Source organism: Mercenaria mercenaria, chromosome 3 (genome assembly GCF_021730395.1).
Source record: "Mercenaria mercenaria strain notata chromosome 3, MADL_Memer_1, whole genome shotgun sequence".
NCBI classification, from domain to species: Eukaryota; Metazoa; Mollusca; class Bivalvia; order Venerida; family Veneridae; genus Mercenaria; species Mercenaria mercenaria.
In genome coordinates, this window is record NC_069363.1 from 103,190,116 (window position 1) to 103,332,552 (window position 142,437).

Sequence of the window (142,437 nt, forward strand, 5' to 3'; positions counted from 1 at the left end):
TTTAAACTAGAAATACTAGTGCATTTCACAGTCAATATTTTTAAACAAGCAGCTTACAAGTCATTCTTTTACCACGGAGATCAAATAATTGATTTAATTGTGTAGCAATGTCAATTAATCGCTTGGTTAATCAACATGTTGTTTTGCACTCACATGTGTTTAAATAGAATTAAAAGTGTCAAACACGTAACCACTGCGTTAACTGGCCAAATACAATTGCTTCTGATGGAACGGAAAATCTGATTCGCTTTCACCCTTATAGCCAAAATCTCGAAAGTGCATGAAGTAGGCTTAGCTTAAATTATGCCATAAGTGTGTAAGTGGTGTGTATTCAACTCATTTTGACATAGTACAAATTGTTTACAATACAATTAGCATTTTTTTTTTTGTATGTTTTGGGTTTAACACCATTTTTCAACAGTATTTCAGTCATGTAACAGCGTGCAGTTAACCTAAACAGTGTTCCTGGATTCTGTACCAGTGCAAACCTGTTCTCCGCAAGTAACTGCCAACTTCCCCACATGAATCAGAGGTGGAGGAACAATTAGCAAGTGTGAACCAAAATAAAACAGGGATGCATGAATGTCACAATATACCACCTTTCCGAAACAAAATTGTCGTTTAACTAGCACCTGTAATTCAAATGGTAATTTTAAATTTATCTAGTTGTTTACAATTGTTGTTTTTTTTAGGAAATTATTGTAATAATCTTGTTATTTTATTTACTAAGTCAAAAAAAAAAATCTTACAGGTAGAGATACCTTACAAATACACCCAAAAATTTTGCAAAGTAATATCAATGGATGTACCACAGAAAATGGTCTTGGTTTATTCCTTAGGTCAATTAAAATAAAAAAGTTACAACGTAAGTATAATTTTGTAACAATAAGGGAAGTTAATCTTTTAAAGGAAAAAAAAAAAACAAAAAAAAATCAAAAAAAAAAAATTACAGTCACACAAAAATCCTTACCAGTAGAAGATAGCTCAAAATACACCTCAATGGATGTAACATGCATGTTGTATAAGAAAGATGGTCTCGATTTTTCCCTACATTGTAATAAAAAGTTACAATATAAGCTATTAAGTAACAGCAAAGGAAAGTAATTTTTTAAAGAAGGGGCCAGTGCATGACATTACCGTCTCATGATGGTTGTACAATTGTGCCAAGTTGCATCAAAATCCCTACATGCAATGAAGAGAACTGCTCCAGACAAAGTACTATCCTTGTATCTGACCTTTGACCTTTAAGTGTGACCTTACTCTAGACCGAGGGACCTGGTTTTGCGATGACACTCCGTCTCATGCTTGTGAACATTTTTGCATCAAGTTGTATCAAAATCCCTCAATCATGACGAAGAAATGCCTCCGGACAAAGTTATTCATTCTGTATCTTTACCTCTAGTGATGACCTTGACCTTACCCTAGGGCCTGGTTCTTGGCATGACATTCCGTCTCATGATGGTGAACAATTTTGCCAAGCACATCAAAGTCCTTTCTATGCATGAAGAAGATATGCCCGGACAAGTTTTTCATTCTTGTAATCCTTTGACCACTCTAAGTGTGACTTGAACCTAGACCTAGGAACCATGGTTCTTGCGTCACGAAACCTCCATATGGTGAACAACTTTTGCCAAGCTAACATAAAAATCATTCCTTGCATGAGAAGATATGCTCCGGACAAAGTCATATCTGAATTTTTCATTCTTGTACTCTTTGACTTAAGTGTGACCTTACCTTAGACCTAGGGACCTGGTTTTTGCGCATACACACCTCGTTCCTGATGATGAAAAAATTTAGCCAACTTTCATCAAAAATCCCTCCATACATGAAAGATATGCTCGGACAAAGTCATTCATAATTGAATAGAAACATTTGACTCAAGTTGACCTGACTAGACTAGGGACCCTGTTTCTTGCGATAGTTAAACTCCGTACTCATTTGGCTTAGAACAACTTCCAAGATTCATCAAACCCCTCCTGATGTTAAGTATTGCTCCGAAATGTCTGTGGACCCGCCGCCCGCCGCCCGACGCCAACCGCCATGTCCGCGCAGGGCGTTCCATAATAGTCCCGTTTTTCAACGGGCGTATAAAAATCAGGAGACTTGAATTTCACTTTGACGTATGATTTGAGAGGTCTTGAAGCTCAAAAAAAAACTTTCCTGTAAAATCATTAATATTTGTCAAGTATTAATTTCCCTCCATTGGTCATATCCCAAAAGTAAATCCATCAAAACAAACAGTTATGTGTTTTTAGTTTGTCTTAAAATATACTAGCTATATAGTTTATCACAGAAACACTGTTTAACACAGCTAAATATTATTATAAATAGGCTGTTTCCATTTCATATGTGTGGAAAGGTATGTGTAAATGACAAGATTTGCTTGATTGTATATATAATGTAAATATTTATGAAAGGAATTATGTTTAACGAAGTGAGAGCACTCTCTCAAATATAGCGAAATTAACCTTTGCAGAAATTTTGCTTTTCAGTATTTAAGAACCTGGATCAACTGATTAACCTCTGCTAGACAGATATGAGGGAACATTTGCTCCTTTGGTTTTGAATATAACTTGGTTATCCTCCATTATCTTCATTAAACCTTAAATAATTTTAAAAAAAATAATACTAAACTCTTGCTGCCAAACTATACAATTTCTCACAATGTGATTACCTGTTTAAAGTTTGAAGCAAGATAAAGGAGCAGTAACACACAGACTTCACTATAAAACAACAAAGGGCCATAACTGCCTTCAAAAATGACTTTCTTTACATCTATATATCATTGGTAATCCTCCTTAGAAGTTAGAACCAGTCAACTTTAATGGGAAATAACACTGATTTCAGATTGTATAGACATCAGACAAGGGCAGATCTATTGTATCAAACAGATCATGAACTCAAAATAGACTGGAACCACTAGCAGCATTGAAACAAAACATTTATAATACCACTGTTTACAATTTTTCAGAAATATGAAGAGGTGGTGTCTTGGAATTTACCTTTTGTGTATGTATTTTCTATTGTCACAAACAAGAGAAATATATATAATCCAAAGAATGAGGTTCTGGTCCACTTACCTAAGTTAGAACTATCCTCGTCCTCAGAAGAGGACAGTATATGGTCTGTATGTCTCTGTAATGCTTTCTTCACTGACTCCGAGTCCACAATGGAAGATATATCTGACAGTTTCTTACTTGTTACCCTATAATACATACAATACTCTTTGGCTTATTGCAAATTGTTTAATTATAGTTCCTTTATTATTCTAACACGACCAGCAAATAACCTACATACATGTAGAGCATAATCTATCTCGGTTATCTGCAATAACCCACTTAGCATGCAATGCGTCATCCAATCAGGTGCTACATGCAAAAAGTAGTTACTTTTCTTAACACTTTATCTATATGTCGAGATAAAAATCGAAACAGTAAGTTCCCAAGTGATTTTATGCATAAAATAACAGGAGTTTTTCGTTCTTATGCGAAACAATATATCACTCAGGCCTACAGCCTTCATGATATATTCTTACACATAAGAACTCAAAACATGGGTTATTCTATGATAAACTACACCTGAGAACTTATTATTTCTTAAGTGACAGTAATACACAAGAGATCACTTTGACCGGTCAAATTATTATTCATCTTATATAACATGAATTTCTATCCTCTCTTAGCTCAATAGAAGAGCTTAATACTTCCTGTCACGTACAATCAGGAGGATAAGTTTAGGTTTGAAATCCGGACACAAGCTGTTAGACTTTAGATGAAAGAAAACAATCTTTTACACAGACAAAACACCTTTCATACAAAATTACACTCCATTAGATTCAGTACAGGTATTGTCAGTCATTGTAGAGAACTGGTTCATACAGGAAAAGAATCCAGAAACCATGTTTATAATTGTGGTAATAAGGTTACCCCATCCTTAGTTTGAGATAAGTTTAAACACTCAGTTGAACCTCATTTTTAACTTTAGACACTCTTAACCTTGGATGTACTTCCTTAGCCACATCTGTGGAATGTCGATATTATTTTTAACTACATTGTATAAATACTGACCTTACAATTCATTTTGTAATACTTTAGCCTGTCCACGATCAGTGACGTTCAAGGGTTTACGTTTTTTACGAAGTCACAATCTGGAGAATTCTGGATCAAGAGCGTACTCTTTCATTCTGCAGTTATTACTGCTGCTCTTCCCACCTATTTATAGATGACATGTAAAGTTTAAGAAAAATATATAGGGGTTTTGCAAGCATTCCCCCATCATATTATAACACACATGATCCTCTTAATTAAATGGTAAATAGTGGTACATTAGAAAGAAAAACTATGACTTTCAAACTTTTATTGTAAAGACAAGACTGCAGCCATAATTATAAATGGGGTGTACCAACCATGGTTATATCACAAGTAAATTCATGCTATACAAGTACATGTACTTACCATACAATTTATCTTAGCTTGTGAGAAATGGATTCACAAATAAAAGTGCTAGAACTATACATGGATCAATTAAAATATGAAGAAAAAATGATCACTTATATTGATTAGAAAAATTCATGCCATGAATAGCAATACATGAAACATTCAAATCCGTGACAAGTAGAAATCATTTTTATAAGCTGTAAAAATATAAGATTTTCAGATCTTTAATGGATCAGGCTCCAGTCACCTTGATACTAGTTCTAGGATTGTTAGATAAAGGACATTTTTGGTTGGCTTGAAAATTTGACTATTATTAAATTGCAGTGATACTTGAAATTACATACAATTACAAATTAAATCAATCTTTAATGTTAAATCATCATTTCTTTATCCGAACTTTTGATAGGTTCCTCAGTCATAAACTGCTTTCTGACTATGTTCGCCTAGATGTAAAAGCCTGAGAGTGAAACAGGGGATTCTTCCAAACAGAAAGTACGAAAGTTTTTCACTTTTATACAGAGATTTCATTTCTATCATCACTAATTCAAGAGCTTTTAGTCTCACTGGCAGAGTATCCACCCCTTGGAGGGAGGGCAAAAAACATCCATCACCAATGCCGGAGTGCGTTCACTATTTCCTGTCACGAAACTCTACCTATCAAAAAAAAAAACAATATTTTCAGACATATTTATTGTACCTTGCGGAAGAAACAGGAGCTCGTTCAAATAAACGTTGAATGCCCCCGGGGACTCCATTGTTTGATCAAAGCAACCCAAGTCCAAACGAGGCCAAGGTCAAATGAGGCAGGTGATGTTTTAAGATGAGGAATGTCACAGGTTAAACTGTATTGATCAATTCATTCTTGTAAGTGGTATTAATGCTAACGAACCCCATTTTGTTTAACCCAAAAGAAGGGCCAAATTAAAGCAACCAATCCAAAAAGAGTAAGGTCAAGGTCAAAAAGAGGTCAGGTGATTTTAAGATGAGGAATGGTCCAGGTTAATCTGTATTATACAACATCTTGTAAGCGGGAAGATCGATAAACAGTCCCCTTTGTTAACCAAGAGTGGCCCAATAAAGCATGAGGAAGGTAAAGGGTTTCCTGCTTACATCAGCTTTTTAGTAAAGGGATTGAGCAGAAGAAACAGTCCCTTTGGGTTAAACCTGTATGGACGGATAACAAAGGACGGAAGGACGGAAGGACGCCCCAAATGCTCCCGCACAGTAATGCCGGGGGGATAAAAATGGGGGTTTATTTGCCTTTTTAAAAGGAATTTTTTGCAAATGATAGATTCTATTTCTTACATACTTAGTTTGATTTTAATGTTTTTTTCAATTTTTTTTTTAAAAATTTAATAAAAAATCTTAAAGCATTCTAAATTTCAAAGGTGTTTTTAAATGTATTTTTTTGTATAGTCCCTCAATTTTTTAAATTCCATTAAGTTTAGATTTCTGTTAGTATTCAAAACATACTTTATTCAAGGATTTTCCTTTTACCTTTTTTTGACTTGACCTTTTCAAATTGATCGACACTACCCCCCTAAAATCCTTCATACCCCTCAAATTTTTCTAGAGCCAACATGTCACCTCCAGGTGACCTTTTTTAAAACCCGGATGACTCCTCTGTACAGCTCATTGTCGCCAGAATAAGGAGACATACATACATCTCCCTTACTCCAAACTTTAAAAAACAAAGTTCAATTTTTTTTCAAATAAAAATTCAAAATCACAAAATTTCTTTTTAAAAACCCAAGTTTGAGCAGCTTTGATGGCACAATTTCATGAAAGTAATTTCATAAATTTTTCAATATTTGGGTGTGCAATTAAAAATTTTTTTCAAAAATATTTTGTACAAAAACTTTTGTGAACTACAAGTACTTTTAAAAAAATGAAAGACACAATAGAACTTATGCAACATATTCTGCTAATTCAGCAGCCAAATTGGCAAAAAAATATGGGGATACTGTTAGGAGGCAACCCCTTTGTTAAATATATAAATAACTGCTAAGCATAGTGTAAAACTACTTTTAAACGTGGCACAGTAAAGTAGTCAAAATGTGAAAAATTAATGCCAAAATTTAAAAAAGAAATAATATTTTTTTTCACCTTTTCATTTTCTAACAAGATTTTTACTAAACCTATTGACTCCTTTCACGGCCGCCATTTTTTTCCTAAACCTTGAAAGTCCCTGTAGCTACGGGTGGCATTAGGATGGTGTTTGCTTTGTCAAAACTTAACAAAATTTTTTATCTTTTAGAAGACTTTATTTTAAAGACAAAAAAATGGGCCCAACCTGTCTCATATTTAAATTTAAAAAACTACCGAGCCTGAATTTTAAAACTGTGGTAGACAAAAACAATTTTCTGGGAAAAGATGCAAACCTCTTACCCATACTATTTCAGTAAAGGATGGGAGACCACTTTCAATCTTTCAGACCCAATTCAACATAACGTTTATACTTTTTTAAAATTTATTCAAAACCCAATCTAATCGGCTCAGATGAACTCAGGCTAGTTTATGTAAATCAATCGTATTTATTTTCATAAATATCGCATGATGTTATCCGAGCCCTTACCCTTTGTAAATTCCATCTTTTTTTGGGCTTGTCAACTGATAACACAAAAATAAACAGAATGTGTCTTAGACACAGGGGTGCCCCCCCGGAAAATTTGTCACAAAAAAGGGGAAAAAAAAATGTTTGCATTCTTAAAATTGGGGACGCCTCAAAAAAAAAAATTTTGAAAAGGATTCATTATTTTATACCTTAACTTTTTTGAGCTATGACATCCAAACAAAAAAACCATATTTTGGCTATTTAAGGCCATAATCCATAAAAACACTAAATTTCAAGAAGAATCCAAGTGTGCAAGGTCACTTATGAAAAGACCAAAAAGGTTTCATGAATTTACTTAAAACTGTTTGATTAGGCCATAATTTGGGGAAAATGTCATTTTTTACTATTTTAGGGGCCATAATTTAAAAAAAAGGGGGAAAGCCCGCAATAAATAAGAGGTTGCAAGTTCATTTATGAAAAGACTTTTGTAAGTTTTTATCCATTTTTTTTCTATACTTATTGACTAGGTGCGTACAAGTAAAAAGTGCATATCACTATTTCATGGGCCCTAAATCGAAAAAGGGGGGGGAGGGAATAAAAAAAGAGGTGCACAAGTTTTAAAAAAAAAATAAAAATTCATTCAAGGTTTTAACAATTTTTGTGTAGTACTTTTTGAGTGGCCGTTAAAGGTGAAAAAAATGCATTTTTTACTATTTTAGGGGGATAACCATATTAAAAGGGGGAGATCCAGAAAAATGGAGGCGCAAGTTTTATAAGATAAAGATCAGCAAAGGGTTTTTTCAATTTAATTTAAAAAATTTTTTGAGCAAGGTGCGTCACAAGGTGAAAATGTTTATTTTTTTCATTTCAGGGGCCAAACCCGGGGAAAAGGGGGGAGACCCAGATTAAAAAAAAGGAGGTGGCAAGTTCTTATCTGATTAAGACTATGCAAGGTTTCGTGAATTTTTATAAAAAACTTTTTAGATAGGCGCGGCCCCAAACCCGACGGGCGCCAGACCCCGGATTCAGGGCAAACAAATCTTTTTTTGCCCCCACCACCCATGGGGGTGGGTGGTGGGTGGGGGGGAAAAGCAATGGCACATAGCTATGTCTTCCCATGGTTCATATGCTTTTATGCACAAACCACTCCTGTCTTCAGAAAGAAAATTTTGATTTTCCGAGCTCCCAGACAGGAGTTTATTGTTTAGCACATAGAAGGTCCTGTGAGCGAACAGAGAGGGATCCGTTTTCTCATTTAACACAGAGAGGGATCTGATATGCATACACACTGTGATTCTCTAGGTATTTGGCAAACGAAGTTCTAATGTTCTGTGTCAATGTGACCTTGACCTTTGACCTACTGACCTCAAAATCAAAAGGGTTCTTGAGTTATCATCTGGAGACTGTTTAACTGTTCCGGGTCTCTGTGACTTTGATCTCTGACCTACTGACCTCAAAATTAATAGGGGCCATCTGCTGGTCATGACCAACCTCCCTATCAACTTTCATGATCCTAGGCCCAAGCCTTCATGAGTTATCATCCGGAAGCAGACTGGTCTACGGACCGACCGGTATACTGACCGACACCTGCAAAACAATATACCCCTCCTTCTTCAAAGGTGGGCATAAATATGTAAAGGTAACATATTACAAGTTTCCAGTATATTAAAGAGAATGGCAAGCTGGATACTGAATTTGCCAATTGTTTACATCTTCAAAGTTTACAGGATGACATCATTGCTCAATTTTGGGTTTACTAACATTTCTGTACTTTAGTGTAACACTCTCTTGGATGAACACTGACAGGTAATGTATTAACAAACCCTTTGTCTTTGTACAGATTAGAAACAAGAGCGCCGCCAAGCGGGGCAATATACGCCCGAAGGCTTACATCATAGGATGGGAGCAGAATTTTAAAAACTTGACTGTTGTAGCCCAAAGGACTGGAACAACAAAAGGAAAACTTCAAAAAACAAATCCACAAAAAAATATTCAAGGCCTACAAAAAAATCCTTATCAGGTACAGGTATGTAAAAATAGACCTAAAACTTGGAAGTACCATCCATGTTGTACCACAGAAAAGTGGTCTCGGATTTTCCCTACGGCCAATAATAAAAAAGTTTCAAAATAAGCTATTTATAGTAACATAAAAGGGAAGTAATTCAAAAAAAAAAATTGTAAGTACAAAAAAGAGATCTGCCAAATAAAAACAAGAGCACTGCAATGCAGAGCAATATACACAAAGCAAAGTCATATATGACCTTTGATCCTTAAGTGTGACCTTGACCTTGAAGCCAGTCATCCGGAACATGCGCTCTGCACATCGTCTCAGTCTGGTGAACATTTCTGCCAAGTTTCTTTGAAATCCTTCCAGCAGTTCAAGAGTTACAAAGCGGACACAAAACAAACTGATATGACTTTTGACCCTAAGTGTGACCTTGACCTTGAAGCGAGTCATCCGGAACATGCGCTCTGCACGTCGTCTTGGTGTGGTGAACATTTGTGTCAAGTTTCTTTGAAATCCTTCAAGGGGATCAAGAGTTACAGAGCGGACACCAAACAAACTGATATGACCTTTGACTCCTAAGTGTGACCTTGACCTTGAAGCGAGTCATCCGGAACATGCTCTCTGCACGTCGTCTTGGTGTGGTGAACATTTGTGTCAAGTTTCTTTGAAATCCTTCAAGGGGTTCAAAAGTTACAGAGCGGACACGAAACAAACTGATATGACCTTTGACTCCTAAGTGTGACCTTGACCTTGAAGCGAGACTTCCAAAACATGCGCTCTGCACATCGTCTCAGTGTGGTGAACATTTGTGTCAAGTTTCCTTGAAATCCTTCAAGTGGTTCAAGAGTTACAGAGCGGACACAAAATTGCTAACGGACAGACGAATGACCTTGACCTTGAAGCGAGACATCCAAAACATGCGCTCTGCACATCGTCTCAGTGTGGTGAACTTTGTGTCAAGTTTCCTTGAAATCCTTCAAGTGGTTCAAGAGTTACAGAGCGGACACGAAATTGCTAACGGACAGACGGACACCAGCGTCATAACATAATACGTCCCTTATGGCGTATAAAAAGAAAAACCTAAGTTCTAAAACTAGATTTATTTGCTTTCTTTAATTTATAACTTTTTGTAAATCAGGTTGCACTATAAACTCCAGCTGAGCACCTGGACTGGTACCACTCACTCAAACATCAATGGCTCCAGCACCTGGACTGGTACCACTCACTCAAACATCAATGGCTCCAGCACCTGGACTGGTACCACTCACTCGAACATCAATGTCTCCAGCACCTGGGCTAGTACCACTCATTCGAGCATCAGTAGCTCCAGCACCTCAGCTGATGCCACTCACTCAAACATCAATCGCTCCAGTACCTGGGCTGGTACCACTCACTCAAACATCAATGGCTCCAGCATCTGGGCTGGTACCACTCACTCAAACATCAATCGCTCCAGTACCTGGGCTGGTACCACACTCTCAAACATCAATCGCTCCAGTACCTGGGCTGGTACCACTCACTCAAGCATCAATGGCTCCTGTACCTGGGCTGGTACCACTCACTCAAACATCAATGGCTCCAGTACCTGGGCTGGTACCATTCTCTGAAATATCAATGGCTCCAGTACCTGGGCTGGTACCACTCACTCAAGCATCAATGGCTCCAGTACCTGGGCTGGTACCACTCACTCAAACATCAATCGCTCCAGTACCTGGGCTGGTACCACACTCTCAAACATCAATGGCTCCAGTACCTGGGCTGGTACCACTCACTCAAGCATCAATAGCTCCAGTACCTGGGCTGGTACCACTCACTCAAACATCAATGGCTCCAGTATCTGGATTAACGCCACTCATTCGAGCATCAGTAGCTCCAGCACCTCAGCTGATGCCAATCACTCAAACATCAATCGCTCCAGTACCTGGGCTGGTACCACTCACTCAAACATCAATGGCTCCAGCACCTGGGCTGGTACCACTCACTCAAACATCAATCGCTCCAGTACCTGGGCTGGTACCACACACTCAAACATCAATGGCTCCAGTACCTGGGCTGGTACCACTCACTCAAGCATCAATGGCTCCAGTACCTGGGCTGGTACCACTCACTCAAACATCAATGGCTCCAGTATCTGGACTAACGCCACTCATTCGAGCATCAGTATCTCCAGCATCTCAGCTGATGCCACTCACTCAAGCATCGTTGACTCCAGCACCTGGACTGCCACCACTCATTCAAGCATCAGTGGCTTCAGCACCTGGGCTGGCACCACTCACTGAAGCATCAGTGGCTCCAGCACCTGGACAGATGCCACTCATTTCGGCATCAGTGGCTCTGGCACCTGGACTGATGCCACTCATTTCAGCATTAGTGGCTCCAGCACCTGGACTGATGCCACTCATTTCAGCATCAGTGGCTCTAGCACCTGGACTGAAGCCACTCATTTCAGCATCAGTGGCTCCAGCACCTGGACAGATGCCACTCATTTCAGCATCAGTGGCTCTGGCACCTGGACTGATGCCACTCATTTCAGCATCAGTTGCTCCAGCACCTGGACTGATGCCACTCATTTCAGCATCAGTGGCTCCAGCACCTGGACTGCCACCACTTATTCAAGCATCAGTGGCTCTGGCACCTGGACTGACGCCACTCATTTCAGCATCAGTGGCTCCAGCACCTGGACTGATGCCACTCATTTCAGCATCAGTGGCTCCAGCACCTGGACTGATGCCACTCATTTCTGCATCAGTGGCTCCTGAATCAGTGGTTCCAGCACCTGGACTGCTGCCACTCATTTCAGCATCAGTGGCTCCAGCACCTGGACTGAAGCCACTCACTCAAGCGTTGGTGACTCCAGCACATGGACTGCCACCACTCACTCAAGCATCAGTGGCTGCAGTGACTGGACTGCTGCCACTCATGATTTGAGAATCAGTGGCTCCAGCACCTGGGCTGATGTCACACGTTTCAGCACCAGTGGTTCCAGCACCTGGGCCAATGCCACTCATTTCAGCATCAGTGACTCCAGCACCTGGGCTGATGCCACTCATTTGAGCATCAATGGCTCCACTGATTATTGTACTAAATACAAACAGCAAGATGACTAAGTGTCAGCCAGCACATGGCGTGATTGACATAGATCTGTCAGTAGTGAGCTAATTAATATACGACGCTCCGCCTACTGCCATATTTCGGCTTGTGGCTGCGAACAATACTGAAATTCACCAGGATTATGATTGACAAGAGTCAGAACTATCGAACTCGAGACGCTTCAAAGAAAATTTCCGCGGGTCAAATCCACAGGCATCAGTATCGGACCTGGGACAAAAAATATGGCCTTGTTTTCATCCTAAATGTGTTCAAAATGAAAAATATGTAATGAAATATGAGCCCCCTTCAAAAGATACATATGTCTACTGAAGGCCAGAATTTCGAGAATCAAGCCTGCGAGCAATGGGTTCACTCCCCTGGCCGTTGTGAAATAAATTCTCTAGACAATTAAACAAACTTCCTATCACTTTTTCCAGTATACATTTAGCTACAAAATGAGACCAACCCCAAGTCTCTAGCCCTTCCCGTTCCTGAAATATCTATCAGGAAATGAGTGCTTTCCTGCTGAAAGTCCCTGGTAGACAAAAATGCGGCACAAAGAATCGGTACGTAAACATACATGTAGTCTAAAGTATGGTTGTCCGCCGAGTACGGCTCAAATTCAATAAAAAATACTAAAGCCTAAAAAAAATATGTCTGTTTCCTGTAACCCGACCGACCGTAAGTTTTTACTGCCGATCGCAATTTTTTTATGGGCCGAAATTCGAGGCTTTCATATCTTTATATAATTTAGTTGTATCCGACCTCATCGCGCATAGTAACGAACGTTCCCGGTTCCGTCGACATAAAACAACATGGCGAAAAGCCTGTTTGTCGATAGACCCGAGGTTCCGGGTTTTCACCTGCGAAAATCGAGAAGTTTTCTTTGATTCGTATCGAGTTCAAAAATTCTGCCCCTTGTCAATCAAAATCTCGGTGAATTTCAATACTGTTCGCCGCCACAAGCGGAAGTATGGCAGAAGGCGGAACATCGTATACTAATTAGCTACTGACAGATGTCAATCACGCCACGCGCCAACTGACACGTGGTCATCTCGCGGTTTGTATTTAGTACAATAATGTCCGTCATTATTAAAGGTGTTTATTTATCAATGTGTAAAAGTTAATTCCGATAAACAATGCGTAGAAGAGCAGCCTACTATCGTGTTTGTACCACTTGTTCAGTGGTTACGCTGTCGGTATGAACAACATCCGTTAGTGAAAGGCGGGGGCAAATTTTCAACAATTTCATTTGATTAGGCAGTTAATTGGCGATAATAAGGTTACTAAATAACAAATTGGATAATTATAATCCAACGTTACGATGTATAGCAAATTTTCTAGTACTGTCGAGGCTTAGTTTGGGCAGAAACAAATAAAAATATTTTGATAAGCAGAAATTGTAAGTAGTGAATAGCTATGATGGTAGAAAATAAATAAAGAGATGCAGTTTTTTCAAGAATTAAACTCTAACTTTCGTTTTCCGTATTTGTCACCCGTTTTCGCGACCGTGATTTTCGGACATTTCTGTCATTTCCAACGAGATTTTCTAGTGCAAATCTTAATATTAAGGCTAAAGTCAATAAAAAGTCTGCTTTTAAGAAAAATATGACAACTGTTACTGGTAATTTTGTGCTTTTATGGACTGTTCTTGAGTATTTTATGACACTATGGCTCAAAGGAAACTATTTGATTTAGGATTTATATATAGGTGGTCAGAAACGTACTAATGACAGTGATAATGACAGTGTGTGTGGTATGCTAACCAAATATTCTATTAAAGAATGATGTTGTTAGTGCTGCTGAAACACCAAAGTCTAAAATTAAACGAAAGATCAGAACTGGATGGCTTTGTTTTCTTGTAGACTTGCATGGAGACTAATGTATTTGTCTCAGATAAAGTTTATAACAGAATAGCTTCACCCCTGAATAGCTGATCTTGACTCTTGAAAATCTGATTTTGACCGTTGAAAATTTAGGCAGAAGAGTCTATATATGACTTGAGTTTCAGAACCTACCAAACGCCCTGTATAATGATTAAATAGTAGATAAATAATCACCTGTCCATAGATGGACAACAAATAAAAGAAGGTGATTGTGCCTGCCAGTCGATCACAATCAAACTGTATGATGTGTTTCAGTTCTAGTCATATGCCATTTTAGATATTTTATGTGGTTCTGTCACAATTCTTGTCATGTTCAGTAATTAAAAATAAATTGTCTAAATGTTATCTGATTCACATTTTCACTCAGTTACCAGTATCAATTATCTCAAGTCACATCTAGCACAATTTGTTAACTATTGTCAGGACTTGAACACCTATTACCTTGTATATTAAAAAAGCAGAAAAAAACACTGAAATGTTCTAACACCTACTAAAAAAAAAAAAATTCCTACCTATCAACCCCCATTTTTTTCAGCATGTTACAGGAAACAGACATATTTTTTTTTAGGCCTAAATAGTATAAATAAATACATAAACAAGGGGCACTCACAATCATCAGTAGCATCTCAAACACGCGATATTGGCGTTTAAAATTTTTCCACGGTCTTTCAATTGAATGCTATGCCATTGAACAGAATTCATTAGGTATTTTCAAATGCAATTTCTGATTGGCCAATAGCGACACACCTCCAACAGAATCGCAACGTTTCGCACAAAATTACTCGGGTATTATCGTATCGGTTTCAATGGTGGGGAATGCACTTGAAAGACCGACGGAAAAATAAAAAAGTAAATATCGCGTGTAGCAGATGCTACTGACGGTGGCGAGTGGTCATAATTTACATATTTAGTAATACTTGTTAATAATGGCAAATGAATTTGACCCTTGCTAGGCTGACAAACATCTTTTAGTCCGTGATTTTGTACCGTTTCGTTGTGCCACATTTCTATCTACCTGGAACTTGCAACAGAAAGGCACTCGTTTTCTGATAGATATTTCATGAACGGGGAGGGCTAGAGACTTGGGCTCGGTCTCATTTTGTAGCTAAATGTACACGTGAAATAGCGATAGGTAGTTTGTTTAATTGTCTAGAGAATTTATTTCACAACGGCCCGGGAAGTGAACCCATTGCTCGCATGCTCGATTCTCGAGATTCTGGCCTTCAGTAGACATATGTATCTTTTGAAGGGGGCTCATATTTCACTACATATTTTTCAGGATACATATATTAGGATGAAAACAAACATATTTTTGTCCCAGGTCCGATACTGGTGCTTGTGGTCAAATCGTCACACGGGACATTTTCTGTGCGGGTCTTCTCGATTCTTTGCAGGTCAAAACTCAGAACCTTGGGTCAACCAAACCAACATTTTTCCCCCGATTTTTTTTTTTTTGATAGCAATAAAAAAAGTTAGGGTTGCCGGAAAAAAAAATAGGGTCGGTCGGGATACAGGAACCACACATATTATTCTATTTAGCCTAAAGTCCAAGTAAAATGTAATCAATACCCAAGTGAACAAGAGCTGTCTCCGTAGGATGACACATGCCCCCGATGGCACTTTGAATGAATAGCTATGGCCGATGTTAAGAGTTTAGGACCTTTGACCTACGGAGCAGGGTCTTGCGCGCCACACATTGTCTTACTGTGTCACACATTCATGCATAGTTATTTTAAAATCCATGCATGAATGACAAAGATATGGACCGGACATGCCCATCAATGCACTATCATGAAAAATGATCTTTAACGTCTAAGTGTGACCTTGACCTTTGAGCTACAGACCTGGGTCTTGCGTGTGACACGTCGTCTTACTGTGGTACACATTCATGCCAAGTTATTTGAAAATCCATCCATCGATGACAAAGATATGGACCGGACACGCCCATCAATGCACTTTCTTTTAACGTCTAAGTGTGACCTTGACCTTTGAGCTATGGACCTGGGTCTTGCGCACTGCACGTTGTCTTACTGTGGTACACATTCATGCCAAGTTATTTGAAAATCCATCCATCGATGACAAAGATATGGACCGGACACGAAAATTGCGGACAGGCAGACAGATGGTTCAAAATCTATATGCCTCCCTTCGGGGGCATAAAAAAGTATCATTCGGCAATGTTTTGGACATGTTAAAGTTATGAATCTTAGCCTATCCTCATAGGATTGTCTAGGAATAGATAGAATACGGAACTTTAGTAATCCTAGAAGTAGAATCGTAGCCACTGCCGTCACGAAAACTTGTGACAACCAGGTTGTTTGAAATAAAAAGAGGAAAATAGAATTATCAACTTCCGTACAATTTTTTTTAATTATACCACGAATTTAACAAAGCAAACTTATATTAATTTCATCGCAAGTTTAGGCAAATAATTAAGAAATAAAAATGTTTACATTTTTCAATGGACAGCGCCATATTTTTTCTCTTTCCATTAACCTATACCATACAGTGGGGCATGACTAGATACCGGAAAGGGCCCTTTCCGTGATATTTGATCGGAAAGGGCCTAACATGATCGGAAAGGGCCTGCCATATGTTTATTATTGGAATTGATTTAACTATTTTTTCGTATTTCATTATGACATAATAAAAGAAAATAAATTACGAAAAAAAAGTTATCAATTTGTTATTTTTAAATGAAAATACGAGTCATGGGGTATGACTGAATAGCGAAATCTAGTAGATTTCGCGAAATCTAATCAAATTAGCGAAATCTAGACATAAAATGTAAACTAATGAATATTTTTAAAAATCCTTTTAAGCTTTTGTTAAAAGTGTAAATCTACGTTTGCATGCCAATTTTCAAGAAAAAATATTTATATTTAGGGTGGTTTTGAAGCGAAAAACGTATACGGGTCTAGATTTCGCCCGATTCTACATGCGCGGAAATCTCAAGTGTCAGGCAAAATCAAGATATAAATTCTAAAGTGATGAATTTTCTTTCTAAATCTTTTTAGGTTTTTATTAAGAATATATTTATAAGTTTGCATGTCAATTTTCAAGAAAAAATATTTATATATAAGGTGGTTTTGAAACGAAAAACGTATACGGGTGATGATTTCGCCAGAGTTTATATGGACAGAAATTTCAAGTGGCAGGCAAAATCTAGACATAAAATTTAAACTAATGAATATTTTTAAAAATCGTTTAAAGGTTTTATTAAAGATATAAATTAACGTGTGTATGCCAATTTTCAAGAAAATATATTTATATTTAAGGTGTTTTTGAAGCGAAAAACGAATACGGGTCTAGATTTCGTCCGATTCTACATGCGCGGAAATCTCAAGTGTCGGGCAAAATCAAGATATAAAATCTACAGTGATGAATTTTCTTTCTAAATCTTTTTAGGTTTTTATTAAGAATATATTTATAAGTTTGCATGTCATTTTTCAAGAAAAAATATTTATATATAAGGTGGTTTTGAAACGAAAAACGTATACGGGTGATGATTTCGCCAGAGTTTATATGCGCAGAAATTTCAAGTGGCAGGCAAAATCAAGACATAAAATTGAAAGTGATGGATATTTTTTGAAAATCATTTAAAGGTTTTATTCAGAATAAATTTCTACGTGTGCATGTCTATCTTCAGGAAAAAATATTTATATTTAGTATGATTAATAACATATAATGATGTTGATTTCGCCCGATTTTATATGCGCTGAAATCTCAACTGTGAGGCAAAATCAAATCTTAAAATTTTAAGGAATGAGAGTTTTTAAAAAAAATCCTTGTGAGCTTTAATAAGGAATATATTTCTACGTATCCATTTTAAGTTTCAAGAAATAATAATAATTAATGTGGCTTTGAAAAGAAAGCCTATGAATTTGCCTGATTCTATATGCGCAAAACTCTCAAGTGTCAGACAGAATCGAGACTTGTATTCTTAGGTAATGAATATTTTAAACCTCATTTTGAGCTTTTATTCGGAATGTATTTCTACCTGTCCAAGTCAAATTTAAAGAAAAAATACTAATATTTAGCATGGTTTTGAAAAGAAAATCCTATAAGAGTGTTCCTTTCATCCTATTCTGCGCGGAAGCAAAATCAAATCGTTAATTATAAGTTTGTATTATTTATTATATAATTCCACATTTATATGTCGAAAAATAGTATTGTTTTGTATAACGTATACGTGTGTATCTTGATGCATTATTCCAATATTAAATCTAAATTGGGTTTTAAAGTTGCTACTTAATTTTCATAATAATCTGGTAATTTAATCAAATAAGGAAGGTGTGATAATAACTGGACCGTGTTGCAGTGGGACAGTGTTACATGCAATGCACGCGGTGGCAATATACAACACAATACACAAAGCTTTTATCAGGAATATAAATATACGTTAGCATGTCAATTTTCAAGAAAAAATATTTATATTTCTGGTGGTTTTGAAGCGAAAAACACAATTATACGGGCCTAGATTTCGCCCGAATCTATATGAGCGGAAATCTCAAGTGACAGGTCATAAAATTTAAAGTGATGGATATTTTTTGAAAATCCTTCTAAGCTTTTATCAAGAATATATTTCTATGTGCGCATGTCAATTTTCAGGAAAAAGTATTTATATTTAGTATGATTAATAAACGAAAAACTTATACGGATGTTGATTTCGCCAGAATTTATATGCGCTAAAATCTCAACTGAGAGGCAAAATCAACTCTTTTAAGTTTTAAGGAATGAAATTTCAGTCGTGTAATTTAAATATTATTAAAAATATCGCAGTTATAGTCGTGACCGATTTTAAAAGTCTATGAATGTATAATCAGTACACTAATATTTAAACATCATTTGGATTTGAAATTAAGATTTCAACATGACGAAAATAACCCCAGATGTATCTAAAAAATGCGATTGTGTTTTACGCTCGTTCCAACAATTTTCACGGAACTGCAATCCGTTGATATACAGAGACTATAATTTGCTACAAAAATTTGATTTCTGTAAGTTAAATATTTCTAATCTTACCTCACAGAAGATACAACGGTCGTCACACTGGTCGGCACATACAGTTGATTAGTTAATCAAATTAAATTTAATCCAACGATAATTTAATTAAAGGTGGTTTTCTCACACGTTTAAAGAGGTGCGAAATGCAGCAGGTAATCATTCGGTCAAAACTGAGCCGATTTATATCATCCGACAATTATTAGTTTATTATGTGACAAACAGTAATTATTTAGATTTGCAATTTATTTTTCATTAACACATTTTCCATATGAAAACGTCTTTCTAAGAATTAAATTGAAGTTAAATGTTTAGGATATGGCCCATTTTCTTAATGTCATTCATATATGCATTCTTTCTCCAATCATTGTTGAATACAATCTCTTTCAGGTATTAAAAAATTTAGATGATGATTGATAACTATGACACGTGCAAACATAATTATATTCTCAATAACGGCTCAACACGATTTTAATAAATAATACAAACTTTTAATTTTTCGAGTTGATTTTTTTTTTCGCGCAGAATAGGACGAAATCAACACTCGCATAGGATATTCTTTTCAGAACCTTGCTAAATATAAATATTTTTTCTTGAAAACTGACATGCACACGTAGAAATGTATTCTTAATAAAAGCTTAAAAGGATTTTAAAAAGTATTCATCACTTTAGATTTTATGTCTTGATTTTGCCTGTCACTTGAGATTTCTTCACATATAAAATCTGGCGAAATCAACATCCGTATACGTTTTCGTTTTAAAACCAAACTTTGTATAAATATTTTTTCTTGAAAATTGACATGCACACGTACAAATATATTCTGAATAAAATCTTTAAAGGATTTTTTTTTAAAATCATCACTTTAAATTTTATGTCTTGATTTTACTTGTCACTTGAAATTTCTGCCCATATAAACTCTGGCGAAATCATCACCCGTATACGTTTTTCGTTTCAAAACCACCTTATATATAAATATTTTTTCTTGAAAATTGACATGCAAACTTATAAATATATTCTTAATAAAAACCTAAAAAGATTTAGAAAGAAAATTCATCACTTTAAATTTTATATCTTGATTTTGCCTGACACTTGAGATTTCCGCGCATGTAGAATCGGACGAAATCTAGACCCGTATTCGTTTTTCGCTTAAAAACACCTTAAATATAAATATATTTTCTTGAAAATTGGCATACACACGTAAATTTATATCTTTAATAAAAGCTTTAAACGATTTTTAAAAATATTCATTAGTTTGAATTTTATGTCTAGATTTCGCTAATTTGATTAGATTTCGCGAAATCTACTAGATTTCGCTATTCAGTCATACCGCGAGTCATGGCATAAACCGCGCTGATCGGAAAGGGCTTAACATGATCGGAAAGGGCCTGCTTTATGTTTATTATTGGAAATTGTTCATTTATTTCTTCATATTTCATTTATCAAATCAAAAAGAAAAGAACTTACGAAAATTTGTTATCAATTTTTGATTTTTAGATGAATTATAGGCAAAATACGCGCCAGTACATAAAGCGCGCTGATCGGAAAGGGCTTAACATGATCGGAAAGGGCCTGCTATATGTTTATTATTGGAATTTATTTATTTATTTTTTCATATTTCATTTACCAAATCAAAAAGAAAAGAACTTACAAAAAAAAAAAAACAACATTTTTTTTTCATTTTTAAATGAATTATTGACAATATACGCGTCAGTACATAAACCGCGCGGATCGGAAAGGGCTTAACATGATCGGAAAGGGCCTGCTATATGTTTATTATTGGACATTATTTATTTTTTTCTTCATATTTCATTTATCTTATCAAAAAGAAAAGAACTACATAAACTAAATATATTTAAGTTATATGTTTTAACTCCGTGTAATTGTACATTGATGAGATAATAATAAATACAGATCTCCCTTAAATATGTATAAAACATGTATTTATTGGAAGTTTAATAATAACAAATATTGATATTAATAACTCGGCCCGCCTGCAATCATACTGTATCTTTAAACACAACTTTGAAACTGAACAGTATTTAAATTGTATATCGGAAAATAAATACAAAATTGCACTGTCGAAATTTAGAACATCCTCGCACAACTTATTTATTGAAACAGGTCGCTATGATAACACTGAACGCAATCAACGTATTTGTAAATCTTGTAGTATGAATACATTAGAAAATGAATATCATTTCTTGCTAGTGTGCCGCGAACTTAGAAAAAAAATGCCTTTAACCTTATTACTGCCGATGGCCAACTTTGAACAAGTTCGATTCGATTATGAATTGCAAATCTTAAAGGTCAATAAATCAATTAGCTAAATTCATCTTCTTTGCAAATAAAATCCGAATTGCATAATTATAATTATTTTTGTTGTTTTAAAAACGAATACAGTAAGAAATATATATATAAAAAATCAATGGTTCACTGTTATAAGTAGAAATATGAATCTACGTATGTCCTTTTCTATCTCTTTTGGATATGTTTTCATCTGCTTATGTTTAAAATGTATTGTGCTATAAGCATTGTAATATGTTTAATGCAATAAAATAATATTGTATTGTATTGTATTGTCACATGGCACTTGTGTGTGCTTACAAATATACTGATTAATTGATATAATCAATAGGTGTGATAATCCAATCAAACTCTATCAGGACTAATCAGAGGCACGTGTTTGTTACGCCGCATATATCCAAAGGTTGGTCCTTTCCGATCAGCGCGGTTTATGCACTGACATGTGTTTTGTGTGTAGTTCATTTAAAAATCGATAATGATCTTTTTTTCTAAATTTAATTTCTTTTTTATTTGTGAACGAAATACCAAATATGAAGAAACAATTAAATAATCTCAAATAGTAAACATGACATTTCAAGTTTTTTTGCGAAGACCCTTTCCGATGTTAGACCCTTCTCGATCAGCGTAGTTTATGTCATGACCCATATTTTGTCTATAACTCATTTAAAAATCATAAATAGCTATTTCATAGTTAATTTTCTTTTCTATTTCATAAATGAAATATGAAGAAATAAATAAATAAGTTCCAATAATAAACATACAGCAGGCCCTTTCCGATCATGTTAAGCCCTTTCCGATCAGCGAGGTTTATGTCATGACCCGTATTTTGTCAATAATTCATTTAAAATTCGAGTATTAATAATTGTTTTATTTTAAATTATTTTCTTTTTGATTTGTTAAATGAAATATGAAGTAATAATTAAATGATTTCCAATAATAAACATATGACAGGCCCTTTCCGATCATGTTAAGCCCTTTCCGATCAGCGTAGTTTATGTCATGACTCGTATTTTGTCTATAATTCATTTAAAAATAACAAATTGATAACTTTTTTTTCGTAATTTATTTTATTTTATTATGTCATAATGAAATATGAAGAAATAATTAAATAAATTCCAGTAATAAACATATGGCAGGCCCTTTCCGATCATGTTAAGTCCTTTTTGCGGAAAGGGCCCTTTCCGGTATCTAGTCATAGCGCCATACAGTGCTCTCGTTATAGTTCTGGTTCTATCTGTTAGAGAGTTTGAGATTTTAACCTTCTCCTTCCCCTTCAACGTTTATTGCGAAGTTAACGTACGAAGTTGAAGTTCGATTAAAATTCCTTGAGATTTCAAACTTTAGAATGAACTTTACTTCTTTTAATCCGCCCTTTCAATTTATCCGTAATTATGATCGTTTCTTTTTTCGTGCATTTTGATATCAATTGTCCGAAAGAGCAGGACTTTTACAAGAGGTCTTTAAAATTAAAAAAAAATATATAAAAAACATTTCAATTAATATAATCATCGCAAGGATTAACACAAAAAAAAAAAACAAAAAAAAAAACGAAACAATGTGAACAATGTAAAAACTCGTTGGTGTTAGTGTAACGTTTTAGTACCATGTACTGGCATCCACACGGACAGACACACACAAATCCCGTCAGTGAAAAGCTAGCTCATCACCAAAGCTGATTTATTGCGCCTTTATACTGTCATTTTAATCCAATGACAATTGACAGGTTTACGAATTTGCATATTAATGGAATTACTTCCCTTTATGCAATCAGTAATCGTTACATTAGGTTTTATCAGGAAGGTCTAATACGTATCAGTTGTTCCAGGTTTTATATAAAATGATGTCAGTATACAATGCACGATTGTAAATCATACATGAGAGGAAATAAAATCAATATCATCTCAACATTTTCTATTCTTGATGGTGTTCTTGAAAGATAATAATAATACAGTTGATATTTTTATAAACCAAAACATGAGACACCAACTATGACAAATGCATTTCTCGATATACTTTGAAGTTAAGTTAAATACATGCGATAAAGCAAACACAAAACGCATGACCATAGAATATATAGGACAGATTCATCCGCCTTGCTGTTGACTAGTATTTCATAGTTTTTCTTAAAGGATTTTTTTTTTACTTTGAATTGGTACTTTGTACATCGAATTCCTTAAAAGACGCGTTTTACTTGAAGACTCACATAAACAATGTGCCTGATGAAAATCTAACCTTAAACTGTGTTGATAACATGAGCAAATATACACAATTTATGAATACATTTAACTAGTCCCAATCCGTGACTCTAGTTAAGTAAACATGACGGTCCGTCCAAAGAGTCACAAGCAGCCACTATTAAAAATTGGCGTAATTTAGGTACTTCAGTCTTTCAGACATGATTGCAAGCATAATGATGATTTAATGAAAAGAAAACATATTTCAAATAGCAAATTAATTTTTGTGTTTGTCTTGTAAAATACACGATAAGTCAGGTCATGAGCATTTCGTAGTTCCTGAAGAAAGTCACCCACTGACCTACGTTATCGATTTGTTTTTCGCCATTGGTGACGTCACAGCTTTATTACGTCACATTTGGCGCATTTCATTCAGAATGTTTCTCATTGCAGAGTTGGTGCAGCCGTTCTGCGCATGCGTGGAATTATTATCAAATGGAACGCACGGCAAAAATACTCATTTTTTTGCATGTCCGCACGCATTTAGTGTATAATGTGCATAATATACTGACTAAAGGTTAGGGTTAGAATCACCATGGTTACAAAATATATACATTTAAGGTATTTTTGTTCAAATTTAATTAATCCGGTATATACCGGAGTCTGTAATATATCACAGGCGCACCAACTCTGTATTTAGTCACAGCCTTTCATTCATAGTCAGGTACCAGAACCGGATGAGCACAACGTCTCAGGCTAATTCTAAATGTATAAGCGCAATATTATCTGTATATTTACCTCGGTCTAAAGTTGAATTATAAAATTTGAAGACAAAACAAATATTGGGGAGAACTATTCACATATATTCTCACAAACACCCGGAATAAACTCTGGTGAACAGATCGAGTACGACTTCACACTGTGCTAAATGCTGTACGTTCATGCATGTATATTTGATAGCTGTTTTCCTATAGTTTTTTATGCAGAATATAACAAATAACATTTCTGTTCACGATATAAATGTGTTACCTACAGCAAATTAAAATAGTTCTTTCGTTTTTCATACTGTGAAGCTTATAATTCATGTTCATATTTTAATCAGTAATGATTACGCCTGTGTTTGGACGCGGCTGAGTTGGACGTAATATCAGACTGAAATGAAATGAAAGTGATAATTACGCCACGAGTTGGACTAATATTTAACAAGCGATTTGAAACAAATGTAAGATACTCTCGTGATAACATACGGTTTGGCATCATGACACACTGTATGACTCTGTATACTGCCAAACTGTCAGACAGCACAATATAATCGTGCCAAGTCACCAATTGTCTAGCAAAACAGTCAAGATATGTTAGGTGGGTCGAAAATTGTCGCACAAAATAACATGTGGGCATATACACGTATTTGTTTGAATATACTATTTCATAAGCAAAGCATGTGCAGATCCAGGAATTTTTGTTAGAGGGACACCAACTTTAAAGAGGGGGGTCACCCATTTCAGGGTGGGGGTGGTCACACTGAGTTTCAAGACCGATTTTCTTTGTAAAATGTAAGAATCAAAGAGGGGATTGACCCATAAAGCCCCTCTGTCAGGCTCTCGGTCCGTGCATGTAAAGAATGGAGTTATCCCATACGGCTAACAGGAAACTCGCATCATGATAACAAAGATCTGAAATTGTCTGATACTTCAGAAGAATTTCCCGTCTTACTAGTACCATTTTATGTTTATAATTAAAACGCAATTGTCGTATTAAGTGTCCGACAGAAACGGATTTATTTTATTTGGAAGTGAAAATAAAATGTTCCACCAAATGATAATCGCGCGTTATTATTCATTTTTCATGTAAAATGGCTGTCATGCCATGTGCCTCCATCCAGATTTCAGTCTTTGATGCCGAGTTTGTGGACAGGGTAGATGTAAAAAGACTGAAGTTTTGACTTTCGTGTTATCACATCTTCGGACGTTCAAAACTTCACTTCATACGACAAAAAGACCCATCTGGTATCATCGATAACGCCTGGGGACACAAATATGCCGTAGAAGTTAAAGTTTGAACAAAATCTCAAAGTTTCTCAAAATCTGTTGATAACTTCATACTTACAGGTTCAATTCAATGTATAGTTAAAATCATTAGCCATACAAAACTTCATTATTTTTCTACTTACTGATAGTGTTTCGCATCAAATTTAGTCTAATTATACATATGGAAAATCGAATAATTAATAAGCATAAATCCTGAAACTAAGCTTTTTATTTCATATAGTAATAAAGAGAAGTCTTAGGCCTACTTTATATTACATGGAAAACTTTAGTAGCAGCGTCTGATATAAATAAAATACACGAATATCGGTGACGTTTTACCACAAATATATATGAGAGACGTTGAAGGGGAAGGCGAAGGTTGAAATCTCTCTAATGTCTTTGAATCAACAGCATACGAGTCCTATCGCATAGATGCTCGGCCTCTGTCCTCTTAATTGAAGTTGCAATTCTATATGATTGCCCGGACTCCTGGATGCTCAGCGCCTATATGCTTTCACATGTAGCATTCACTACCATATAGATATATCCCCGATGCCTTGGATGTACTTCGCCAATAACGCTGAACCGTCTATAAGCTGGAACTCTCCTTCTCTCAGTAGATTACCAAACTCTGGGTCTCTGTCTCAGCTTTCCGATGCTCAGCCTATATTTGCTATAGTCTATAGCATTCAACTACCATAAAGGCAAAACTCATATGCGCTTGCCCTATAGCTCGAAACCTTGTTGAAATTCTGCAACTCTTCTGTAGTCTATGAACTTCCAACGTCTTCTTTTTAATAACTTATCCGCCCTGACAGGCTAACTGCAATAGTCTCCTTATCAAGGTACTGGGATAACTTATTAGTTGAATCCTCGATATGTCTTCTTCCACCGCTGGAGCTCTCTTGTCATCCATCTACCTATTTATACCTTAGCAGACATGCTATTTTTAGAATTTGTTTCTGATTGGTCCAAATTTAAACATAACGTTTTACAACGAGTACTTACTCTATCAAATATCTGTTTCCCTTTAACTTTTGTATATGACATAATGTGTGAAGCTGGGATCCAGCTATCCACATAATGAACCCAAAATCAGCCAAAAATGATCCAAATCCTATCATTAACAGTAATTCAACAATAATTATAGCAATGATAGCATGAAAGGAGAGTCATGCACTATCTGTGCTTATGTACAACATTATGAATATATCAAACATACAAATTATTCTAACATAGATTCTTCATCTTTGAATCATGCCGATTTTATCATTATTGATACAATGTATTCATGTATTCGCATTACATATTATAATTATAATTAGCATATTTCTTCAAATAAAAAACAAGGATGAATGTCGATACAATACAATACAATAAAGTTTATTTAAAGTCGGCAAGACATCATAACAAGAAACATAAGCTCGAGGAGAGCTTTTATAACCGACTGCTATAACATATATTAAATGAACAAATAAAAGAGCTGCAAAAAAGCATACATATATAAAGCATATACAGTACACAAATGCAAGCAAAGCAAAGTATGATACAAGCAAAACAAAGTAAAAACTGAGTGGACTATGCATGACCAGAGGCCTAAAATTTAGTTAAGAACCTAAGGTTAAATACTGAAAGAGAAAACTGATACAAATGTGTATTAGACTAAAAAAGTGCTAAGAAAGCGTATCCATTCAAACCAGGTTTGAGGAGAACAGATTAGCATAATCATCTCAGATTAGGAATAAAACAAGCAAATATAATTATAATACGGAGGCAAGCATACACTAAAACAAGCAAGAATAAGTTACAAAGCTAAAAAGGGTATTGGGGGATTAGCACATAATCAAAGAAGCACAAGGAATAATAACTTATAAGAGTACTTGAAAAAAAAAGCATGCAAAAATAATCAAACAGACAAACATGCAGGGGTTTGAAAGAGGCAAGCATGCCACTACATTGTGGACAAGTTATACTTGCCGACAAGCCACACAAGTACACTTATTTCTGACCAGCAGGATATGAGATTATTAAAATTATTTGTTTGTCGAAAGTTGTGTCAGGTAAGGAGTTCCACAATATAGGGGCAGCATACCCAAAGCTTTTCTTACCAAATTTGAGTATCTAAAATAATATGAATTTGAACGTTGATTTATTAGATCTGATAAAACTGGAGGTGTCAAATTGTTTAGAATTCTGAAGGTTTCTATAGCCATAGTTCTTTGTCTTCTTACATGCAATGATGGTAATTTTGCTTTAACTAGTAGCTGGTCGTAAGTACTAATAAATTCATCATATAGAAATCTTAAGGCTCTTTCTTAGATTTTTTTCAATTGTTTTAGTATTTATAACACTACTGAAATATAATTCAAGAAAGATGATAGAAAGATAATTCAAGATCAAGAACCGGTAACTATAATTTTTAATACATATTTCCGTTTTAAACTTGATTCTCAGTCAGTACACAAAGTTTAAAGAAATTCTGTCCGTAGGGAATTTTTTGCCTATATATATATAGGAAACTGTCAGATGTGTCTTTAATTGAGCTGTCGCCTATTTGAAATGCTGGATTTATCATGAGTCTTCTTACCTATAGATATTGCTTGGAATTTATCAGGATTTTTGCCAGTATATAGTTTACGCGGAACCATTCAATAAGAGTTTGACTTTCTTTTTTTAAGTACAGTAACTACTTTTTTTTTAAGTACAGTAACTACTTTTTTTTAAGTACAGTAACTACTTTTTGATAATCGGCGTGTTATCGTCTGCATAATTGAAGAGATCAATAAAGCCACGTTCCAAATACGCATCCTCCCTAAAGCTCCGCCCACAGCACGCGAACTTGCGTATCCACCTATCTGTCTATGTCTATGTTATACTGCTTATCAATCGTTACCGATTATAACTAGCAGGCGCGTTGACATGGATAGCTGTTAAAAATAATAAGAATACAGAGATTATGTGCATCTCAAAGATAAAGTAAAAGAACTATTTTACAGGTCAGGTTGAAAAGTAAAAGCAGGAAGTTGAATTAGAACTGATAGAAGGATGGTAGCTGCCAAGCAAATACTTATAAGCTGGGACTAGCTTACAAAGACACAGGGAGACTGTTCTACAGACGTATGTTTCTGGGGAAAAAGGAGTAGTAGGTCTAAGGTGACTGTGGTCAACAAAAACAAAGTGTTGTTGGATCTTGCACAACATAGTAACTGCGCTGATCTTTTCACTTATCATTTTGGAGACACTACTGGTGTAATTGTTGTCATTATAGTTATATCTTGCTGCAGATCTTTGAACTTGCTCTATTTTATGGGTTAGGTGTTTTTGCCATGGATGCCATATGGTGGAACAGTACTCTAACTGGGGTCTAACATAGGTTTTATATGCAACCTCTTTGACTCTTTTATTTGGAGTTTTGATATTTCGTTTGAGGAATCTTAGGGAATTGTTTGCTTTGGATGTTACGTTGTTGATATGATTGGTCCATGATAGGTCTTTACTAATGGTTACGCCTAAATATTTGGCAGAATCAGCCGATTTTAACTCGATATCGTGCAGCATATAAGAGAAGATTAGAGGGTTTCTTTTGCGGCTGATTCTTAGGACTTCGCACTTATCTGGATTGAATTCCATGGACCAATCAGACTCTCAGGTTTCGAGACTTGAAAGATCTTGCTGTAGAGCTTAGACATCACTGCTTGATTAACCGTAACATAGACTATTGTATCATCTGCGAACAGCCTCGTCCTGCCCTTAACTTTTTCAGGCAGATCATTTATGTACGAGAGAAAGAGGCAAGGCCCGAGGACCGAGCCTTGTGGGACACCAGAGATGACGGGGAGATTGTCTGAATTGTGATCTTCGACGACAACCTGCTGAGTGCGACCCTGAAGGAAGGACTTGCCCGAAGAAGTGACCTGTGGGTTGACACCTAGTCTTTGTAACTTGTGGACTAGTTTGTGATGATCTTCCTTATCGAAAGCTTTGCTGAAGTCCATGACTATGATATCTATTTGTTGACCTAGTTCTAAGCTGCCACTGACTTCTTTGGAAAAACTTCTCAGCTGGGTTTCACAGCTGTGTTTTGACCTGAAACCATGTTGGTAAGGGCTGAGAATGTTAAACAGATCATAGAAGGACATGACGGACAGTCGCCGGTATATATGAGAGACTAACTGGAGGTGTACGTGTCAAAGAGAAATCTGAGGTCAGCAATACAGCAACAACCCTTGTGCCACAAAAAAGTCGACTGGTTACCTACGGGGATAGAAGTTTCAGAGTTGCCGCCGCAAAACTATGGAACTCTCTCCCTGACAATCTCAGAAAAGATTCATCACTTAATTCATTCAAAAGAGCTCTCAAAACACACATTTTCAAACTTTTCTACAACACATAGATACTAACTGTGACTGTTCTACCCATAATAAATATGCGATTCTTATTTTTGCAAGACTTGAGTTTCACTTGAAGTGTGTGGTATTTCTATCTAATACAGCCCGCCTAGGCGTAGCAGGTGCTTAAAGCACAGGTATTGGCAATAGGGGTAAATCGGACTCAAGGGGAGGGGTGCGGTCATGGCTGTTTGTTAAATAACGCTGTAAATATTACCATTGTTCATTGATGATATTGTTGTAATAACTATTATTTTTTATTATTATGTACAACGCAATTGGATATATCATTTATAAAAAAGCGTTTAATCAAATTGTTCAGTTTCAGTTTTGTGATTGCATATGTCATGTTTTGACATTTTCCTACATATCTGCGATATGTCACATGTTTAATTGTAAAGCGCCTTTGAACGTATATTCCATACGAAAAGGGCGCTCAACAAATCCGGTATAATAATAATAATAATAATAATAATAATAATGATGATGTTGGAGACAAGGATGTGTTCCATTAACTTTGAGGCAATGTTTCATGTGAGGGATATGGGGCGATAATTAGAGGGTTTACAATAAGGGCCTTTTTTAATATGCAGGGGCAATGACTGCATGCTTCTAGTCATTGGGGACAATACCAGTATCGAGGGAGATTTGGAATATATAGGTAAGGACAGGGGCTATTTCTAAGTACAGTTCCTTCAGTAACCTAGGTGGCAGTTCATCTGGGCCAGAGGCTTTGCTTGGATCAAGGTTTTTTTGCTATTTATGATTGTACTTGTTAATGATTGTCGGTTAAAAGGAAAATAGGAGTTTCCGCAGCATTATTATGTCTTATTTTTACTATCACCTTGTTAGAACTTTGATAAACAGACGGACTGAATGAAAATGATAGGGTATAGACTTTAGTAAACAATGCAAAGTGTAATCACGTGATAAAACATTGTTGTGGCGGTGACTTCGACACTGTACGAGCAGTAAAAATTGACAAAAATATAAGTTTTATCGGCTTTTAAATTTTGGTAAGACTAATCCGTGTTTCTGATACATTTCTGTACTCTTTTTCTATTGATATACTGTGCACGTTTTGGTGTCAAAGCAAACAAAAACTGTTTACAGCGCCCTCAGTATTCGTACCCAAATTGGTTCGATACTAGATACAATGTACCAATTCAGTTCCGTCTATATCAGACTGGTAGCATTTTCCTAGCATGCGTTTATTGCCCGATTGTGTTTAAATTTATGAAAAGAAATAAGAATATTTACAAATTTAAAAGATATAATTCACTGAATGTCTTCAAAGGCAGTGGCTAGAGAATCGGAACAGGTTCCTTAGATTAGTAGTTCAATAACATTAAACTTGCACAGGGCGCCTTTTAATATTTGGATGTTCAACATGTCCCTGTGTCAAGTTTAATGGAATGACAGCCGTTTGCATAGCACAAATTTCGACCTTATTTTATTGGAGTGTAATGTAGGAAAACTCTCAAACACGTGATATATTGGTTTACCGTAACTAAAACTGCACCTCCAATTACTTCCCTGACACATTACACAGACTCTTCTAGCGTAATTTAATGAAATATCATAAACAATACAACACTGAATAGATATATAGAATCAATTATACATGCATAGACGAAAAATAATACGTTTAGCCTACGGCACTAGTGAAAAATCTGCAGCCATTATTTAACGCATGGGTACCGCCGAATACATGTGGACTAGCCTTTCAAACTGCTTTGATATGAACTAATAATTTATTGAAATAACTTTTGATTAAATTACAACCAATAAAAATGCTGGTTACACCCATCGATAATAAACATATGCCTACTAAATAGACAAGATGTTAGTAATGGGCCGCATTTTTTTTCAAAGCCAACCGTGAGAATATTTTTTCATCTAAAATCATTCTTTATAATACAGAAGGTTTGACAGTTTCGTGTTGTGTTGCGGAAGTGTATGGATGTAAATTGCACTTTCAAAGTGCGGACAGATCTGCAATATTTTCAGTAAGACAGTATATATATTCAATTGATGTGTAAAATAGGTTTCTTTGTCCGTTGTTGGTATTTAGTTACCGCTTTTCAGTCACTTCCAACGTGAACTTGAAAAACCTTCCGCAAGACATTTTGCGGAGCGCTCTACCAGGAAATTCTTAACTTCGATAAAATGTCGGACTATATTATGAAATGTCAAAATCGTAAAATATTGAAGTCCGACGTTTATTTATAGAACTACCTAGATAGCAGACTTATTCGTCTGGAATTGGTTCCCTAGCCAAAGTACGTGCATAGGCTAGGGAACTGGAAGTTTATTTCTGTGCATAAAGCTGCTGAAATTCACAGTGTTTCTTTTGGTAAGTAACATGAATGCATATTACAAACTTTTTTTCTTTTTTTTTCATGTATATATGTATATATAGTTTATTTATGTCTCATTCATATTACAAACTTTATTAATTTTACTAAGTATGTTTTTAGATCATGGACAGCATTATATATGAGAGATAAGGCCCAGAAAGTAAGAAACAGAACGGTATCCACTTGATTGCATTGCTTAGCGACCCACTCGAAATTGCGTTGTGTTAGGTTTTAGGCCAATTTTTTTGAAACAAACTCGAATAATTCTATGCAAAATATATATGCTTTGTTTTAAGAGGTAGGCCTTTAGATAGGAAGTGTTTTAATAATTACTTGTTCCCGATAAGCAAGATACAAGAAACTTTATTTAACGTTTGATATGTATGACTATATATATTATAAATGCGATATTGTCAAAAACTGACAGAAATTTCCTTCCCCTGCCAGACTGTACAGAAATGTTTTAATAAACTGTACAAATCTCAGCTAAATGGATACATGTGTTAAGAAACAGATGCTCCAGGTGCATCCATTGTTTTCATTCAGTTCGTTATATAACAGGTAGAAGTTCCTTTAAATCATACTTATAAGACCGGAAATTTATGCATTTGGCCATATTTACCATCTGTTCTGCTGAAATTCACTGCTCAAACAATGTTGGAACCACTTGATCTGATAAAGCTATGACCACTGTGAGAGTTGTCTCGATCTTTCCTCAATACAATAAGCAATAAAACTAAGCCCAAAATATAACTACCACATCCTCATATAATTCATTATATCAGATTTCATCAACATCATGGAACTACATTCTGGACTGCTTCAGAGTAACACTGAGTAGTCACTTCCTATAGAGTGTAATCAGTCCTCAAGATAAAGTCGTCATTTTGTGTCGTAATTCAAGAACAAGGTTCTCACTAGGATTTTCGAAGTAGGAGTCCTGGGGGACTCCCTTCCAGGAAATAGTTGGGAGTCCCAGTATGAAAAATTGGAGTCCTATATTTTTGCCGTCACTAGATAAAGTCATAGCCTTGACTTCTGAAGCACTTCCTTTGTCAAGGCAGTAGTTTATAAAACTTGCATCTGAGTAGGGTCTTAAATGTAATGCATACATGATAGATTAAAGCCAGATTCCAAAGTGATGAATCAGTAGATGCATATTTCAGACTGGTCTCAGAGAATACAACAATGAAGGTTGTTCCCTTGCTCTGGATTGTCCATATTTTGAATAAATCCATTGACTCAGAGCAATTGGTTTATTTACCTGGATATTTCGGCTATATCGCATAGCCTTCGTCACCTAGTCAGGTGATGTTTTCAGAGAAATCAGGACAAGCTCGTTTCTAGTTAGATGATGTTTTCAGAGAGATCAGGACAAGCTCATTTCTAGTCGGGTGATGTTTTCAGAGACAGGGGATTTTTTTACAACTGGGGGAAGGGGCCCCAGCCTGTCATTGGGGGAAGAAAATAGCGCGCGACAAGCAGTTTTGGGGGATTTTTTTTCACTTGGGGGGGAATTTACAATTATGTATAATAAACACTTTAAAATATGTTTTTGTTACATATTCCTGCAACTTTTAGCAACTATACACACTGTCACTTAGCAATAGATGGACTTGCACTAATGTTCACTTATTATTGTAACAAGGTGGGTGGGGAGAGTTGAAATGCTCAATTTAGCTGTATACAAGAAAGAAATCATTGAATATTTAAAGGTCACATGTTTTTATTCACAAAAAATGCTTCAAAATAAGAGTTGCTTTTGCAGGAGTCATCATATTATTATTAAATGCATACTTTTTTGGCTTTTTATTTCGATTGTACTAGAAAATCTTGTAAGAAAGGATAAAAAAATCCGAAAATCACGATCGCGAAAACGTGTGACAAATATGAAAAAACGAAAGCAAACATTTAAAATTCTTGATAAAATACCCGTTTTAAATTTCATCTTCTCACCAGAACTATTCCAAACTTATAATATCTGATTATTTAAAACATTTATATTTTATTTTGCCCTAGCAAAATACCTCGACAAAGATAATAAATTTGCGTAACGGCCAACCGGCTTATTTAATCGAATCAAGCACACAAAATAATTACTTTAAATTGGCAACACATATTACACAATACAGTATAAGCTGTTACCGCTAATTAACAAGAGGTACAAACACGATAATCTGACGCTGCATTGTTTATCAATCAACTATTACATAGTGATGATAACCACGTGTCAGTCGGCGCGTGGCCTGATTGGCATCTGTCAGTAGCTAATTAACATACGACGCACCGCCTACTGCCATACTTACGCTGGTGTCGACAAACAGTATTGAAGTTCACTGGGATTTTGATTGACAAGGGGCAGAGCTTTCAAACTCGTTACGCATCAAAGAGTATTACCGCGAGACAAGCAGACGCACACGGCATATTATGTGTGGGTCAGATACGAGTTTTTATCGATTTTCGGGGGTCAAAACCAGAACCTCGGGTCCACTGAACGCTCTTCTAACATTTTTCTATTTCTAAAGGTTTTCACACCCATTGAAAATTGTGAAAGACCGTCTGCAATTGTGAACGGGTCCGATATTCGGTACTACTTATATAAAGAAAAATATCGCTGGGTGCAATCTCCCTTGCTTTGTTTACGATTTCGGAGGGGGGAATTTCGGACATAGGGGAATTTCGGACTGCGGTAGGGGAAATCCTAGGCTGTGGGGGGAAATCCTCGGCTGGGGGATGAGGCCGATATTCGGCTGCTGCTATAGAATAAAAAAAAACCCTGAGAGAGGTCAGAACAAGCTCGTTTCTAGTCAGGTGATGTTTTCAGAGAGGTCATGACAAGCTCGTTTCTAGTTGGATGATGTTTTCAGAGAGATCAGGACAAGCTCACTTCTAGTCGGGTGATGTTTTCAGGGAGATCAGGACAAGCTCATTTCTAGTTGGATGATGTTTTCAGAGAGGTCAGGACAAGCTCGTTTCTAGTCAGGTGATGTTTTCAGAGAGATCAGGACAAGCTCGTTTCTAGTTGGGTGATGTTTTCAGAGAGATCAGGACAAGCTCGTTTCTAGTCAGGTGATGTTTTCAGAGAGATCAGGACAAGCTCGTTTCTAGTTGGGTGATGTTTTCAGAGAGATCAGGACAAGCTCGTTTCTAGTCAGGTGATGTTTTCAGAGAGATCAGGACAAGCTCGTTTCTAGTTGGGTGATGTTTTCAGAGAGATCAGGACAAGCTCGTTTCTAGTCAGGTGATGTTTTCAGAGAGATCAGGACAAGCTCGTTTCTAGTAAGGTGATGTTTTCAGAGAGATCAGGACAAGCTCGTTTCTAGTCAGGTGATGTTTTTAGAGAGGTCAGGACAAGCTCGTTTCTAGTCAGATGATGTTTTCAGAGAGATCAGGACAAGCTCACTTCTAGTCGGGTGATGTTTTCAGGGAGATCAGGACAAGCTCATTTCTAGTTGGATGATGTTTTCAGAGAGGTCAGGACAAGCTCGTTTCTAGTCAGGTGATGTTTTCAGAGAGATCAGGACAAGCTCGTTTCTAGTCAGGTGATGTTTTCAGAGAGATCAGGACAAGCTCGTTTCTAGTCAGGTGATGTTTTCAGAGAGATCAGGACAAGCTCGTTTCTAGTTGGGTGATGTTTTCAGAGAGATCAGGACAAGCTCGTTTCTAGTCAGGACAAGTACTAAAATCAAAGAGAACTTTTCCGACTGGACAAGTGAAAATAGTTACTGTTGATCCTTATTCTAAAAAGAAATTCTAGTACTTATAAGGCTTGGAGTGTTGTATGTTGTTATATTGTTGGGCCCTTAGTTTTAGACTGGGCCTCTACACTTAGGGAAGTTTCAAGTTCCCCTGGCAAATAGCTGCTGAGTGTTCATTTCAGGGGTGTCATATTTCCGGATTAATCTGGAAATCTGGATTTTACCTGCCAAAATATCATTTTACGAGATCGATGTAAATCGGAAGAGAAAATTAAAAGAGGGAAATGGGGCGAATTGCTTCAGAGTGAACAATATTTAGTACGAAACAATATTATAGAAGTCAATCTGGAAGTAATTGTTATTTTAGGATTTCATTTGTACAACAAAAAGTTTGTAATTCCATTGAACGACAATTTCTATGGAAGGCAACAAATCATCTTTTTTCTGATGACTGAAGTGGCAATATAAGCGACCTAACAGAAAATGAACAATCAAAACAAACAATGAAGAAAGCATCTTTTTCGACCAGTGCTTTAAATTAATTGTGGCCAAGATGATCTGAATTAATTTTAATATGATACTAAAACATTTTCAGATATATTGAATTGTTGTCACTTTTACAAAAATTACAATTGACCAACAGATTAACATGGGAATAGTAAGTTGATCAAGTAAAGTGGCAATATGAATAATTGTTAATATTCAAGAAAAAAAAGTCAGATGAAATGGAGTCTTGGTCTGGAAAATTAACTCTGGAAAAGGACATCAGGAAATAGCTCCAAGCATCTTCAAAGTAAAACATCTGAAATTAATTTCTGCTGGGGGGTTTATGCCCATAAGGTCCCCAGTAGGGGCGCTGCCCCAAACCAACTGAGGACTTGCAGCCCCCAGACCTCCAGCTCCTTTTCAAAATTTTCAATTTAGGTTTGTTGCCTTCCCTGTAATTTATATCCCCGATAACCACTTTTAAAAATTCATGCAGGTTAATTTAAAATTAAGCATGTTCTTTAAAATTCATCTATTGATCTATAATCAATTGAAAAAGATTAATTAATGTTTAATAATTTGTTAAATTTTCACCACGGTTTCATGACTATATTAAACAGTAAATTGTTTTGCATATTGTATTCAGCTTATAAAAGAACTTGCCTTTTTCAAGTCATTAATTATATTTTAGTTGTGTTAAGAAAAATGTTAATATAATAGAGAATTTTACTGCCAAAGTACATGTGTGTGTGACTTTAATGTTCCTGACTTTGTACCCAAAAAAGCGGAATTTTATAAGTCAAGTGTATTGATTTGTTTGTTATATTGACACAAAGTAGCGATTTATCATCCGATTTAATCCAAGGAAAGATAAGTACGTGGATAAGGTTTGGTTTACATGTAAACAGCATTTACATAGTATTAGTTTTACAAAGTTTTAAAAACCGCATAATTCCCTTTAGCAAACAAAAATGTAGGAATTTTTTCATTATAAAAGTCTCCAACAATATTGTACGATATGATATTTGGCACATGGTTTCATTGTGATAATGATAAAGAAAGGTAATAAAGAAATTTTGTGTCGTGTAACATTACACTGTTTATCACGATTAATATTATCCTTGATCGGTTTTTGTTGTGTAAATTTGCATTGATTTTGAATCAGTTAAGAAAATTTAAATTTGTATGGTGCGTTTTAGGTTAAAATATCTATAAGTAGATCGTTATCCAGTTAAAATATCTGCAAAGATTTTTATCCTGTTTTGATATAATGCATTGTCATTCGCTCACTTGAAAGATAAATTATGCAGTTGTTCTTTGTATATTTCTCTGTAACACCTACCACAATAGTTCAACCTCAGCTCAAAGAGAGTTTAACTGCATTGACATCAAGAAGTAGTTCACCACTTTTTGCACTATGTAGATTAATGCAGTTCACCTCTTTTTGCACTTTGTAGCTTAATGCACTATGTAGATTAATGCAGTTAATCACTTTTTGCACTATTTGGATTGCACTACCTAGATTACTGTAAGTGTACTTATATTAGCACAGCTAAATTTGAGCTCAAACGCTTAAATTGAGTAGTTTCGACTTATTAGCGCGTACTTGTATTAGCGCAGTATTAGCAGCGCTAAAATTACCAATTGGCTGTATCTGAAATTAAATAAGGAATGGCCCGAAACTTTCAAAAATGAAGCCTATTCACGCAAATTGGCTTATTACTGCCCATCAGAGTGTGAAAAACTCTACAATACTAAATGGCTGGTGGCCGACTGGTATTAGTAATGAAATCGACCAGGCACGCAAATAAACATGCATAGGTCTACAGTATGACATAAAATCTACATTCGTTTAGATCAGTGTTAATCTGTATACTGTAAATTTGAACATGTATACATAGCAGAAATGTGTATTTCTCTAAGTTCTGTTGCATTGTAATTATGGTATTTTCAATACGATAAATGTTATGTTTTATTAGGAAAGCCTTTCATTTCAGTCAAATATTAGCGTTAGACATGAATTAGCGCATGCCCGATCCCGCTAAAAGCGCGAAAATTAGTACATCGCTAATATTAATACCCCTACAGTAATGCAGTTCACCACTTTTTGCACTTTGTAGCTTAATGCACTTTGTAGATTAATGCAGTTCACCACTTTTTGCACTATTTAGATTAATGCAGTTCACCACTTTTTGCACTATTTAGATTAATGCACTACCTAGATTAATGCAGTTCACCACTTTTTAGCTGAACATGAACTTTGTTCATAGTGAGCTATTAATATAGATGAATGGTCCAGTGTATATCGTCCTGCATCAACATTTTTAGCTCACCTGAACATTTTGTTCAGGGTGAGCTGTTAGTATAGGTGGATGTTTGTCTGTCGTTCATTGTCCCTTTTCAACATTTTTACTTAAACATCTCCTCTGAAACTACTGGTCAGAATTACACCAAACTTGGTCAGTAGCATCCTGATAATTATGGACTTCTATCAAATTTGTTCAAATGGTCAACCTTGGCTGAAAGACCTAAAAGTAGTTTAAAGAACTTCCTCTCCTGAACCGTTCGATGGATCTTCATCAAACTTAGTCTGTAGCATCATTATAAAGTCTTGTCACAAATTTGTTCAAATGGAGGCACTTGGCCCCTTTTAGGGGCCACCAGAGCTAAAAAAAGAAAAACCTTTGAAGGACTTCTCTTCTGGAACTGCTCAATGGATCTTCATAAAACTTGGTCTGTGGCACCGTTAAAAGGTTCTCTCCCAATTTTATACATACCTTTAAATGATTTCTTTTGATGGTTTTGCGTTTATAATGCATGACAGCAAAAAATAGAAAAAAAAATAAACTTTTTGTTTTAGTTGAACAGCTCAAAAGGATTTTGCACCAAACCTAGTTAGAAGCAAAGTCAGATGGTTAATGTTTTCTTCAGGTGAGTGATTTAGGTCCATTTGGGCCTCTTGTTGCCCTACCTTTAGTAATGCAGTTAACTACATTTTCCTGATTTGAATGCTGCCACTATTGTTAACAGGACATTTTACTACACATATCAGTATAATGAAACTTGTATATTAAAACAAACATGATTTGCATTAGTCTAAATGGGTGACAGTTCCTCTGCCCGTTGTTGATAATTTATGTAAGTTTGATATGATTCATTAACATTAGTGTTAAGATATGTACACGCTATCTTACTCTTGAATCATTTTGATCATTATCTAGCTTAGAATTGAATTAAAGGTTTTTGTCCTCCATACAATACTACTTGAATAGTATTAAACAAAACATTGACGTGTTAAAATAGAAGACAATGCTTCTTGTTAGTGTTAGATTTTCTTTCAAATTCAGGACACGTCTTTATACTCCTTATCAGATGTTATATATGTTTCATAAAATTTTATGGGTCAGGAATTTTTCTCAAATGATTTTAGATTGTCTTTTACTATGTTAGAATTGAGAATGTTGTAAATCATAAACAAGACACAATGGGTGGAACTTGAAACCTCCCTGTACTCAGTTTGTCCTTTGTTTTTCATGCTATCAAAGACTATTTGTAATCTAGTTTGGTTGGAGAATTAAGAATTTTTTCATTAATTAAATTTGATCGATGCAGATTCATTTACATTTTATTTTATTGACCATCTTGTGGAATCTATTGTTTGTCGACACTAGACGCTTCGATCTGCTCTCATTGATTTTACGTCCAGATTCCCTATAGCAATTTCCTTTTCAAGCTGTAAATGAAGTTTGCATGCAATTAAATTTGTAATAAATTTGTTGATCAATGAAACATTTATCTTGCACTGATATCTAGTTGCTGAAAAGAGTGCATATTGCAGGTTGATGTAACAACAATCTAGATTATACTAGTAGATTATAAGTACCATGTATACACCAGCTCTAACATACAATGGCTTTTCCCTATATGTAGCATCCATCTGAGTTGTGACTTGAGAAACAAGGTACCTATGTTTTGTTCATAGGATATAACTCCTGTTTCTATTCAGATGTTTTATTATTATCGCACATTTTCTTTTCAAAACACAGGATTATCAGAGATAAAAGGAATTTTTCAGAGAGATTATAATTTTAAGCAAGAAAGTAGAAATTAAGAAACATACTGACAAAGAATTAAAAAAGATTATCTAGTCAGAAGACAGACTGGTAACCATGAATTATGTCTAAAGTCAGACATGTGTATACATTGTTTTCAAATTCTGAATCTACAAACAAATGTATGTTCCATTCATCACTATAGGATAACTGGATACACAGGGGGATGAAAAACAGAAGATATTTGATAGTTTAGTGTATGATAGTGACTAAGTTCTCATAGGAAAAACTTCTGATCTGATGGGGATTTCAAGAACTCTTATGAAAACCTATAAAATACCTGTTTGATCTTTGATCTTTAACATGATTTTGTTACATTAGACTACTAAGCCTAAAAGAGAATTTACACCTTTTGATCAGGCCTTGAAATAACTTCCAACACAAAGAGAAGATAGTAATGACAAAATGTTTGCTGAAGCTCAAAAGATCAGCAAGGAGAGTGTGTTATAACACGTTTTATATGACAGGACAGCATGACTTGTTTACTGATGTAACAAACAGTGGGACCATTTCATGGCGTGGGCAAACAATCCAACATCTATAACAATATAAATGTACCTGTGAAGTAGGGATTTGTTGATATTAAAACCCCAGGATGTCATTGTAAGGGAATCTAGACCAAAGATTTCTAACCTTTTTCAGTTCATGTATTATTAAAATACACATCAGTGTGTTGATTTTGTGCAGATATATATCATTTTCATTCCTGATCAATGTTATCATTTTAAATTGTTCCCAGAGATATGAAAATGTTTGCTAGTCTGTGTATATCATTGCTTGTCTTGTTTAGTATAACCTTGGTTTTATTCCATCCCTGAGATTATATCATCACAAACTTGTTACCCTTCCAAAGTTTCTCACAAGCAGCAATCATTCCATAGCAGAACTCCTGACATGTACTAGAGGAAGGAGCAGATATGGTGACAGTTCAAGAAATTGAAAATTGCAGTTTAGTAAAGAAAATGCAAGTCAGACATTAAGAGAATGGTAGCTTTCAGATATTTTATTAAACTGGGAGACTGCAGTAGTCTAAGCCTTAAGTCCAAGCTAGAATTATAAGTGGGAGGACCATCAGAACCCCACTGTACCTTCTGTTTCAATAATTAATGAAACGCTTGAGTTATCCCTGATCAATATTCACTTGAAATATCTTGTGTTGAAAGATTTACTTTCTCTTTCATTTCAGTTTTTTAGCAGTAAATCTCTGGTTGTGAAAGGATTGTAGACAGCTAGAAGTAGAAAATGTGATGGCAAACATTCAGCTATATTACCCGAATAAAGGACAAGGTTTGTTCAACATGCTGCTAACAGTAAGAGCTTTAACCTTTACCCGGCTAAATTTTGAAAATGGACTGCTCCTTCATTCAAGTTGGGCAGTACCACTTATTATTCAAAGGATTGTACACTGAAAATTTACGAACTGGATAGCAAACAGTGTAGACCATGATCTTGGTTTGCACAAGTTGCAAAGGCAGAATCACTTGCTGCCAGCGTGCTAAAGGTTAAATGTAAAAAAAAAAAAACATCACTTAGATTGAAAATGTTTTACACTAAGTCTTGCAAACATAAATACAAAAGTATGAATATTAGTGCTAATTTCGATATTAAACATTTTTAGCTCGTCTTCTTGAAGAAAAAGTAGAGCTATTGCACTCGCCCCAGCATTGGCGTCACCTTTGGTTAAAGAGTTTGATAAAGTGAAATATCTCTTTTTACTATCAAAACTATTGACTTAAAACTTAAATAGTTATTTTCTATCAAAAGATAATAGGTAAGGGTAGATTTCTCGGAAGCACAGAGCACCAAAAACACAGTCTCAGAGCTACGCATTTACATAGTAGGCCCACAACAAAAAGAAGCTGTAATGGAAAAATATTTCAGATGGGTTGCTTCAAACATCCAACAACTACATATCAAAATAAGCTAAAAATTATTAAAGGGGAAGGAAATGGTAAGTGACAAAATGGGGATGGGGGTGGGGGAGGAATCCGAAGGGGAAAGTTAAACAAGGAAGAATATACAAGGGAATGCCATTTTCTTTAAAAACAGTCACACTACTACGTAAACCACAATAGCGCAGACACACATGTACCAAAGATAATCACACAATGACGATCAACTGAATAACATAGAAAAACGAACAAGCAACACATAAGAAAACAGTAAGGCTACACCAGAAGAAACAGTCTCCATAACTCTGATTTGAAGTTGCCATATGACATATCATGTGTCAGTGCGATGTTAAATCCAACAAAAAATAAAATCCAAAAAAAACTCTGATTTGAATTTTGACAGAGTTATGCCCCTTTTACTGACAAAGCATTAATGCAGGGTCAAGCACCGAGGAAAGTTGAGTGTGCTGTCTAACAGGCAGCTCTTGTTACATCATTTTCTTTAAAAATATCTCATTTATTTTCAGTTAAAAATTTATCGCGATTTTTTTTTTACAGTTTTGATTCTTTTTGGAGAGCTGCTGTACTGTCAGATTCTGAAAACATAGGTTTGTGAATGTGGAATTTGTGAATTTTGATATTTTTATTATAATTTTAGCCTCACCTTTTTATGAAGCACTTCCTAATATGCATATTGCAGAACATGCAAGGTTTAGGTATAATAGGACTGGGTGATATTTGGGTGATTTAAGGTGAACATTTAAGTTTTTAATGGAAGGTTAAGGGTGTTTTTTGCATTCTAATTTAAAGAAAATTTGTGTCACATTTAATACTTTATAGCTCAGCAGGAAAGCGGCAGTTTTGTTACGGTTTTCAGTACTTTAAGTGATAATGTTACGGTATTCAAGGTGATAATTAATGACCATGTAATGGGATTATTATGCCAGGATGAATGTATAAATTTCTTACATTTATATGGGTGTAAATATATGCAGCATTATAACGTCAAAATTACAAAGGAGTGTGGGTAAACTTCGACAGCCCAGACATAAGGCAACAAAAGGACTGTTTATTCGCTGGCATATTTGCATAAAAATTGCTTGATTAAATATTTTCCTTTTATGTCGTGTAAACATTTCAGGTTGAAGGGAAAAATGTACAGTTTGATTTAAGTCAAGAGTTGAAGGATTTAAAAGATCAAGTCTAGGAAAAAAATCTATATAATACTGGAAAAAAATGTCCTATGTATGGTATTGGAAAAAATGTGCTATGTACAGTACTGGAAAAAATACTATGTACAGTACTGTTCAGCTATGAGGTTCTTTACAGAATTTTGTTTTAAAAAAGGGACAGGTGTAAATTGAAAAGATTATTCCAACAGAAACAATTAATATTTAAGGCCACAAAGTATAGCTGGTATATGCTGATTCAGAGAAGTCCAATTTTGGTAAAAAAACAAAAAAAAAACAATGGGAGAGAACTCAGGCTAACTGTTGTAGAATTGATGTAAGACGTTCAGTCGTGGGTTGAATGGAAAACTTTAGTAACTCATTGAATAAAGGAGCTATGACAAGTTTCCTTTCAATTCTCCAATGTGTAATGAAAACAACAATACTGTGTAAGTGGATATATTTGTGAATTGCCAATTTCAGATGTTTTGTAAGCGGAAAATGTGCGAATTTCCAAAAACTGAAGCGTCAAAGACAAATTTGTTCTTTACCTGACTGTAATGATGTGTCTTTGGGAAAGAGAAGTTTATGCTGGCTGATCTTTTTGCAAAATCAAGAAATTTTCTAACATTTTCATGTTGAACACTTCTGCTTAACCAGTAGTATGATTGTTTCAGTGTCAGTCCAGAAATGAAAAGTTGTCTGGGTTAAAAACTTGGTTTAAAGCATTGTGTAAACTGATGTTTTTGACTTGTCAAATGATCTATAAATAAAATTTGATTTGAAATTCGCATAAGTATTCAAATCGAATCTCCCTAATACTTGTGACAGCCATACTTTCGTCCCTTTCATCTGATAAGCATCTAGATGTTTCACATAGCCCTCGTAGGACAAAGTTATAACTTAGGGAGTAAGAGGTTTTACGAACATCTGTTTAAGCAGATATAATTATACGTGGTTCTAGTCCGTTTATTAAACTAGACATTATAAGATGTTTAGAATCAGACAGAATTATTATGTCAACTTTAAATAATTTAGAGATAAATTACAATTTATACTGCTCTAAGGAATTTTCAAATTTATGAAAATTGATTGGCATTTCTTTTATATTGCCTTGTTGCAATAATTATAAAGAGAAAATTTATCAGTTTAAATACATGTAGTTTTATCTTTTGAAATGAGTAAAAGGAGAATAATGAGTAATGATAATTGCTATTTAGAGAACAAAATTTATAACAATGTGCATATGGCTAAAATTATGAAACCCTATAATAATTTAATCATTCCATCCAACTTTAGTATAGAGGCACATAGTAAATGAACCGAAATGGTCATTGCCAAATAAACTTAAATGTTCGCGCTACCAGACAAAAATATTGGTAGCCCAATGGGTTACCAATAAATTTGCATATTTCTGAAACCCTGTATATCCTGTGAAATTTTAAATGTGTTTGAATAGTTCATTCTTAGGAAAATACTTAGGATGAAATTTACGAACTATTGTGAAAAATGCACCAGATCACAGCGATTTGTGTTCTTTTTGAAAAAAAGGTCAGTTCAGAATCTGTTAAGGTTGTTTGTTATATAAATGTTTTTGATTTGTTCATGATCAACACTCATTCACACTATATCAAATTATATATGTAAGCTTAATCCAGTCAAGTTTTTTCATTTTTTAAATTTCTTTTTTTTTTTTTGCAGGTAAACTCCGCAAGAATTTAAATGATTTTATCTTAATTTCTCTGTAGCATAATATATTCTGGTTGAAAGAGTTAGTCAGGAACAATTTATCAAGCTTAGTTATGATCCATGTTTAAGGGTATTTAAATAATCGTACAAATCCCAATGTATTAGTTTAGCCTTGCTGTAGTAGTCTTGTCACAGTATTTGCCAAGTCATCTTCAACATGTCACATTATCATGTTGGTGAAATAATATGTGAACAAAAAGTAATATTGCCAAATATGTGGCTTTAATTTACCCCCCTCTTTGTCTTAGGGTTAGCGTAAAATGTGCTTGTCATCTTCATAAACTGATTAGCAAGATTAGTGTAAGGTGTGAAAATCTGCAATGCTGCAAAGACATTTTGAAAATAATAATTTTTTGTCTGACAGTGTCCTTAAATGTTTTTCTTTTCTCAATGATAATTTATCTATGGTCCCTTTGTTCCCACCTATTATTGATGTGGGGAAGTACTTACCTTTCGAGGTGGAGATAAGTGCTGGCAAGGAACTGACAGAAATACAAAAAACAGCATTGAAACTAAGAAAGCATACACTGCCTCAGTTCAGTTGAAGACTGGCATCTTAGACAATAATAGTGTTACACTTTTTAATGTAAAGGGCAATTAATGTTTTCAGGTGCCATAACGGTGACAGCTTTGATATCAAAAGTTTTCTGAGCTTGCTGAAAATTGCTTCTCAGACTCAGTTTCAATTGTTTTAAAATAGATCCATGGTATATGTTTTTTTTCACTGAATTAATTAAATAGAAGAAAAGGAAAAACAAATCATTTTACAGGGCCCTCACTCAACTTTGGGGAAAGGGGTCCGCAGCCCTCAGGCGGGGGAATTTCGCTTTGATTTTGCCAAACGGGGGAATTATCAGACAACCTATATCTTAAGAAATTTTCATTAATATTTATCTTAAGCTTATGGTAAAAACAATTTTAAAGCAATATTTGATGATATACATACAGATAATTATCTATAAATTGGCTATTTCTTGTCCGATTTTGATCAAATTTTTTTCAGCGTGGCAAGGACATTCAGGGGGGAATTTTTAACTCTGTAAGGGTGCAAAAATAATACTATTTTAGTGGGGGAAGCAAATTCGGCCAGTCGATTGAGGGCCCTGTTTTATAATGAATGAAGTTGTAATTTAACAGCCTTTAGCCAAATCTACAATAGGAAGTTGTGAAAATATGTAACAGATGGTCTGATTAAGAATAATCTGAACATTTTTTTTTAATCAATGCTAGATGTTAGTTGAATTTGAAATTCTATAGCATTCTTCAAGTAATATAGAGACCTGGCCTACATAGGTTAAAAAAGCAATAATGAAAATTTTTTAGTAAATAATACTCTGTTTGATATTCAGTAAAAACAATTCTATGATTCAGCCTCTTAGTATTCAGCCAGAATGACTGCATTCATTTTATTGATTGATGAAACTTACTTTTCAGTGCTCAAGACCTTTTTGAAGTTTAATATCTGTGTTCACTTTTTTCAATTTCATGGCAATTGTGGTGGTTCAGTGTCAGTCAGTAATGTTTTGATTTTGTCACAATTTCAATTAATCTGGAAGGTTTAATTTATGGGTAAACAGTTTCTCATCTCTCAGTGACTGATTGAATTGCTAGTTTAATCTACACTTTATGATCTTGCCTTCAACATGTTTCAAAGAAGTTGACCCTCATTAAAGTGCCCTTTGGAATTTATGAACTATTTACAAAAAGTTGTTTTTGTTCAAAGAACAATTATCATCTAAAAATAGATTGAAGCTGTAAAAGTAACAGCCTGGTAGGTATTTTATAGGAATTCGTAAAGAAGTGTTAAATTCAATGTTGTAAGAAATAATTTTCAGGGCTTTGTGATTAAAATTAAATGACCAACTTGCTAGGCAAGCTTTGTTTTGTATTACAGAATTTTGCAAGCAGACAGAGACATCAATACATTTCCTCAAGGAATGACAGTAAAGAAGTAATGTAAGATAATTATGTGAAGAGATAAAAGATTTATGGGTCTACAACCTAGTAAAGCCTGTAAGTGATTTTGCCTTTGTGACCAGTCCAGACCAAGATCAACCTGCACATCTAGTCTTCAGTCAGAAAATTCAGTGAACACCCCTTTGTATAGGAAATGGTACTTCTCAAATTGAATGATGGACCAGTCCAGTTTAGAAATTTAGCAGGGTTATTTTCTGTTTGCTCGGTGGCAGTTGCTTTGAAGACTGTAGCACTTAATTGTTTAGCTACGATACTTCAGTTCTTGTGTGATACCAAAACACATGGCTTTGATCTCAGATATTTTATAGACAATTTGCATACAGGTGATATTTTTCATAACTTCTTCAAAAGTATTCAATAAAAATTGATTGGTCTTTTTGCTTTAGCAGACAAAATTTGCATCACCCAAATGAGCAGGTAGAGCTTGAAAGCTAAAACATGTTAAGTTTGAATGGTACATAAAATGTTAACGGAAATTCTTAAAATATCTTGCTAATTAAAAAAGTGATTACAGCAGTAAAACTCTGTTCCAATTTAAATAAATAATATTAAGTTGAATTAGCAATGACAATGTATAAATACTGATGTTTCAAAATAAGTTTAATAAAAATTGTCATAAAGTTAGTGTGAATGTTTTTTACTATGCTTTTTTATCTGTTTTCAATTTTACCTGAATAGGAAAGACTTAAAATGTCGCTGTAAATCTTGTAGTCTTTTATAGGTGTATCTAAATATTTAACCACAGATCTGTTTCCATAAATCGTCTCCACTAAAAGTTTTGTTTGATGATAGCAAACAACCCCAAAAGATCGTTAAATTAATCGTCCATTTTATTTACAATAGGACTGTATACTGTGTAAGGGGTAGAAATAGACCAGAACGCGTATAGATGCATGTTGGAGTTCAAATATCAGTGGAGTATTTGAATGGATAGTCGCGATAATCCACCTTGAATTGGAAAATATCATAAACGTGTGCATGTTTGTAATAGGGTATTGATCGCAAAGTATAATATTAAATAATCTTTGGTTTACCCGACAAGACGCGTTTGTCAGATACTGAGATAGTGGGATAGTAAACGGTCTTAAATTGAAATGTTAGCTAAATGTTTATTGCGAATGGTGGATTTGCAATGAAAATAAATCTGTCGTAAGATTTTTATCTTGTGAAAATTGTGTGTCATTAAAAAGTGTGATTGAAAAATATTCAGATAATTTTGGAATATATAACAGAGAGGATAATTGTTGTGTCGGAGTGTTACAGTGTACTGAGGATATTAATTTCAAACGATATTGTCATTTATGGATATATTTTGTAATAAAGGTAAGCTGAGATAGATATTTTTTGTAGATATTTTTTCCTGGCAGTTATTTGTAAATGAGCGACATATTATAGCTAATGGTCTGACCAGTATTTGGCTAGGATCACAAAACTACAAGATAAAACAAGGTAGAACATGGGTTTTTATCATCATATAACATAATATATTGTCATCTTACTACTTACAAATATGTCTGTATAAATTTGATCTATTTATTTTTATAACCCTGTGTGACCTTTTCTTACCATTCAATAAAAGGTTTGTTTAGGAAGGTGCAGAAATCAAAGGGATGGACTCTGTACTAAAGTCAGACTGTCCACCAGGTATTTTGAATGTTTAAATTGTTACCAGAAATACTACTGCTTTTAAATCATCTAATTTTGTTGGCTAAAAATTTCATTGTTTTACCAAACTGGCTGATTCTTGGGGGTTTCCATTCATGGATTTTTAAGTCTTTTTATCTTTAAATAGGAATTTTCTACCTTCATTTTGATTTAATTTTATAGATTAACAACTATGAAATCCACTGAAAATGAGTCCCCTATGGATAGTAATGATTTCACAGTTGAAATATTTTGTGTCTTGATCTGTAAAAGGCTTTTAACTATATATTGTCTCAAATTTTCTACAAATTTTGAAAATAATTTTGTATTGAATGTTTTTGTTACAACTAAATGATAAAAATGCAGTTGATTAAACTGTAGCTTGGCATATATGGAAATGATCAGTGAGATAAGAGTTTTGATCTCGTCATTTATACAGGTATAATCGTTCTGCTATCTGAGATAACGCTCTGTTAAATTTCCTTTTGAATTTCAATTCTGGTCTGAGTCATGTAGGATTTCAAATTGATTAAACTTTCCATTTATTTGATTTGTATAACTTTATTTTACATGTTGTTTTGGACAGGGAAATTATTAAAAACAAAATAAAATTTAGAAATACTTGAATTTAAGGTCTTTGTTTTAACATGTTTACATTATCCTAGCTAGGAGAAGTCACAAATGGAGAATCCATGCATGTATTTTTTTAGTTTATATTTTTTTTAGCCTTTGTCTTTTAATGCAAGTCCTTTTTGGAGAGCTCGAGATTTATTACAAGTTAGCACTGGCTTAACTTTTATAGATCTCAAGCAATGTCATCTGTTTTGCCTCTAAGAGTTCAGGCTTTTTTAACAGTTTCTTTTTTGTAAAGCTCAAAGCTTTATTCCTGGTTTCCCAATGCTTTTATTACTAACAGCTCACTACAAATGTAAATTCCTTTTTGGTGAGCTTTGGCTTTCCTTTAAGAGCTCGAGCTTTATCTGATATCTTACATAATTTGTTGTTCAAGCATTATTGCAACTTTGCTTAATGTTGAGTTCAAAGTTAATTGTCAGTTTACCACATTTAGAGCTCAAGCTTTGTTTCAAATTCAGTACAATGTAGAATTCCAGTTTGCTTGTGGGGAGTTTTAATTTGTATTGTGTAATGTAGGGCCCATTTAAACATTCAATTTAGGGCATGAGCATATGAGATTGATTTAAAGCAAATTTTACTATGTTTTGTAATGTGAAGGTCAATCTGTCCCTTGTAGAGTTTAAATGCCAGTCTCTCTCCTGAGCTTGAATGTCAAATCTTTGTTACCAGTCTGTCTCCTTTAGAGCTTGAAGGTCAAGTTGGGTCCTGTAAGCAGAAAGGTCAAACTTTGTTGTCTGTAGAGCTTGAAGGTCAGGCTTAATTGCCAGTCTGTCATTTTTTGAGCTTGAAGGTCAAGCTTTATTGCCAGTCTGTCTCTTGTTGAGCTCAAAAGACAATCTTTATTGCCAGTATATCTCCTGTCAAGCTCTAAAGGTCAAGCGTCTCCTGTGGAATTCAAAGATCAAGCTTTATTACCAGCTGTCTCCTGAAGAGCTCAAAGGTTACCTTTTATTGCCAGTCTGTCTCCTGTAGAGCTTGAATGTCAAAACTTTGTTGCCAGTCTGTCTCCTTATAAGCTTGAAGGTCAAGTTGGTACCTGTAAGGCAGAAAGGTCAAGATTTGTTTTCTGTCTGTTTCCTGTAGAGCTTGAAGGTCAGGCTTAATTGCCTGTCTGTCTTCTTTCTTGTTTGACGGTCAAGCTTTGTTGCCAGTCTGTCTCCAGTAGAGCTTGAAGGTCATGCTTTATTGCCTGCCTGTCTCCTGTAAAGCTTAAAGGTCAGGCTTTATTGTCAGTGTGTCTCCTGTAGAGCTTGAAATTCATGCTTAATTGACAGTCTGTCTCCTGTAGATCTTGAAGGTCAAGCTTTATAATGCCAGTCTGTCCTGTCATGCTCAAAAGCCAGGCTTTGTTGGCAGTCAGTCTCTTGTTTGTAGAGCTCATGTCAAGCTTTATTGCCAGTCTGTCTCCTGTCAGGGTCAAAGGTCAGGCGTCTCCAGTAGAGTTTGAAATTCATGCTTCATTGCCAATCTGTGTCCTGTAAAGCTCAAAAACAGGCTTCATTGCCAGTCTGTCTCCTGTAGAGATCAAAGACCAGGCTTTATTGTCTTTCTCTGTCTGTTTCCTTTTTAGCTCAAAGGACAATCCTTATTGCCAGTCTGTTTCCTGTAGAGCACAAAGGTCAAGCTTTATTGCTAGTCTGTCTATCTCCCATAGAACTCGTAAATTGAGCTTTATTGCTGGTTGTCTCCTGTATAACTCTGAAGTCGAGCTTTATTGCCAGCCTGTCTCCCATAGAACTTGGAAGTTGAGCTGTATAGTCAGTTTATCACAAGTAGAACTTAGAAGTTAAGCTTTGTTGCCAGTCTTGTCTCCTGTAGAACTCAGAAGTCAAGCTTTATAGTCTGTCTATCACATGTAGAACTCAGAAGTGAAGCTTTGTTGCCAGTCTGTCTCCTGTAGAACTCAGAAGTCAAGCTTTATTGCCAGAATAGAGCTTTTATTGCCAGTCTGTCTCCTGTAGAACTTGGAAGTTGAGCTTTATTGCCAGTCTGTCTCCTGTAGAACTTGAAAGTTTAGTTTTATTGCCAGTCTGTCTCATGCATAACTCAAAAGTTAAGCTTTATTTGCGGTCTGTTTCCTGTAGAACTTGAAAGTTTAGTTTTATTGCCAGTCTGTCTCACGTATAACTCAAAAGTTTAGCTTTATTTGCGGTCTGTTTCCTGTAGAACTTGAAAGTTTAGTTTTATTGCCAGTCTGTCTCCTGTAGAACTTGAAAGTTAGTTTTATTGCCAGTCTGTCTCTTGAGCTTTATTTGCAGTCTGTTTCCTGTAGAACTTGAAAGTTTAGTTTTATTGCCAGTCTGTCTCCTGTAGAACTTGAAAGTTAGTTTTATTGCCAGTCTGTCTCTCGAGCTTTATTTGCACTCTGTTTCCTGTAGAACTTGAAAGTTTGGTTTTATTGCCAGTCTGTCTCCTGTAAAGCTCTGCGTGGTTATTTCAAGTTCAGCTGATGTAAAGCTTAGGCTTCATTGAATTTGTAGGTCTAAGATTTGTTACCAGTTCGTCTCATGTTGAGCTTTTTATCGTGATTACTGAGTGTTGTGTTGAATTCATCCAGTTTATTTGTTATCTGTTATATAATTTAACAGAAGGGTAATGTTATAATTATATAGTCATTTACAATATTGAAAAAAACAACACTTTTTGATTAATTTCAGTAATGTTTCATAAACATTTGAAATGGACTGGAAAAATTTTAGTACTTTCATAATAACAGACATGGAGATCGTATCATGCTTTTGCATCTTCTTTTTGGAAAATTTATTTATTTCATATTTCTCATAATTTGTATTTTAATTCATTTTTCATATAGATGTAGACAAAATTTGAATTGGTGGTTTAAATTGCTGTAAATTATATTGCGTTTTATCCTGGTGATACAATTTTCTGTATTTAGAGATGTCAATCTGACAATTTATTTTTCTTGTGCACTCATTCGTTTTATACTTCACAACTAAACATTTTAGTAATAAACTGCTTTTTCACTGGGAACAGGGTGGTATGATTATATTAATTTTGTTAAATTTGTTAGTTTTCTTGATGTTAAAAAAGGTTACTTTTCATGCGGCCCAGTAGTAAAGGCAAATCAGTTTAACCTGCAGTCTTCATTGGATGTTTAATTAATCCCCCGCCACAAGTGGTTGGGGGTTATAGGAATGGTGTCCGTCCGTCGTTCCATCTGTCCGTAACACTTTTGTGTCCGCTCCATATTTCCTAAACCCCTTGAAGGATTATCATGAAACTTGGGTCAAATGATCACCTCATCAAGACGATATGCAGAACCCATAAGTCAGCCTTGTCGGCTCAAGGTCAAGGTCACAACTCAAGGTCAAAGGTTTGAGCCTTCCATTTTGTGTCCGCTCTATATCTCCTAAACCCCTTGAAGGAATTTTATAAAACTTGGGTCAAATGATCACCTCATCAAGACAATGTGCAGAACCCATGAGTCAGCCATGCCGGCTCAAGGTCAAGGTCACAACTTAGAGTGAAAGGTTTGAGCCTTCTATTTTGTGTCCACTCTATATCTCCTAAACCCCTTGAAGGATTTTCATCAAACTTGGGTCAAATGATTACCTCATCAAAGTGATGTGCAGAACTTATGAGTCAGCCATACTGGCTCAAGGTCAATGTCACAACTGAAGGTCAAAGGTTTGAGCCTTCCATTTTGTATCTGCACTGTATCTCCTAATTCCCTTGAAGGATTTATATGAAACTTAGGTCAAATGATGACCTCATCAAGGCGATGTGCAGAACTCATGAGTCAGCCATGCCGACTCAAGGTCAAGGTCACGGCTCAAGGTCAAGGTCACAGCTCAAGGTCAAAGGCTCAAGGTCAAAGGTTTTAGCCTTCCATTTCGTGTCTGCTCTCTATCTCCTAAACCCCTTGAAAGAATTTTATAAAACGTAGGTCAAATGATCACCTCATCAAAACAATATGCAGAACTTATGAATCAGCCATGCCGGCTCAAGGTCAAGGTCACATCTTAGGGTCAAAGGTTTGAGCCTTCCTTTTTGTGTCCACTCTAGTCTCCTAAACCCCTTGAAAGAATTTTATAAAACTTGGGTCAAATGATCACCTCATCAAGAACTCATGAGTCAGCCATGTCAACTCAAGGTCAAGGTCACAACTTAAGGTCAAAGGTTTGAACTCTGTATCTCCTAAACCCCTTGAAGGATTTTCATGAAACTTTGGTCAAATGATCAGCTCATCAAGACGTGCAGAATTCATGAGTCAGCCATGTCAGTTCAAGGTCAAGGTCAAGGGTTTACCCTTTCACTATCCATAGCAGTGGCAGGGGATTTAGCTGTCTTTCAGACTGCCTTGTTGTTTCATGTGAGAAAGCTATTCAGTATTCCTATGGAAGGTTGTTTTCTATACTTTGGTTATAGCCTTTGATTTCAGTACTGTTCATAGGGGCACCTGGTGGGTGTCTCTGTGCTTCCTGCAAATCTGCCCTTACTTTTAATTTTTTATATCCGAGTAATCTTGCTACAGTTAGGAGTTTGTTTAGAAAAGTTAGATTTAGTGTTGCTGTCATGACAATGTATCAAACCCTTGACTTAGATAAATATTTTGTATTTTATTGGGTTTTTACCACTAAATACTAGTAGATCCGCAGCTTACAATGACAACTTGTATATTTTTCCAGTATAGATAACTGGGTCTTTATTCATCGCGAATGTTTTAAGTCTGAAATTTTGACTTTGACTTGCAAATTGAAAATACAGCCATATGTTCACCTTTTTTAACCAGGTTTTCAACGAAAACCTGAGTTATTAGATTGGGGTAGATGTCGGTCGGGCGGGCGGGCGGGCGGCGGCGGCGTCAAACTGGTGTTTCCGGTCAATAACTTTTGTTTCGGTAAAGATATTTAAATAAAACTTGGTATGTATGTAGCTTATATCAAGACAAAGGCTGGGATTGATTTTGGGGTTTCTGGGGTCAAGGTCAAGGTCACTGTTACTTAAAATAGAAAAAGGGTTTCCGGTCAATAACTTAACTTAGGAATGAGCTATCATGATGAAACTTGGTGTATAGAAAACTTATATAAAGTTGTAGCTTTGGATTGATTTTGGGGTTTCTGGGATCAAGGTCAAGGTCATTGTTACTAAAAATAGGGTTAGGGTTAGGTTAGGGTTAGGGTTAGCATATCTTCTACATGCATGGAGGGATTTTGATGAAAGTTGGCACAATTGTTCACCATCATGAGACGGAGTGTCATGCGCAAGAACCAGGTCACTAGGTCTAAGGTCAAGGTCACACTTAGAGGTCAAAGGATACAAGAATGAAAACTTTGTCCGGAGCATATCTTCATGCATAGAGGGATTTTGATGTAACTTGGCACAATTATACACCGTCATGAGACGAAGTGTCTTGCGCAGTTCCCTGCTTTAGAATTACTTCCCTTTGTTGTTACTATAAATAGCTTATATTTTACTTTTTCATTACTAGACGTAGGGAAAAATCGAGACCACTTTCCTGTAGTACAACATGCATGTTACATCCAATTTTGAGGTGTATTTTGACCAATCTCTACCTGTCTACCTGGTAAGGATTTCTGTGTGGACTTACAATTTTTTTTTTTGTATTTTTTTTTTTTTTTAAGATTAACTTCCTTTAGTTGTTACTATAAATAACTTATATTGTAATTTTTTTATAATTGACCGTAAGGAAAAACCAAGACCACTTTTCTGTGGTACAACATAGTTGTTACTTTCTAATTTTAGGTGTATTTTAAGGTATCTCTTCCTGGTAAGGAGTTTTTTTGTGGACTTAAAAAAACAGAAGAATTACAGTGATTACTAAACAACCACAAAATTAAAATTACATCTGCAAATACAGGTGCTAGAGTAAAGAAATTTGCTGTGACGGGCGTATATTGTGACATTCTGGCACTCTTGTTTATTCTTATGAAAAGTGTTGAAAACCTGGTTTCGTGGCATTGCCGCGTTTCTTGTTTAGTTTCAACTGTTGAAATTTTGCTGAGCTGTACAAATTTTCAGACTTAAAATGTTAATGAATGCACAGGCCCAGCATGTTTATTAGTAAGCATTTATCAAATTAGGTTGGTTTTGTTTACAAATTTAAGCTCCGCCTACAGTTTGTGACTTAAAAGCTCCGCCTACAGTTTGTGACTTACCAGGTTAATAGACGACTGGAAGTAAATGTTGATTTACCAAAATGAATTTCCCGGTAATTTGAAAAATACTGCAATGCTGTAGGACAAAAAATAATTTCAAACACTAAAGTAACTCCTTACTTCATTTGTGATAATTATTATAATTTGATAAATTCACATCAGAATATAAGACACCTGGTATTGAACAAAATCTACAAATCACAGTGACTCCAGCCAAAGTATTAGCATTTAATCTGCCAGCATTCAAGGCGACATTCTTGAACTAATTCCATGTTCTCAAGTCCCTAAAACAATTCCAAATATTAGTAATCTGATTTTCATGTTACACAAAGTTATTTGGCTTTGATGAATATTTAATCAGCTCAATATTGTGGTCTTAATATCCAATTAATTTTTATACAAAATTGCTTTTGTATTGTAATAAGGTGTTTAACCGTTGTAAATATTTAAAAGATTGATTTTTATGGGAGACATTCTTTCTGGTTAACTAATATAATATAATATGGCTAGATGGTCTATATTTACTGTTGTCTCTGTGATTGAGGTCAACTTTTTTGATATATTATAGGTTGTAAGTTTACCTATTATAATACATGAAAATTTATAATGTCAAGTTTGAAGTAAACTTAAATTTTCTGCTATTCTTGAACTTTAAAGATAAAAAATTTCAAATATGGTAGAAAAAATAGTAGAACCTTAGAAGTATCTGAACTGCTTGAAATAAATAAAATACCGGTATATTAATAAGTTCTTTCAAATATTTTTACTGAATAAAAAAAAACAATGTACTGAAGTCTTGAAATGACGCCACTTGTTTTAAATGCCAAATGTCACATAGGATAATATAAGTAAAAATTTAGTATATATAATTATATTTCAAGTTTACAAACTCCAAATACTTCAAGTTTGCAAATGTATTTCATACCCATATGAAAACTACAAAATTGGTGTACCACATCTTAATTTGTTCAAAATAATCACTAAAACGTCCTGATTGAAATGCCTGGTTTTATACTTCTCTGGCTGGAGGAAGTTTATTACTGGGCTGCAAAAAAGGGGCATGTTTGAAATATAATTGTGTTGTTCAATAGAACAATTATGTCAGCCATGTCTCATAAATAAAAGACCAAAGTTGGTAATTTGTCAAGTTAAGTGCTAAATGCCTTATGTTTGATATGCAGATTTGAGAAAACATGCAAAAGACATTTAGCAAAGGGGTGAAATTAGATCAGAAATATGTGGAGATATTTTGAGATTTAAGTTTCAGAATGTGACTGCTCTTTGCTCTTTAATTTTTGTAAATCTTCACTTTGACTTGACAAGTTCACCATATGTCAACAATTGACAATTTTAGAGAAATGTACCCAGGTGAAGTCCTTTTGACAGAAAGTGCTTAAATTGACATTTAATACTTGAGGTACTGAACTAAAGGTAGATCTGTTAAAACCTAATGTAAATAAAATTACCATTCCAATTGGTGACCATTAGATAGACGATTGATCCAGGAGAGCAGCTAACACATCCTATAAAGGTGTATTATGATATCTGTATATTCAATCTAATTCGCATGATCTGAGCTGGATGATCGGTCTTACACTGAACAAAAACGTACCTGATTTTCTAAGCAAAAGGTGATTGAACGCGTGTTTTTATGTAGATATATAAATGACTGTATAAATGAAATTTTTAAGGGTGTTTACTTTTTGAAACCCATCATCTATAAGTAATGTTTGGCAATGTTTAGCCATTTTTGTTTGGTGTGGACGTATTCATCTTGATAGAAAATCTGGAAGGATTTAGGCAAACTTGAGTGATTGTATTGTTTTAAAGTGTTAAATCTTCAAAGTTGGCAGGTGTTTATTGTATGGGAAGAAATTTGTGACATATTTAAGTGATCGGGATAATTATTGCCTTATTACAGATATAAGGAAGGTAAAGTAAGTATAATACTGATTGGAAATATCTTAAAATATATATTGAAGTAGGTTTGAGATATACCTGTATGTCTGATAAGATTGTCACAATGTCTCGGGTCAAAGCCTTTAATGGCATAATATTAGAATGTTAGTATGTTACAAAATTAGATATTGAGTTTTCACTGTAACTAATAAACCAGCCTTGCATGCAGCAATATTTTTACTTCTTTATAATGATTAATCAAAATGAGGAGTGAAGGGATATCCCAGTACTAGGACCTTGTGGTCTTTAACCATGACTGGTGGTCTTACTTTCCTACTGGTTGAAAATCTGTTTTAGGGGTGATAGAGATTTTTGGCTCATCCATCAGTTTGTCGAGTCAGTCAGCCAGTTAGGCAAGTAGTGATTGAACAAATTAGTTGCCATGACAGGAGCACATTTAAGGTAGCAGACTACTGTATGAAACAGGTGTATGAAACAGTTAGTGTTAGTAATGCTTAGGTAACATGCCACTGTGTTGAACAGTTAGGCACCAGACCACTACATGTAATGCTTCTAAGATAACATGTCACTGAATAACACAATAAGACATCGGACTACTGTAATACTATGTAGTCCTTAGGTAACAGGCCACTGTGTGAAATTCACAGGTAATAGACCACTGTCTTATTACACACAGTTATTGATGCGATATCTATTTTGCAGGATGAGTGATGGCTAAGTTGTTTGTGAGGAAATGTCCGTGTCTACGACCAAAGATAGAGGAGGATGTTAAAGTGTTGGATTATAGACATTGTAGTTTAAATGATGTGCCAGGAGAGGTGTTTAATTTTGAACGGACTCTAGAGGAATTACTGGTGGATTCCAACCAGATCAAGGATTTACCTAGAGTAAGTATTTCACTAAGAAAGAATGTACATAATTTGGTATAAAAGTGTTTCTTTGAGCAGAATTCATGAAATGTGTCTTTGATCACCTAACATATCTGGTAAAATGTCACCTGGTTTGATGCACGGGGTGGAAATTTACATTTAAAAAGGAATTTATTTTATGATCTGGTTGTTAACACTGGTCATCTTCAGTTAACACTGCTAGTGTAAGTCTTTTATTGGCTATGGCTATTTGGAACAAAATGAAGAAAAAAAGATGTTGTTGGATGACAATGTTAAGTTATATATTATTATAGACATGTTAGGTCAAAAATAACATTGTTCAGTAATGTTAAAGGTCTGACAAGGTTTTATCATTACATGAAAGAACTACAAATAAGACAGTTCTGTTCCAAAACTTGATTCTTATCTGCGAAGGAAACCAGAACAATTCCAAAATGCAAGGGAGTTAGCCTTATAACAGATCTGAAGTAGAAAATGAATTACATCTAGAACCTTCTACAATATTAATATTGTTACTTTGCCTTAATATGCATTGTTGTATAACTTATTACACAACACACAAGTCCAGGGCATTCTAGAGCTCTAAAGTATTTGTTATTTTGTATTGATTGAGATTTGAATTGCTTGAAGCAGCAGACCCAGAAGTTTGAATAGAAACCTTTACATCTGCCATCCTGTGATTTATGTTTCCATGCTTCAGTAAGGATTACCTGTAATCAGTCAGTCTTGAAAATGGTTCTAGGCCTTTGTCCATGTTTTGCATCAGTATTGAAGTTTTTATCAGACTAATATAGATTTTGCATAATATTGAAGTTTTGACAGTCTGGTATAGATTTCTTCCTTCCTGCTCTACCCGGTTCCCTGCAGCAATTGTGTGGATGTTACTGAACAGTTGATTATGTAGAACCAGCCAGCTGGGGCAGAACCAGTCATATAGACCAAAATAGAGCTTGATTAATTATTACTGCAGGTCTTCACACTGGTGAATAAGTATTTATAAAGGTATTAGGCACTAGTGCTAATCTTTGTTTTCAGGTTAATGTTTAATTAATCAGTTTAGATCCTTATTAGCAGTAGTATTGTGACACAAGGTATTGACAGGTGAGAATTGACCAATAATTACACATGAACATGATAGTTCTATGCAATTATAGGTTTAATATTAGCATTGGATGGTGAAATATGCAAGAGTTCTGCAGATATTGCACGACTGTTGGAGTGAGATATTAATCTGCTAAACAACGAGTACATATTTCTTGAGACAGAGCTAATTATCTTTTATATATTACAGATGTATCTACACATGTTGATAATATATAAATATTATGAATTTGTTCAAGAGCCTGAATAAAATTGACAGTACGGACATAAATAAAACATTAAAGCAACGGAACACTTCGAAATGACGTCACACATCCAATATTTAAAATTCAGACATCATTTTGGAAAAATATTGACGTATCCAGTTTTTGCGCATCAGACAGGCATTTCAGTTCATTTTACCCATGCTGGCAAAATGCCAGATGACTCTGGTGGTGTTATATAACACTTACCACTATGATTTGTTTATAGTGTATTTCTTGACTGAGAAAGTTATTATATAGCTAAAACAGCATTTTACTACAAAATGATGAAATGCCGCAATGTCAGTTCTGTTAAGTGATGTTAATTTTCTTCACTTCATTTATATATGATTCAATAAGTCTGTTTGCATCATTTATTTATTCTATAATTCATAAATACAGTATGCAAGACAAACAGTCATTTACTGTCTTGGCAGTATCTTGAAGTGTGGTTACCACCATAAATTTTACCCCCGAAACAGGTATTCCCATCTGCATCTAATACAACCAATGACAGATTATTTTAAACTGTTTCATCATCATCAAATCACTAGCCCCTCATCAATGTGGGTTTGAGCCTCACTCAGGGCATTGAAATCTTCATGTGAGGAAGCCATTCAGCTGGCTAATGGAAGGTCGGTGGTTCTATCCAGGTTACCCACTCATGATGAAATAATACACGGAGGGGCAGCTGGGGACTTCCTTCACCATCAAAGCTGGAAAGTCGTCATATGACCTATAATTGTGGCGGTGCAAGGTTAAACCCAACAAAAAAAAAAGTTTCATCAACAAGAATGTAAGCTCATGTTTAATAAGACAGTTTATGTCTTAGATGGAATACAACAATAATAGTATTGTGATGATAGCAGTATGAGCAGGTTTCATGCTAGCTAAACAGTAACACTGCAAGTTAATCTACTGATCAACCAATATAGGTAACTAAACTGAAAAATATAGATAGTTAAAGAAGGGAGACAATGGGGTAACATAAACAAAAGAACATGATCCAAGTGTTTGCAGCTTCTCTCTGTTGAATTATTTCCGTCGTCGGAAACACAAGTGCTTTTACAAGTTTTAGGTATAATTGCAAAGGTGCCATATTTCAGAAAATGCATGTAATTTGATCATTATGAAATATTTTATTCAGAATTCATAATGGAAGACAGATGACTGTAATGCTTGGCTGACTTTAAGCATATCTTCCTTGTGTTAGCATTGTCAATAACTCCTTTATGAGTTTGTAAACATCCACATTATTTGCATCTTTTATCCATTGAAACTTTTTTCCACATCCTGTTGTAAAAGATTGACAAAAAGTTTTGATGTTCCTTACACATCTATTGATAAACTGTGAAAGAGTTGACAAGATTTTGTAGAACATGTGCATTGAATGAATAGAATTAATATTTAGGGATTATGCAAAACGTCTGGTTTATTTTTACTGTGAAAGCTCACCACCTTCTAGTCCTGCAAACATTAAAATGGTGTTGTAAATAAATTCAACCACTCACTGTCTTGCAAATTTGCTGATTTTGATTAATTTCTAAAATTAGGTTATAATTTTAATGTACAGTTGTAGTTACGAGTGCTCATTGCTTTTGTTAGTTTGTTTAATGTTTCTGATTTTTCATTCAATACACATAACAATGTTCAATGAATCATTGAAAACTCAAAACTTTTCAAACATTTAAAGAATGGGGTGGATGTCTGTAGGTGGCGTCCCACAACGGTCTAACGAGCCCTTGTATATTACTGTTGAGCGATTTTCATCAAGAACAGCATTGATTTTCAACGAGTCAGAACACCGCTCCTAGATTACGATCAACAAATATTGTTAACCAATTAATCACTACATACTACAGTTCGGAAGTAGCTTTTTATATTTACAGATAATGGGATTATAGCAGTAAGACCACCTGTAATACTAGCCTACCTGTGTAAACGAGATATAGGTCGCTACAGTAGTTGTGGGGGTCTTTATATAGCCATATTGACATGGGGCATGTAACATCAGCTAAACTGTTAAAGGATATATGGGAGAACTGGTTTGGAAATTGACTGATGCTCTCTGTATGCTGTAAATATAATTGCCAGTCAGAAATACTGTTGAAAACCTGTGTTAGAGTAATACTGTTGAAAACCTGTGTTAGAGTGAAACCTGTATTAAGCATTGCAGTCAGTGAAGGGAGAGACAGTCTGGCTGCTCAAGTCAGGTGGCTGCTTAAGACAAGTTGCAATTAGAACGAAATGTCAGTTTGTTAAGTTAGTGGACTGCCTGCTTAAGGCTTAATATAGGTAGCCGCTGTCAACAAAAGAACTAAACACCAAACAAATATGAAATTATCAGTAACGCTGTGGGATCTTTGCGGCCAAGTGGCTGAAGTCGCTGCCTGTGTATCAGTTGCTCCTCACGGTTGTGGGTTTGAAACCTCATTTTGGGTGTAGAATTCTTTCCATATGGCTGGTTCATGGTTCTACCCAGCAATGTGCCATGCCAGAAAAACAGGCTTCTGGTTTAATTCTTTCTTCATCAAAAGCTGGAAAGTCACATATGATCCTGAGTTGTGTCAGTATAAATCCAACAAAACAACAAATAAACAGAACCAAATCAATAATAAACTGACTTTTATATTAAAGGTAAAAGTAGTTGAGTTTTCTTTATGTATTTGTAATGGTTATATACACAATGTAGGACAGATCCGTGATGATTTGATAAAATGCATTAAGTCTGAAATCATTTATGCTCCACCTTTGATCCATGTGGGTAGTTTCTTGCTGAGAATAGGTTAGTACTGGTACAGAATCCAGGAATACATTGGGTTAAATGTCCATTGTCACAGAACTGAAATGCTGTTGAAAAATGGCGCTAAGTCCAACATAAACAAACTAGACAGACTTATAGTTGGAGGGTTTTGCAAGAAAGATTCATGCTGATTGGAAAACATTTTTCTGTTAGTTACCTTAACATTTGATAGGGTTTTCCCCCTCTGTTGACATGATTATGGTGTTCTCTTTCCCCCTCTGTTGACATGCAGTGTTCTCTTCTATAAAGTAAATGGATCATGGCGGGATTGTTTGTTTTGCTTTTATTCTGAATGCCTCTCTGTCTTTTCTTATAGAAGTATACAATGTCACCGCCTGTTGTCAACTGAGAAATTTTCTTACGGTATTAAATCATTGTTTGATAACAGTTTTCATATTTGATCAGTTTGTTTAACTTGAGATAATAACTCCATAGGGCAACGTATATTAAAATCGATACTCACAGGGCAAACATATTCCATTTATATCACTGATTTACAAAAAGTTTGAAATAAACCACATTTCTGGAATAAGGCCATACAAAGTTTCAGAACACCTACACTCGATTATGGAGCACTAATTTATGCTCTTACTCTCCATGATTTATTTGCTCTGAAGAAAGTCTTAGTAAAAGGTTCTTTTGCTTATTTTCATTCTACCTAGACACGTGAAAACTTTCCTGCTTTGTCACATTAAAAATAGAAGCATTGTTAATTAATTTAAGGATGTTATGATCTCCTCTAGCTTGGGTTCATGGTTACAAAACCAAGTTTGATGACCAGTCTGAAAACTCCAATATCTGATTGGTTGTCTCATGTCTTAATTTTGAAAGCGACCAATGAGAACTCACCAGGTCTTCAAACTCAGTTTTATAACACCGGGTGCAGGTGTCAGTACATGAAGAGTTGGTTCACCAGACCATTGTGTTAAAGCTACATGTTGCTAATTATGCTGTTACTAATTTCCAAAATCCTAGTTGAAAATCTTTAGTTGTCTAATATAGTAAGTTTATGTAATATGGTGACTTTTACAGTTTTTTATGACGGAGGAAGGCCTCAGGTATCCTTCCAGGCATTATTTCTTTATGGATGGGCACTTGGTTAGAACTACAAATAGCTTGATACTGTGAAAGTAAAGATATCTAGAACTATGGATATTTATGTTATTTTATGTCAGCTGTCCCAAGTGGTTGTCGAACAACATGACTGTGTATGAAAGGAAATGGAACCACTGTTTTACCTTTGTATGAGCCTAAGTGGTAACTAATAAGGCCTGAACACGTAGTATTGCTGTATCTCAGTGAACTTTGATTCCATACCTCATAGTTTTATTTTCAATGTAAATGAGATGTGAAACCAAAGTTTTTAGTCCTGTTTGGCACCATATAACACTGTTGGTTGGTGCACCGTAAAACCTAAATCAGCAATTCTGTTCATTCATAGTACCCAGTTCCTTCCTCTTGTTTATTATAGATATCTAATATTAAACTTACAATTCTCACAGTATTGGAGTGTAGGCAACCCGGAGCTCAAACAGTATCCTGAGGCCCCATGTTTGAGTCCCAGTCTGGATGCACATTTTTCTCATCCTGTGGCACATGATAGAACTTTAAGAAATAAATTCTTGTACAAAGTATTGTAGCTTACAATATGCACAATGATATCAAGATATAATTATACATTCAAAACATGGCTTCAAAATATGTCAGATTTATCTTTAAGATGGCAGTCATAAACGCCCGATTTTGTTACACAGTTACTTATCGAGTATCAAATCAGAATTTAATGTATTTCATTTGATATGTAAAGTATGGAAACATTGGTTCTGATTGTGTACAGTGTTACAGCCTATATCTTACATAGAATCTTTGTCTATCAACTGTGAATGGTATGAATCAAGTTGAATCAACAAACATTTTCTATTGTTGATCAAAGTCGGTCTATACCCCCATGTGGATCTGTGAATGAGATTTCCTTATTATACATTTGACAATTTCGATTAGAAAAAAAAGGTTTCTTTGTTCAGTTTAATGATATATCTGAAAGTCTCAATGTTAAAGTCAGATTAAAAGCGGCAACATTTAAGTTTCAGGTCACGGACGTTGTGACCTTTTTAATGTAAATGTTGTAAAGTTAGGGTATGACTGAGGGCTTTGTGATTTTTCCACACTGAAATTCTGAACAAGATGGTCATTGTTGATTAGGGTTAAAAGGACAAGTTTAAGGCTTGATGGTCATATATATAGAGAGAGAGAAGTTAATGTATGCCTGTGATTTTAATAAAACTGCTACAATAAAAATGACTATGCTATATAATTTGGTAAATACATAAACGCTAATAGGTTTAGTTTTAAAGGTGAACATGGTTTAAGGACAGCTCTGCAGCTAGCAGGTAAGCTGTAAATACAGACATTCCTGAACTGTCCTGATTTGTTGTTGGGACAACATTACATACCTTACATTCACATTGAATTGAAGTGAAGAAAACTAAACCGAAACATGTCACAGTTCCGAAGGATTTGTGGGCTACATTTTGCTTTGCATGCTCCTAGTCAAGAAAACTTATAAAAAATAATTATTCAGCATGTGACATTGCAGACTCATTTCAAGTATAAGCCATCTTGTTTGGAAGAATTTATGGCCAAGACTTGTATAACAGGGTCCTACCTGTGAAATCTATACTGAGCTGCAAACAATATTTAGTATAAGTACCAGGCAACTCCTGTGTAGATCTGTTACCCATAACATATAACTGTATAATTATGATTTATTTGTAGGAGTTGTTCTACTGCCATGGACTGCGCAAGTTAAGTCTCAGTGACAATGAGATCAAACAGATCCCGGCGGCCATCGGTCATCTCATCAGTCTTGAAAACCTCGATCTCAGTAAAAATGGTACAAATCTTAACTTTATAATTTGTTTACTTTCTTATGTGTTCACTTTTATATGTGTTAAATGCTGCTTTGTGAGATAATTTTACTGTTCCACTGGTACTGTAACATTGAAGGACGTTATGGTTTCTGGTTTCTGTACTTACTGAAACAGGTAGGGTAAAACATTCATTTGAAACTTGACTGACCTAGGTAATAAGTGTGTTACTTTCGCAGGATTTCTTGTCTTGTAATCATTACATGAATAAAGGTATTAGGCCCATAATAGGGTACCTCCTTTTTGAAGAGTTTTCAATTCCTACCATAAACCCACTTTGACTGCACTTTTCAGGGGGGCATAGGTTCAAGCCCCACTGGGACCAAATTTTTTTCCCCTTATTTTCCTATTTTTCTAGTAAGTTTTTACTTCTTTCAAGACTTGTTATTGACTCATTTGATAAGTGATTTCTTGCTGTTCAAAGTGAATTTACCTCTGAAACAGAAGGGGTAGAGTTAGACATCTTTAAAAATACTGATTTACATGGGGTAAAAGTTTTCGTTTTTGCTTTCATTCTTTACATTACATATTTTGGAAGAAATGTAGGTAGGTTTCACTTCTGCTCCAAGGTTATTTTTGAATGATGTGAGCAAAATTCAAAACAGACCCGCAGGATTCGACCTTAACTTTTCAATGTTGGAGTTGAAATTCTGTCACATTAAATCAGTTTACTTGAGGCACCCTAGAAAAAATGATATTGACAGCTTTTATATTAAGTTTTATGATTGTTTACCAATAGTTTGATGTTTCTTTCATAAAAATGGAATAATGAATTCTCTGCAAACGTTTTGGATAAAGGCCACCACTTTAAAATTTGTCTCTACTTGAGCTTGAGGAAATACCATAAGTTACACAAAATTTATAAAAAAAACTGCACGGTAAAAGTTTTTAAAAATTTGCAGCACAATGCGAAACATGGTCAACTTTAAGAATATACCAAGCAAATGCTATTTTTTAAACATTACTATTAGGGGCCTAATACCTTAAATACACCATCTTTTTTTGGCATGAACTGGTTGTAAAGTTTTTAGGACTACATTACTTTAATGACATTGTTTAATAGTGCTGATAGTTTACCTTATTTAAAGCTGTTCAATCGCTGTAAAGAGCTCACACCTGTTTTTCCATTTGAAGAGTTCATTTATCACAAGTGTTACTGTATTGCAGGAGTTATAGATATACCAGAGAATATCAAGACATGTAAATATCTACAAATTGTTGATGCCAGTGTCAACCCGCTTGGAAAGTAAGTATCTATATCAGCCATAACACTACTTTATCACCAACTTTCAGCTTTTCACATGTGGCTTATAACCTTAGGGTTTTTTCTTGCTGTTTTGGGAACATAGCCTATACCCCGCAGAATTCCAAATTGGGAACAAATTTTGTTCGATAGGACATAAAAAGAATGTATTTAATATTTTCTCATACATTTTAATGACATTTTTTCCAGAATATAGACTAGGAATTTTGCATTTAAATTGGGAAAAACTATACATTTTGGCATTGGGAATACAGCCGAATAACAGCTATAAAAATGGCTAAGAAAAAAACAACCTGTTAGACCAATTAAACTTTACAGACAGTAAGAACTGATTCTCCCTGTACACAGCATAATTGATTATCTTTGAGCATACCTAGAGAAAGCCTGCTTGCTAAGCTCAATAAGATCTAGGTATCCTGAGATCTAGGTATCCTGGGGTCGTAAGTTTGATCCCTGAGTGAGTGGGATGAGAGCCATTGTGTAGACGTCATGTGGAGAAGTTGATAGTTATTTTTGGAGAACAGGTAAGAACTGGTACAGAATCCAGGAACATTGGTTAGATTAACTGAAATACTGTTGAAAATGACGCGAAACCCCAAACAAACAAAAGCACAGAATGACGGTACAGTGTAACTTCCGAAAACCGGACCTTCTAAAATCCGGAAACCTTTGAAAACCGCACGAAACTCAAGGTCCCGTTTTTTTCTGTTCTAATTTCAATATAATTTTAACTTCTGAAAACCGGAACTTCTGAATTCTGAAAACCGGACGATTCTTGAAGGACCGTTTAAATTTAAACACTAAAGTGGACTTCCGAAAACCGAACAGCAAAATATTTGCCTAATTAAAAGTGTCACCTGTCTTTAACATGTTATTTTTCTTATACCTGGGTGAAATAAAAGTTTTGTTCTGTTCTGTTCTGTTAATCCAAAAACGCTCGTGGCAAGTTGTCAACATGTTCTTTTTTTCGGCGACGCCGTCTAAATTCGTTTTCGTTACCTATGCCACGTGACTTCAGTTTGCAAATCAAACTACTTGATAACGCATTATAGATAATTTATCAAAATGGAAGATTTATGCAACACTCTGCCTGATTGGACGAGAGTGTCAATTTCTTTCACTCTGTTGATTGTGCTACGCTGAGTGAAATGTAGACAAAGCGTTTATCCTAAACGACGCTGTTCACAGTTTTAAAGCTAACGTTGGCTCAGTATATTTAGCAAGAATATTGATATATCTCAAAATGATAAGTAAGTTTAATAAATATGATAAAAACCTGTTCAAATACCAACATATATCAAATTAAAGAAAGAGCCAAGAATACGGTCTGCGTATCACATGAATAAGGGTGTGATAAGAGTCTTTTATGTAGAGAAGTGCTTTTTAAAAGATTTTCCTTGTTACAATTGTCGTCTGTATATGAAAAGGTTTCTTGCTTTTGTGACTTACTCAGATTGCATATTAAAATGAGTACTTGTTTGCTTTGATATATTTGTTATAAATTATTTAACTGATTTATTATATATGAATATTTTTCTTTAGTATGGTATGCAAATATTGAACTCTGTTGAAATCTGTTTTATTATATATATGCTATATAATCATAATGACTGAATCTCATTACACTGAAATGAAGGTACGCTGCATACAGTTTATCTATGTGATATAACTACGGTCAAACTTTGCTTATGAAACAGAAATATTAATAATTACAATTGTATGTTTTGCTTGACCTTCACTTTTTTTTATAGATGTGGCGTCATTGTCCAAAGATTCATGAATAGCGAATATGCATTTGTTAAAGCGGGATCAGTTGGTCTATTTTAGAAATAAATAATTAATAAAAAAATCCTTTAATTGATTTTTCTCATGTATTCTAATCAAACTTGATTTGTAGCATCTTTACTAGGCCCGCAGTCAACTTTGTTCAGCTGGGACATTTAACCCCTTTTAGGGGCTGCTAGAGCTAAAACTAGGAATGCCTTTATACAGCGTCTCATGAACAGCTTGGTGGATTTTTGTCATACTTGGTCTGGAGCATCATTATAAGGTCCTCTTCCAAATTTATTTATACAGGAACTTGGGCTCTATATTATACACACTAGAGCTAAAGGTAGATATGCCTTTCTTCGCATTAACCACTAAAATGTAATGGATTTTGTGTAACAATATTGTAAGGTCTCCTGCTATTTTGTTACAAATGGGGATAGGGACCAATTTAGCTAAAAATATAAACACGTTTAATGACCTCTTCTCGTGAACCGCTTCATGAATCTTCATCAAACTACTGCTGTAATTATTCGTCTAAGGATAAACGAAACAAAATTGCAACCCTACGAAACCTTTGCGAAAAATTAAAAGAGAACCATTTAAATTGTAAAGTGCGGTGTTTAGCTTTGCAATTTGAAAAATGTTAGATGAAAGATGAATTTAGATGAAAAATTCATAAACCTCTTTCCTTATTACAATTCGCCGACCATCATTTTTAAAGATATTTCTTGTTCAATCTATTAGCGGCGTGTGTTTATTTTGACACGTGTTATAATCACAATGACCATTTGATGCAAAGTGAAATAATAATTGACAATTACATTAATTTGTTTTCAATTTATGGAAACGTGAGGAATTAAATATCTTAAATTGGAAAACTTTCTTATTGTTTGAATGAAAGAAAGTTTGGTGTTTTAAGTGATTTAGTTAAATCGATTAAACTATGCATTATCAACAACAATTAAATATTGACAAACTACTTTTTATTATTTTGTATACAAAAAATGAAAATTTATCATACATCCTCGATTATCTTTAATGTTTGTATAAATTAATAAATTCATAAATTATTTAATTAATAAATAAATTACTTTAAAACTTATACAATTATAAAGGATAATAATCTCCTTCATCCTACGTGTAAGAAAACATATCTCTAGTGCACCATGTCCACTTTGACTGCAAACTTTCAAACTTCTGAATTCCGGAAACTTCCAAATACCGAACTTTTAGGTTGGTCCGGAGGTCGTTCGGTTTTCGGAAGTTACACTGTACTACGATTTTGTTACTTTTGCCGTAGAAACATGTAATATAATGAATTTGGCCTTTCTTGACATTTCTGCACTTCTTTTTAGTGGAATTTGAAAAATAAAGAATTTTATGTCTTCAAAAAAAAGAGAGATATAAAAATAGGAATGAGATTATCATTCAGGTTAGGTCATGGTGTGTACCAATCTCTTATTACATTTTTGAATGGATTTTATAAATCATTCTTACTATCTTAAAAGGTATTACAGTCAATAACAATTTAGAATAAAAAAATGATCTTCTGTAATTTGAATAAAGGAATTGCTAAAATCTTTGATAATTTGTTCTACTGGAAACATATCTAATATTGAAAAAGTAGTTAATTGTCTCAAATAAAAATTGTAAAAGAGGTCAGAATTTTGTATTTTATTTCATTCATAAAACTTTAGAACCTTGTATTGAAGGAAACATGATTTTTCAAGTGTTAGATTATGTAAATGTGTAATAAGCTTATAAAATACGTAAATCACTTTGATAAATTGATGATAAATTAGGTACAATTTATTCAAACAGCCATAGTGAAAGACCAATTTTAAGGGTGTGTTGGGATCATTTTCCTATGAAAATACCCCAGTAAAACATGGCCAATCTGTTAAATACTTAATCACATTACTCTAAATATGTAAATGAGAGGAAATCTACAAATATACATAACCAATTTCTAGCTTCAAACAAGAAATTGTGACCAATTAACTTAAGGTTTTTCTGACTGTAAAGTTGATAGTGTTGGAGCAGATATACACCTTGCACTGCACCGACAACCAGCATTGATTAACTACTGTTTAATCCAACTTTTCTGTAATATGGTTTTTGCTTAATTTCCCTTTAATTGTTTTGTTTGTTTGTTTTGGTTAACCTTACCAGTGTTCCTGGATTCTGTACAAGTACAAACATATTCTCCGCAAGTAACTGCCAACTTCCCCACATAAATCAGAGGTGGAGGACAAATGATTTCAGACACAATCGTCACAGAGAACATAAACCCCGCCTGGGGATCAAACTAACAAACCCCCAATTCGTAGTTCTGCGCTCTCCTTATTGAGCTAAGCTCAGTAGGGTCCCCTTTTACTGTAAGATATGCCATTTAGATTAAACATCATTGTACAGAACCTGTAGGGTGGTAATAAGATATTTTTTTTATTTTCAAAATATCTTGAATGATCATCAAGAACAATGGTGGGGAATTTTCAGTCATAAATTTCGGCCATTTTTATACATTTAGATTTTGGCTTTATGTGTAGATAGATTCTTATAAAACTTTCAGGATATCTTAGATAGCATAAAAGCAGCTTTTCCTTGCAAATATTTTGCAAAATGTTTTTAAAAGAAAAAAAATCTTGAAATTGTGATTTTACCTGATTTTTACAATGGGAAAAATACATTTTTTGCTGTAAAATTGATATTTTTTGAAATACTGTAGAAATTTATATTTTAAAAAGTTATGTCTGAAGTCTGTAAGTAAAAATTCAGTAATAGATTGTCTGTTGAACATTTGTGTAATAATTCATTTTACAGTGGTAACAGTTTACTTTCCCCAAAAAGACCAGTTTCTTTATGCATTACCTTCTTCTTTGAAAAAGCAACCTTTTCTCAGTAAAACAGTTTTGATCTTCAAAATAGTATTACTCTACAAATATTGTACTTTTAATACTAAGTACTGAAATATTGGTTGTTATATATCAAGCCTGGAGTCTCTGTCCCTGTGACTTGGTTGTTTTTTTCCTCAAGTACACTTCAGTGAACAATAGAGCTCTCACCTTACAGTATTACAGCTAATTTGTGGACTTCCTTTCAGTATTTTTCAAAAAAATATCAATAGACAGTTTTATAAGGGACTACTATAAGTGTTATTTCATAAATTATATATGTCATAAATTTCTTATTTTCTTCAATAACCAAGCTTATTGAGATTCACAAAATAATGATAAAAAAATCAATTTGTACTGATAATTGAATTTTAATAAGCAATTATCTGGGTTTTAGGCAGGACCGCCTATTTATATATTCATAAATTGGCCTTTAAATTGTTTACTTTGAGCTTATAAGTAAACAATCCTGCAATTGATTTGTTCTGAATTATTGAAGCAGGCTTCAAAAGTCCCTATTCAGTTAAGGTGTATATAGAAATTTTAACTATAATTATGTGGTCAGGAGGTCTTTGTTAGAAAAAATGTATAAACCTTATAAAGATCAAAATGAACAATAAATTTCCCATGAAAAATATTTAAAATTTCAAATTCTGCATAACAGCCAATTTTGTGGAAAACACAAAATATTATACCACATAAGTATAAAATAATGTTTTGATAATATTATGTTAAGTGTGACTAGGTGAGAAAAATATACAAACATACAGGAGACCCCGGAATACCTTTCTGATATTCTAGTGACCGTGTTAGTGACCAGACTGCTTATACATTTGATCCCCTAATTATGAATAAAGTCTGATACCATGATATTAAGCCTAACAATAAAAACGGTCTAGCAGGGATAAGCTTGGCTTTAAAGTATTTAAGGGCAAAGTGTTCAAGTAAAGACAAAGATCAGTAAAAACATGATCTCTGACAGTTTCATACTTACACCTGTTTCACTGAAAACAAATCATGACAGTTTGAATTATTTGTATCAAATTCTTACTGACATATTTCTCATTCAAATATAGAAAGTTAATATCATATAAACATGCAAATATTGCCCAAATAGGTAGGCGATCTGATCTTTAAATATTTAATGTGTACACATATCTCACTTTCACCAAACAAATTGCAAGAAATTTACATTTTTGTTCAACAATTCGAGATATTATCAGAGCTGAACCATTTTGTACCATTTTATGTCGCATTTCACCCCTGAATTAAAGATATAATTTGTTAAACAATCACAATACTTTTAACTCTGTAATTTCTACTATTAAAATGTCACAATTTGTTACAAAGTAGCAGTTTTCCTTTTGTGCCAGTTTAACTGGCTTTGTCACATACATAAAAGCTTCAAGCTGAGAAAATACGGGTATTATAAACATCAGTATGAAAGGTATTGTGTATTCACACATCATCTATATTTAGCCAATTAAACTAATGTTTGATAAGGGAAACTTTTCCTTTCCAACAATATTCCGATGATGGCCACCCATGATTGTAAATTTGTCTATTGTATATGTATAATTTGTATATGTCTGTCAGAAAAATACTTAAACGACAACATCTTAACCTTCAAATACAAACTAATTAATGTATTAAATTTTTGACATTTGAATCGGATTAGTAAAAGTCTGTTTGTCGGAAATTGAAGCTTTTATCAGATCGCAATGAAAAAAAATCAACATTTTGACATAGAATGTAGACCACAGATTTTATTATCACAAATTTGACATGTATTCTACAACTATTCCATACAAACCCCTATAAGTGGGATTGCTTATTACAAAAGAGCAAAATTCTGAAAGTAAGGTTATGAAAGTTATGAAATTTGATCTATATTTAAAATGCTTTCTATTCAGATTGAACTAACATCAGTGTAATGTCAGTGTTCAGTCTCTTTTAAGATATATTAGGCTCAAATTTTATATTTGAAATATGAACAATTTCTACATAAAGTTTATTGTAAACATAAAGTTAACAAGTTCATAATTATGTAAATAACAGTACTAGGCTTTAGTTTAAAAATGATACACAGTTAATACATTTTAATAGCTAAACACAGTATATACATCTAGGGATCACTGGAAGTTTTTTTAAGAAACAACTGTTACTGCATATGACTGTAGCTCTGTATGTATACACAGTTCATTTGTATATTTACTAAAATGAACAACATCTGATGAGAACTTTTGACATTTAATGTAAATATCTAAAGATAAAATATTTTAGTAAAAGAGGAACATTGGGTATCTTTAAACTAGTCACATCCCTGTACAATCTAATAAACTGTTACACCATTACCATACATGCCATAATTTTTCAGGACATTTCCGGGATTCTGAGTTAAAATTTCCGGGAGTTTTGCTCTTTGTCCGGGACATACACCGTGACATTAGTATTCGTCTGTTTCATGTATAAATATCATAAAATTACATGCAGTTTCCGGAAATAAACATTGTTCCCTCGCTTAGGAATAATTTGCTGCAAATGTCGTCTAGCTTTATAAGGGAGGTAAATAGGGTAATTCACGTCTACAGTTCGGCACGTGAATTGGTTGCGTTCCCGAGGTGAACTGAATTAGGAGACTTGCTACATACAAAGAATTAACCTGGTCATCGTGATTTAGAATCCACCTTATTTGGTATCATTCTAAAGCTTAAACGTTTATCTAATCATTAATAAAATGGAATCCTCAAAGGAATGAAATAAATCTTGTAGATAAAATTGATATAAAATATTTCGGGTTGGGTCAATTTTCATAGATCGGTCGGCAAAGGCATTCAGTAGTCAAAAGTTTAATTTAGAATATGTGTGACAGTCAATCTACATTTTAAAAGATTACAACTTTTTAAAATAATTATCGTTTAATTGACCGTTTTCAGCCATTTCTTCCAATCAAGGCTACATGTAGCTTCACCGCCTACGTGCTAAAAACAACGAGATTTTCGGCTATTGTTCCTAATATTAAATTATCATAAAACTGTTATTGATTGCATAATTTTGTCAAACACACTTTTTCTTCAAGGTCTATTGAAACTCACTTTGCACTGGGAAACAAGCTTTTGCAATGGAAATTATTTCCTAATGTTAATTGTTCTTTAAAATATCTAGTACAATTAAAATGTAAAGTAAAACCTGATTCAGGCTGAATACCTTTTATTGTTGATATATTTTTTGTGTTGTATTGTATGTCCATATCATTCTGTGATATGTAGTTTGTACAGCGCTTTTGAACGTTTATTTTATAGATGAAAAGAGTGCTATAAAAATCTGGTAAATAATAATAATAATCAGGGTCTTCAAAATAGCTGACTGTTAATTAATCTGGGTCATCAAAAGATCGCAGAGTGCGTTCAATATGAGTGTTGATCGGAGCTGGCTTAATCAAGATGTGTCCCGCTCGAGGGCATGAAACTGATTATCGGATAATTAGGAATAAACAATGTGACACCGGGGACTGTTTATTGTGTTTTATTAATGTAAAATTCAACAATTTACAGACTAAAAAAACTGGTTTTGGGGTGGGTTATTTTTGTTTTCTGTATTTTTAATTTCCGGGACATTTCAACACTGTCCGGGACACGGGGACGGTTATGTGATTTCCGTGACAATCCTGGACAATCCGGGACATATGACATGACTGTATGATATGCCATTACTAAGAATAAAAAGTTGTAAAAAAGGGGAAGGATTGAAAAGGGGTCAATAATCATTTGTCAGATCTTAAAAAAAATGATGACCTTCTGTTACAATGTAATGTTTATAGTGAGCACCAATGTGCAGCGGATCATTTTTAGTTTTCATTGAAATTATATTTAAAATTATATTTTTAGCTTGATTATTCGAAGAAAAAGGAGAGCTATCCTACTACAGCATCAGTGCCTCCTTTCTTAATTTTTTCGTACCAGTCCACATTTCGACAACACCTTTGAACATATGGCTTTGAAACTGTCAACACTTGTGTACCATCACCATGTCAAGTTTTAGGCAAGAGTACATAACTCTATCAAGGATTTTGGCCCCATACTGACATCAGTTCTTTGAATAGTTGAGCGTGCTGTCAGCAGACAGCTCTTATTACTTGGCTTCTTATATAAATTTATGCTGGTGACCGGCCTTTAATTCATGACATTTGGTGGAATAATGTCACAAAATTGACAAAGAAAAGATTTGTATTCATTTCTGATGTCATAGAATAAATCACAAATTGAATGGCTTGCCTTCATAGAATAAAACATGGAACTGCTTTCCAGTCAACGGTGAAAACTATTAGGTATGGGTCGATTCAGCAGATAATTTCGACTATTGACTAGCAAGCCATTTAGTGAGTGTATACTGGTTACTGTCATTGAACAGTGTTTTTGATGTTTATTCCATGTCTGCTAATATATTTCAGGTTGCCAGATGGATTCACACAACTTCTCAACTTGACACAGCTCTATCTAAATGATACTTTCCTCGATTACCTCCCTGGAAACTTTGGCAGGTAAGAAACAGGACATGTACCCATTTGATCCCACCCAACCCTGGATAATTAGAGCATTTTGCTCTTAAGTGTAGTAAAAATAATTTGCATGTAAGGTATATACCCAATTTTGGTTATGCACACTGTAGTTAGAATCAATTATTTTTGCCCTAGATAAACCTTAAAATGCACTTGCATTATTATACCCCGACAAAACGAAGTTTCGGGGGGTATATAGGAGTGAGCTTGGCTGTCGGTTGGTCCGTTGGTTTTGCATGGTTTCCGGATGATAACTCAAGAAAGGATAGACCAATTGAAATAATTTTTGGTACACAGGTGTAACATCAGAAAATACAGGTCCAGTTCAAATTTGGGGTCAGTACATGTAGGTCAAAGGTCAAGGTCACAGTGACCCTGAACAGTTAAACGGTTTCCGGATGATAACTTGAGAACGCTTGGGCCTAGGATCATAAATTTTGGTACACAGGTGTAACATCATGAAATGCAGGTCAAGTTCGACTTTGAGGTCTGTAGGTCAAAGGTCAAGGTCACAGTGACTTGGAACAGTTAAATGGTTTCCTGATGATAACTTGAGAACGCTTGGGCCTAAGATCAAAAATTTTGGTACACAGGTGTAACATCATGAAATGCAGGTCAAGTTCGACTTTGAGGTCTGTAGGTCAAAGGTCAAGGTCACAGTGACTTGGAACAGTTAAATGGTTTCCTGATGATAACTTGAGAACGCTTGGGCCTAAGATCAAAAATTTTGGTACACAGGTGTAACATCATGAAATGCAGGTCAAGTTCGACTTTGAGGTCTGTAGGTCAAAGGTCAAGGTCACAGTGACTCAGAACAGTTAAATGGTTTCCGGATGATAACTTGAGAATGCTTGGGCCAAGGATCATAAATTTTGGTATACAGGTGTAACATCATGAAATACAGGTCAAGTTCTTCTTTGAGGTCAGTAGGTCAAAGGTCAAGGTCACAGTGACTTGGAACATTTAAACGGTTTCCGGATGATAACTGAAGAATGCTTGGGCCTAGGATCATGAAAATTTATAGGGAGGTTGGTTATGACTAGCAGATGATCCCTAATGATTTTGAGGTCAGTAGGTCACAGATCAAGGTGACAGTGACCCGGAACATTTAAACAGTTTTCGGACAATAACTTGAGAATGCTTGGGACTAGGATCAGGAAACTTTATCTGGAGGTTGGTCATGTCAAGCAGATGACCCATATTGATTTTGAGTTCCAAAGGTCAAAGGTCATTTAAACCTTTTACGGACAATAACTTGAGAACGCTTGGGTGGAGGATCATGAAACTTCACAGGGAGGTTGATCATGACTAGCAGATGACCTCTGTTGATTTTGTGGTCAGTAGGTAAAGGTCAAGCAAGTTCGGCTTTGACATTGGCTTGGTTCTGTGACACGGCCATATTGTGGGGGTATAATTCGTCACTCTTGTGACAACTCTAGTTTAATACAGGTTTAGTAATACCATATTTTTAGTATTCATACAACTATACTATTAAAATTACGGGTGTACGGTTTCAAGTTATATGTATTTCATTTATTTATATTTCAACTTTTGGTATAATGTGAAAATGTAAACCTAATATCTGAATGCCTCTTTTCTTACAAAAATGCACATTTTGATGTATGTGCTGTTAGAATAAGAAAGGATTTTCCTTGTAAATACATTTAAGTCTTCTTTATGAAATGAAGTGATATCAGTAAAATGCAGAATGGTATAGAAAGAAACCTAATGACTTTGTCAGAATGATTGTAAACAATTTTTTAGCTCATCTGATTTTTTGAAAAAAAATGATGAGTTATTGTCATCACTTGAGCGGTTGTCGGCGTCGGCGTCGGCGTTGCCTGGTTAAGTTTTATGTTTAGGTCACCTTTTCTCCTAAACTATCAAAGCTATTGCTTTGAAACTTGGAATACTTGTTCACCATCATAAGCTGACCCTGTATAGCAAGAAACATAACTCCATCTTGCTTTTTGCAAGATTTATGGCCCCTTTTGTACTTAGAAAATATCAGATTTCTTGGTTAAGTTTTATGTTTAGGTCAACTTTTCTCCTAAACTATCAAAGCTATTGCTTTGAAACTTGGAATACTTGTTCACCATCATAAACAGACCCTGTACATCAAGAAACATAACTCCATCTTGCTTTTTGCAAGATTTATTGCCCCTTTTGGACTTAGAAAATCAGTTTTCTTGGTTAAGTTTTATGTTTTGGTCAGCTTTTATCCTAAACTATCAAAGCTATTGCTTTAAAACTTGCAACACTTGTTCACCATCATAAGTTGACCCTGTACAGCAAGAAACATAACTCCATCCTGCTTTTTGCAAGATTTATGGCCCCTTTTGGACTTAGAAAATATCAGATTTCTTGGTTAAGTTTTATGTTTAGGTCAACTTTTTCTCTTAAACTATCAAAGCTATTGCTTTGAAACTTGCAACACTTGTTGACCATCATAAGCTGACCCAGTACAGCAAGCAACATAACTCCATCCTGCTTTTTGCAATAATTATTGCCCTTTTTGGACTTAGAAAATAATTTTCTTGGTTGAGTATTATGTTTAAGTCAACTTTTCTCATAAACTATCACAGCTATTGCTTTAAAACTTGCAACAGTTTTTCACCATCATAAGTGGACACTGAACATCAAGAAACATAACTCTAACCTGCTTTTGCAAGAATGATGGCCCTTTTTAGACTTAGAAAATCATGGGTAGGACAATATTTCTATTACACAAAAAAAATCAGATGAGCGTCAGCACCCGCAAGGCGATGCTCTTGTTATAAAGTTAAAATATTATTGATTTTTTTTTTTTTAAATCATCGACCTTCTCACACACAATTAAAAATGCAAGTTTGATTAAAGCTGAAAAAGGGCATGCATCATTGGATCAGTTAAGACAATAAAGAGAAAACCAGACTGTAATTCATGTAATCACAAATTGAAAAAGTTTCATTTTGGTATTAATTGTATGACGTGTTTAAAGTTTGTATGGAGAGATTGGCCTCATCTGAAACTTTTAAATCCACAATTCATGTCATAGATATAGAAAAAAAGAGATAGGAGATTGTATTCTACATCAAGGTAACCAGTTTATGTCTCTATCATACCATAGTTTAACTTTTATCATTCAGATGTAGGTAAATCCTAATCTTTATCACCCTGTGAAATTTTACACCAATTGTGCATCAAGGAGACTATATAGTTACAAATTACCAGTTGATTTTACCAACATTGTACCCTTTAATGGTGTGTTAATAACAGAGAGTAATACAGATACCCCAGCTCAAAATACCAGTTATCAGCTTTCAGGTGATACACAACTTTTTGCTGAGGCTATGTTATATCAGACAGACAGAGAGGTGTAAATGACAGTTTTCACATAATCACAAAGGTCTATAAGAATCTTTTATTATGTTTCAGAAAACAACCTTGCAAAATTTGCAAGAAAAAAAAAAGCTTGGTTTTGCTATCGAGTCACCAAACAAGATACAGATTTATATGATACACTGGTGACTTTGACATCTGAGAAAGTTTATGATACACTTGTGACTTTCACTTTCTGACAAAGTTTATGATACACTTGTGACTTTCACATTCTGACAAAGTTTATGATGATCTTGTGACTTTCACATTCTGACAAAGTTTATGATACACATGTGACTTTCACATCTGAGAAAGTTTATAATACACTTGTGACTTTCACATTCTGACAAAGTTTATGATACACATGTGACTTTCACATCTGAGAAAGTTTATGATACACTTGTGACTTTCACTTTCTGACAAAGTTTATGATACACTTGTGACTTTCACATTCTGACAAAGTTTATGATACACTTGTGACTTTCACATTCTGACAAAGTTTATGATGATCTTGTGACTTTCACATTCTGACAAAGTTTATGATACACATGTGACTTTCACATCTGAGAAAGTTTATAATACACTTGTGACTTTCACATTCTGACAAAGTTTATGATACACATGTGACTTTCACATCTGAGAAAGTTTATGATACACTTGTGACTTTCACTTTCTGACAAAGTTTATGATACACTTGTGACTTTCACATTCTGACAAAGTTTATGATGATCTTGTGACTTTCACATTCTGACAAAGTTTATGATACACATGTGACTTTCACATCTGAGAAAGTTTATAATACACTTGTGACTTTCACTTTCTGACAAAGTTTATGATACACTTGTGACTTTCACATCTGAGAAAGTTTATAATACACTTGTGACTTTCACTTTCTGACAAAGTTTATGATACACTTGTGACTTTCACATTCTGACAAAGTTTATGATGATCTTGTGACTTTCACATTCTGACAAAGTTTATGATACACATGTGACTTTCACATTCGGACAAAGTTTATGATACACTTGTGACTCACATTCTGACAAAGTTTATAATACACTTGTGACTTTCACATTCTGACAAAGTTTAAGATACACGCATGATTTTCACATTTGACAAAGTTTTTGATACACTTGTGACTGTCACTTTCTGACAAAGTTTATGATACACACATGATTTTCATATTCTGACAAAGTTAACATTTAAATTTGAAATATCTTTTAGACTATTGATCCAAGACTTAGATCTATTACTGTTGTGGGACAGACTTGTAAAGAAAAAATATCTGCAATATGCTGCATTGCCAGAGATTCCGATTAATAACTTACCAATTGTTGCATCTAGACTGGCTCCCATCCCTATGTTTGTTCTTATTTACATATATCAGTTTTCTTCATTAAGAGGGAAGTAACTCCAGAAGATTGTTTCTATATTGACATTTTTATTGCCCTTGGCTCCAGCCATCAGATAAAAAATATGCTATTTTAGAGGCTTAAATTTTTCATGTAAAATGTCTCCAGTATTTATGCAAAAATAACCAGGCAGCCAGAGAGGTGTGAGGCCTTAACCGATACATCAGTGACAATTCTGATATCAATATCATGCAGTTTTATGAATTTGTTTGTTTTATTTGACAAGGGCACAGATATTGGGTAGAAAAACAAGACCAAAATATGATATGCTTTAAATAGGATAATCTACATATATATCTTTGTCACTAATTCACCTTTTAATACTAATCTATTGCTGTTCATTGCCTGACAATACCGTAGGTGCATTAGTTTCTCATTAAAAAGTGTCATCAAGTTCATCTCTACCAATAATGCATATGGCACCACCCATAACTCCATTGTTAAGCACGAATGCCAGGTATTGTATACAAGAAACCAACAATGAAAACCCATTGAACCGTTGATATAAATGATGCGAACTATATATAAAGAATGGTTTATCAGGCAAAGATAACAAAAGATTACTCCTTCAAGTTGTCCATGTTTTGTTCATGTTTGGATTGTATAATGACTGTGTATATGTTAGAGTAGTTTAAGATCTTTATATCTCTACAATCTCTACAAGTACTTTGATATCGAGATATCGAGATACCGTAATTACCTTGTTAAAAAACACATTAGGTTAATGATTTTGTAAGTCATTAATATATACACCACTGAACTATAAATGGGAAGGAATGCGTATTTATAAGTTGATTTTATATGAAATTCATCTAGACATCGATAAAGCTTGACCACATTCTCTGCTTAATGGTATGTATTACATTCTCGATTCCAAAAATATGTGAAAATTCCAAATTGAGGGGTGTAGGGGACGGGGTGCTCAGGTGCGTGAAAGAAATAGGACCTGGTGCAGGAATTTGCATTAAAACCACCAACAGATACCCAGTACTGTTTGTCAGGTGAGCACAAAAATAATCTTAAGATCCTGCAGTCAGTTATTCAACTAACTTGGTATTAGCACTGACTCTTGAGTACTGTAGTGTCTTTTGTTGATAGCCATTGCTACATTTATGCTTTGTGTTAACATTTGGTTAATTATTGGTTATTGCAAACTTGCTCTTTTTCTCAGTCCAACCTACTTAATGACAAACATGTCTGTATGTTGGTCTAATTGATGATCAGATTTAACATACATACAAACCTTGCAGGTTGGATTTTTTTTTCAAAAGAAAATTACTTAAATACTGAAAATAAAGTTCAAGTAAAATGTTAAGATATCATGTATCATATTTCATTTGTATGGGGAGTATTTTATCTCCAATTTTGAAGAGTCCTTTAAGTTTTCAAATTTTGAAGTTTTGAAACGAGAGATAGAATCTCGAGTACTATCTTGTCAGGTTTGTTTTCCACTGATAGACTATTTCTAGTGCATGAGAATCCCGCTGGACGATATGCGATGTTTTAGATTAAAAGTTACCTTTAGCTTTGTTTACAAATATTTACTATCTTAGTTGCCTTTTTTGTCTTCTTTCAAATGTTTGGTTTAAGGAGTCCAGCTTCTGAACCTATTATAAATAACTCTTCTTCAAAATTTTAAACACTTTTCAAATATTTAAAACATATATAGGACAAAAATCCTGCCTGCTCAATTTTACTGAGGCAGACAGCCTCACACCCCTTTGATTTTGTTGAATGAAAACTTGAATAAAGTATGATTTTGCAGGTGATATATGTCCATTTTCAAGCGGGAGGAAGTGAAAATTTCAATATAATGGAATAAAATCAAAGCAGGGATTTTTCTGTCCTAGTCAGTTTGAGAAGTTTAGGGAATTTGTCTTTATTATGTTACATCTTAAACTGTAACCTTTGATTAAGAAACAACTCTTCCCATATGAATTAAGGTAAGTATGATCAGAGAAACCAGTCGAAACACTCAGAACTTTAACAGAGCAAAGTAAAAAAACACAATCAAATCATTTGAATAGCAGAAACAGAAGGGAGGAAACTTTCCTTTAATTGAAAATAAATTCTGTTTTTCAAAAAGGTTTTGCTTCTTCCTGCCCCAGATATATTATTCACGTGTTGTATGTTTTCAGACTGTCGAAGCTGAAGATTTTGGAAATCAGAGAAAACCATTTGAAGACGTTACCAAAATCTTTCTCTCGTCTTGTAGAACTGGAGAAACTTGATATTGGACAAAACGAGTTCAGTGAGCTGGTAAGACCCGAAACAAAGATATTTATTGTTCAGACTAGACTGTGGGTACAGTGTAGTTGCAGCTGGTCACATAGTGTACAGTGGTTTTCTATACAATTACTGCATACTTGACTTTGGCATGGTGATATCTAGTTACATGCATGATGCCGTGGCTCCTGATTACATGGCACAAAATTCACAGATTTTAGATTTATATCGCTAATGGTTACATTTATATAATTTTTAATGAACTTGTGTTCACATTATTCATCATTACCAACCATAACACAAGAGACGTTTTTTACTGATTCTCAGCTGAAGCGATTCATTGTTTCATAGAATTAAATTTGTTAACCCACCCTGTTAAATTTCTGTAATAAACTTGTCCATCTTTGAGTAGCCAACAGTGCAGATCTTTATCAGACTGCACAGATTTGCAGGCTGATCATGAACACTGGTCGTAAAGGCAGAATCAATCGGGGTAAAGCTAAATTTATAATATAACTTACGTTTGTTTGTTTAGGGTTTAGCGCCATTTTTCAACAGTATTTCAGTTATGTAACAGAAGGCCCTTAACCTAGCCAGCGTTCCTTGATTCTGAACCAGGACAAACCTGTTTTCCGCAAATCACTGCCAACTTCCCCACATGAATCAGAGGTGGAGGACAAATGGTCTTAGACACAATGCCTTTTATCTTATTGTCACAGAGAACATAATGCCCCACCCAGAGATCCAACACACTACCCTTGAAATCCATAGTTCTGTGCTGTTCCTGTTGATCTCAGTGGGCAAGTACAATATAACACTAAGTCTTGAATATCTCTAGGAACCAGTGTCTTTCAGCTCTAGAATTTCACTTTGTTTTAAGAGCTGTGTTTGTTTAAATTTAATCATCTGAGTCCAGCTGCGCTACATGTAAAATAATACTGTTTTATCAAGAACATGTGGGCCAAGTACCAACCAAGGGGATTGTGTAATCTAACATATCTCTCAAGTACTTTCTGAGTTTGGACTATATCCGTTTCCATGTTAACATCAGGTAGACCTTGTACAAGAGCACAAGCATGGTAATTTGATCAATGTCTAATAGTTGAGTAAATCTTACATAAAGTGTGCTTACTTTGCGGTTTCTTAGTAAAGCCCCTAGAATAAAGTACCCCATAAAATGCTGGTTTGTGTAGTGTTTTTTTTTCGGAAACATTTCTCACTTCTGTTTTTTTGTAATCTGATGGGAAAAGTCAACAGCAACTTGTTTAATTGTAGAATTTACTTTGATTTCCTCAAGGAATCATTGTAAATGCTTTGAATACTGTTTCATGACTATTGTAAGTGAAGACTTTATTTTGAGTTTTCCTTGAACTTTATTGAAAATCGTACTGAAACACAGGTGTTACAGCGAACTTTCACTCTATTGATAAACCTTGTGTGATCTGTAGGTAGTTACATAAAGTCTTTCTACACGTAATAAAATAAGTTATAAATGTGTTTTTGTGGGTTGTTTGCAAAAAAAACATAAAAGCCACTTGTTGTATGAAGCCTCGTAAAGCTTTGTGATGTGACAGATTCACTATTGTTACAAGACTGTGTTATTTGTGTATGGTGTATGTTATCTGTTACATGTATTTGATATATATTCAATGTAACAGTCATGCTGTTTTAAATGATTTCTAAATGGAGAGTGTTCAATAGTGAAACTTTATCTGAAACCTGCGGTGGTCCGATCTTATGATAATATACTTAGATAAGTGTTGACGCACAGCTCAAATGTATTTATTAAAGAAATCTGTTACATACCACACTCTACGTGTGATCTACCTACCTAACTGTAACCACCTTGGTAGCTAAGTAGTAGAGCGCCTGCTTCAAGTGCAGGGAGGTTGTGGATTTGTTCCCTGATTGCGTCGTACCAAAAGAGTTTCCTCGCTTGACACTCAGCATTATGAGAATAGTTCTAGACTGGTCAGCCAGGTGAAAGTATAGCATGACTGGGTGAGGTCATGTCACATGTCACAGGCGTGATATTCTAATGAGGCAGCTGCTTGGTATTATGCTCACTGCTACAAGTAAACACCATTGTGTATATAACTGAAAAATGTTGAACACACACACACATTGCTTTACTGTAGCTCAGTATGTTCTATTTGACAAAATGTACAATAAAGCAATGATCACTCGGGGCTCAAAATGTTGAAGTTATCCAGGGTGTTGAGTGATCCGAACACAGAAGATATATGGAAAACAGGCAAAGGAACTACTTGACTGGGACCAGGAGTTCGTGCAATCAGTGCTCACAGGAACACTGCTTCACTGTATATTGAATTAAGTTTTATTTAATATGTTTTTTGATGTTGGACTTTAAAAGGATCAGACTGAGGGCAACTTGACCATTATAATACATGTATAAGTTTAAAGTATGACTTTAACTTTTTTGTATTTGTTTATTTCAGCCTGATGTTATAGGAAGTTTATCAAGTTTGTTGGAACTATGGTGTGATAATAATCAAGTACAGTCTATCACCCCGGTAAGTCTCTGATAATAGTCAGGTATAGTCTATTACCCCAGTAAGTCTGTGATAACAGTCAGGTACTGTCTGTTACCCCAGTAAGTCTGTGAAAACAGTCTGGTACTGTCTATTACCCCAGTAAGTCTGTGAAAACAGTACGGTACAGTCTATTACCCCAGTAAGTCTGTGATAACAGTCAGGTACTGTCTGTTACCCCAGTAAGTCTGTGAAAACAGTCTGGTACAGTCTATTACCCCAGTAAGTCTGTGATAACAGTCAGGTACTGTCTGTTACCCCAGTAAGTCTGTGAAAACAGTCTGGTACAGTCTATTACCCCAGTAAGTCTGTGAAAACAGTCAGGTACAGTCTGTTACCCCATTAAGTCTGAAAACAGTCAGGTTCTGTCTATTACCCCAGTAAGTCTGTGATAACAGACAGGTACAGTCTCTTACCCCAGTAAGTCTGTGAAAACAGACAGGTACAGTCTCTTACCCCAGTAAGTCTGTGAAAACAGACAGGTACAGTCTGTTACCCCAGTAAGTCTGTGAAAACAGTCAGGTTCTGTCTATTACCCCAGTAAGTCTGTGATAACAGACAGGTACAGTCTATTACCCCAGTAAGTCTGTGAAAACAGACAGGTACAGTCTATTACCCCAGTAAGTCTGTGAAAACAGTCAGGTTCTGTCTATTACCCCAGTAAGTCTGTGATAACAGACAGGTACAGTCTATTACCCCAGTAAGTCTGTGAAAACATTCCGGTACTGTCTGTTAGCTCGGTAAGCCTGTGGTAATAATCAGGTACAGTCTGTTACCCCAGTAAGTTTGTGATAACAGTCAGGTACAGTCTGTTATCCTTGTAAATCTGTGATAATATCAAGTTTAGTCTATCAGGCCAGTAAGTCTGTGATAATAATCAATTACAGTCTATCAACCCAGTAAGTCTTGAGATAAATATCATATACAGTCTATCACCCAGGTAATACCACAAATTGAAGATATTTTCTATGTGAAGTTTAAGCTGCTTTCAATCATACTCAAGTACTTCATCTTCGTAAATGTTAGATCTGATGGCTACCCTTTCAAATTCATCTTTCTGTGTAATGGTATTTCCAGGATCGCCATTTTTATTTCCACCAATCTACTTTAATTTGAACCAGTCAGACAGCTTGTTTCAACAAATGTTCGGCTTTAACCTTCAAAATGGCACAAACCTTACATGTACAAAACATATTTATCTACCACAACATGTTGTTTCCTAGGTGTAGATTCCACCATTTCTGTCTTCTTTTTACTTTATTATATATAAAAATTGCAAGAAGTGGTCATCATAAGAATTATAAACCAGTGATAATTACAGATCGAAAATTGGAATCCCAGGCTAAATATAGATTTTTTCTAACTTCTACTTTCATTTTCAAGATGTTGAAAGCAAGGTTCTGATTGGCTGGCACAAAGGTCGTCTGGACATGACCCCCTATAGGCTGTCTTCAGATCCCATGCGTAGAGTTAGTAGAAGGATGTTTTTTAATCAGATTAATGGTGCTTTGTATGTCTATGACCTACAATCTTAACCTCTCTATTTTGTCAGTTTTCTTAGGACTGGCTTAAAGTGTTTATTAAAATGGGGCTGTCACTTTTTCTGTTACGGACATAAAATATATCAATTTCATGTTTAGTCCTATAAAATTTGTCAAAAGTTTGAATATTGATGAGCAAAATAAAATTTAAAGTTTTTTATTATCTCCCTTTATGACATTATTGTAAAAGTTCATGTGCAGTATTAAAAGTAGCACTTTTCTAACCATTTAATTATCTATAACTTCTATTAGGAAAGCTGTTTTATCTGTTTTCAAGATAAAATTTTAATTAAAGTCTTAAGGAACTTTAACAAAGGCCAAAACTATTGCTTATTTACACCCAAAACTGTAAGTAGAATAAATTCTGCAAAGAGAAGTAAATAAACATGAATAATAAAGAGGTTTAGGTGGAAACTTTGTGTTATTCTATTTGTGTAATTTATTACTTACACGGCCGATTGGTTATTGTATAATTATCATTGACAAATTTACACACCCTAAAACAGACATAGTACTTAGCACGTTGAGGTACAGAAGAAGTTTGTTAGAAAAATATCATGATCATGGCATTGATTAATTGGAAACCTGTCACTGAATTTCTCAATTATGTTTTGGGAATTTAATATTAGGCAAAAATTTGCTAGACATCTAGATAACTGTTTTAGACACAGCTTCACAATTTTTACTAACAATAGGTTTTCGAAGGGGTGATTACTGAAAAATGACTGACCAAATAGCAAACAATGAAGACCATGATCAGCCTGCATAGATATTAAGGCTGATCTTGGTCTGCACTGATCAGAAAGGCAGAATCACCTGCCTACAGGAGGCTGAAGGTTGACAAGAGTTTGCAAACTGACAAAATTCTTCTGTATAATATTTGTAAATAATTTGGGGGATGCATCTTTTATTTTCACTGCCTTATTTCAAGAATAATTTTTAAGAGGAAATGATACTGTAAATGGTTGCCTTAATCAAGAAAAATAAAAGAAACGTTATATGGTAAACTCATGACAGGTTAGACTAGAAACTGTAGAAGTATTAACATTGGGTGCAAAAGCAACTACAAGTATGTCGTTGGGACATGAGCTTGTGGCTTTTAGAACAATTGAGTAAATAGAAAACAATCCTGGATTTTATAATTTATTTCTTATCCATTCATCAAATGGTAAGAGCATGGTTTTTAAATCCCACGAGTTCTAGATTATTGGATTAGATTTTGATGGTGAGTGGAGAGAAGTTGGAAATCAAGCAAAAACAGTGGAAGTGATGTATGTGTTATTATTTTGCTTATTAATGTCTCTATACTTCCTAAAGAATTTCATACAGACATGATGATTATATATCATAAACACGTGATTATATGTGATATAAAACTTTATGTTGTATATAAAATATTTAGTCAGACTGTCCATAATATTAAACAGACATTAAGATTTGAAATATTTTGCATACAGCCAGCCATACACTAAGCCTTAAGTTAGCAAAATGTTGACGTTTTTTTCTAATTGTTTGTGATTATCAATAATTTTAAACAAAACTCTACAGATATTGAACTTGGCAGGGTTGTTCATTGATAACAAATAACAATATTTGATGTTTTTGTTCCAAGAAGTGTTGTAGTATATTTATGGGCTGTTTCCCTGTGTCCAAAGTCTGGTTCCTGTTGCTTGTTTATCATTCATATTTTGAACAGTACACCTTAAAGTTTCCAATGTTTTGATATTTTCCTAATTGATACAAGAATGTTTATGCTTTTTGTTCACTGCTGTTGAATACTTACTTCATTCGGTTAAAGTCTGCAGAATATGGAACTTATCAGCATTATTTCTCTCCCTTATCTAGGGGTAATAAATAACAATGTAAAGCATCTCTAGCTCGGTCCTCTTGTTCCATATTTTGTTCTTGTAGGTTTGTCAGGATCATATAGTGGAAAGAATAAATAAGCGTTTACCAGGTTCAGTTTCTATTATCTTCTGTTCATAAGAAACATTGCATAAATGTTTGTAAATAGTCATTTACTGAAGTGACGTCATGGGAGGCGCAGCGCCACAAGGTCATGCACACAGAATGCATAAAATGCGAACATTCTGAGGGCCGACAAAAGTAACGTAATCACTAATTCAATACAAGTCTGGTAAGTAAAGTATATAAGAAGCATACTATAAAATGAATATGAGTCTCTCCTTATTGTGGAATAATAACCTTATAGTCTTCAAAATTATGAACTATGAAAATAAAAAGAGAATGGAAATATTGTTCCAAACTTAAGTACTCAATTTAAAAAAGTACTCTAGTTGAAGTCAGTTTCAATCATCTGTGTCGTCCGATAAACTTATTGTGTGCTAACTTAAAAGTCTCTGACACTATGTCACGATTTCAGTCTCAAGTAACACTTAAAAATCTTCCTTAGATCACTTAAACGTTTCATATTGTACAAATTAATCACTTTTCAGTACTTCAAGTGGATATAACTTTGTAATCGGTCTATTTATGATACCGTCCTTAGTTTTTATAACTGTGGAATGTACAAGTCCATCATTTCCATGAATAAGTTTAGTCACCACTGCTAGTTTCCAACACATTCTAGGACTGTCATCATGTATCTGTATGACATCTCCTTCTGATGCCGTCTGCTTGTTCTTCCCATGCTTGTGATGTGGCCCGTTAGGTACTCCCACCACCAACGTTGACGAAAGTTGCTGATTAATCTCGCTAGACGTTGGATGATCATGTTCTTGGTAATTTCACGTCCGCTGTGTAATGTACTATGTTGGTATGACATCAACATTCTACCTTACAGGAGGTGTGATGGAGTCAGTTGATTAGGATCAGACACGCAGGATGTGACAAACGTGGTCAATCATTGTGAACAGCCTCAATCTTGGTAACTATCATCAGGAGTGTTTGATAGTAAACATACAACCTAGTACTTTGTTCAGTGCTGTACTAATGAAGCTCTTTTCGGGGTGAATTGCCATTCTGTGCCTTTGCTGGGCATTGAATCGTGTAGTTAACATGAGCTGAATAAACGTTGTATCTCTTAAGGCGCTGCCTCAAACGTCTTACAGTTGTCTGGAAACCATTATTTCCAGTAACGAATGTCGGATGCTGAATCTCTGGAACACTTACAGGAAGGAAGTTGTAGACAGGTCAGGGACTACTTCTAGGTGGACTCCAGGAGTAGAAACACATGTAAACAAGCAAATATATGTTTTAGCTTCTCTGCCGTTTAGTTCACGAACGTTAAGGCGACCAGTGAAGTCAACTCCTGTAATTCAAAACGGAATTGCATCTTCAACTCGTATTTTAGGAAGTGGTGGGGAATTTGGTGCATCAAATGGTTTTCTGGTGACTTTCTTGCAGGTAACACATCTCATAAAACTGAATATACGCAGCGTCTGTTTGCTGGTATCCAGTACAGTTGTCGTATATGTGTTACAACTGATGAGGCTCCAACATGAAGTAGTCTCTCGTGTCGCCTTGATTTACAGCTTTGTGAAGTAATGTTTGCAACTTCCGGTATCTGCACGTTATGTATTCTGCCGCCACAGGGTATGAAATTGTTGCTATCAAGGAAAAGTCGCAATTGTTGTATAATAGGTTGTTTTTTGTTACCAGACTTTAAGTTTAAGTCTGGTATGACATCTTGATATGTAGCCTGCTGCACATCTTTTATCCATTTCAGCCAGTAATGTGCTTGTAACTTCTTTCAGCAGATGATGTTCTACAGTTGAAGATAAATCTCAGTAACAAGGCTGTCACACATAGTAATCTGTGGTATTTACTGTAGTTCTGGATGTTGATTACGCTACTTAGTCTTTTTGTTGTAACTGTATCTTCTGCAAGGCACTGTACACTGGTAACGTCTGTATTCAGGCAGTAGTTTTAAGTTTTTCAGAGGAGATGTTGCCGTCCCAAACTGGCCAGTTGTCTTTGTTTTTTAACCATGAGGGACCTGAATCCCATAGTTCACTTCTCTTGAATTCGCTGGCGATGTTGCTTCTTGTCAGGTCAGCTGGGTTACATTTAATAGGGCAGTATCTCTATGTATGTGTAGTTGTCAGTTTCTTTATATCGTCTACTCAGTTTCTAATGAAGTGAGTAAGTTGTTTCATCATTGCCAACCAATGCAGTACAATCTGACTGTCTGACCAGAATGTAACACTCTTTACTTTGTGTCTTCTGCAAATGGTCATAGAGTCGAGCTCTGATAGCTGCTGCCATTAACTCTAGCAGGGGAAGTGTAAGCTTCCTGACTTGTGCGATTCTATTCTTTGCCATTACTAGTCATGATTCCTTATGGTTGAGAATGTAGGCTGCAGCACCATATGATTTAATGCTTGCATCTATGAATACATGTATTTTGGAGGTTGTTGGGTTCACTTCCGGTTTCCAACTCACTTCCAGTTTCTGTATTTATGTCTTTTATGTACTGTCTTGATAACTTGATCTTCAGAGCACTTGTAGATCGGTTGCTAGGTTGTTCAACACCTTTACATACTGTTTGGGTAATGGTACATCCCAGTCTAAGTTCTTTTTCCATAAATTTTGCATCAAAATCTTTAACAGGACTTACTATTTGTAAAGGGACGTAAAGCCTGGAAGCAAACTTAAGGACATCTCTCATGGTAATAGAAGCTAAGGCCGAAATTTCCCTTTGAGCAAAGATGAGTGTGTTTGTTTTGGGTTCCCAGCAAATCCCCAGAACTTTCGCTGTGCTGTTGGTATCTAGAATCTTGTCATCTGCTGCCAGGTCTCGCAAAGTCTTGTTGGATACCCAAGATCTAGCTGAGATTCATACCTGCACACATAAGTTCTCTTGCTTCTTGGTAGTATGTAAGCAGTTCCGTTTCCATGTTAAAACTCAACAAGGCATTGTCAACATGAAGATCACGTGATAGGATTCCAGCTGCTTTCATGTCTGCATTTAGTTCCAAATGTTTGCTGAATGTTGCACTCAGAATGAATAGAGAGCATGTAGCACCAAATCAAACTGCCAAACTGCTTTGAAACGATACGTTATCAATTGACTTTTTGGATACTTTGGATTGCTCAGCCAGAGAAATTGCATAACGTTTCCGTCTTTCTCGTGAAGTATCATATTCAAAAAAGCCTGCTCTGTATCCATGGTAACTGCAAATTTCTTTAGTCTGAATAGAACTAAAATTTATATAATGTTGTTCAGAGCAGGTAGTGTGGATTCTAAGCAATCGTTGAGACTGGCATGGTCACGTGACTGTTGGCAACAGCAATCGTAAACAGTCCTAAATGGTGTTGTTGATGAGTCTTTACTGATGATTGGGTATATAATGAATTTGCTGAGAATCAGGAATGCCTTGTCTGGAATCTTTTCAATAAAATATCGTCTTTCTTGTTCTTCAGTGATATTAGTATACGACTGAAGCATTTCAGGTTTTTAGACAGTCTTCTTATGCTATTTTCTGTGCGTCTCAGCGTAATGAAGTAGTTGGATGGGAGAGGCCCGTACTCATGTTTCCATGGCAACCTAGCGACATGTTACCATTATCATATGAAATTGATGTATCCTTGTATTTCAGTGTGTGGTCGTCAGCCTAGATATCCGTAGATTGTGGTACTATCCCCATGCCTTCCAGTGTCCAGAGTCACTCCAGCGCAAGTTGGTCTGATACATGTGAAGTGATAACATTCATAATATGACTCATAGGACATGGTGTACGGTTTGGTACCAGTCCGTATAGGAGATAATAAAGCTTAGATTTAACAGCTGTCGGTCTGTTGCTGCATATAATGTGGTTTTCTATGATCTGGCAATAGTAATCAGCACCGATTAACATTGATACGTTGAACACTTCATCTTCATCTATAGTGACGTGCACAAATTTCAAGCCCCTTAAATATCTGTAGTTTGAAACTTGTTTTACCAAATGAATGTTCATAATAGCCTCATTAGTGGGAACAATCAGCTGTTTCAGGTCATCTGTGATGAGTTGGATGGTTGTTGAGTAAAAAAACTTCCAAGTCCATTGAAAATTCTTCAGTATTTAGAATCTTTTCTTCAGTGTTGTCAATATCTGTAAGATGTAGTATCTTCTCATTCAGTGTCTGTATATGTTCAACTTAAGTTTGAAGAAATTTCTATCAAGTCTCTATCAAATCATCATTCGCTTTCACCTGGTCTAATTTCTCAAAGTATTTTTTGAACAACTTGTTTTTGTTTTTTTTTGCCTCTTGTGGCATTTGTAGTTTCTGTAAATTATGTTTCTTTAGTCATGGCACTAGTGTCAGGATCATATAATGGAAAGAACAAGTAAGCTTTTCCTAGGTTGAACTTTTGTTCATAAGTAACGATGCATAAACAAGGATATTTACGGAAGCTTCTAAGGCTGCTTCCCTGTGTCCAAGGTTTGGTTCCTAGTCAATGGTTTAGACAAGGTTTGAACGTGCTCATGTTTCGTATTGTAGAAAGTAGAGGTAGGGAGAGAGTCTACAACAGTCTTCTATGACTTATTTGTTAATTTTGAACTAATTGGCATTTATTATAGTAGATAGTAGTCTACAAATATGTAATTTGGCAGCATTGTTCCTTTCTCTTAGATTTAGGGATAATGAATAACAGCGTAATGCATCTACAGCTCGGTCCTCTTGTTCCATACACTGTCCCAGTAGGTTCAGGGCTGTTTCCCTGTGTCCAAGGTTTGGTTCCTGGTCAATGGTTATTGCTAGGTTTGAAAGTGCTCTTTGCTTATTCTCTTGTCTTCCAATATTGTTGTAGGTCTTGTATTGTAGGAAGTAGAGGTATGGAAGAGAATCAATGACAGCCCATTCCAAATAGTGGTCACATCTACCTCTGAAAGCTAGGTCCTCTTGTGTAGATCTAAACAGTTCATATCTTAGTTCATGTGGAACACAGTTAATTTCACATGGTAGAAATTTGACACAGAGTGCTGTAGCATGCTGTATAGCTTCTTCATTATGATTGTCAGCTATTGCATCGAATCGTATTCTAAATGGTTGAAGACGATATTTATGGCAACGACAAATGGGCTCAACAATGTTTAGATCATAGTTTGCTTCAATATCTCTGAGAACAATTTCAGTTATTTGATTATCCCCTAAACAGTAAAACATGGATGCTAGCTTCAGTTTACTAGATGAAACATCTGTGTTCAGACCCAGTGATATCCAGGTTAGAGCACCTGCTGACATAGCATAGTACTGTTGAATGTTGCTGGATGCCAGGACAGATCCAAGGGTTGTACACAAATGTGGTGCCAGAAGGCTGCAAGCTGTTTTGTTCAATCCTTGGCTTTCATCATGTCTGTTGACTATTTTGATGATGTGCCTTAACTGTGTTTTTATAATCATGTCATAGTGACTGTTTGTAAACATAACTCGATAGATGTCAATGATTCCATATACAAATGAAGCTAATGCGTTTAGTAGCTTTCCTGAACAAATGTCACTTTCCATCAAAGAGGGTAAATTGTTTAATTTCAGCCAAACCCTTGTACCAAGATCATCACTTTCAATCCCAAGTAATGCTCTCCCTTCACTGTTTATAACATCCAGCAGTATTTCAAGAATGTAAGGTTTAGATTCATGAGAAATGTGTCCTCTCATCAAGTTGTTTCCAGGTATGATAAAATGAGGACAGTTTTCATTTAAAATACAGTTATACAGGACAAATAAACACAATGATAGACAAACAAGTAAGTTATTTTCTCTCCAGATATAAGAATCTGTATTTGCAATACAGTGGAACAGAACTGTTTTACACATGAAACTGGAAATACTGTTTTCAAAGTGTGGCTTGATGAAAGTTTTTAGTATCATCTTCATCAAGACATAACAGCGGATCTGTGTAATATTAAGATTAAACATTAAACACCTTTCTGCTAAAGATGTTGAAATTCTTCATTCCAGCTCTTCATTTTCACTGCCCTTGTTTCCAACACCAACAACAAAACATCCAGTACTTCTACAGTATCTCTTCATGTCATCTGAAGGCCACTGACCTACATCTTGCTGGTCTAACCATTGTCTAGCTTGCAGAGGCCATGATTTACTGTGAAAAGCAGGAACAAAGTCGGTATCTACATGTCCCTGTTGTCCATAGTGTGCTAATGCTGGCCCATGTCTTACCCCTCCCTCAAAAAGATGAGCTGCTATTGCTGACATGAATGTGTTCTTTTTCAATATTCTTCCCATTCTGGCTCTGAAAAAATATTCATTAAAAACATGACTGTCAGGAAGAGGAGCATCACATCTCAGACGTTGTAGTTGACAATAGCCTGGTGATACTGTCTCATCCTGGATCATCAGGTAATAGTTGTGTCCACCAGACTCCCAATCAGCCCAATTACCACATTAAAATTATGAAAACAGGCAAGTTGATCAATGTCTGACTGTAGTCCTTCTGTAGTAGAACCCTCAGACATACTGCCTAAGAAGTATCTTGAACAATTCAGTGGTTGAAATGATATTGTAGACATAGATTCCGCCAGCAGCCATGTTCTTCTACTTTTCTGAACAATCCTCTCATCCACTCCAATATCAGCAAGAACTTCAGACAGTCTCTGTGACACATTCTCTATATAACCAGGTTGTTGAAACATTCTGAAAGAGAAACAAATTAAATTTTGAGTGTGTCACATTATGGTTAGATTTACTCAAAAGTGAAAAATGAAAAAAGAAACATTTAAGAAGTAAATTTGCTTTTATAATTATTACTTGTAGGGTCTTTTTAATTTAGATATCAGAACTTCACTTGAAAGTTTGCTATTTAATCTTTAGCCTGCTGGTGGCAAGTGATTCTGCCTTTGCGACCAATGCAGACCATGATCAGCTTGTGAAGGCTGATCATGGTCTGCACTGTTCACTGCTCAGACAGTAAATGGTATTTCCCAAATTGAATGAAGTCCATTGTAGAAATTTAACAGGGTAAAGGTTAACACCGAGGTAATAATGATAATGTTGTTACTCTCACTTTCTGTTTTATCAACGACACTAAGTACAAACACTTAACACCTTCCTAATGATGGAGCTCCAGAGTAGTCTTGGGTGTGTTTTACAGGTAAACAGTTTTTCATGAAGCTCTGTATATATATTTAGGGTGTGATATTTATCATCTTGGCTGTTGGTGAAATGTCTGATAGATTGCATATTCAGCAAAAACAACTATGTGATCTATGTTTTTATTAGCTAAGTGATCTATATTTCTATTGTCTTTCATTTCAGACTATTGGCAACTTGAAGCAGTTGATGTTCTTTGATGGCTGCAAGAACTGTCTACAAACCCTACCATCGGAGATAGAAGGCTGCATTTCATTGGCTGATCTCCATCTGACAACCAATCAGCTTCAGTCTCTTCCAGATTCTATAGGTGAACTAGGAAATCTCACAACACTTAAGGTGGACAACAACTGTCTTCGTGAACTTCCGCACAATTTGGGAGGGTATGTTTGGTTTTTGAATAATATTTTTTTAACTGTAAAAGAACTAGATAACAAAAACGTTTTTGGGTTCTTAACCTGTGACAGTATGCACACAAGTTGTTACTGACAATTTTATGGTATATAATAGCCAACATTGAATACATTGATTCAATTTGATAAGTAGGTCATCTGCAGAAAAATAGATCAAAGTTCTGTTTAGCTTTTCACTGACATAATTAAAACATTTCTTTGTCGTAAGTCAGATTCATGTTTTCATTTCCAGGTTGTCTGCATTATCAGAATTGAATGTGAGCGCAAATGAATTACGAGAACTGCCATCAAGCCTAGGTCTTCTTAGATATCTACGTACATTGTATGCTGATGAAAACGAGTTGGAGTTTATCCCTGCAGAGGTAATGTGTACATCAGCTTTATCTTTAAGGCCAAGCCAGATAAAAAAGATATTCATGGGACTATTTTTCAGACACACTTTGAGCAGTGAGCGAAACATATTGTTGGAGACATATTGATTTACTACTGTCCATCTGTCTTTGCCTGTCGGTTGCAAAATTTGTCTATGCAACTCTTCCGGTACCACTGATACTTCACAAGAGTGATCATTGCTAAGCCTTGTTATGCATATCTTCAGCATTTTCCGGTTTGATGTTCAGCTATGGCCCTTGCCTCCTGAAATTTTATTTTTTAGCCACTGCTCTTACATAATAGGGCAGATTTCCACCAAACCTTAAGGGAATGATCAGTGCGAAGTCTTATTATGCATATAGGTGGCATGTTCCAGTGCATTGATTTTCAGGGGAGTTATGACCCTTTTTTTGCCAAATTTCAAAGACATTTTTGCAATTCTGTTACACCATTGGGCATATTTTCACCAGACCTTGCAGGAGGTATCAGTGCCAAGCCTAGATATACATATCAATGGCATATTTTGTTTCAGTGATTCTTATCAGAGTTATTGCCCTTGATTTGTCATGTTTTACAGTGTTTACATTACTTGCTATATACAGTTAGGCTGAATTTCACCAAACTTCACCAGTGATTGTGACCCTTGATTTGTCAGGTTCTTTGATCTGTGCTACTTCTCTTAAACCACCAGTTGAAATTCCATCAAACTTACAAGTAACCTCTGCCAAGCCTAGTTGTGTATATCATTAGAATGTTATGGTTCAGTGATTTTTGTGGAGCTGTGGCTCTTAATATTTGACATTTTACAGTTTCTGCGTGGGTAAGTGGTTGGAGACATATGTTTTTTTGTGAAAAAGAATCTAGTTTAAATTTTTAATTGTTTCAGAGAACAGGAGCAAGGGAAAACAAAAAGAAATTGTTTTTCGTTAACAGAATATGAGTGACAGATCAAATGATCAACTAATTAATTTGTTAGACCTAAATTTAGAAATTGAAGTCTACTGTATATGAGAAAAACTTAAGTGTATTGTAGTTTATCTTTTGAAGTAGCAAGATAAAATTTAGATGTTACTAATAGTTTGTCTGTTACATTACAGCTTGGTAGTTGTAGCGGTATTACAGTGCTGTCTCTGCGTAGTAATAAGTTGTCCTACATACCAGACGAGATAGGACGTATTCCACGTTTACGTGTTCTCAATCTTAGTGCTAACCAACTTAGATGTCTTCCATTTACCATTGTAAAGTGTAAGGAATTGCAGGCACTGTGGCTGTCAGAAAATCAGGTATGTCTGTCCTAATGTATATATTGCTAATTTGTGCCTTAATCGGGCATGTCTGTCCTAATGTATATACTGCTAGTTTATACCTTAATCGGGTATGTCTGTCCTAATGTATAAACTACTAATTTATGCCTTATTTGGGTATGTCTGTCCTAATAAATAAACTGCTTATTTATGCCTTAATCTGGTATGTCTGTCCTAATGTATATACTGCTTATTTATGCCTTAATGGGGTATGTCTGTCCTAATGTATATACTGCTTATTTATGCCTTAATAGGGTATGTCTGTCCTAATGTATATACTGCTGATTTATGCCTTAATCAGGTATGTCTGTCCTAATGTATATACTGCTGATTTATGCCTTAATCGGGTATGTCTGTCCTAATGTATAAACTGCTGATTTATGCCTTAATAGGGTATGTCTGTCCTAATGTAGATACTGCTGATTTATGCCTTAATCGGGCATGTCTGTCCTAATGTATAAACTGCTGATTTATGCCTAAATCAGGCATGTCTGTCCTAATGTATAAACTGCTGATTTATCCCTAAATCGGGCATGTCTGTCCTAATGTATAAACTGCTGATTTATGCCATATTCGAGTATGTCTGTCCTTATGTATAAACTGCTTATTTATCCCTAAATCGGGCATGTCTGTCCTAATGTATAAACTGCTGATTTATGCCTTAATAGGGTATGTCTGTCCTAATGTATATACTGCTGATTTATGCCCTAATCAGGTATGTCTGTCCTAATGTATATACTGCTGATTTATGCCTTAATCGGGTATGTCTGTCCTAATGTATAAACTGCTGATTTATGCCTTAATCGGGTATGTCTGTCCTAATGTAGATACTGCTGATTTATGCCTTAATCGGGCATGTCTGTCCTAATATATAAACTGCTGATTTATGCCTAAATCAGGCATGTCTGTCCTAATGTATAAACTGCTGATTTATCCCTAAATCGGGCATGTCTGTCCTAATGTACAAACTGCTGATTTATGTCATATTCGGGTATGCCTGTCCTAATGTATAAACTGCTTATTTATCCCTAAATCGGCCATGTCTGTCCTAATGTATAAACTGCTGATTTATCCCTAAATCGGGCATGTCTGTCCTAATGTATAAACTGCTTATTTATCCCTAAATCGGGCATGTCTGTCCTAATGTATTAACTGCTGATTTATGCCTTAAGTATGTCTGTGGTAAATTTTACACTGCCAATGTTTACAAAATATATTTCTTTGTCTTGTCAGGCAAATATTAAACCATGTGACTATTGAAACCCAGTATAATATAGTATTATATATGTTATTTCTTTGACATGATTTGAGACTTTTTTAACAGCAATAGATGTTTTTAAATGTCTTAGATTAAAATTTAAATAACACGTCTCAAGATAAACATGCAAGTTATGACAAAACTGTTGTTCTTTTTATAATAACCCTAGACGAGACCACTGATTACCCTGCAGTCAGAGCATGAACCAGATACCGGACGCAAAATTCTCACATGTTACCTCTTGCCACAGAGACCATTACAGGATTCAGGTAATTGCTAAATCTCCTTGTAACAGACAGACAGTCATTAACTAAGGTTGTGTATTGATAAGCTACTAGTATTTGATTTATGTGCATACATCACACCTTTAAATTCTGTGTTAAGAATACATAAAATCTTCTTTCATAGTATATTACCCTTTAACCATCATTTAATTTGGGCAGCACCACTTATTATTTAAAGGGGTGTTCACTGAAAATTTACTGACTGAATAGCGAATAGTGCAGACCATGATAAACCTGCACAGATGTGCAGGCTGATCTTAGTCTGCACCTGTCGCAAAGGCAAAATCATTGCCACCAGCAGGCTAAAAATTTAAGATTTGCTAGCATCATTTCTACCTAATAAAGATGCAGAACAATACAGACAGCCACTATTCTTCAAGTTGTATTATTGCAAATGTATTATTATGTTATTTAGGTGACCATGGTGGGGATACTGACAGTTTTCATGCCTCAATGTGGGAGGAAGAAAGACGTAACAGACAACAGATACATTTTGAGTTTGGTGATGACTCTGATGTTGATGTAAGTTTTGTGAGATATAAAAATGTGAAAAGTTGATTCTACGGTCTGGGGTAAGCTAAGTATATAGAATAGATTGTTCTCTACCTTTGTGACACATGAAATTAGCTACTAGAAAAAAATAAGAATTTAAACAGAATTATGTATCAATTAAATTTTCATTGATTAGATTAAATATCTTCATCTGACATCTCTGTAAGGTCTGTTTTGACTGAGCTTTATAAGTAAGTTATGTTTTGTTCAGCAAAATGTTTGTTTTGAACTGTATAGTATGATATTTTTTACCTTTTTCTAAAATAAATATTTAACAGATAGAACAAACAAGTGGGCAAAATTTTATATGGTTGACATCTTTTTAATTTCTGAGATGAAAGTTATAATAATTTCTAATCATAACAAAATTAGGGAAGTCTTATACGTCAACCAACACCGTATCCAAAAGAGATGAGAGAAAAAGCTCGTCATCTAAAAAACCTCGCCCTCAGACAACAGATGAGTAACGGTTCCAGTGTGCGGCAAGGGGAAGATAACCCTGCTTATGAAGAGGTAAATATAGTTACTTCCCTTTTCTTCATGTATCTTTGTTGTACATATTCTCTCTCTTCTTTCTTGATGCTTAGTTATTTTATCAAATTAGTGTGTAAAGCAGTTCAGATCTAATTGCCTCTGTCCTTTATGTTCATAGGTTGTCTTTATCAGTGTCTACATTTTATTAATTGTATGTTTAAGCCTTAAAATGTTTTTATGCCCCCAGCATCTACTGATGCGGGAGGCATATAGTGATTGTCCTGTCCGTTCGTTCGTTCGTCCGTCCATACGAGGTTAACCAAATGGGACCGTTTAGTCTAGCATCAATACCCCTTACTAGAATGACTTGATACTAATGCAGATGTAACTTGTGACCATTCCTCATCTTCAGACATCACCTGACCTCAGTTTGACCTTGACCTCATTTTGGACTTAGGTTGCTTTATATGGGCCATCTCTTGGTTAACCAAATGGGACCGTTTCGTCTAGCATCAGTACCCCTTACAAGAATGAATTGATAGTAATACAGATGTAAACTGTGACCATTCCTCATCTTCAAACATCACCTGACCTCAGTTTGACCTTGACCTTGACCTCGTTTTGGACCTAGTGGGGGCATCAAGCGTTTATTGAACGCAGCTCCTTGTTTGAAATTCAAAAATGTAGTCTTAAAAAGGCAAGACCCTGCCACTTCTTGACAGCCTCAAAATAGCTTTCAACCCGAGACACTAAATGAGATTGTATTCAGATATTAAGAATTTTATGTTTTAGTGTTGTATTGCTGTCTCTTAAATATTGCTTTATATATTTAATTTGTAGAGAGTCTACTTAATACTGGTAGAAACTTTAGAACATAAATATGTAGAAGTTACATGTAGATTTTACATTACACTCGTCTTTATCTGATCTTTAGAGATGTCCAGAAATTTACTGTTCAATGACAAGTCACTTTTATAAAAGAACATGTTTTTAGAAAAAATGTTATGTTAAGAAAGGCACAGATGCTAAATATGAAAAAATGAAAGATTTACTTTATAGTTATATATTGAGCTCTACATATTTATTGTATTTGTTTGAAGTGTTTTTTTGTGATCATTCCTTTCATAACCATATTTAAAAAAAAATATATTCATTGTTATTCAAATTTCTTTTGTAGTTAACATGGTTTTAATTTGCAGTTCCTTTTGCTTAACCTTTAGCCTGCTAGCGGCAAGTGATTCTACCTTTGCGAGCTGCGCAGACCAAGATCAGCCAGCAGGTCTGTGCAGGCTGATCACCGTCTGCACTGTTCGTATTCGGTCAGTTAATTATCAGTGAACATCTTTTTGAATAATAAGTGGTACTGCCCAAATTGAGTGATGGACCAGTCCATTTTAGAAATTAGAAGCAGGGTAAAGGTTAAAATTTTAATGTTGAAGCTTGCATGCTTACGGCTTATTTTGCTATTGTTTACAGAGAAGAAATAAAGCGTCGGTGAGCTTGAAATCACTTACATACCAATATATATTTTATATACTCATAGCAGTTCAAACTTGCTACCTGGATATATCACAATATGTAGAAACAATGTATAGTATTACTATTAATTTTCTTAAAACAGCAAATTCCGAGATAGGGAGTGACTTGTTCAAAATGTTGGGAGATTTATTAAATTGCTTTTTAAATATTTAAATATTTTAAAATATTTAGTTGTATAAAAGTGCTTTTAAAGTAAATATTGAAGTATAAGGTAGCGAGTGTGAACTGATATTACTTGGAATGTTTTGATCTCTACTCACATTGTTTCTCTAATTCGTAACTGAAAAAGTCACACCAATAGTAGACAGTCACAAGCATGGCCAGGTAGTAGAGTAAAACATGTTAAGTAGTCATGAAAACATCTGTACAGTTGGCAATAAAACATGTTAACTTAAAACATTTCCTACATACAAAATAAGAAAAAATACTATAATTTAGCAATAAAACGTATGCACAGTAAACAATGGCTACAAAATGAGTAAGTACCAGTATTGCGCAATCAAACACACATGGTAAAATTTATAAGAGAAAAATTTCAAATAGGAGACAGCCAAAAATTCTTATACTAAATGCTGGCCACATAAGAGGCAAACACATGCAATGAACTTTGGGTGTTTAAGGATGCTGACTTATGCTTGTCCCTCACCAATGTGGGTTTGAGTCTCACTCAGGGCATTGAATACTTCATGCGAGGAAGTCATCCAGCTGGTGGTTATACCCAGGTGCCTGCCAGTGATGAAATAATGCATGGAGGGGCACCTAGGGTCTTCCTCCACCATCAAAGCTGGAAAAACATATGACCTGTAATTGCGGTGCGACATTTAACCCAACAAAAGATAAACGCTAGCCACATAAAAGAAAACAAATTGTAGGTAAACAAACATGTGATAAATGCCAGCATCATAAGAGAGAAATTACCAATAGTAGGAATTCAAACACAAATAAGATAAACACTGGCCACAAGTCTGACAATACATTTTTTTAACATTGTAGATTGCATGGGTTATGGATTTATTACTTATTATTAACTTATCTTTTATCTGCATGAAATTTAGATTCATCACAAAAGTACAAATTATATTCAGTTCAGAAGTGTAGAGTAGTGTTATTTATATATCCCCAATTAATAGCTAGTCTTATTGAATTGTATTCAACTTCTGATATTCTGTGTCATATGAATTTTAAATAGTAATTTTCAAAAGTTATCCTAACTTAAAGATGTAATCAAATGTTGCAAAACAAAAGAAAATTTTGTTGGTGTGAGTGGAATTGTTTGGGCAGGCTTCTCTTCTAGGTTCTCTTGATGTTCCTTGCAAGCACACATCATTTCTGTGTATCTTTTCAATTCCAAGATGAAATAATATGTCATTGTGTGATTTATTTTTAAGTTTATATAAAGGAAAATGGGACAGTATTTCATAAATACTTTAAAAATCACATTTTCATCCTTCCTTATGGTTACCTTTCCTAAAGTTCAAAGTCACAGATAAATGTCATTTATAGCTACCCTTTGAAGGAGAGTGAGCCTCTTGGCTTTGCTCAATAGGGAGAGCGCAGATCTAAGGATCTCGGGTCGTGAGTTTGATCCCTGGACGGGTGTATGTTCTCCATGTTGATTTGATAAAAGACATTGTGTCTGAAATCATTTGTCATCCACCTCTGATGTGGGGAAGTTGGCAGTTACTTGCAGAGAACAGGTTTGTACTGGTACAGAATCCAGAACACCGGATAGGTTAACTGCCCGCCATTACATTACTAAAATACTGTTGAAAAACGGTGTTGAACCCAAAACAAATAAACAATGAAGAAGAGTGGGTATAATTATTGTTTAACTCATGTTGGTTGACAGTTACGTTTCACAAATATTTTTAAAAGCTAGTGAAAGAAAAAAAGAAAACTGCGATGAAGATACAAACAGAGATAATAATTGCTTGCTTCTATCAGTGTATGCCTGTTTCAGTATGTTATACTAACCCACTGTGTGTATTGTTTCACAGTCACCATCTATGGAGCATCTTATGCTCATTAACCAAGAGGGTGATGGTATTGATGGAAGAATGAGAGACTCGCGCGGGCACAAACCCGGGTCGCCGTCTATACACGACCCATTCACTCTGTATAAATATGACAAGGTAGCTTCTTACTGGTCTATTGTGGAGAAAAAAAAAATGATCATATTAAATTGTTTCTGCAGCTCTTGTTTTAATTTCATTCACAAAATGCTGAAAAATGTTTTCAGTCTGTCTATTTTTGACATCCTGAGTAAATTCTATTATATTTGGATTTATATTTGGGCAGAGAGACATTTTAAAAACTGTCTAGTTTGTTTATTAAATATTAGGAACTGTTTGCTTACAATTAAATGTGCTTTAAACAAAGATTGTCTGGCTTGCAATGATGAATGCAGTATGACGTATGTCTGGTACTAATGCATGTTTAGAAAAACACCTTAGTTTGTTAAATGTTTAACTGAACATAGATTGCAATTCCTGAGCTAAACATAGGAATTAGTTTTTCAATTGTTAAAAGTTAGATATTTGTTCACATGTTGTGTGCTACTGTGAAATATACGTAATACAACAGTCATTTATTGCAGTGAATGTGTGGTGATTTCAAAACATTTTCATTATGTAATAAAAAATCCACAATAATAATGTATGTTCTTACTTGACCATGTAAAATTTGGATTGATATTGAAAGTTTTGGTTTTTAGGAGAAGTTGGCAAAAGACAAAGCTCGGATGCAGCAACGACATTCTCAGTCTTACGAGAATGATGACGACAAACGTTCACATAGAAAACATGGAAGTCGAGAAAACTCGCCTGCACCATCTGATCGCAGTTCAAGAAAAGGTGTGTTTTTTTTCCACATTACAACATGGTCTCTGCCCTACCTTAAAGTGGATCCTTTATACCCCTCATTTACAATAATAGATAATCACTTTAGTAATAATCCACTCATTTCATAAATATTTTTTAGCTATTTTATTTTCATCAATAGCACTTTTATCTTACATCCTCAGAAACAACTGTATATCCAAAAGCTGTAAAAAAAAAACATTGCTACACCAAACAAGTTACACCAGAGTTACCTTACAGTTACACCAGAGTTACACTACAGTTACACCAGAGTTACATTACAGTTATTACGCCACAGTTAACTAGTAAATTGGAAGTTGCAAAGTTGTTGCTGTTAATGGAAGACCCTATGTAGAGAAGGGGCTAGTATATAGTAACTGACTTCTGTTTTTCTTATTTTTCACAGGGAAAGAAAGGAAATCTCTAATCACAGCAGCCGATGATGATGATGGTGGTTTTCAAGGGCCAAGAGTTAGCTCCCTTGGATCAACACCAGATATCCCATCAGCAATGAATGATAGAGTACCATCTACCAAGTTCACCTACTGCTCTCCAGCTGAACTGTCTCAGAATTTATCTCTCAGGTGAATATGTTGTTATATAGCATAAAATTGTATACCAGATATTCCTACCTCTAGAAACATGAAGTTATATGCTCAGCAGTCTTTACATATAAATGGAATAAAGAAATCGCATAGATCTATTTAACATTTTTTCAGCATAATCTAATGATGTCATGACATTGCAACATCATAAAGCATTTTACATGACATTTCATGCAAGTTAAATGGGTATCAATGATTGGGTAACCATTGAAAATACATAAAATGAAAAGAAAATTATATTCGTTTCCATGTGAAATTGAAATACCTTCGACTTGTGAACACAAGATTTTTCATTTTAAATATTATATCATGTGTTCATGTGGTGAAGTTATTTTGATCTTACACTGAAACAAATAAGTATTCTCTATATCTAATTGCATCGTACAATTTGATGCTAATATTAAAATAAAAATTGTGTTGTTATTTTCCATGCCTTAGTGGGTACCAGTTCAGGTTAATTTTGAAAGTTGCTATCGCTATTTAGATCAGCTGGACGTGGTTTGTCTTTACACAGAGTTTCACCATGTTTTCAGATCTGACAATCCCAGAAGTCACAGCTCACATGGGAATCACCCAAGATCTCATAGACATCGTAGAATGCGAGATTATGACTCTGATACTGGTTACAGAAGTGATCAGGAACTCATTAAATTTCGACGACAACAACAACAAATGTACCAAAGGGTGAACGACAATTTTAGTGAAATAGTGCCAGTAACTCGACCAAAAGGTCGTAGACGTGATGGATATTCTAGTGACCTTGAAGGATATTCTCAAAGGTCAATGGGTGTAGCTCATCATGAAACAAGTGCTATAGACAATAGGAATTTCCCAAATCGTAATAATTCTTTGACTCGTAGTTTTACATATGACGGGAACCAGCAACAGTCACCAAACAAATCCCAATCACAATACTCACAAAGTGAAACAGTCGGAAATGATGAACTGTATGAACAAAACATGGTTGACCCAAATTTGAATCATTACCCATCATCCTCTCCTAGTCCGTTGCAAAGAAGAAACATAATTGACCAATCCACACCTTTATCACCAAATTCTGCGAGGAGCAATTATAATAAGAAAGATTCTGAGTTTGAACTGAAGAAGGATTTATTTAATGCTCAGGATCAGCATAGAGCAGATGGTATAATTGATCCAGAAAACAGATATATGGTGAGATATTGTTTGATAAATTCATCCCTTACAATAGATTTCATGTTAGTTAGGGTACTGGTAATGATTAATTGGCAATTGCCAAACTTTGTTATTCCAGTTACATGTGCAAATTTTGGTGAATGGGAATTTAAAATCTGTAAGTTTATTGAGGAATCAGACATGAATCAGCTAGAAAGTATCATGAATTTATGTTCAGCTTTACTGCTTACCTGGTATTTTATTTTACTTGGTCTAAAAATACTTAATAAACATATTCCTTAGAACCTGTATCGCACAGCCAGCCGAGGGAGTGACAGTGTGCCTGCTTATGACAAGTGGTTGCTAAGGCAAGTGTAACTGTAAATGAAATGGAATCACCATAGAGATAGGGCACAGGATCAGAGAAACACCACAACCAAGAATTTCATGATGATTATATATTATAGCTAAGTTAAATTTTTAAAAAAATCCTTTAAATGTATTGCATAATAGGCATAAAGTAAGATTCTTTTTTTGTAACAAGTTTACTTGAAATTTATTAGTGAAAGCTTTATATTTACTGAATTTTCTTTGCAGCCAAACACCTCAGCACAATCTCAGGGACCCAGCAGGGAAGATAATAGGCCAGTTCCTCCGTACAAACCTGCCCCGCCTTATCCCTCGTCTCCAGGACAACGACAGCTTCCTCAAACACCTAACAGAACTTCACCTTATGGTGTTTCATTGTATGATAAACAGATTAGAAATTCTCCCATGAAAGACTTTCATCAACGAATGCCAGATATTCAGGAGTCTAGGGACAGCAACACTTCGCTAAATAGGTCAAGGTCACAGTTAAATAATGGAAATAGTGACCTTGACCCTCAGGATTATAGAACTAGTGAAAGTTACAGTCGGAATAATTATATGGATATGCAAAATGTGCACAGTGATTCTCCACGGACATCAACGTCTGACAGTGCTAATGTGTCTAGAACGTTTATAGGTGCTCATCAAGGTGATGTAACATCAGCGTCGTCTAAAGATTCTGGTAACTATAGTTACCATGATAGAACATTAGGTGAATCACCTGTAAATTTAAGAAACTCACCTTTATCAGGGTTACAGGAAAGACGTGGTTCACGGAATTCTCCGTTAGATTATGTTTATGATCCAAGGAGAAATTTTGATAGATACGATAACTCTTTCCGTGAACCAGCAACAGTGCATATACCTACCAGATATGATGATATAGCCATGTATAAAAGTGATGAACCTCCCTCTCAAGTTTCTAGTTCAACAGATAGTGGATATGGACATAATCTGATTGAGAAAATGCTCGAGTCACAAAGATTCTCAGGTAAACCAGATTTCATTTGATGGGTTAACAGGTTAATTATACCTTTTGATTGGTTAAAAGTGCCACCTAGAACTAAGATCATATGGCCAATGTTAAAGCTTGTTGTAGTTCTATGCTCTTCTCAGCATTATTAAAAGTTTTGATAGACACATAGTTTAAAGCTTGATGTTTTATATATGAAGAAGTTTGAACTCTGATTAGAGTCAGACACACTCTTCAAGAACCAGGACCATATGCCAATTTATGTATTTTTAAGGTTTCACTGTGGTAGCTGACAGAATGAAAGTAGATGTTTTGTATAAGTTATATTAGGAATATAAGATTAGAAATGTACTTTAGGTGACTTCTTGAAACTCAATCAATTTAATTTTTGTTTCTCTTTGAAAATCAATTCCTGAAGATGAAAAATATACAAATTTCAGATTTAGATACTCTATATAAGTTTAAATGTTTTAGGTAATTCAAAGGGATCTCCCTCCCCAGATCACTTTAATTCTGACTCAAACACTTCGTCCTCACATCAAGAAGGTATTGGCCAGTATTCAAGGGGGGCAACTCCAATCAACAATCCAGACATGCCATCCAGAGATGGATCCAATCAGGGACAGAGATTTGACAGGGTAAGTTCGATGTAGGATTGCTGCAACATTAGCATGAGGATAGATAATCAAACAGAACAAATAAATAGACAAACTTGAAACAGCTTTTTATATGTATTGAATGTGCGAATAAACTGGTATTTTATTTTCTCTATTCACAAGTTGTTGCCTTGAATTGAAGGTTAAATTTTTCCAGCTACTAAATCACTTATGTATAAATCTAAATAAGACTGTTCCAGATTATTTATATTTACCTGTTATGTTGAGTTTCAAAGTTGTCTGAATTACAATGGAAATTTTACATAGATCAGAGCTTCAGTGTACTATGTTAGCATCGTAAGTCTAGAAGGTTATAGGACAATGGAAAAATGCATGATTTGTTTAATGTGAAAGATAAAGTGTAACTGTTTTCAGCCAATTTTGCTTCGTATATGTGTAATCAAAACAAAATTGAATGTTCAAATATGTTACGGTTGTCATCAAAGCTCGATGATGATGTACATCATGCAAGTTACCAGTCACCAAAATTGACAAAATCAGTGCTTCAATTAATTTTTCTAAAACTCTTCTAGATGGAAGAAAATCATGTGGATGAGCGTGTTAATATACACCCGTTCTCTGAACGGTAAGAGATCTCGCAAACAAGCAAGGTTCTGGGTTTTCTTGTCTTTTGTACACATTGGTTACGCACACAGCTCTACTCTAGTCTAGCTATATTGCTAAATGTTTTACTTTCCCGCCAACTGTAACATCATACCCATTAAACATTTCATATTTTTCCTTGAGATAACAAAACTTACACATTCTTGTATAAGGGTATTTATCATTAAAATTGCAGTATTAAAGGAAAAATCTCATACTTACTAACTAAATCTAAACTTATTTACAGTTCTCTCTTGAAATGTCCCATCATTATATGATCAGTGATAAAAAAAGAATCAAGTGTTTTAATTATATTTACAAAAGTTTTTTTTTTTTTGCCCTCGGTGTCAAAGACACAGAAGGCATATAGTGTTTGAACTGTCTGCCCATCATACTTTGTATACTTGACACCACTGACCGTTTTCATTTAATTCAAGTGAAACTTGGTATACATCAACATGAAGTAGACATGCATATACTGTCAAGACAGTTTTGTCCGATTAGAGTTTTTGAGTTACACCCCAATTTTGAACTTAACATTAATACAACTACATCTTTAATTTGGTCTTCTAAATTCCGATAGTTCCGTCCAATTTAAAATGAAACTCGGTGTTCATCATCAACATGACTTGGACATGTGCATAGTGTTGTGACTTCAATGTCATGTTTTTCTATTCAACTTTTTCAGGTGGCATGTATCAGTGAACAATGTTGACATCAGCTTATTTTTTTTAAGTTGGGTGTACAAGATAAAGGCACTGATTCTAGGATATGTTTTGTCCCACAGAGTAATAAGTTTTATTTGTGTCAGTGCATTCATTAAAACAACTTTATATTTCTTATTATATAATTTATGGCAGTTTTTTTTTTTACAAGGAAAACCACTGCAAGCAACAACACTTCTTTATTTTGCTAGTAGATATGCAACTGGTTTTAGATATTTAACAACAGAAATGTGTGGATTTTGATATGAATTTAAAACATCAGTAGATGAAACAGTTCTAGTTCCGAGTCAGAAAAATGAAAAACTCAGAGATGCAAGTGTTGTGCGATATGCCAGTCACATTTTAAGAATCTGAATAGAAATATTTTTATGGTTTTCGGAAGTTTGAATTTATTTTTAGAAACTATCAATGCTATTATCTTTCAGATAGCATGTATTGAAAAAAGATGAGATGTAATTATGAAAAAAAATGATGTAGAAAAATTAATTTTAGTTTATAAGTGATTCAGATTATATGAACAAGTTATTACATAATGTTTTTTTGTTTTTTGTTTTTATATAATTGGGAAAGAGAATGTGAGTTTGTTTCTTGCATCTTTGAAAGCTTGTGTGATCACAGTTCAGCATTGCAGTGTGTTAGGCAAATAAAAACATAGACTGGAGTTTGCACGTAGCTGTAGAAATACATGTGTTGCAATTTGTTTCAGTTTCGTGTGACTATAACAAAGAATCCAGGGTTAGGTTTCAGCATTGCAGGAGGGAAAGGGACCTACGGGAACCCTTTTAGGCCCACTGATTTGGTAATTAACTGTTTCTTCTCTAACACATTATCTAATATAACAACATTAGCACTTTAAAGTAATATACAAGGGAGATAATTTCTAAAGTCAGTAAAGGGAGATAATTTGTGTGCCAACAGCTTCATCTGTTTTATATAAGAAATGTTTTATCCAAACAGTGACTTTGTTGTTTGAGATCAAGTCATTGTTTGGAGTTCATTGATTTTGGTGCATATTTTGGTTTAGAATGGAAACAAGTCTGGTTGTATTACAGTAGCTGTTGTAAGTAGCTTATCTATTAACATCTTAAATATGATCTGTTAAAGATGTAACAGTACATAGAAAGTACATACAAGCTTGTTTAACTTTTATGCAGTAAGAAAATGCAAATTTAAACTGGAAAATTATCTCCTTTTCTACATCTGGTACATGGTTTAACATTATAACATGCTTAAATGAATTTGCAACAAACAGTTTAACATACATTTGACACATAACAATAATCACACACATCATTTAATAAGCTTGAATCAAGGGGTTGTAACTCCTGCATCTTTAACATCAAAATAAACTTGAATGAATATGGTTTAGTTTTGCTTCTTCGCTATGCTATTTTATTTGTAACTTGTTCTTCGTGATTTTGATGTTTTAGATCAACTTAAAACTGGTGAGATACTGCTGAAAACCATGTTGTGATATTACACATAGAATATGCAGTACTTTATTGTTTTCTTTGTTGGGCTAAACTTATTTGCTCCCAAACACAAGTCCATGTAAAATTAACGGTCTGGGTGTCGGGAAAAAACTTGGCCCAAAAAGATTTTTTTTAAAAATTAGAACAGGGTCTTAAGGCAAAACATGTCACCAGGTAAAGTATAAAAAAGTTTGTGAACATCAAAAGGCCCCCAATATCCCCCAGTTTTATAATTTTTGATTTAAAGAGTCTGGGAGGGGGGCGGGTGGGAATGTGATTAGGTCAGATAAGAATAGGAAAACTTAAAGACTGTAAAAGCACATTTTATACCAGATTTTCATGAAACATTATCAGAATGTTAGTCTTTAATTTGAGGTCATTCTTGATAAAAAAAACAAAAAAAAAACATTATCACAGAATAGCTATGTTAATATTCTAGAGACCACATTTTCTAATTTATCTATGCGAAACCTTATCAGAATGTCTAGATCTAGTTAGGAGCTAGGTTATTTAGGTCACTAGGCCAAATAATAGAGAAACCTCTTTGCTATATTTGCAACCTGATCTTGATATGACCATATCAGAATGTTTGTCTTGAGGAAATTAGGAAAATTTTCAAAACTTAATCGTTGGTCATGGGGTTTAAAAGGGCCTGATGGATTCTTGTTGCATATATAAAAAATGTGTTGTAGGTTTATTTTTTTGTTAAGATGGCAGAGTAAAAATATTTTTGTTTTAGGGTGTTTTTAGGGTGGTAAGAACAGAACTTTAAAAAAAAATGCTTAATTATTCCAATTATGGTTTTGAAGTTTTCAAATGCTCCAGGGTGGAAGGCAGAAATTCTGTTTTATTCAAAATTGCCTGAATTTATTAGAACTTATTGAAGTATCTATTCAAAGTATTAAATATTATTAAAGTGTTTTTATCAAGTGAGCTGATTATTTATCGCAAATCCTCTTAGTTTTATTTTCCTTTCAGTTTTATAAACTAAGATGTCTGGTTATTGTAATGTTTTGTTATGTTATTATTCATACAACAACAACAACATCCAGTGTATTGAAAACTTTTCGGATAGAACTGTATTTATTGTTTTTTGTTTAACAGGGTATATTTGTGACAAAAATACAGCAGGGAGGACCTGCAGCCTCTACACTGAGACGTGGAGACAAATTGCTCGAGGTGATTATTGTATAGCTGTTGGCATTCATATAATTATGACAACATTCAAATATGTTCTCTTAAGTTTATATGTAATCTGTAATCGAAGGCTTGACCGTCTGTATCTATAGACAAAATTTAATGGCAAATGTGTTCACATCTGTTTCAACAATGCATGTAAGTCTCTTTCATTATCATTGTTGTTGTGTAATGAGTTGTCTTTTCTTGAAGGACAAGTCTTATCTCAGGATTAACTGACCATATAATTATATGAAAGAACAGTCCATTTACAAGCACAGACATTAAATCACTTGCTCCTCACTGATGACATTGAATCTTCATGTTAGGATGCCATCCAACTGGCTTACTGAAGGTTGGTAGTTCTACCCAGGTACATGCTCGTGATGAAATAATGCACCATCAAAGCTGAAAAGTTGCCATATGACCTATAATTGTATTGGTGCAAGGTCAAACCCAAAACAAAGTAACAATAAAGAAGCACACTTGAAGGATTTTAGTTTGGAGAGAATAGTGTTTACATACATTAGGTAGCAGGGTACACTTCGAATTTTGGCCTCTGTCAATATTTGTTATAAATAGAACTTCATGATTTTGGATGTCTGTAAATTAAGGTGAGAGATATTATTAATTCTTTAGAAAATTTATACAGCCGACACATGTAAAATTCTGATGTCAGCTGGAAAACTAACTGCTGGTAGCTTTGTATGATCAATGAGACACCTTTTCGCGAAAAAATTCAAATCATGGAAGGGATTCATACTCAGGAACATTTTCACTATTTTGTGAAAAAAAATGAGCTGGATTGGCCCCCATTCCGTTTATATCCTAACGTTCAGTTAGGACTATTAATTTGAAAAATGCAATAAAATTGGGCATTGTTCTTGCAGGGAGATCATTGCAGGTTGTTCAGAAAATGCAGAATTGATGATTTTGGCATGCTATTTTTTTTTATGGATGGTGTAAACCTTTCGTTTTGGTAACTTTCTTTATTCTTGTATGAGAATCCTGATCTTGCCATTAATTAAAAGCACAAAACATGCACGCAATTTATAAAATGGCCGCCCTGATTCTGCTGATAAGGGAAGTGCAATATTGCGACTCACTACATGTAAGACCGTCCGTGCTCAAAATGTTCGCATCTAAGTGTACCCTGCTGCCTTAATGCAAGGGTGCTTTAAAATCCCAGTCAGACAAACCGGTATGTACTGTTCATTTCTCTTCTTATTGTGGTTGTATTTTTATTTTATTTTCAGGTAAATGGCAAAGATTTCACTGGAATAGAGCACACACAGGCTGTGAATGTGTTAAAAACAACTGGTAGTACAGTACAACTTTGTGTTGAAAGGGAGATAACAAGTTGACAGGAGGAGCAGCAGGCTATTACCTGGATCTAGTCATAACATAGTAATCTCCCTTTATCCAACACAAACTGAAAAAAAAAGCCCAAAGCTTGGAATGTGAAAATTTTCAAACTACTATTTCTTCAGTCTTGCTATATGAAATATGTTTTAGTCGAAAAGCCCCTAAAATTTTCCAGTTATGATCACAGCTATTAAGGGCCCTATATCATTGTTTGCAAAATAAGAAGTGTTCATTAAATAATTAATATAAAGTAGCCTTACCTAAGAGGTGATTTCATGACAGTGTGAACTGACATAACTGATAAATTCTTCAGTATGTAAACAGTCTATTTCTGTAGCCAATATGTGGCGATGTTGAAATATTAGTAAAATTACTGTACAAGAATAGAATTCATGATTTAACAAATACAGTAACCAGGTTTTTGTATCAGTTATGTTGGCTAAAGCTCATGGTATGCTTAGATCTGGTAGAGTCTGCTGCAGACTCCAGGCACATTGACGATGTTGTTTTATTTGCCATGTTTGTACATATTGCCGTGTTTGTATACATATTGCCATGTTTGTATACATATTTCAACATGATCTCTAACTTTACTGCTGCTGAAGTTCTATAAATATTTTATATAGATTTTGCCATTATCATCTTTTTGCATACATTGAGCAAACAGTCTAAGGGAGACAACTTTAAAAAAAAATGGGACATTTTTCAGTTATAAATGTATTCTTGTATGAAATTGAACAATTATTTGACAATGAAGGATGGTAGTTGTTTATAAGAAAAAAGGTTCAATTTTTTTTTATAGTTTATAAGCCCGAATTCATTTAAGCTGAATTACTATGTTAAAACAAGCAACCAGTTTGATTGTTACTGTTTTGTTTATTATGGTCATATTCATGTTACTATTTTGCTTCCATGGGCAAAAACTGATCAACAAAATCAACTTCACAGCTTCACATCATATATCAATGATTCCACATCAGCTAAAATAGTGCAGACACAGAACATTATTTTGTTAAAGCAATTATAATTTTTAGCTCACCTGTCACAAAGTGACAAGGTGAGCTTTTGTGAGCGCGCGGTGTCCGTCGTCAGTCCGTGCGTGCGTGCATCCGTTCGTCCGTAAACTTTTGCTTGTGACCACTCTAGAGGTCACATTTTTCATGGGATCTTTATGAAAGTTGGTCAGAATGTTCATCTTGATGATATCTAGGTCAAGTTCGAAACTGGGTCACATGCCATCAAAAACTAGGTCAGTAGGTCTAAAAATAGAAAAACCTTGTGACCTCTCTAGAGGCCATATATTTCAAAAGATCTTCATGAAAATTGGTCAGAATGTTCATCTTGATGATATCTAGGTCAAGTTCGAAACTGGTTCACGTGCCATCAAAAACTAGGTCAGTAGGTCAAATAATAGAAAAACCTTGTGACCTCTCTCAAGGCCATATTTTTCATAGGATCTGTATGAAATTTGGTCTGAATGTTCATCTTGATGATATCTAGGTTAAGTTCAAAACTGGGTCACGTGCAGTCAAAAACTAGGTCACTAGGTCTAAAAATAGAAAAACCTGGTGACCTTTCTAGAGGCCATATATTTATGAGATCTTCATGAAAATTGCTCAGAATGTTCATCTTGATGATATCTAGGTCAAGTTCGAAAGTGGGTCACGTGCAGTCAAAAACTAGGTCAGTAGGTCAAATAATAGAAAAACCTTGTGACCTCTCTAGAGGCCATAATTTTCATGGGAGCTGTATGAGAATTGGTCTGAATGTTCATCTTGATGATATCTAGGTCAAGTTGGAAACAGGGTCATGTGCGGTCAAAAACTAGGTCAGTAGGTCTAAAAATAGAAAAACCTTTTGACCTCTCTAGAGGCCATACTTGTGAATAGATCTCCATAAAAATTGGTCAGAATGTTCAGCTTGATGATATCTAGGTCAAGTTTGAAAGTGGGTCACGTGCCATCAAAAACTAGGTCAGTAGGTCAAATAATAGAAAAACCTTGTGACCTCTCTAGAGGCCATAATTTTCATGGGAACTGTATGAAAGTTGGTCTGAATGTTCATCTTGATGATATCTAGGTCAAGTTTGAAAGTGGGTCATGTGCCATCAAAAACTAGGTCAGTAGATCAGATAATAGAAAAACCTTGTGACCTCTCTAAAGGCCATATTTTTCAAGGGATCTGTATGAAAATTGGTCTGAATGTTCATCTTGATGATATCTAGGTCAAGTTCAAAACTGGGTCACATGCGGTCAAAAACTAGGTCAGTGGGTCTAAAAATAGAAAAACCTTGTGACCTCTAGAGGCCATACTTGTGAATGGATCTCCATAAAAAATGGTCAGAATGTTCACCTTAATGATATCTAGGTCAAGTTTGAAACTGGGTCACGTGCCTTAAAAAACTAGGTCAGTAGGTCAAATAATAAAAAAAACCTTAGGACATCTCTAGAGGCCATACTTTTCATGGGATCTGTATGGAAGTTGGTCTGAATGTTCATCTTGATGATATCTAGGTCAGGTTCGAAACTGGGTCAAGTGCGGTCAAAAACTAGGTCAGTAGGTCTAAAAATAGAAAAACCTCTCTAGAGGCCATATACTTCATAAGATCTTCATGAAAATTTGTCAGAATGTTCACCTTGATGATATCTAGATCAAGTTCGAAAGTGGGTCACGTGCCGTCAAAAACTAGGTCAGTAGGTCAAATAATAGAAAAACCTTGTGACCTCTCTAGAGGCCATAATTTTTATGGGAACTGTATGAAAGTTGGTCTGAATGTTCATCTTGATGATATCTAGGTCAAGTTCGAAAGTGGGTCATGTGCCATCAAAAACTAGGTCAGTAGATCAGATAATAGGAAAACCTTGTGACCTCTCTAAAGGCCATATTTTTCAAGGGATCTGTATGAAAATTGGTCTGAATGTTCATCTTGATGTTATCTAGGTCAAGTTCGAAACAGGGTCACATGCAGTCAAAAACTAGGTCAGTGGGTCTAAAAATAGAAAAACCTTGTGACCTCTAGAGGCCATACTTGTGAATGGATCTCCATAAAAAATGGTCAGAATGTTCACCTTAATGATATCTAGGTCAAGTTTGAAACTGGGTCACGTGCCATAAAAATCTAGGTCAGTAGGTCAGATAATAAAAAAACCTTAGGACATCTCTAGAGGCCATACTTTTCATGGGATCTGTATGAAAGTTGGTCTGAATGTTCTTCTTGATGATATCTAGGTCAAGTTTGAAACTGGGTCAACTGCGGTCAAAAACTAGGTCAGTAGGTCTAAAATTATTAAAATCTTTTGACCTCTCTAGAGGCCATATTTTTCAATGGATATTCATGAAAATTGATCTGAATTTTCACCTTGATGATATCTAGGTAAAGTTCAAAACAGAGTCACGTACCTTCAAAAACTAGGTCAATAGGTCAGATAATAGAAAAACCTTGTGACCTCTCTAGAGACCATATTTTTCAATGGATCTTCATGAAAATTGGTCAGAATTTTTATCTTGATAATTATATCTAAGTCAAGTTCAAAACTGGGTCACATGAGCTCAAAAACTAGGTCACTATGTCAAATAATAGAAAAAACGACGTCATACTCAAAACTGGGTCATGTGGGAAGAGGTGAGCGATTCAGGACCATCATAGTCCTCTTGTTTAAAATCTACCTGTTCTAAAACTTATGAATATTAAATTGCTTTTAAGCACAGTGCTCCAATCCAGGTTTTCTTTGAAAAAAGAATAGTTCTTTGCAAGCTCTATACTTAATTCCACTTAGAATGACAGTATATGAATACTGTCAGGAACTATAAAAGGAAAGGCATTGTTACTTTTATTCCTATAAAACAAAGTTTATACCTGTGCCTTTGTGTTTGTGACAGTTTTGTTTTAATGTTTTATTTTAGACTTGTTTTTAAAACATATATTTTAAAATGTAAATATGTAATATACAAAGTTATTTATTCTTTGTGTCTTAATGGTGCTACATGAAAATGTAGTTAACCTTTACCCTGCTAAATTTCTAAAATGGACTGGTCCATTATTCAGTTTTGGCAGTACCACTTATGATTCAAAGGTGTGTTCACAATGAAAATTTACCGACTGAACAGTGCAGACCATGTTTAGCATACACGTGCAGGCTGATCTTGGTCTGCACTGGTCACAAAGGCGCCAGCAGGCTGAAGGTTAAATGGGTTATGAATGTGTTCATTAAAACAGGTTTCATTTGTGTTAGTTTGTATTTCAGTGTCTCACTAGTTGTTTCTCAAAACTAGATTTAAGAAAATAAGCGCAAACCTCATATTTCTGTTATAACAAAGTCAATTAAAGGCAGCAGTACATTTTGTATCATAATGTAGTCATACGGTTCTAGAATCATTTTATACCAAGAGTTCTATTAATATTCTGTTATGATCTAACTATTGACAAACGTGTACATTTCTCCATAAATGTTCCATCAGTTACCCGAACTTGATTTTGTTATTTAATTATCTGTCTGCAAGAGTTGTTTTTTGTTTTAATTTGTCCCCGTGATTTTGATCATGTGACCATGATGTACAAGTAATTGACAAACCCAGATTTAATTCCTATTTCTTTTGCAGTCCTGTCATTCCCCAGTATTAATATTGGTGTACATTATTCATTGATTATATTACATATCAAACATTTGTGCTTTTCTGTGAATAATTGAATATTTTTGTAACATGATACTCTTGTTTAAGAGAAAAATAAAGTATGAAACATGATTTTGTGTTATTTTTGTATAAATTTGATTTTGTGCATATACAGCTGCAAGTATTGTGATATTATATCGGGTTATTTGAATCAAAAGAAAATAGAACATGTACTTTAGACGTTGAATCTGGCTGCCAGTCGTCATCCAAATTTTCACTTTATGTAAGAAATTGAAACAATTTCCTTGGTGTGTTAACATGAACCATTACTTAAGCTCTGAAGTGACAAGTATGTAACTGTGTAAACAATTATTCAGAAGTATTTCATCTGTTCAAGTAACTTTTATTATACGCCCGGTGTCCGCCAGTCCATTCTGTAACTCTTGAACCCCTTGAAAGATTTCAAAGAAACCTGACACAAATGTTCACCACACTGAGACGACGTGCAGAGCGCATATTTTGGATGTCTCGCTTCAAGGTCAAGGTCACACTTAGGGGTCAAAGGTCATATAAGTGTGTTTATTGTACACTCTTGAACCGCTTGAAGGATTTCAAAGAAACTTGGCACGAATGTTAACCACACAGCGATGATGTGCATTTCGCTTGTTTCGGACGACTAGCTTCAAGGTCAAGGTCACGGGTAGGAGTGAAAGGTCATATATGACTGCTGTGTCCGCTCTAGAACCGCTTGAAGGATTTCAATGAAACTTGGCACAAATGTTCATCACACTGAGGCGACGTGCAGAGTGCATGTTTTGGATGACTTGCTTCAAGGTCAAGGTCACACTTAGGGGTCAAAGGTCATATATGACTGCTTTGTGTATATTGCAGTGCTCTTGTTTTTATTTGGCAGATCCCTTTTTTGTTCTCTTAAAATAAATTTTTAGTGAATTACTTCCCTTTTTTGTTACTATAAATAGCTTATTTTGAAACTTTTTTATTAATGGCCATAGGGAAAAACTGAGACCACTTTTCTGTGGTACAACATGGATGGTACATCTAATTTTTAGAGGTATGTTGACATAACTTTACCTGGTAAGAATTTTTTTGTGGACTTCCATCCTCTGATGTAACCCTTCGAGCGTATATTGCCCCGCTTGGCGGCGCTCTTGTTTTTAGATAAAGATTAAGGAAAGATTTAATGCTGCTATTTGAAGTTTAATTCATAAACTTGTCTTAGATCTGACGATGTGGTGACAAATCGAGTAAAGACTCGATTATATTTATTTAATGGATAGTGTGAATATATTATTTATTGCCACTTCTGTTCTGAGACACACATGGGTAGAAAACTTAATGTGGGAAGGGAGATAACTAGTGGAAAGCCATGATTCAGTAATGGCATTTAACTAGTGTCCTGTTTGATTTAATGTCACAGGCAGGTAGCTGGATCGGTCTGCCGTAAGCCGCCGGGAAGGCATCATCACATTCAAGAATCCTACAGAGGTATCGAACCAACAGTCCAACCTTAAAACTTTGGATTGCCCGAAACAGGATTAACTTGTCCCGTGATTCGGGCAACCCAGTTACGACAAAGACTGAGGTGAGGAGCATGTGATTAGAAGACTGATCTTAACCACTACACCACCAAGATCTCTCCCTCCACCAGACATGTATATATACATGAATGAGTAACTCAGTCTTGTGAAATATAAACACATTTCTGATTGTCAATAGTCGAGTTCAAAACAAACGAGATTAAAGGTCTATAAAATTTATGAAACACTTCACAAAAAGTTAAATTTCTTTCAAGAATAGAACAACACTTGTCTTATACTTTGCAGTGTTTGTGGCTACAGCCTACACTTTCCTTTTCATGATACAATCGATGTTCAACATTAATGATAAAGAGATAGCAGCTACAATTTATAAACAAAGTGATAGCAGTTGCAATTTATAAACAAAAGGAGATAGCAGTTGCAATTTATGAACAAAGAGATAGCAGCTACAATTTATAAACGGAGAGATAGCTGCAATTGATAAACAAAAAGATAGCTACAATTTATAAACAAAGAGATAGCAGCTACCATTTATAAAAAAAGAGATAGCAGTTGCAATCTCTAAACAAAAAGAGATAGCATTTGCAATTTATAAACAAAGATATAGCAGCTACAATTTATAAACAGAGAGATAGCTGCAATTTATAAACAAAGAGATAGCAGCTACAATTTATAAACAAAGAGATAGCAGCTACAATTTATAAACAAAGAGGTAGCAGCTACAACATATAAAGAGAGAGCACTTGCAATTTATAAACAAAAAGAGATAGCAGTTGCAATTTATGAACGGAGAGATAGCTGCAATTAATAAACAAAAAGATAGCTACAATTTATAAACAAAGAGATAGCTACAATTTATAAACAAAGAGAAAGCTGCAATTTATAAACAAAGAGAAAGCTGCAATTTATATACAACGAGATAGCAGCTACAATTTATAAACAAAGAGATAACAGCTACAATTTATACACAGAGAGATAGCAGTTGCAATATATAAACAAACAGAGATAGTGTGACAGGAATGGCCGTACCGGCGACAGTAACCATCAAAACAAATCAACACCCTTTACAATATTTACAAATTTATTTACATAAGATGATTATTAACAATGAATAGATATGAAAAGAAAAAAAACTGATTATAAGAAAGAAAAAAAAAAGAAAGTTCAGTATCTCTAGATACAAAAGTTCTTATAGTCCATTCTAATCTGACGTGACACAGGTCTTTAATGTAATTGTGAACTTTAAGTAGCACAAACAAAACATATCTCAAAATCCAGTCCCTTTAAACCGTGAATACGTTGATTCCGTATTGGCTTCCTATGGTGGTAGGTGATTGCATCCCTGAGCTGACTTCAGAGGATAACAAAAATCATCGTCTTTGCGGTTTACGGCACAACCATGGGACGAAAGCTCTGCGCTGGGAATATCACATCCAGGCGAGTGAAGACAAGTGAACCTCGGGCATTGTACTTCCGGGTTATGACATCACCAGGAAAAATCGTCTGGCGGAAGAAGCTAAAATATATAACATATTGTAAGCACCATAGCAAAACAAATAAGTCAGGGCATAAAACTGCTCCTTTGGGTACACCATACCTCCGTAGGCTCCCATAAATAATACGTGCTACTTATACAAAACATACGTGCTACTAAGTTCAGACGTCACATGATTAAAATACGTCACTTATTACTTCCATTATTACAAAAATTACTTACTTAAAAGACTAAAGTTAAAGTATGAGAAAAATATGAAAAGTATATGATGAAACATTATAGATACGGACATGATAAACTGCAGCCATTATTTACAACTACAAATTAACAAAATTCAATATAAATCAAACGTTACATGATAGTTGGCATCCATATAATATCAAATGCCATACACTAAAACGGACATTGTATGTGTATGCAATAGACTGTCACACAATTTCATATTACAATAATATATACATGGTACTAGACTTGCCATATAAATTTATACATAACAATACAATGCAGTAATGGCGTTCCATAATAACGAAATGTTTGACATAAGTTTTTGAAACAAAGTACTTTATAAATATCATGTTACAAATTTCAGTACAAATTTTACATCTTATATAAACGAAACATTTTAGATTCCTCTTTCCAAATAATTTACAAAAGTCTGAAAAATTTAATAAATTATCCTGACATACTGAAACTAGCCAAAATCATATGCCGAAAAGTAAATGTTACAGACTTCTGTAGAATGAACAAAAATTTACCAAATAAAAATCGTAATGCAAAATCATACAAAAATCTAACAAAAAAATTTCTTACCTCGACGGCAAAAATTTCTAGCAAGAAAATATTCAGACATAGATTCGTCTATAAATCGTAAGGTGGGGGTGCGCAAGGCATATCTAGTCCAGTCATTTAAAGGATAAGTCCCGCCAAATACTAAAATTTCATGGGATTCAGGCTAACCCGTGGACTCCGACTATTGTCATTTTCACGGGATTCACGATTAGCCGGGGAATCTAACTACTTGGCGCGAATTTAAATTGACAATTGAGGCCTTTAAAGTGGTTTTGGGGATAAAAACACGAATTACTGAAGTTAAAAAATATCAACTTTCTTATTACTGAACAAAATTTAATAAAATTGTACATGGAAATTTAAGTTATGAAATACAGAAAAACATGAGAGGTATTTCATGCGTGAAATCTGACATTTACCTCAATAACTCAAAAATTTACAAAGATGATGCAATACCTGCATTTACACCACAGATAAAATAAGGCCCGTATGTCAATTTGGGGACACAGTCCCCCTTAAAAAGAAATTTATAATTTTCTTAAATGAAAAAAAAATGAATACTGAAATAGCAAACACAAAAAGAAAACACACACTGTCACTATCTGTACACCATATAATATAGCCACCTGCCTACATTCTACTCAAATAATCTGCGCCTACATTTTCTCTACAGGAATTGCTCTGATACTGATCCTATATGGCTGCAATGCCAATGTCCTTTCTCACAGCCTGGAATTGCTAAGTTTCGCTTATTCAAATAAGTGAGCGGCTGATGATCTGTCTTTTAAAACAAAGTTTTTACCGAAAAAAATACCGGTGAAACTTAGCTATGCCCATATTTCGCTAAACACTCCTTCTCTATCACTGAGTACTTTTGCTCCCTAGGTAGAAATTTTCCCTACTACATACGCTACAGGTAATTTCTCTCCATCATTTTCCTGAAGCAATACTGAGCCTAAACCTAAATCTGAAGCATCTACTCTAAATATAAAATCTGATCTAAATCTGGCAACTTCAAAAATAGGCGGACCCATTAAGCTAGCCTTCAAAGTCTGAAAAGCTTTTCTTGACTTTCACCCCACTCTAAAGATTTGGCTGACCCTTTTTCGTCAAACCTGTGAGTGGAACTGAAAATGGCGCCGGACATTTGAGATAAACTTAAAAAAGTATCAGTAAAGTATGCATACAAGATAAATATCTGTCAATCCCTTTGAGAAATTGTCTAACAAATCTACTACTTCCTGTTTACATGCTACTGGTAACTCTGGATTTACCTCTAACATCTTTGTACGTTTTCTGTACCCGGCTTTATAAGGACACAAAACTTTTATCCTTTTCTACTCTACTCGAAAACTCATCACACTTTCATTCGGATCTAATCTTCATAATCTCTCTGATCCTCCTCTAAAATAGCTGCTCCAACCTTACTTAAAATACCCTTATCTGGTATAGACTTACTTCTGTCTGACGTAAACTGCGATCCCAATCGGTAAGCATTCCTCTGGCACTCCTAATTACTGTACATATCTCTAATGCCTTGCTACTCTCTCATTTCAATACTAGGTAGTGCTAGGGTTTTCCGGATATCTAGTAGCATAATCTACCATAATCAAATGTACCTGTTTTTCCTATCAGTCATAGGTTCGATCGGCCCAACGATATCGACAGCAACTCTCTTAACGGAGTATCAATCAAAGGCATTTTTCCTAACGGAACTTTACTTACTCTACCTTGGGTATAGTACGTTGACAAATACTACATGACTGACAGTACCTCCTAACCTCTGCCATTACCCCTGGCCAGTAAAATTCGCCTAATACCCTATCACTAGTTTTCCTTATCCCTAAATGGCCTGACAGTAACGAATCATGTGCAACTTTCATCACAGTTTCTCTAAGACATTTAGGTACAATCACTGTCTACTTTTGTCAAAATTTTCTGGGCGGTATACTCTCTATATAACAATCTATTCCTAATCTCAAACCTAACTGAACCTTTACCTTACACTGCTTATCGTACCTTCCTCAGCCTTCTTTTACACAAACTAACGTGCTATCTTCTGTTGCTTATCTAAGAATTCCTCTCTAGATACATCTAAAATCTGAGACGGAACTTTTAGCTTTACTTGCTTCTTAACTTTGGCTTGTGCCCTAGTTTCTACTGCTGACGCAAAAACTACTAAACTGAGGTTCTACAGCTCCCTTACATTACCAATTATAACATCATTGGTAGGATTATCTACAACCAACGCCTCTACTGTACCCTTGAAATTACGGAAAATCAATTCTATTCTAGCTACATCTAGCCTATGTTCACTCCCATCTATGTACTTACATCTACGGGTTTTCTCTAAAAACTGACTTGCTTTCTAAGTCCCTTTTCCCACTATCACACATGTAAACCCTGTATCTCGCATAGCAAATACATCCTACCTTTTACAAGTCCCCGGGTTTTTTTAGGACATGTACTTACACTAAGCATACCTAACCCCTCAACATCACTTAGTTTCTAATAATGCTTTTCCACTCTCTGACCTACTTGACTTACTCCTACCCTCTACTCTATGTCTTCCTCTACCTCTACTCCTAATCGGTCACGGCCTCTACCTCTATCTACTTTCCTTACTATTTCTATTCTCCCCTTTACTACTTTCCTGTTCCTGCTCAATTTTCTAACTCTGCTGCTGCATTAGCACTGTTACCGCCGTACTTTCCACCCCTACAGTAATATGGCTATGCCCTTTTCGACCACATTATTACACTTCGTACACCAAAGGGTTGAAAACCTCTACCTCTATTAGCAACATTGCTACTACCTCTATTACTAGTGCCTACATTACGACTACTAGGATACTGTCTCTGAGGTATTTCATATGGTTTATAGCTCCGGTCCTTATTGGTTCGATTCACGACATACTTGGGACCTCCACGAGTCTTTGCAAACAAATCTGCATCTTCTGCTACATCCTTAGCTTTAACTAACTTCTTACTACCAAATTCTGGTAAAAGCTCTCTATTACATACATCTAAAAATTGGTCCCTAAGATAAAATCTAAAAACCCTTTTCGTACGTTTTTCTCTACCTTACTCAATCTAAGCCAACCATCTAAAAATCTACTTATTCGGGGTAGAAACATCACAAAGGTCTCATTATCCCCAGGCCTCTCAGTTCTAAACTTTTTCTTATAGCCATCGTCAGTGAGTTCGAACTGACGTAGCAAAGCGGCTTTCAGTTTATCATAATCCTTCCATCTTCCAACGGAAGCCTATCAAAAACCTCTCTTGCCGTACCCTTTAGAAGGAACGGTAAGTTAAGTGACCATATCTCTTTATCCCCGTCCTGGCAACAGCGTACGTTTTGTACACATTCAAGTACGCATCCATGGAATCAATTTTCTCATCAAGGGAGACATCTTAACCTTTACCTTTTTCTTACTCATCTTTTTAAGTCTGTCTTTAACTTATGCTCTGTTTCTAATTTCCTACTTTCTGCTTCCTCCTTCTTTGTTTTAATTTTCTAGCTAACATTAAAATTACCTTTCCATTTCAACTTATCCTGGGTTTTAATTACGTCCGTATTCTAACTTATCTAGCTCTAACTTACGTTCTAACTCTAACCTTTCCTTCTCAGCCTCTAAGCTACTACGTCGTTCATATTCTATCTTTTCCTTCTGCAACCTAACTTCGAACTCTAATCTTTCCCTATCTGCTTCTAATCTATTCTTTTCTGCTTTACTCTTAAACTCTCTGCTTCTAAACTACTTTGTTTTTCATATTCTATCTTTTCTTTCTGCAACCTAGCTCTAACTCTAATCTAAACTTTCTCTGCCTCTGCTCTTTAAATTTCTCTGCCTCTAATCTATCTTTCTCTGCCTCTAATCTACTATGTCTTTCCTCACGTTCCCTAGCCTGCTCTTCCCTTTAAAAAAATTACGTAACTATCTCCTTCATAACCTAACTCCTTTCCTACCTTCGTTAACTCTACTACACTAGTCATGATTTCACTACGTTAACAGTATATAACACTACAATACAACAGCTACTATAACAACCTGAGACACTAAATAAACAATCGTGAGGGAACACTAGACTACACTAGTTTACACTAAGGCTATACAGTTACCACTGAAGCCAAAACAAAAAACTATACTCTACGTATATACTACACAAAACGTCCTCCACTAAATAATACACTAAGTTGGGAAACAGTACTATGTGTCAATCAAGGTGATAGCAACTCAACAAAGTACCCGGACAGTAGGCTGTAACAATACCCTAGCCTTATCAAATATCAATCAACTGTAACTAGTGTTAACACTTTAGTGTAACAAAACAAAATAAACCAAAGTGCTTTATCCTAAGATAAAGTATAGGTATAACACAACTGTGTAGCACTAAAACATAAGAGTAGGTTAAAAGTATATGCAAGTAAACAAGCTTGCTAAAACACACAAATAAAAAAAAATAATACTGTATCTAGTATATATACAGTACACTAATACATATTAGGATCACTGGGAGAAGTAGGGCGACGCACAATTAAGAGTAGGATAACTCTCCTTGTCAAGGGCGGTCACTCTCAGCACAGATATATGGTGGCTTAATCATAGAGTGACACAAAATAAACCCAAAAGAAAAATAAAAGGAACGAACTCACCCCAGAATCCAAGTGTCGTAAGCAACTGTCTATCAGTCTGTGACCACTAAAGCTGGTTTGCTGAAGTTACGGATTGTCTTGTTGTCTGAGGTAAAGAAATCACTCTGAAAAATGAATAAAACTATTATATGTGTAACAATGAACAAAACAAGAGGAATCTTTACAGATTATTGCTGCAGTTAAAAAAGGGTGTTAATAATGTTCGAATAGCTACTGTTCTGGTCGACCAATCCCCCTTTGACACCATTGTGACAGGAATGGCCGTACCGGGACAGTAACCATCAAAACAAATCAACACCCTTTACAATATTTACAAATTTATTTACATAAAAAATGATTATTAACAATGAATAGATATGAAAAGAAAAAAAACTGATTATAAAAAAAAAAAAAAAAGAAAGTTCAGTATCTCTAGATACAAAAGTTCTTATAGTCCTTCTAATCTGACGTGAAAACAGGTCTTTAATGTAATTGTGAACTTTTAAATAGCCAAACAAAACATATCTCAAAATCCAGTCCCTTTAAACCGTGAATACGTTGATTCCGTATTGGGTCCCCATGGTGGTAGGTGATTGCATTTCCCCGGCTGACTCAGAGGATAACAAAATCATCGTCTTTGCGGTTTACGGCACAACCATGGGACGAAAACTCTGCGCTGGGAATATCACATCCAGGCGAGTGAAGGGCAAATTGAACATCGGGCATTGTACTTCGGGTTATGACTCACCAAGAAAAATCGTCTGGCGGAAGAAGCTAAAATATAAACAATTGTAAGCACCATAGCAAAACAAATAAGTCAGGGCATTTAAAACTGCTCCTTTGGGTACACCATTACCCCCGTAGGCTCCCCTAAATAATACGTGTACTTATACAAAACATACGTGCTACTAAGTTCAGACGTCACATGATTAAAAATACGTCACTTTATTACTTCCATTATTACCAAAATTACTTACTTAAAAGACTAAAGTTAAAGTATGAGAACAAAAATGAAAAGTATATGATGAAACATTATAGATACGGACTATAAACTGCAGCCATTATTTACAACTACAAATTAACAAAATTCAATATAAATCAAACGTTACATGATAGTTGGCATCCATATAATATCAAAAGCCATACACTAAAACGGACATTGTATGTGTATGCAATAACTGTCACACAATTTCATATTACAATAATATATACATGGGACTAGACTTGCCATATAAATTTATACATAACATACAATTGCAGTAATGGCGTTCCATAATAACGAAAAAAGTTTGACATAAGTTTTTTGAAACAAAGTACTTTATAAATATCCATGTTACAAATTTCAGTACAAATTTTACATCTTATATTAAACGAAACATTTTAGATTCCCCTTTCCAAATAATTTACAAAAGTCTGAAAAAAATTTTAATAAATTATCCTGACATACTGAAACTAGCCAAAATCATATCCGAAAATAAATGTTACAGACTTCTGTAGAATGAAAAAAAAATTTACCAAATAAAATCGTAATGCAAAATTTATACAAAAATCTAACAAAAAAAATTTCTTACCTCGATCGAGCATAAATTTCTAGCAAGAAAATAATTCAGACATAGATTCGTCTATAAAGTCGTAAGGTGGTGTGCGCAAGGCATATCTAGTCCAGTCTATTTAAAGGATAATGTCCCGCCAAATACTAAATTTCATGGGATTCACGGCTAAGCCGTGGACTCCGACTATTGTCATTTTCACGGGATTCACGATATAGTCGGGGAATCTAACTACTTTGGCGCGAATTTAAATTGACAATTTGAGGCCCATTATAGTGGTTTTGGGGATAAAAACACGAATTACTGAAGTTTATAAAATATCAACTTTCTTATTACTGAACAGAATTTAATGAAATGTACATGGAAATTTAAGTTATGAAATACAGAAAAACATGAGAGGTATTTCATGCGTGAAATCTGACATTTACCTCAATAACTCAAAAATTTACAAAAAGATGATGCAATACCTGCATTTACACCACAGATAAAATAAGGCCCGTATGTCAATTTGTGACAGATAGCAGCTACAATTTATAAACAAAGAGATAGCTACAATTTATAAACAAAGAGATGGCTACAATTTATAAACAAAGAGAAAGCTGCAATTTATATACAACGAGATAGCAGCTACAATATATAAACAAAGAGATAACAGCTACAATTTATACACAGAGAGATAACAGTTGCAATATATAAACAAAAAGAGATAGCAGCTACAATTTATAAAGAAAAATATAGCAGTTACCATTTCTAAACAAAGAGAAAGCTTCAGTTGATAAACAAAGAGAAAGCTACAATTTATAAACAAAGAGATAGCTACAATAAATAAAGAGATATCTATCTATCTATCTTCCATATAGTCAAACCCCTGCTGGGGACCTAGACTTTGCGCGTCAACTAGCAAGAATGTTAAAACGAGTAAAAAAGTAGTAGTAAAAAGCAAGGAGAATGGTTAAAAATAGGACAGGTGTATTCAAGGTGAGATGTGCTCAATCTGGCTTACAGCCTGACAACACTGGCCCAGACGAGTTGACAACATCTGAGGGCAAGGCCTGGGAATGAGTGGTTCTGGTTCTGGAAGATCTAGTGTTGGGTGTTAGGTAGTCCGGTAGTGGGATGGCGACCTGGTTATGCAAGATGTTATAAAACATAACCAGGCGCTGGTCAATGCGACGGAGTGCAAGGCGTCGCCAATTTAGGAAAGTCAGCATGTTGTCTACACTGGATGTACGGCCGTAATCACGCTTGGCCCAACGTGCAGCCCTGCGCTGCACAGACTCAAGCTGATCAATAAGAGTTTCAGAGTGGGGGGACAACACAGTGGAACTGTACTCCAGCTGGGGCCGTACAAGTGTTTTGTATGCTTGTGATTTTAACCCTTCTGAGTGCACTTTGATGTTACGTCTTAGGAAACCCAATGTTTGATTAGCTTTTTTTGGTGATATTGTCAATGTGGTCATTCCATGTAAGGTTGTGTGATATAGTTATGCCAAGGTATTTTGCAGATGGTACTGTTTGTAAGATGGTTTTGTGTAAAAGGTGTTGGTATAGGTGTTTTACGTTTAGTGATCTGTAATACTTGGCTTTAGACGGATTGAATTTCATGTCCCATTTTGTTTCCCAGTGTTCCAGCTGCTGTAAGTCTTGTTGTAGTAGGCTTGAATGAGAAGAGACAGTCAGAGAAAGGTAGATGGCCGAGTCATCGGCAAAGAGTCGAACTTTAGGGTGTTTAACAAAGTCAGGTAGATCGTTGATATAGATAAGAAATAAGAGAGGCCCGAGGACCGAACCCTGGGGAACACCTGAGGAGCCTGGTATGGTGCCTGATGTGGACCCGTTAACTACCATTGACTGTGACCTGTTATCAAGGAAAGCTTTAATCCATTTAAGAGTATGACCCCTTACACCATAGAAATGCAGCTTGTAGAGTAGTTTTTCATGGTTGACCATATCGAACGCCTTTGAAAAGTCAAGGAGTATGAGGTCAACTTGACTTTTCAGGTTCAAGAATTGAAGGATATCTTCTACTAACATTAGTAACTGAGTTTGACAAGACCTCTTTTCTCGGAAACCATGCTGCAATTCATAGAACATATTGTTCTTTGTGAAGTGTTTTGTTATGCTAGAGGATACAATGTGTTCCAGGGTTTTACACAAGATACAGGTAAGAGATATTGGGCGATAGTTGGCTGGACCTGACCTAGAGCCTTTCTTAAAGATGCGAGCGACATCCGCCATTTTCCATATATCTGGCAGAGAACTGGACTGCAGGGATTTTTGGAAGAGTTTTGTAAGGATAGGGGAGATCACTTGGCTAATATTCTTAAGTACGACCGGTCTTATTTGGTCGGGCCCTGCAGCTTTATGGGGATTAAGGTTGCTAAGTAGTTTTTCAATACCTTGTGTTGAAATTTCAATATCAGGCATAGGTTTGTGTGGGCTGTACGTTTCTTTTCCAGGGACCTCTTTACCTGTATCTGCGATATCCTGGACCTTCATATCAGTCAAAGATTTCACAGAGAGAGGAGATTTTGAAGTAAAAACTGACTGAAATTGCTTATTGAGTACTGTGGCTTTGTCAGGGTCCTGTGTGTGAAGTTTGTTGTCATGTTTGAGTGTGTCAATGCCAGTGGAATCTTGTTTTGAGTGCTTGAGAAGGCTGTACAATTTCTTGGTGTTTGGTATGTTATGTTGTGCTTGCATTTGATCAGTTTCGACGTTCACATTAAGGATATCTTCAAGGTACTCTTCATATGCTAATTTGGTTTCTTTCCTACATTGATGTTTGAGACTAAGGTAAGTTTCCTTGGGAATTTTGTTTGTCTTATATTTCCTAAAGGCTTTATCCCGTCTTCTGTAGAGTCGTTTTAGGTTAACCTTGATCCAAGGGAATTTATCTTTGGTTGATTTCATTTTAGACGGGATAAATTTCTTAATTGCTTCTTCAATAGATCTGGCGATGGTCTTCCAAAGAGATTCTACTGATAAATTTTCATAGGAGTTTGACATTGTAAGGGAGTTGTGGAGTTCTGATACATGTGACCTAAGACCATCCCAGTCAGCCTTTTTATAGAGGTGAATTTGTCTAGGTTTTTGGGGCTTTCTTTTGGCAGATGCGTTTGACTGTACCAGAACAGCATCATGATCACTGATACCTGGAATTACACTGGTTCGTTTGACAATTGACGGGTTACTCGTCATGAATAGATCTAGGATGTGATTTTCACGAGTTGGCTCCTGGACTACTTGGGTCAAGTTACTATCAAATAAGATATTAATGAATTCCCTGTAGAAGGACTGATATCTACAGTCTGAGGTTGGGACAATGTTTGACCAATCCATTTTTGGCATATTTAGATCCCCATCCACCCAGATGGTTGCTTTGGTCTTTGATGCCATAGAGAGAGATTTATTGAACTCCTCTAGGCTATGAGGGTCATATTCATTGGGTTTATAATAGGCACAGATAAGAAGGGGCTTTGATCCTTTCAATTCAATTTTGACCCACAGATTTTCAGTCTGTATTGATAGCAGCTACAATTTATAAACAAAGAGAAAGCTACCATTTATAAAGAAAGAGATAGCTACAATTTATAAACAAAGAGAACGCTACAATTTATAAACAAAGAGATAGCTACAATAGATAAACAAAGAGGTAGCAATTTATAAAAAAAGAGAACGCTAAAATTTATAAACAAAGAGATAGCTACAATAGATAAACAAAGAGATAGCAGCTACAATTTATAAACAAAGAGAAAGCTACAATTTATAAACAAAGAGAAAGTTACAATTTATAAACAAAGAGAAAGCAGCTATAACTTAAAAACAGAGAGATAGCTACAATTTATAAACAAAAAGATATCAGTTACCATTTATAAACAAAGAGATAGCTACAATAAATAAACAAAGAGAAAGCAACTACAATTTATAAACAGAGAGGAAACTACAATTTATAAACAAAGAGACAACTACAATTTATAAACAAAAAGATGGAAGTTACCATTTATAAACAAAGAGAATGCTACAATAAATTAAAAGAGAGCAGCTTCAATTGATAAACAAAGACAAAGTTACAATTTATTAACAAAGAGATAGCTAGCTACAATTTATAAACAAAAAGATAGCAGTTACCATTTATAAACAAAGAGAAAGCTACAATAAATAAAGAGAGAGCAGCTGCAATTTATAAACAAAGAGAAAGCTACAATTTATAAACAAAGAGATAGCAGCTACATCTTACAAACAGAAAGATGGCTACAATTTATAAACAGAAAGATAGCAGTTACCATTTATAAACAAAGAGATAGCTACAATAAATAAAGAAAGAGATAGCAACCATAATTTATAAACAAAGAGAAAACTACAATTTATAAAGAAAGAGGTAGCTACAATTTATAAACAAAGAGATAGCAGCTAGAATTTATAAACAAAGAGAAAGCTACAGTTAATAAAGAAAGAGGTAGCAGTTATCATTTACAAACAAAGAGAAAGCTACAATTTATAAACAAAAAGATAGCTACAATTTATAAACAAAGAGATAGCGGCTACAATTTATAAACAAAGAGAAAGCAACTACAATTTATAAACAAAGAGAAAACTACAATTTATAAAGAAAGAGGTAGCTACAATTTATAAACAAAGAGATAGCAGCTACAATTTATAAACAAAGAGAAAGCTACAATTTATAAAGAAAGAGGTAGCTACAATTTATAAACAAAGAGATAGCAGCTACATCTTACAAACAGAGAGATGGTTACAATTTATAAACAGAAAGATAGCAGTTACCATTTATAAACAAAGAGATAGCTACAATAAATAAACAAAGAGACAGCAATTATAATTTATAAACAAAGAGAAAACTACAATTTATAAAGAAAGTGGTAGCTACAATTTATAAACAGAGAGATAGCAGCTACAATTTATAAACAAAGAGAAAGCTGCAATTTATAAAGAAAGAGGTAGCAGTTACCATTTACAAACAAAGAGAAAGCTACAACTTATAAACAAAGAGTTAGCTACAATTTATAAACAAAGAGATAGCTACAATAGATAAACAAAGAGACAGCTACAATAGATAAACAAAGAGACAGCAGCTACAATTTATAAACAAAGAGAAAACTACAATTTATAAACAAAGAGATAGCTACAATAGATAAACAAAGAGAAACTACAATTTATAAATAAAGAGATAGCTATAATAGAATAAACAAAGATATAGCAACTACAATTTATAAACAAAGAGAAAGCTACAATTTATAAACAAAGAGATAGCTACAATTTATAAACAAAGTGAAAGCTACAATTTATAAACAAAGAGATAGCAGCTACAATTTATAAACAGAGAAAGAGGTAGCTACAATTTATAAACAAAACGATAACTACAATAAATAAACAAAGAAGAATCTACAATTTATAAACAAAGAGATAGCAGCTACAACTTATAAACAAAAAGGGATAGCTACAATTTATAAACAAAGAGATAGCAGCTACAACTTATAAACAGAGAGATAGCTACAATTTATAAACCCAGAGATAGCTACAATTTATAAACAGAGAGATAACTACAATAAATAAATAAAGAGATAGCAGCTACAATTTATAAACAAAGAGATAGCTACAATTTATAAACAGAGAGATAACTACAATAAATAAATGAAGAGATAGCAGCTACAATTTTTAAACAAAGAGAAAGCTACAATGTATAAACAAAGAGATAGCTACAATGTATAAACAAAGAGATAGCAGCTACAATTTATAAAAAAGAGAGATAGCTACAATAAATAAACAGAGATAGCAGCTACAATTTATAAAACAGAGAGATAGCTACAATAAATAAACAGAGATAGCAGCTATAATTTGTAAGAGATAGCAGCTACAATTATAAACAAAGAGAAAGCTACAATTTATAAACAAAAAGATAGCTACAATTATAAACAAAGAGAAAGCTACAGTTTATAAACAGAGAGCTACAATTTATAAACAGAGAGCTACAATTTATAAACAAAAAGAGATGGCTTCAATTTATAAGCAAAAAGATAGCTACAGTTTATGGATAAAGAGATAGCTGCAATTTATAGACGCAGAGATAGAGAGATAGCTACAATTTATAAACAGACAAAAAGATAGCTACAATTTGTATTACACTTGTTTAATATTATGATTTATTCAACCGATCGTTCATAATGTTCAAAGTTAATCTTGTGAACATGTAATTTGAATTCTAACCATACACAGTTATTGAGACGGACAATATTATTTGATAACTATAAAAATGACAACTTCTTTATACAACAGAATGAAAAAGCGGAAAACCACAGGTCGCCCAACACGACATAAACGAAAAATTTGCAGGCTCGGTTTGATTGAGCCTGTTCATGGACGGTACCGTAGTGGATTTGCAAGCTACCGTCCACGAGAAACCATTGTTGTACTGTGTGATTTTAAAATACATTCGAAGTCTTTAGAAGTGTACAATTATATTAACATCCGAAGCCTACAGTCCACAAACCGGTTGTTACCGAGATATATAGCAATATCCGAAGCCTAGAGTCCACAAACCTGTTGTTACCGAGATATATAGCAATATCCGAAGCCTGCATTCCACAAACCAGTTGCTACCGAGATATACAGCAATATCCGAAGCCTGCAGTCCACAAACCAGCTGTTACCGAGATATACAGCAATATCCGAAGCCTGCAGTCCACAAACCAGCTGTTACCGAGATATACAGCAATATCCGAAGCCTGCAGTCCACAAACCAGCTGTTACCGAGATATACAGCAATATCCGAAACCTGCAGTCCACAAACCAGCTGTTACGGAGATATACAGCAATATCCGAAGCCTGCAGTCCACAAACCAGCTGTTACCGAGATATACAGCAATATCCGAAGCCTGCAGTCCACAAACCAGCTGTTACCGAGATATACAGCAATATCCGAAGCCTGCAGTTCACAAACCAGCTGTTACCGAGATATACAGCAATATCCGAAGCCTGCAGTCCACAAACCTGCTGTTACCGAGATATACAGCAATATCCGAAGCCTGCAGTCCACAAACCAGCTGTTACCGAGATATACAGCAATATCCGAAGCCTGCAGTCCACAAACCAGCTGTTACCGAGATACACAGCAATATCCGAAGCCTGCAGTCCACAAACCTGCTGTTACCGAGATACAGCAATATCCGAAGCCTGCAGTCCACAAAGCAGCTGTTACCGAGATACACAGCAATATCCGAAGCCTGCAGTCCACAAACCTGTTGTTACCGAGATACAGTTGTTACCGAGATATACAGCAATATCCGAAGCCTGCAGTCCACAGACCTGTTGTTACCGAGATATACAGCAATATCCGAAGCCTGCAGTCCACAAACCTGTTGTTACCGAGATATACAGCAATATCCGAAGCCTGCAGTCCACAAACGTGTTATTACCGAGATATACAGCAATGTCCGAAGCCTATACAGTCCACAAACCAGTTGTTACCGAGATATATAGCAATATCCGAAGCCTGCAGCAATATCCGAAGCCTGTAGTCCACAAACCAGTTGTTACCGAGATATATAGCAATATCCGAAGCCTGCAGCAATATCCGAAGCCTACAGTCCACAAACCAGTTGTTACCGAGATATATAGCAATATCCGAAGCCTACAGTCCACAAACCAGTTGTTACCGAGATATATAGCAATATCCGAAGCCTACAGTCCACAAACCAGCTGTTACCGAGATATACATCAATATCCGAAGCCTACATTCCACAAACCTGATGTTACCGAGATATATAGCAATATCCGAAGCCTACAGTCCACAAACCAGTTGTTACCGAGATATATAGCAATATCCGAAGCCTACAGTCCACAAACCAGCTGTTACGGAGATATACAGCAATATCCGAAGCCTACAGTCCACAAACCAGCTGTTACCGAGATATACAGCAATATCCAAAGCCTACAGTCCACAAACCAGCTGTTACCGAGATATACAGCAATATCCGAAGCCTACAGTCCACAAACCAGCTGTTACCGAGATATACAGCAATATCCGAAGCCTACAGTCCACATACCAGCTGTTACCGAGATATACAGCAATATCCGAAGCCTGCAGTCCACAAACCAGCTGTTACCGGGATATACAGCAATATCCGAAGTCCACAAACCAGCTGTTACCGAGATATACAGCAATATCCGAAGTCTGCAGTCCACAAACCAGCTGTTACCGAGATATACAGCAATATCCGAAGCCTGCAGTCCACAAACCTGTTGTAACCGAGATATACAGCAATATCCGAAGACTGCAGTCCACAAACCAGCTGTTACCGAGATATACAGCAATATCCGAAGCCTGTAGTCCACAAACCAGCTGTTACCGAGATAAACAGCAATATCCGAAGCCTGCAGTCCACAAACCAGCTGTTACCGAGATATACAGCAATATCCGAAGCCTGCAGTCAACAAACCTGTTGTTACCGAGATAAACAGCAATATCCGAAGCCTGCAGTCCACAAACCTGTTGTTACCGAGATATACAGCAATATCCGAAGCCTGCAGTCCACAAACCAGCTGTTACCGAGATACACAGCAATATCCGAAGCCTGTAGTCCACAAACCAGCTGTTACCGAGATACACAGCAATATCCGAAGCCTGCAGTCCACAAACCAGCTGTTACCGAGATATACAGCAATATCCGAAGCCTACAGTCCACAAACCAGCTGTTACCGAGATATACAGCAATATCCGAAGCCTGCAGTCCCGAGATATACAGCAATATCCGAAGCCTTCAGTCCACAAAACTGCTGTTACCGAGATATACAGCAATATCCGAAGCCTGCAGTCCACAAACCAGCTGTTACCGAGATATACAGCAATATCCGAAGCCTGCAGTCCACAAACCAGCTGTTACCGAGATATACAGCAATATCCGAAGCCTACAGTCCACAAACCAGCTGTTACCGAGATACAGATTGATACATATTTGCATGCCTTAATGAATAGAATAACTTTCATTATTTTGTGAATAATCGTGCTAAGACTGCCGATTCTTGAAGATTTTTACCAAATAGAAAAAAAAAGGCATGCTGACTTCTGTTTTCATGAGGTGCGGGTTTCCACTTTTACTATTCTATTGTGTTGTTAGCTCTTACCTTGCTAAATTTCTATAAGAAACATGTTGTCCATTTTTCAATTTGGACAGTACCATTAACTTAAAAGGGATACTGACTAAATGGCGAATGCTGTAGATCATGATCAGACTACATGGATATGCAGGTTGATCATGATCTACACTGGTCGTAAAGGCAGAATCAGTTGTGTCCAGCATGATACTGGTTAGAGTTACAACCATTTGTATGTATCCTGCAGGCCTTGTTTCTACAGAAAGAGTTCAGTTTACATCTAATTGTTATTTATCACGGTAGATAGTTCTTTTATTTCCAGTTTTATGATATTTTCTTTCTCCCTCTATCTGTTTTAACTAGCACACGGAATTATGGAGGAATATTACTTTCCCTATAAAACAATGAGCATAAAGCTCTTTAAATTAAACAATGATAAGGGAAATTATTTCTATTGGATTTATTAATTATTTATTAAGTGTATACTTTTTTCCAAGAAGCAGGCAAAGTTCTTACATGTATAGACAGCTTAGATAAATCTTGGATGAATTTAATGTGAAACTGAAAACTGTAACTTGTAACCCGTTTTCATCTTTAAAAATCTGGTTGAATGTTTTATGTGTAACTGTGAAGCCTTGTCTCTGTAACAACTTGAAACAAGGCAAATATATGGCGACATCAAATTACTTCTAGTTAATTTTATTGCACATTCACGTAAAAGCTTGTTTTGCAGGAACATTTTCAGAGTTTGCAACTAAATAATGATCTGTGTTTTTATCACTGTGATTATTCCTTTTGAATACTCGAGCGCGCTGTGTTATGAATTTTTCATTGCGCACTTTAAGTTTACCTGGGAAGTTAATGTTAAGGTGTAAAAAAATTAGGGTATGTAGGTATTATTATTATTATTATATGTAGGTATTATTATTATTACTTGGAATATTAAGAGGACTTTTCTGAAATTAATTTTGTGTACAAAAATGAGTACAATTAAGGGGGTTATGCCTTTGGAGCATCAGTAAGTTGATTTCTAACATCACTAACCATGTTTAATTAATTATTAAACACTTTTCTGCACCAATTCGTAATCAGTTAAATTTGGGCTAATTAAACTAAAAACTTATCTGCAGCCGTAATGATATTATGAACTATTTCAAATCTACTACCTTGAAAAAATTGTGAAAAAAGTATTGAAAAACCCCTTACTAACTCTATAACAAATATCTAATTTTATACAATCATAAAATGTTTACAATAAATCTGTTGAATATTCCAGAACATGAACTCTCGTTAACCCGAGTTATGTAAGAAATCCCAGAAAATGTGGTTAATTTTACTCTCTAGGCCAGATTTCTAGCTTTATAGACATGTGAAGTAAAGGAAACTATTATACATGTGATACGTCTTGATTTAACAAAAACCCGGTCTTCCAGCTACAAACTGTAAGTAGAAGTGTTTTTTTTTTTAAATATTTTTTGTTAAAGTTATGGAATCTTATACAGAATTTCTTTTTATGTCCTGTATGCATGTTATATCCATATGACTTGAACATATGTTAAATACTAATATCTAAAGCTGGCGGATGGCACTTGTGTTGAGCATTAAATTCTGTAAATAAAATAACTCATTTTCTTGTTAATTCTAACATATTTGTCTCGGTTAAATACAGACAAAAATTAATTTCATACATTAGTTATTGTTATCAATTTGACGTAGATGGTTTAATCAACATTATGATTTTTGTTTTTACAGGGTGCTGTTCAAGGGAGTAATAATGTAAATAAATGTTAGATTTCTTTTTGTTAAATGTTAACAAAATCACAACTATTTGAAAATAAAACATCTTTTAAACAATGCTAGTTTTAGTCTTTTTTCAATTTCGTAATCGTTGGGATAGCGTTGGCATCCATCTTTGGCCAACAAAGAACAGAGTTGGCCCAACGTTGGACCAACCGTGATAGACGAAAAAATGCTGTTGGCCCAATGGAGGACCAACGATGAGTGTAGGATATCAGTTGTTGGCCCAATGGAGGGCCAACGATGAGTGTAGGATATCAGTTGTTGGCCCAATGGAGGGCCAACGATGAGTGTAGGATTCCAGTCGTTGGGCCAACGGTATACCAACCGTTGGGCCAACGTTGCGCCAATTAGCAAACTGGCGTTGGGCCAACGTCGGAAATCTTCGTTGGGCCAACGAAGAGTCTGCAGTTGGCCCAACATTGGGCCAACGCATGTCTGCTATCTGGGATAATATTCCAATGAAATAGACAACTAGGCGTGGCAGCAGTAACTCCAGTGAAGTTTGGTGTAATTTCAACTAGTGGCATATATAGACAAATCATACAGATCAAAGGGGGTCATGGCCCCGCCAAAAATGATTTAATCAGAAAAATGATAATTATACGCACATGTACACTTCACACAAATCACTTGTAGGGTTTGGTGAAATTCAGCCTTATGTATACAGCAAGTAGTGTAAACAAAGTTAAATGCGACAGATCAAGGACCATGAATTTGCTGAAACTCACTGAAACAGAACAGTTTCCTAGAAACTGACAGTCTATTTATGCTAAATTTAGGCTAGAATAGCATTAGCGCATGTTCCTACAGGGCTCGGGTACCAATCGATCCCTCGGGATTCTGCAGATGTTATTACAAAAAATGCGTTAGCACTACATTATATAACCAAACTCATTATGTCAAATCCAATTATCTTCAGAAAGAAAATTGAATATTTTACTTCAATGCCGACAGTTACCTACTTAATGCTCCCTTGAAAAAAAAGAGGGCAGACATTTTGGGGTTCAAAATTTTACACATGTAACAAAGATGGTTAACAAAATCGCTCAAAAATGTGTAAAGATACAAAAGATAAAATGTAAGGTAGATTTCCCGGAAGCACAGAGCAGCCCAAACACAGCCACAGAGCCATGCATCGCAAAGTAGGCCCACAGCAAAAAGAAGCTGTAACGGAAAAATATTGTAGACGGATTGCTTCAAAAAAATCCAAAAATTATAAATACATGCAAAATACAGAAAAAATAGGGTGGGTGGTAAGGGGTAAATAAAAGGGTTGGTTATCGGGGGAAAGTGGAGCAAGGATGAATTCTCAACAAGGAAAGCCACGTTCCTGAAACGCAGTATTCCTACAACGTTGCAGACACGTACGTACGAAATACACATAAACACCCACAACTAACATACACAGATGAATAAACAGAAAAGTAAGAAAAAAAAAAACACTGGGGCACCGCCTATAAAAAACAAACACGCCCAAATACACATACATACACACACACACTTAAGCAGGAAAAACAACAGTAAGGCACTACCTTAGGACGACCGGCGGTCAAAATTATGGCTGGCGCGATAATCTAATCTTGGTAAAAGGAGAGTTAGCAAATGCAAGGGCGCATAAATGCAAGGGTAAAGGAATGGGATGGGGGTAGTGAGGAGAAAGAGGAAAGAAACGCGTTCATCAAACAATATACACAACACGAAGTACGGGCCTTACTGAAAACCAGTTGAAAATAGGGACACCGCCTTGGAACGGTCAGTAACCTAATAAAGGAAACAAACTGGGGGTTTAAACGCATTTAGGGAATGTCAACTTACCCAGATTTCAACAGTTTAGACAAGACAGTGTAAATAAAATAACTCCCCGCTGAGGAAGGCTCTAACATTACTGACAAAATACCTGGTCATATAAAGAACAAGAGGGTCATGATGACCCTGAATCGCTCACCTGTGTAATATGAGCTACATGTTTAAAATGACAAACTGATGCTAAAATATTAGAAAGTAGGTCAGTATGTCACATTCATGGGCACACAGTCAGTTTTAAGATTGGTGTGAAAAAACTGTACATGTTATCCAAATTTCAAGGCTGTATCTTAAAAAACAAGAAAGTAGGTCAGTAGGTCAAGGTCACAGTCAAGTGACCCCTAATCACTTTGGGTCATCAGGTAATTATGATTAAGCACTCCAGGAAATATGATTTGATAACTTTTGAAGTATTTATTCCTATATAACTCATTTAACAAGTGACACCCAGGGCGGGGCCTCTTTTCACCTCAAGGGCATGATTTGAAAAATCTTGTATGAGATCCACTAAGCACTGCTACATATCCAGTATCAAAGGCCTAGGCTTTGAACTTTCAGACAAGAAGATTTTTTCCCCTATAGATAAGTCTATGTTCAATTTGGGAACCCTAGGGCTGGGCCTCTTTTCACCCGAGGGGCATAATTTGAACAATTTTGGTAGAGGAGCACTAGGCAATGCAACATACCAAATATCAAAAGCC

At 35.1% G+C, this 142,437-nt stretch overlaps 1 protein-coding gene across 16 annotated transcripts; it reads left to right on the forward strand.

The window, feature by feature from the left end:
• The first annotated feature begins 30,813 nt into the window (after positions 1-30,813).
• Positions 30,814-119,126, forward strand: LOC123523705 (erbin-like). 16 transcript variants are annotated; one of them, XM_053539555.1, is made up of 26 exons: positions 30,814-30,887; positions 41,714-41,837; positions 47,232-47,293; positions 58,357-58,541; positions 65,466-65,583; positions 66,785-66,863; positions 75,996-76,085; positions 83,014-83,134; positions 85,561-85,635; positions 96,417-96,634; positions 96,897-97,026; positions 98,134-98,319; positions 99,768-99,867; positions 100,298-100,404; positions 100,807-100,947; positions 101,749-101,766; positions 102,385-102,402; positions 104,445-104,579; positions 105,161-105,299; positions 105,712-105,889; positions 106,444-107,083; positions 107,642-108,404; positions 108,861-109,024; positions 111,077-111,169; positions 112,947-113,021; positions 114,275-119,126. In XM_053539555.1, exons 4-26 carry the CDS (start codon positions 58,365-58,367, stop codon positions 114,380-114,382), a joined length of 3,873 nt encoding a protein of 1,290 aa, XP_053395530.1. In that variant the 5' UTR covers positions 30,814-30,887; positions 41,714-41,837; positions 47,232-47,293; positions 58,357-58,364; the 3' UTR covers positions 114,383-119,126. The 16 variants fall into 16 exon arrangements, 15 of the variants coding, with proteins under 15 accessions (XP_053395530.1, XP_053395531.1, XP_053395533.1 ...); XM_053539556.1 differs by lacking the exon at positions 47,232-47,293; XM_053539558.1 differs by lacking the exons at positions 30,814-30,887; positions 41,714-41,837; positions 47,232-47,293 and adding an exon at positions 47,333-47,350.
• The last annotated feature ends 23,311 nt before the right edge of the window (positions 119,127-142,437 follow it).

What these genes read in the sequence shown, in the direction of transcription:
- LOC123523705 (XM_053539555.1), top strand. Translation starts at nt 58,365, where the DNA reads ATGGCTAAGTTGTTTGTGAGGAAATGTCCGTGTCTACGACCAAAGATA. An exon ending in ATCCAGAAAACAGATATATG is followed by an intron (nt 107,084 to 107,641) that starts GTGAGATATTGT and finishes TTTTCTTTGCAG; the next exon opens with CCAAACACCTCAGCACAATC. An exon ending in CGAGTCACAAAGATTCTCAG is followed by an intron (nt 108,405 to 108,860) that starts GTAAACCAGATT and finishes TAAATGTTTTAG; the next exon opens with GTAATTCAAAGGGATCTCCC.